Below are 134,179 nucleotides of genomic sequence, written 5' to 3'. Positions count from 1 at the left end.
GTCCAATAATTTTGACTCGAGAAGACTTAGGTTAAAGAATTTGGCTAAACCTAATGATTTTGGCGATACATGAGAAAAACTACCGTCTGACCCCTATGTTCTTTTTTTTAGTAAGAGCGGCCACGTTTTTCGATTGATTGAAAATCCCCAAACCAGTTCTATGCAGGATACACCAAGGAACATTCATACTAAGTTTGGTTCCAATTGGTCAAGTAGTGTCAGAGGAGAAGATTTTTGAAAGAAATAACATTAAAAATAGTAAAAAAAGGTGCAATAACTCCAACATGGCTTATTGGATGAAAACAAACATTTTACCACAAATAGATCTAATTATGCTGAACACTTTCACCCTAGTCAGAATTTGGCAAACCTAACAGTTTTGGAGATACTTGTGTATATGCAAAAACTACTGTCTGACCCCATGTGCTATTTTTAGTAATGGCGGCCATGTTTTTGACGGATCACAAATCCCCACATATATTCTATGCAGGATACCCCAAGGAACAGTCATACTAAGTTTGGTTTCAAATGGTCAAGTAGTGTCAGAGGAGAAGAGTTTGGAAAAATTGTTAACAACGACAGATGCCAAGTGATGGCAATAGCTCACATGGCCTTCGCCCAGATGAGCTAAATAAGTAATTTTTTTTTAAATACTGGATCACCATTTTTATTACACAATATCACAGACAAACTAACAAGCATGAAGTAACAAGGCTTTCTTCTCTATCATCTCTTCCTCACTGAGGAATGTCCAGTTGAGACTCAAAAATGAGGATACCTCAGAGGATAAGAACTCCTTAGTCATACCTCCCCTTTTCAGAGAGGCTGGAAAAGGGAGACATACATTGTAATTGAAAAGTAAGTTGGTACCAGTCACCCATAATGACTTTAGACATACTGCTTTCATAGCAAGGCACCAAACTGCTTCTGATGGTAAAGGCACACTAGAAATGAATGTTTTCAATTTCACACATTGGCTTGCAAAGTAATAATAGTCGCAAGGTAAGCTTTCCATATCCTCATATGGATGCAATGTCACATACTTCATTGAGAAATGAGCATAAGTTTCTATGGTGTGCCCATAATTAGCAGCTATGGCTCGGAGGATATCTCTTGATACGCTTCCATACATTCTGTTGAACACTATAGATTTCATAAAAGGATTTGGCGGAAAATCTCTCACATTGACTCTTGTGTCTTGAAAGATATAGTGAACTTCTAAATTTATTTTATCCTGAGCGGACAATGCCTCCCATGAAATTTCCTGAAAACTCCGACTTACTTTGCGATTATCTTTGACTAGATGGAGAGCTTGGAGATTTTGTTTACCAAGATTTCGCACAATGTCTGTATCCACAGTGCAAAAAGTCGTTTTCAGAGTTCTCAAATTTTTAAAACGAGAAAGAATAGGAATGGGTGTTGTATAGGATGAATCCATTCCAAAATCAAGCATCGTTATATGATCAATAACGCCTATATCAACAATACGGCTGAAAAAATAACCTGTCATTTCAACATCATCAGCTGAAAGTTCATCGATTCGGCACATACTCAAATATCGGATTTTCTTGCAGTTGGATAACAGTTTCCCCAGGCAACAGTAATAATGTTCAACCACAGCAGGGGGACAGTAAAATAATACAGGTGAATGGAAAATTTTAATTGACTGCAAATTCACAGCATGTTCACCTATTTCGTACAAAATCTGCAAACCACCGCTTGTTTCAAAATCAATCAAGCATGACTGAAAATATTTCCCAAATTCTAGAATTAAATTTTTCTCTTCCCCATAGGTTGGTATTTCCTCATAATAATTTTCAACACCCACACCGCCATTTTCTAATCCAAGAATATTTTCTCTAAAAACAAAGCTTGTCCAAGAAAGTGATGAATATAGGTGCTGCTTCCATTCTGGAACTACATTTTTGCAAAAAGATAATTTTTCCCGCCAGTCCAAGTACGACAAAACTTTGCAGGCCACAATCGTTGGTAATTCATCTAAATATTGAGCCATTCCCTCACCATCTATCTGTCCTTAATATTTCCTTCCTTATAAATGTGAACCTAGGAGTATAAAACAGAAAAAAATAAACTGACAGAATAGAAAAAGAAAAGACATGGTGAAACTTAACAAATGGACCTGCATAAAAAATGTATAACCTATAAGTCAATCTCAGCTTCTCTCTTGTATGGAAGCTTTTAAGGTACAATTATCATTACTTAAATCATCAAACACATATGGATATCAGTAAAATGTTTGTTTCTTAACCTATTTTCAACTTTTCGTTCTTAATTGATTACAATCACAAGACCCAAAATTAGTTTTAGCTTTTCTTTTGTGCTATGGCAACTATTAATTTAATTTCACAAAAATCCATTCATTGTCAATCCAAGTTATTGTATTGACATCATCAAAATGCTGATTACTTAGTGCCCCATATAGTACCCTGCCCAATGCTTCAGGTAATAACTACCACAGAAAACAAACACCCTTTTAGGGAGCAACCATTCAAATTTTAAGGGGGGGTAGGATTAAATTTAAATATGGCAGGATGGTAGCATATGGTAAAAAAAAATCCAGGATGACCATTCAGGTAAAATAGGCAGGATGCATCTGTTGAAAAAAAATATATCAGGATATGTTTTTTTTTTTTTTGTAAACACTTTAATGTTACAATTATTTATCATATTTATTTAAACATAAAGAAAATCCAGGACAGGCTGGAATCAAAAATAAAAAAAAGTCAAGATAGTCGTAACATACACAAAAAAATTTCTTGGGGGGGGGAATTGAGCCTAGCCCCCCCCCCCCAAAAAAAAAAAAACAAAAACAAAAAAAATCAAATGGTTGCTCCCTTACGGTTTGAATTTCAATGAGACTCATACACTCAACACTCATGTTATTGTCCTTTCAAAAATGCCTACCAACAAGTAAGACATCAGCATGATACCATTATATAGTGTAACCTTTTTTTGAATGTATGATAATAAATTGGGAAATTTAGTTTTCTTGTAAAATATTAGCATTAATCAAACTGGAAAAAAAAATGAAAGCAATGCTCACTAACTAACCTACCCCGCCCCCCAACCCTCTCATATGATGACATTCACCTTTTGACCTCCAAATTAATTTGGATCAAAATCTAAAATATAAGGTGCACAATAGGAACATGTAATAAAGATTCTGTAAAATTTTCACTCAATTTCATTCAGTGGTATAGGAAAAGTAACATATACAATGTAAGAGATATGTCCCCTATGACTCTATCACCCATGCAAAATATCTTATACCAACGTAACCAAATAGGCACCAGCCTTGCATTGTGCCCATCATCTGGCTCACAGTGCACTTCGCCCCAGTCAAATCTCCATATTCATAAATGATATAGTCCACGTAAATTGATACCCGCCAATATGTTCACTTGACAGAATCAGTGAAAATTAGCAACTGTGAAAATTAATATGCTTAGAGTATAATGTTTATGCATATATCATAATAACACAATTTCCTGGTATGTTCATGTATGAATAAAACACTAGTGTAGTTTGAACAATTTTGTTTCAGTGTACAATCTACCTTTCCGGAAAAAAAAGCCTTTCAGCACAAATCCTAATCTATGTTGAAACCTAGTGGGGTGCAATCTTGTCTTATTTTTATCAGATAGTGAATACACAGTAATTCAGTTTAATTCAGTAATACATGTACAGGAATTTTTAAGTACTACATTTTTTGTTAAACTAGTTTATCTGTAAACACTCATCATGCTCATTGGTGGATGTAAGGCAAAGAACAATGTATAAGCAGTAGGATCATTCAAATCATGCCAAAATCATGGCCTTAACATGAACACAGGAAACAAAGATTATCTGCATACACAATGTAATGAGCCAAACAAAAGAGATTACAAATAAAAACTGAAGATAAGGGAACACAATCAGTGTTCTCCATATGCCATAATAGTGCTGTACTTTGCAGCGCTATGTTTTCTTAGCACTGTGCTAGCAGTAATTAATTTCAGTTAGAATGCTCTCAGGTGCGTAGCTGCCTTTAGGCAAAAAAGGTTTTGCCTGCATTTAATTTTGCCAATTTTCGTTTTTTTTTTTTTAGATAAAATACATCCTGGAGAGGCATAAATGATGCTCTAAAACATTATCTCCGCAAAGCTTCGTGGGGGGGGGGCTTTGCCCCCAAGACCCCCTGCCATAATTTTGCCTACACTTCAATTTGGCCTCAGCTATGTGCCTGGCTTTATGGGCACTGTGCTTTAGTTTTGGATGAAGACCAAAAGAGCTATGCTATGCCAGTAAGCACTGTGCTATTTAAGAATTATGGGGAGAACACTGACAGTCACACAAAAGAAGTGAGGCACCAGCAATATGAACTCCAACAAAAACCTGAAATAATATCAGGATCAGGTCAGGGCCTAATCTAGACATCAACAACATGGAGGAATTTTAGTAAATTATGTTTGAAAAATAACAATATTGACATTTTTGAATATGTAACCTATTACAAAAAATTCTCCCTGTCAAGGATAAATGGGAGAAGTGAGCACAAATAAGGAGAAGTTAATGCTCATTTCTCCCTCTATGTTAGCCCCTGCATCTGGTGCTCAATTTATGTTTCCATAAATGTAAATGTACATGTTACTTATAAAAAGGATCATAATGAGACATACCATTATTAGGGAAAAACATACATGCACATATAGTACCAGTACATGACATCATTCATAAGAGTGCATCACCATCATTAACTTGGACTCCACAGTCTCTGAACCTGAAAAAAAAATAAAATAACAGGATTAGTCAGTATCTATCAAATTATAATAGACATCATTAAATCTGTTTAGCCATATATTTTCAATTATTCTATTCTCAAAGCAGAGTTGTCTTTCTTTCTATTTATCATGGGTTTCTCTGTTTACACAAACCAAACATCAGTACTTACAGTTCATATTCTTAATTAGGAAGAATCTTAAAATTCCTTATGAGAAATTCCACAGTTATCTCTCTATTTACATGTATACCAGAATGCCCACTGTGGTGACAAATGTTGACAAAAATGTAATTTCTCATGAATTTGATACATGTAGTAAACAAATACTATCTTTAAGGAAAGATAGCCGACACAGTAAAATTTTTTCTTTTCACTTTTAATTTTCTACATTTCATTCAGCAAATAACACATGGCACGCAATTTCAATCTCCAATTCCATTTTTTCCAACACTACTAAGTTATCAGTATTTGGCCAATCAGGAAACAGAATTTCCATCAGGTGACTTGCATTTTCATGGAAGAGCGTTTTTAAGGTCAAAGGGTAAAAAGCAAAACTATCCAGACTGCTTCGAAAAAAACATATGGCAGCTATGATCAGTCTTTTAAACACCTGTGGGCCAGTGGCTGTTAAAAAGCTGTGAGGGCTTGCATGTTGGTAAATGCCCATTGGTCTTGTGATATCTTTACTAAAAAAAAAAATAAATTATTTTTGCAAGATTTTGACAATCAGTACAATTTAGTGTTGACACTCGCAATTTTTATGGTTCCTGAGAACATTGTATGAAACAGACATTGTTCAAGATTTCTGACAGGGAACCAATTCATCTTGAAGTCATTTCAGTAAACTTATATAGTTAATTAATTAATAATGTTTAAATGTAATATCAAAGTAATTAATATGTCATATTGTGAGAGGGGTTTCAGCAGGTATAACCTGATCAAGACTTATCTCAGGAACAGGCTCAAGGTCTCCCCAGTCAATATGCTTCTTAAAGATACACATGTATGTATTCATTCTTCTGAACTTAAAACTTTCAATTTCAGGACGGCTTCTGAACTGTGGTGTAAGGCTAATGATAGGAGAATTCTTCACTAATACCCTTCTGACAACTATCATTGTAATAATCACTATTTTGTTTTAAGTTAAAAAACAAACTTGTTAAACTGTTTAAAACTGTACTTTTATAGAGATACATGTAATATACATTGTTATGACTTTAATGATTTGATTGTGTTGTATATTATATTATCTGTATTTAATGTATTAGTGTTGAAATAGAAATAAAAAAAACATTAATTAGTGTATACTTGATATTTCTTGATATTAGTGCCTTACATGTACATGTGTATACAGTGAGTGAATTAAACTTTGTAGGGGCTTCCTGATGACGCAGATTTCTCTTACTGCAAAAGTGACTAAAGGGTTCAAAATCCAAGCAAAAAGCCTGAATATGCCATTTTTGGGTCTTTTGATCAGGTTACATGTATAAAAAATTTTGGGAAAGGAACAGTGCAGGTGCTTGATAAAAACTTCTCCGAGTTCATGTGTCATTGACTGGTCATCATAATGATACCAGAGTTAATTTCCTGAGGAGCTAGTGGTCTAGTAAGGGATATTTTAATGGCATTAGAAAACTGCTGCAAAACAGTTCTAAAATTTGATTAAAAGCCATCTGGTTTTTTTCATGTTGAAGAAATTAAATATTAATAAGTTTATGGAAGTAGGCTGATACTAACTCTATTATCATGAAAAATATGTAATATACTAATAATAGTGGAACGGAAACTTTTTTCTATGCATTGGAATTTTAAAAGTTTATATTCTGAATATAAAGACACATTTGTGCCGGAATAAGTATTTTGCAAGTAGGAAAATACGACAATGATTTGTCAATACCAACCGGAAACAAATTCTAAGAGAAAAATTAAGCGTAGTTACAGGAGGGAAAAAAATGTTCTATCGTTAAAATTTATATAGTTTCTAGCCTTATTAAAGGAGATAAAAAAAAAAAAAAAAACTGGGCATAATCTAAACAGCATTAAAAAGCAAGTGGGCATGACTGAGAACACACACACATACATGTAATCACTCATATATGGAAACAAAATAATTTAATAATACATGTATTTTTGTACTAAATAAAAATCCTGGTCCCAAGGGCTCAAGCTATTCGAGAAAAACAAGGGCAAGTGAATGTGTATGCACATCATTTACCAATGCTTTTTTTTTAAATTATGTGTGTTATATGTTACTTACATGCACACAATATAAGCAAGCATTTTCAATTATTCATTTTCTTTTATTGAAATAAATGTTACTTTTTCTTTAAGCTACATATGTAAGTTAATATTTTGGACAAAACGAAATCAGTCTGCTGACTGAATCATTTATTCACAAAATTGAATTTCAAATCTATACCCCTTACCAAATTACATGTAATACAGCAAAATTAATATATGATTTAGCAAAACCTCTTGCATTGCATTGTCCTATTGACTTTGCCCTTTTTAGCAGCATTGGCATAGAACATTTCTGGCAGTGACAATTTCTTGGAATTTTCATTTTGTTCTTTTGTTTTTCCTAATCCTACTTAATCCATAATAATTTCTTATTCAAAATATCCAGTATCTTAATATAGTTGGTCAAGAGTATCAATAATCAAGTTAAACATTTATTTATTGACAAAACAAGACTAAAACTTAATCGACACCTATTGTAGCGGTCGGTACGAACTCGTCCCAATCTTAAGAAATGTTCCGTCGAAATGGAGACTTTACTGTTCTGTTATGAAACATGAAGATAAAAAGAAATGCTTCGGGTTTTCTACCGAATTATCAACCGAGATAAATGTAACCTACAATGCAAGTCCAAAGAACCCGGACGACAAATTCGCACGTTTCGTAACGAAATGTGAACGGTAAAACATGAATTAAGCTGAAGTGAAGAATGGTTATTCCGTATCCTGTAACGTTTGAAACAAAAAGCTAATTTTAATACTTGCTTGTAACCGATTATTCTATAGATTTCTAAAATTTTTAAAAATTATTTTCTCGAACGAGCGCCATTTTTGTTTGAATTGTTATCGGAAGAGAGATAATTTTGGTCAAACCACAGCTAGAAGACGGAGTACAGTCTCGATCATGAGCGATGTCTGAAAATGAGAGGACGACTTCACTTCGCTTTTGGTGTCGTCTGACGGCGAAGTGAGCGACTCCAGGGCGACTATTTCGCCCGAATCGCCCAGTAGCGTGAGCCCCGTAAGCTGTGTATAATATTCAAAGGGACAGTTACTGGAAATTAACTGGTGGTATTGGCAACTGACATTTGAATTCTTAAATCAACCCATCTTATATTTTAAAGTGCCTTTACATTGTAAGTCTGATAAAATTTCGATAGGAATGGAGCTGGCAATGTCCTACATGTACACGTATACATGTATATGAAGATACTCTGTCAAAACAAGAATGACACAAAATCTTTCTATTGGAAATAATGTATTTCAAAAGTAACCAATTCAATAAGGGGATGATTGTTTGAACTTTTAATGCAGACCCACATTGACGTCATTGTGTATAACACATATAAGAAGTTGCACATGCATGTATTGTAATTGGGCGAGACATCAGCTATTTTAACAACATAACAGTGGCTTTGAATTGAGGATGAAAAGATCTGTCCCTTACTGGTAAAGATTAAACACTGTCACCAAATAACTATCTACATAGAAAACAACTCCCTTTTTCTTCTGAATTGAAGGTTCATATAATATGATGAATGTGAAACCTTTTCACACACCTGAAGAAATATTAATTAAAAACAACTTTGATAATTTTTGTCAGCTCTGATTTGATATTTTATATTTACAACCTACAAGTATGGCAAATTTTGTAATGATACAGTGTATATATTTGTCCTAAAACATTATACTGATTGTCATGGTCTGATATGTCTATTGGCCGAAATGTCCTGCATTCATAAGGAATTATTGGTTGTCATGGTCTGAAACGTCTTTGTGTCGAATTGTCCGGCACTGGTTAACATCATGGTTCTTATAATTTGCAAAACGTCTTTAAATATTTCTTTTGTTGCATTTAGTTTTGCTTCATTCTGTTTCATTTCGTTTAGTTTAATTATAACGATTTGATTCATTTTATCGCATTGATTCGTTTCGATTCTTTCTTTTATCGATAATTTTCGTTTCATTTTGGTTCGTTTTTGTGTCGTAAATTTTATGACCTGAGAATTATGGGTAATATTGATTACGTAATTTTCGTAAACATCTGGGTGCCATAGTGCAGATTATAAGGCCAACCCTGTCTTGGAAAAGCTATGATTCGATTTGTATTTAATTATCATAACTACTAAATATGTTCAGAGACTGGTTTGGCTCTCAGTCACACATATAAAAGTATACGCAAATGAAGCTGCCATTATGCTGTTTTTCAGCTGCTGAAAATGCAGCTACAAACCAGATATTGATGCTTTTTGTTGCCATAAGTACACAGAACCAACAGTGTTCCCGCCTGCCCTTTTTAGAAGGGTGCTCACCCTTGGTGCCCTTCCCGCTGCCCTCGGTGCCCTCTCAGCCGCTCTTGATGCCTTTTTTGTAAAATATAAAATTTCCCCTTATGTGCCTCCAATATGATAAAGATGATCGGTTTTATTAATAGGCCGTCAGCAATATTGACACCTCAACAGGTGCATATATCCGGTCAGTCATTCATTGATTTTATGGCTTGGGTCGTTAATCAATTATCATATAGGGATGTCATATCACAATTTAACTAATTTAATCCTTTGATGTCGCTGTTTGTACAATCACTGTTAATGGGCTTGGGATTAATTTCTTGATCACATTTTAACGGTTTTTTCAAGCGTGCTTCTCACTCAAAATGTCAACCAAGCCGAAGATACTAATAAAATGCAAGTCTCTATGATAAAATTTCATAATCGTAATATGACAGCAATGCCTTCGTACGAGAGACGTCTCGCTCAACTTCAGAGTGAAAACCAGAAAGTTGCAAAGCAGAATTGTTCTATAACCTTGCTCTTCAACCGAGATTCCACTCAGTACTTGCTATTTCTACTTAATAAAATTGACTTAAAATATGTCCCAAATCGTGAACTTGCGAGTAGATTATTTATTTTTAGAATAGAAAGTTGACTGCCGATATGCATACAATTCAATTTCAAATTTTTATTCAATCTTATCACGTTTTTTTTATGAATTTCTGTGACGATTTTTAAAAAATTTTTATGCAAATGAAATCAGTCATGTACGAAAATATCTGAATTTATTTCTAGAACAGAAAGTTGACTGCCAATATGCGTACTAAACCAACAACAAACACAAAACTGGATTTGATGCTGCTTGGTTAACAATAATCACATGGTTACTCGCAGTTAAAGAAACTGACTCACATGGTACAACATCAGATGTCCTCTACTGCAAACTATGTAAGAAACACAGATGTTATGGTTACAACGGCAAAAGACTTGGGTTGAAACTGGTTACCGATGCCTACGTCGTGATAAGATAAAAGAACACCAGGAGAGTGACCAACACAAGAATGCACTGAAAGCAGAGCTTAACCAAACTGTTACTAATGCTGCTGAACAAATTACCAATTCTTCACAGAAAGCTATTTGAGATGCCCTACGAGTACTCTACTACCTGATTTCACACAACTTGCCTTTAGACCTGTTTTCATCAATGGTAGATCTATGTGTGGAACTTGGTGCCAACAACCTCAGCAACCTAAGACTCGCTAAGTGTGCAACTTACTCCAGTTGGGATATTGTACAAGAACTCCTAGGCCTACTCAGTACTCATGTAACATCAACAGTCTACCTTCCCTGTATGGTTTCACAGATGCATACACATGTTTTATAAAGTGCCCTCCTCATGAACCAGCACCTTCTGCCCTCAGACCCAAGCTGGAACACTGACCAAGTTGATAATACAACCATAAACTCTCCCTGCAGCCAGTGCAGGAGCGTATTAGGAGTTTTAAATAACTTGACAAAATGGTACATTTACTTTATAACCCCCATCACATGACCTAGTCCAAATAATTATGTCATCATTGGAGGCTAATTGTTATTTTGCTTGGTCGCTTAAAAGTAAATATGACTCAGCGAACGTCTGGACTACCTATGACTCTCTGAATCTCAGATTCAAGCTAGAACGATGGTGAATGAATCCATATGGTTGGAGTGAAAAGTTATAAGTGGTATTTTCTGAAGTAAGTGTCGGGGTTATTACTCACAAGATGATTAAATCGAACAACGAACTTACGAAAGGATTTGTGATTTGTGAATTACCGGAAACTCTACATAGTAGCATAAAATGAAACCAACGACGGGAACGGTCTCACTAATTAGCGACAAGAAGTGATAAAAGGCAACAAGAAAAGTTACAAAGACTAAGCGAAAAAAAGCGACAAGAAACGATGAGATGGCGAAACAGAAGTAGACACTTAAAATAAAATAGCTATAAAGAGGGGAAAAAAAGAGGAAGAAGAAAACGAATGAATTGTTAAAAAATGGTGAAACTACATCTACAACTTTTGAAAAAAAAATACAATACAGATAAGCAAGTGTAACCTATAAGAGGACAAAGTTGAATATATTGATAATATTGTTGTTGATGTGGTTTTTTACATGTTTTTCCACTATCTTGTACACTTCTACCTCTGGCATACGGATTGGTACCCCGATTACTTTTATATTGTCTCCGCTTAGTACGTGTACAAAACTGGGTGCTAGATCAATACTAAAGGCAATTAATGTTTATGCTATGTAAATGTATGGGATCCTCGAAGTCATTCAAATAAAAATTCAAGATAACAATCGGTGGATCTAAGCTAGAGAAAGAGGTGTTCTGGGGTTGGAAAAACTACATATTTATTTCGTACTAAAGGTAAAAATAAAAGGAAATGAGGAAATCGTTTAGAACCTTTTTTTATATAACTTTCTGGGTCCGCTAATGGTTGCTCAATGACATCACCTATAATGTATTACAAGTCTATGGTTGTTCCACTTAAACTCATCTGATAGATAAAAATGCACCATATCACCTGTCTGGGTCAATGACAATGCTCATATACATGTAAGGATGGTCACCGGGACGGATCAAGGATTTTAGATTGGGGGGACAGCTAAAATTTCGCCGAGAGAAGCGAATCGAAAAAAAAATTGAGGTTAAAGTTTTTAAATATCCTTCTAGAGTGGGTGCAATGTAGATATCTTTTGTGGTAAAATTAATGAGAAATTAAAGTTTCAACCTTAAACTGCCTAAATCTACCCCTCACAACCCATGCTTTGCAAATTTAAGGGGGTGGGTGCGCTCGCCCGCAACGTCCCCGCCTGAATCCACCCCTGGTCACAAAATTATTTGAATAATTCAGCAGTTGCAGTAGAACGTCAAAACAAGGACACAATCCCAGGTCCCTAAGTTTATAAAAAGCAAACAATAAAAATAGATAAAAACAAAGACTGGAGACTTCAAAGTCGCTAATCTTCAAATATTCTATGCCACTGATTTTGGCTTGCTTCCGAATCTAGGCGAATAAGACCCCGATTCAAGTTTACCTGACCTTTTTTTTATATCTTCTCGATACCAATAACTGTTTGCATTTTCATTTTACACACAATTGTTCTATGTTTTGAAACTACTAGTTATAACATAGTCCTACATCTTCCAATTTCCTAAACTAAAACTCCAGGTTTCCAAGTACATAACGTATCAGGGATATGTACATTTACAATGATCGTACTTGAAACAAAGAGACATAAGCCAAAAATTATATACTAGATGATTAATTAGTTGTAACTTGACATTTTGCAGACGCATTTTCAACTTGTCACCATATAAAATTTACATAATGCACCAATTAAAATTCAATTATCATATTGCGAATTATAGTATACCAACCATGGAAATGCAATAACTGTACTTCTGTTTTATAGCAGTGTGGTTTCATTGAGTACGTGATACACTCGCGGTCAGTCGCGGATCGGCTTGATAATTAACTGAAAAGACAAACACCATGTTTAGCGATTTTGTTAGCTCAAAGAAAATTTGATAGCATAAGTCACCCTAACGTCTTGAATAACTTTTTCGGGGAATTTCATCATTTCAAAAAAAGCTGTTAGATCACATGATTTGGAAAAGAAAATATCCCTTTACATAAAACATCAAACTGAGCCCGTTTTCATTTTCATTGGATCTTTAACACGTCTCAAAAAGCGTTATAGTTGTAATGGAGTTGATACTTGCATTAGCACTTTGGCTTATATTTGGACATGCTTCCGGAAATTCTATTGGCTCCGATTTCGATTCATTGAATCAATGTTCCAAGTATCATTTTGAAGAGAAAGTTTTGGAAAAACTTGTGAAGTTAGAACATAAAGTTGAAATATTTACAGAAAGAATTAAGACATGGGAAATAAAAATTCAATCAGATCTAGAAACCATCGACGAAACGAAAAAGAAACTATATGAAACGACGTCGACGGTGACACAGAGAGATGCGACAACTGGCGGAGGCGGAGAAGATCGTGAACGATATTTCAATAAATCTTATCAAGAACTGATGTCCGAATTCAAAAGTACCTTGAAAATCAAATCAGACGAACTCGAAAACACAATGAAAACGAGAGTTGTTGAATTTGAAGCACAAATAAAAGCTGTTTATTCAGAAGTGAAAATGTTGCTAAATTCAACGACTGCAGAATCTACCACTCGCGATCAATTGACCGGCATGGATAAGATATCAACAATTAATGCAACAGTTCAACAAATACTTTCCAACTACGAGGAACGTGACAAAAACATAACGAATGCAATAACCATACTGAAAGAGACCCTTGAAAACGAACTTCAAGAGATTACGGAAGCTGGAGTGGTCCTGGAAAATAGGATCGAGAGTGCCGTCAGTGATGTAGAACTGGAACTGAATAGAACCATACAAGAAACTAGGTCAACTCAGAGTATGGGAGAACCAGGTACCTATTATTATCATTTTCTTTTGTAATTGAATTTATTTTAGAAAAATCCTGAAATGTGTATGTGTATTCCGCGCATTAATTTTCAAGTACATGTAATACACGTCCTCTTTACTGGTTGAATATTTATTTTTGACAAATTATCATAATAATGCACGGAGTAAACAGTATACCCTTCGGTCAACTTGACCTTAATCGGACAACCAACCGATTCAATATGTATACACAATGTGTAGCTCTGTCAAGTATACAACTTTTTTTACCCCTTGGGCTGATGGCCCTTGGGTGCCATGTGATGCTCTTGGGGTTATATGGCATATGATATAGTTTTTAACATGTAATCAGGCGCGTAGCTGCCGTTAGGCAAAAAAGCTTTTGCCTGCACTTAATTTTGCCATTTTTTTTCATATAAAAAATACATCCAGGAGAGGCATAAATAATGCTCTAAAACGCTATCTCCGCGGAGCTTCGCCTTGGACCTGCTGGGGGCCTTAAGCGGCCCCCGGATCCCCTGCCGTAATTTTGCCTACACTTTGGCCGCTGCTACGCGCCTGGTAATGTAAAATGTATATCCTACTGTTGGTCAATAAAAATGTTAAACCATATATGCAGTACTAATCGAACGCTTAACTGAGCAGTTGTCAACTTAACAACTCACTCTGATGATAAAATACATTACGGCAAAGATGAATGAATCTTTGGACCGATCGAGCTCATGAGTAAAATACTTACAAAATACTTGATCCTTATAGACCCTTTTGTGGTAAGTTGGTGAGCATGCTCAATATACACTTCCGCGAGGCAGAGCTGGGGTTAACAAAAGAATTTTCCTTGCGGAAGTGCATATTGAGATTGCTCTACGCATGCTCATCGACTATCCCAACGTTAGCTCAAACGGTAGACCTATTCCAACGTACCCTATCCACTAAACACAACCTGTCTCATATTTATCTATGCACAATGGGTGGAAATGTGTATTAAATTTTCTATTCTAATATATTATCTTCCATGTTTTTAGTTGCTGTAACCGCCTGTGCAGAGAGCAATTGGTTCACAAGAGTACGACCAATACCATTTAGAACATTGCTAACATCATACGGTATTTCAGACTATACAACTAGAACACTTCAGAACGAGGCAGTATTTAATTGTTCACATCCGGGCATTTACTTCGTCGGTTTGTCGGTCGTCAGAACAAGCGAGTGTTACGATGTCTATAAGAACTCACAACCTGTAATCGATGGCGGTTCTGGAAGCTGGATGTCTGTGGTTTCTCTGAAAAAAGATGATATGTTGTATGTTCGTCCAAAAAAAAACTTGTATTATTTCCGCAAAATATGTCTTACTATCTTCAAACTTTTTGATGCGAATTCAGTAGAGTAACTTTTACAGTGTGATCAGTGATTTTTATACTTTTCACCTCTTACATGTACACGTAGTAAAAATATTTTATTTTATTTTTTTTGCCTTTAAATTTCCGACTGTACAAATTTGAATGCGGTAATTAGTATCCTATTACATGTGCATGTAGTACAGTCTGAAAATTGTAAATTAATTTAAGTTAAAATTAATCGGAAATTGGTTCTAAATTTTCTATTAGAACAAATTTAAGTAAGTTAACCTACAATAAACGTATTCTGCGGTATGAAAGTCCTGGGCCCGTGATATGCTGTGGTGTATTGGGTTAGTTATGGGTCAGTAAATAGTAAATGGTAATTAGCTAGATCAGGATTAAGATTAAGGTTAACAGTTGTATTCACAGACTTTCTCACGCCCATCTGTTGATTGATCTCATCATCAGAGGATAAAGATCTATAGTTTTATTTTGATAACATTTTATGACACTATCCCCCGTTGAACATTACACAGATTTAATTAATTGCTTTTAACAAGTAAATATTTTGGTTCGATTTAACTTAAGAAAGTTAGCCATTGGTCAGGGATAGAATTTTTAATGTTTTATTTATAATTTGTGGGAGGAGTTTTTGGGGTGCTATATTCTCTGCACGTTTTGTATCTTTAGTTAGCTTACCATCATGCTCCACTCTTGTAACATCGACCGTTACTTATGTTATTTGTAAAATAATGAACCACCTATTTAACATGGTAATAAACGATATATTTAGAACAATGGATTAAATACTTGAAATAGTGGAATGCCCAGCTCCTATTTATTATTTGGTTGACTTTTCCGGACTTATACTTCAATAGTTGAACAACGTGTCCTCATGCAGTTGTTTACAATGCTCTTAACGATGTTTATGAAATGTACGTGAGGATTGATTGCTGCGATCAACAAATGCAATACTTATTGAATATACATTGTATTATCAAATATTTAAAAATATAGGCTGGATAGGATAACCGACTAGATCCGACTGGCATGATTATCTTATGTTACCTGATTTGTGCAGGAAATTTCCAAGAAAAAGCAAGAGAAGGCATACATTTGCAGAAGTCACGACAACATGAAACAACGCACCTCGAGTGCAGCATTGTAAAAGAATTATCTATGATTCAGGGTAGAGGTTTATAAACTTGTCTGATAAATTATGGAAAATCAGACGATGCATACAGAAAAAGAAGATATCAAAATAAGGCATGATACAAAAAGACATTTTTTTTACTGATCTATTTTATAATTTCAAACTAATATCGAAAAGAAGCATGATTATTATCGCACCGAATGAATACATACAAATCTGGCTTTTGAACCAAGGTTATAGCGGTAATCAAAAGAATGTAATCCAGGGACAAAGACCAGACATGGAAAACAGACATACACAACAAAGAACATAAAGTAACTAAAATCATACATACAAAGTAATAAAAGCAAATGAGCAACTCGAACTCCACTAAAAACTGGGAGCATACGAGCTCATTCCCTTACGGTAGCATTCACATCTCCAAGTAAATATAGCACACTGGTCATCACAGAAAAAAAGGATGATTAGGTGAAGTAGTGAATTAGCGGCTGTACTGCAGACAGGGCAGGAAAATGAGATGCAAAATACTGTTAAAGTCTTATTACCTAATTTGTTTTGCTACGAAGTCAAACTCTATCTGTCACAGACGTTAAACGGTGAACGTTCTTTGGAGAATGACCGGTATAAGCAAAAACCAATAACAGATTGCCGTCAGAAACAATCAGCGTGCAATTTCAGATAAACGAACCTATAATCGCGTCATACAAAATATCCAGGGACATTATTACAGTCTTTTAATGGGTCAATTAATTACCAAATTATTTTAACATTTAAAGATCAAACAAGGGAACCAAGATTCGATCGGAAATCAGTTTTATATATTCCAAGGATAAAGACTAGACAGAGTACACACATAGACACACATAACAAAGAACACGATTTAACCAAACGAAAACAACAGTAAATGAGCAACTCGTACTCCGTTACGGTAGGATAAGAGTCCGCTGGTCTTCTATAAACTCCCACCGAGTTGTTCATAAAATGTCGAAGTCCGGGTTAGACGAACCGACATGGTGAACAAATCGGTTCCAATAGTGCAGATAGATACACTGTAACGATCATCGACCTTAAAGGTATCAAGGTAAATACATACACAGTTTATTTTCCAATATATATTATTTGAACACAAAATACCGGAGTTAGCCTTACTCAATTTTGTACCGTAAATGTTAAAGGTTGTTTCAAGAATAGCATAGAATGCTTACCCTACCGATGTACCTGGTCCATGCTCCCAGTTTTTAATGGAGTCCACTTGGCTCATCAATTGCGTTATCTTGTGGTTGTTTATTTGGTTACTGTAATATTTGTTTTGTGTATCTAGTTTTTTACCCTTTGATTCTATTGAATACATTTCGAATTTTGGTTCCCTTGATTATCCTTTCCCGAAAGGAGATTACTTGCAACAGAGATGACTTTTAAGCAATCAATAAGGCTTTCGTCAAAATATGTCATGGCCTTTGAGCAAGTATGTGTTAATTTATACTGTTGTACGTTGAAAAGTTGTTTTATATAGCGATTGAAAAGATATGGATGCAAAAACTAAAACTTCTTTCTTAATGATCTACATAATTTGAACACATGACCATGACCTGGATCATAATCTTAAGGCATTTGATATTTTAAAATATTGAAACCTCAAATTACAAGTTTATGCTCTATGCATAGGAACAGCAATTTAACATTTTGAATAGTTTCTGTAATTGGGCGTAGTAACACCTAAGCCAACATTCTCAGTCTCAATCAGGGAATCACCTACCAATTTATAGATACATGTACATTGTGTCACTTATCTATTTCCCCACTTTTATTATAAAAATCAAATTAATTTTCATTGCAATAAGGATTTAAAAGTTATTTGATAGTATTCGCTTGAGAATATATGCATGTGCAATTAATGTATTGACCATAGAATAATGACCTCAAGTAGTAAAGTATATGATATGCAGTCCCTGATACAGTCCTAAAAAATAAAAAGGTATTGCGGTCCTGAAGGTACTTATGTATACAAAATGATTTTTTTTAAGTTCAAATGTAAAATTTGTTTGAGAATATACTTTGAAAAGTTAGTATCAGAAGTTAAAATGAAATTAATAGGTCATCCATATTTCTGGAACTTTCCGTAACTCAGTTTTGCCGTTTAATTGAATATTACAGTTTTCTTTTGTATCGCAAAAATAAATAAAACAATAATGTTTAAATCTATTTTTATGGTCAAAGGACTAGTTGCTTGTTATTTATCAAATTAAAGCTTTTATACTGTTAGTCAATATGGTTCATCAACACGATGATCCCAGTACAAAATACATGTACATGCAACCATGCTATGGGTTAATTTTACCTTTGCGATTCAGCCAATAAATCACACTCGAAACGAGAGATTTCGTGTTTATTTATATATCATGCATATGTACATGTACACAGAAGGGGGAAATGTGTTGAACATGTTTGTAAATTTTCTTCGGGTCATAACAAGATATTTTGTATCCATTGCATAATTTAAAAGAAAACAATTAAAGGGATTTTTTAATGTTTTTTTTCTTTCATCTGTAGCAACATCCCTTTAGCACCTGCGTATGGAGTGTTCATATCACAACTCAAACGTTATGCCAAAGCTTGCCCAAACTACACAAACTTTTTGTAACGCGCTAGAATTCTAACAAATAGGTTTCTGGAACAGGGTTATGTTGCTACAAGATTGAAGTCATCACTCCAGAAGTTCCATGGTCGTCATCATGATCTCGAGTATCCATCTGCGCCATGAAATCTGATTTGTTGAACGTGTCATAGTTTTCATTTCCTCTTTCGTCTACCCTGGACTTGACTTTTTATGAACAACTCGGCGGGTGTTTCTAGGAAAGCCGCTGGAGGACGCTTACTCTACCGCTGCACCTGGTCCATGCTCCCAGTTTTTAGTGGAGTCCGAGTCGCTTATTTGATTTTGTTACTTTTTATGTATGAGTTTGGTTACTTTATATTCTTTGTTGTGTTTGTCTGTTTTCCATGTCTGGTCTTTGTCCCTGGATTACATTCTTTTAATTGCTTCTATAACCTTGGTTCTTTTGCTTACTCTTTTAACTTTTTTTCTTAAATTACGTAAAAGTTAAGTGACATAGCCAATATCGGGTTTCTCTGGCTATGTATATTATTGTAGTGGAAAATAAGCCGATCGGGATAGACACAATAGGTAGTGTATTGAAGTCCCTGGTGTGTGGAAGAAATGAATATTGATATTATATTGAATGTAACTATTTGAGTGCACATAACCGTATACCCTTTAGATGGGCATTTGACAAATCTTAATGCGCTTAATTTATTAATTATAGATAACGTTCAGTGTAATTAATGCTTATTTTTATTTCACGGGTTAATGCAGGAATTTTAAAAGGGGCCAAGAGGGGTAACGTAAGTCAGAATCAGCTGGTTCCGCCACTATATTCTTTAAATGACGGTACAATATTATTCGAATGCATACTATTTATTGTTCACTGCACCTGTCCTCTTCTGCACGCATACGTGTAGCGTGACGCTATTATACACAAATACTTACATACAATGTACATTTATCAGATTACAAATCTGGTGCATCAAAATAAGTTAAATATTCAACCTATATAAGATAAAGACACTCAGACTTTGGCCATGAACTTTGTAAGTCGAAGGTTTCACACGGTCTTCATGGTACAGCAGCTACTACATTTGTAGTTCACTCTAAATGTTTCAACGTGCAATTTTAGTATAATCACTATGTTAAAAGTTTTTTTTACTGTATTTTATCTCCGCAACTCAATTTTACAAAACGTAACTATAAGAAATTATAACGATGTCTCATGAAAAAAAAACAACAAATATGTGCAAGGTTAAGGATATTTTCGAGAGAATCTTAAATTTCATTTTTTCCCCATGAAATGTATCATTGTGTGCCTAGAAGTGGTCACAATAAAATATTAAGTGAAGTAAAGTCCATACATTGAATATCTAGTCAATTAACTCGACGTAATATATATGAAATGTACACAATATACAGAATGTAGCCAACTGTGATGTAGATTGAATGACTTGTATATATCCCATCGCGTGTATATTGTAATCCTTGTGGTTATATAGTCATTGTTGTTATAATATATGGGACAGTGAATTATAGAATGTGAAATAAAACCTGTTATTTTACTCTCCGACTTCCTCCCGCCAAAACACTGTAAAATTTATTTGAAAATTGCTACTATGACGTGTAGAAAATCTGTGTAATGAAAAAGGATAATCAATTGGTCATTTTAATTATAAATTACCGAAATGTAATAACTCGTGCCAAGAACACTCTGAGATTTATCTGTAGACATTCTTCGGAACTTGTGATAATATTTTGGTTAGTCACTCTTTCAAATTAATTATCCTATTTATGTTTTTGAAGAACTATCAAACTAAGAAGTTAAAACAGACTAAAGACAATTATTTTCGTTACATTAACCTCGTTCTCATGTATTCAGATTACAAGAAAATGGTATTTCGGCAAGTAAAAAATTGTGTCTCTTAAGAGAAAATAAGCGATTTTCGTTTTCAAATTACTTACAACTGATCTACAGTATAGTCACAAAAACTTTCAAAGCTAAATGAAAACCAAAGTATCAGATAACCCTAAGGCTTACTTTGCAATATTGAGTAAATTTTCAATTTTTTTACATCTCCATCGGCTCTTAATTTCAATTTCACAAAATGATAACAAACATATAATAAACACAAACCAGAACTTCAGTCAGACCAATGCATCACTAATAATAAAAACCTGCATGCATCATCAAATGTTTTAACAACATGTAGACACAAAAGAGTCCTGGTCACGGTCAGTTATTCACGTGACTTTGATCTTGTGGTCTACATTATTCTAGAATCCTTGAAATACAAATTTCAGGCGATACACGAAACACAGCTCCCTATCTATTTGCAAACATTTCTCAAATTTATTGATATGAAAAAACGAAATAGAAAAATATATTTATTCTACTCCATCACTTATATCTCTCTGTTTATTTGACGGTACTCCGTAATGTTTATTTCAAATTGATAGTGTGAAATGTTTTTTTTTCTATTCTACGATTTGGTTTTACATATAGATCTGTTGTTAGACGTTCCAAATGCAGACCGACCTGGAAGTATTTATCAAAATCCCCAGAAATGTATTCACACAGCCATTTGTGCAGCGTCACGAGACTTTCCGACTATTGCTGTTTAGGTGCGTAATATTCACATCCAAACATATAGTGTACATGTACATTGTATTGACCTTCTAACTCAAGGGAGATAACTCTTTTTTGAATAACATAGTAGTTTGATCGGACTTAACCCATCTTATTACGGCCTGACACCGTCTTAACAACATTTTCGGCTCAAGTCTGAAATAGTCGACTTGAATAGAAAAAAAAATACTTAAATGGTTACGGCCGATATCAGTCTTAACAGCTACTGGACGACTGCATTAGTCTTAATAATTTTTTTGTTCAGACCGAAATGGCCGTATCAGACTTTAACCAAAGTACTGGTGCGAACAACAACGATAATAATCGCCAAATTACAACTAAAACAACCCGAAAACAATACGGAACTATGATAACAAACCAAGCGAATGCAAAAAGCATGTAAACTCGTAGCGATTCGTCAACCAACAGAATAAAAAATCGCAAGATTTGACCTTGAAAGTAAAATTAAATTGGATTCGGGAAAAGTATGTAAAATATTCGGAATCGCATTATGACAAATCGCACCACTTTTATCAAAATATTTCACTCCATGAATTATTTAAAAATCATTATTTTATTTTAAATCAGACATCAGTGCTTTGCTTTCATCGTAAAAAAAATCATTTTCAATAAGCCTTTTATTAATTAAAGCGAGGTGAAAAGGATTAAAAAAAAAACGTTATAAATATACACAACTTTCGACAAGTGTGCATGTATTCACTTCTGCGCTTGTTCCTTTCACAAAGTAACGAGACAATAGTCCGATGTGTGTATTGACCGGTTTTGAATAAAAACGATTACAAAATATAGACTGTTTTTATAAAATCTTTGTTGAATCGTGCGTGGGGTTGTTAACTCATATTAGGTGTTACATTTAAATCGTATTTAAGTCCCTAAAGGGACCACTTTTGAGACTTTACGACATTATGACATGAACGTTGAATAATTAATTGACCATCGTAAAATTCCATAAATTCCAATACAATTCCATGTGACCTTTCGGCAGTTTAAACTTTTTAATAAGACGACCTTTTAAATCTCCACCGCTCGGCTAGTTGTTCATGTGTGTTTTTACATACAATTAGGTAGCCCATGTGACATATTCTGTTCTGCCAACATATTATCTCTCCTGAAAAAAATATTACAAAATCATCATGTTTAACTTGAACAAGACAAGTATAGATTTTGGATAATAAAAAAAGTACTTTGTTGGGGTTTGTTCCGTTATTGTTTGCATATTGCTCATAAAAATATAAAATCAAGCTCAAGAGCAAAAGCTTAGTATACAATTGTTAAAAATAAAATTTTTGAAAGCGAATATCTAATATTGTACTTTCATTTATCTTTTTCTTTGATCTTTTGATTTACATGTATTCCAACAAAATACAGTGAAATGTAAATAAAAGTTCTAAGGCTTCAGTCTAATTTATTTTTAGTACAATATTCCTGGTTATGAACAATATAATGTACTTTTACTTATAAATGTATCAACTAAGCGCTCGACATCCAATATCGTTTTTATACAAAGTAATGAACATGTATTTTCTGAATACTTTTTACACTAACTAATTTACGTTTTGAAGCTCTAAGCATTGAAATTTAACAACAGCTTATAAAATAAGTGGAAAAACCAGTTGTAGATTCAGACACTTTCAGTTCTTGTAGCCCCTTTTTGGGAAATTTATTCATTTTGAGAAAAATATGGGTTAAACAAGTAAATAATTGTAAAGAAAGCCATGTCCACTTCTAAATTACCGCGCTTAAAATGGTAATTACTAAAATCATTAATACACGAGAATTTTCGAAATTACTTCTTTAATGTAACTTCACAGGAAAACAATTACACAATTTTTAAAAGCTGTCAAAATGAGTCCTTTATTCTACTACTAAGGTTTTTTTAACTAACCTGATTTACCTGTCGGGTCTCACACGGAAGGCCCAATTTGGTGGGCTTTAAATAAATTTTTGTATTCATTCTACACGTTATTGGTTAAAATAGGCTTCAGTTACGTGTAAAAAACATCTTATTGTGTTTTGGTATGTATGAACAAAACAGTTAATTACGAAACTTTTCTAATTGCAGACGTATGTAAATTAAATACTAATAACATATGGAAAACACAATTGTCATAACTTAAAGCTTGAAAGGTATAAAAACAAATGCACTGGATAGCTTATGTTAATAAAATGTTACTCGTTTCTGAAATATGTCATGGAGTAAAATTGAATATATATTCGTTTAAAGGTAGGCCCTAACGTAGTTTTATATTGTAACAGTGCATTTTTTGTTTTACGGTTAAGACAACGCATTATTTCAATGGATCGAAAAAGTCTTATTTCAGCCCATTTCAAAAGTTTGATTACTTATTTTAATCAGAATTAACTCTATTGCGTAGAATGAATTTATTTGTAAGAGGGACTAATTCCAATAATTTTCAGTATTAAAGCGCGCCTTAAAGTAGACTGAACAATCCCTTTGATTTGATCGTATGATCTGTGCTTATAAAAAGGAAGAGAGAAGCAGTGAACTTGAGACACAAAATGAAGGTCAGAGACGTTGAAAAGTCAGTGAATTTTGTCCGTGCGATTCTAAAAAGGTTACTCTACCAACAATCTACGAACGTTATATAGGCTTATACAGTTCTATTTTGTGTTGAAACTGTCCTGTTGTATTTACTCTTATTATAGTACAGTGTATTGCAGTATTGTCATTCACAGTAAGGTTTCAGCACTGAAATTTACAGCACTGTTTCAGCACTGAAATTTACAGCACTGAAATTCACAGTGCTGTTACAGTACTGAAATTCACAGTACTGTTTCAGTACTGAAATGTACAGTACTGGAATTCACAGTACGTATACAGTACTGGAATTCACAGTACATATACAGTACTGAAGTTTACATTGAATTGAATAGACATCAATTCAAATTAAGTAAGTTTGACCCAAAAGAGATACAATTTCCAAGTAGAAAATTACATCAAAACAATGCAGTAAGGAGTAACTTAGGTGGTATGGGGGAAGGGAGGTTGGTAAAATAAAAATAAAATATTAGGAACAATCATTTATTTTGTAATGTTTCCTTAGCCACCGGAAGTGTTTTAGATAATTGACCAATTGCAATCATCAGTTTGACATTAACAACAACTTAAGTAGCTGTCTTTGTAAGAATCATGAAAAAACTGAAAAATATGATACACTCCAAAAAAGGCTTCATATTTTTATTTTTGTAATGTAGATGTTTTATGGCTCTATATTGTGAAATGTGTTATTATTCATTCTATTCTGCCTGCTCTTAGGAGATAATCAACATTGAAAATCCAATAGATTCTATTGTATTTGAGTGTCATTTACAGAGTTATCTCCCTAACTTTTGAATTCTCCAGTGCATTCTATATAATTTTCACCTCCTATGAGCACGGGTTATATAAAACCAAATATTAATTTCTGCTTACTAAAACATTGTAAACAAGATATCAAACATAAAAATATGTAGGCTTTCCAACCATGTATCACATTTTGCACGATTCTTATGTGGAGTGCTACTTAAGATTAGAGTCCTTACAGGATATCTAGAAAGTGAAATAAGATAAACAAAACAAAGTGTGCATTCGTTTGAATAAAGTTATCTGATAAATATCATTGTCTTAGTTACTGATTGTATTTTGGGGAATCGGTCCGTTTAAACAATTATTTTGTTTGGATATACACACGAATATGTTCATAACTATTGCGATTTAGGAAATATTTGAAATGTTTGTCAAGAAAACCTTTTACAAACTTTCATGTTCGCTTCTGAATTACCGCATTTAAAATGGTAATTACTAAAATCATTGATACACGAGAATTTTCGAAATAACGTCTTTAATTTACATATTAATTTATATATATAATACTTCGGGTGGTAGATGTATATGTAATTCGCGTGGTATTCGGGTGTACAAAATTATGCTACCGGCACTATTTGTATAATATAGATACGATTTCGAGTGAATATAAACCATTCCCTGCTATTTTAAGTAACACTAGGCAAACGGTTGTTCACACAATATTAAACTTTTTAGGAAATTCTCTGAATCGGAATTACGATATAAACAGATGTTTCAAATTCGTGTAAGAGTAATCAAGGGAACCAAGGTTATAGCGGTAATCAAAAGAATGTAATCCAGGGACAAAGACCAGACATGGAAAACAGACATACACAACAAAGAACATAAAGTAACTAAAATCATACATACAAAGTAACAAAAGTAAATGAGCAACTCGGACTCCACTAAAAACTGGGAGCATGGACTAAGTGCACCGGTAGGGTAAGCGTCTTCTGCTTTTCTAGAAACACCCGCCGAGTTGCTCATAAAAAGTCAAGTCCGGGGTAGACAAACGAGGAAAGGTGAAGTATGACAAGTATGACCCGTTGAATAAATCAGTTTTCATGGTGCTGATGGATACATCATAACGATCCACGGGTTCATGATGACGACCATAAAACTTCTGAAGTGATGACTTCAGTCTTGTAGCAACATAACCATGTTCCAGAAGCCTATTTGTTAGAGTTCTAGCGCGATACAAAAAGTCTGCGTAGTTTCGGCAAGCTCTGGAATAACGTATGAGTTGTGATATGAACACTCCATACGCAGGAGCCGAGGGGATGTTGCCACAGTTTACAATTCTGAATGAAACGTCATCACGTTTGTCGTAAAGTTTGGTCAATTGTTTTCCCTTACCATTGATTTCTAATTGTAGGTCAAGATATGAGGCTGACTTCACAGTGTCTGTAGTATCCTTTATCTAAAGTTATTTTGGGTAGATGCGATGTATCAAATCCCCGAAATTATGATTGTTTTAAGATAGTACGTCATCTATATAGCGGAAACTGAGATTGAAGGATCTAGCCAAACGATATTCTTTCTTTCTGAGCAAATCAGCTATAAAGTCAACCTCATAAGAGTGAAGAAATAGGTCAGCTAGTAAAGGAGCACAATTTGTTCCGTTTGGAATGCTAACCATTTTTTTGGAAAACACGTCCACCACACTGGACAAATATGTTGTCGATTAAAAATTCCAGCATTTTGTAAACATCTTCCTCTGTATATTTGGAGACAATAGTTCGATGTGTGTATTGACCGGTTTTGAATAAAAACGATTACAAAATATAGACTGTTTTTATAAAATTTATGTTGAATCGTGCGTGGGGTTGTTAACTCATATTAGGTGTTACATTTAAATCGTATTTAAGTCCCTAAAGGGACCACTTTTGAGACTTCACGACATTATGACATGAACGTTGACCAATTGCAATCATCAGTTTGACATTAACAACAACTTAAGTAGCTGTCTTTGTAAGAATCATGAAAAAACTGAAAAATATGACACACTCCAAAATAGGCTACATATTTTTATTTTTGTAATGTAGTTGTTTTATGGCTCTATATTGTGAAATGTGTTATTATTCATTCTATTCTGCCTGCTCTTAGGAGATAATCAACATTGAAAATCCAATAGATTCTATTGTATTTGAGTGTCATTTACAGAGTTATCTCCCTAACTTTTGAATTCTCCAGTGCATTCTATATAATTTTCACCTCCTATGAGCACGGGTTATATAAAACCAAATATTAATTTCTGCTTACTAAAACATTGTAAACAAGATATCAAACATAAAAATATGTAGGCTTTCCAACCATGTATCACATTTTGCACGATTCTTATGTGGAGTGCTACTTAAGATTAGAGTCCTTACAGGATATCTAGAAAGTGAAATAAGATAAACAAAACAAAGTGTGCATTCGTTTGAATAAAGTTATCTGATAAATATCATTGTCTTAGTTACTGATTGTATTTTGGGGAATCGGTCCGTTTAAACAATTATTTTGTTTGGATATACACACGAATATGTTCATAACTATTGCGATTTAGGAAATATTTGAAATGTTTGTCAAGAAAACCTTTTACAAACTTTCATGTTCGCTTCTAAATTACCGCATTTAAAATGGTAATTACTAAAATCATTGATACACGAGAATTTTCGAAATAACTTCTTTAATTTACATATTAATTTATATATATAATACTTCGGGTGGTAGATGTATATGTAATTCGCGTGGTATTCGGGTGTACGAAATTATGCTACCGGCACTATTTGTATAATATAGATACGATTTCGAGTGAATATAAACCATTCCCTGCTATTTTAAGTAACACTAGGCAAACGTTTGTTCACACAATATTAAACTTTTTAGGAAATTCTGTGAATCGGAATTACGATATAAACAGATGTTTCAAATTCGTTTAAGAGTAATCAAGGGAACCAAGGTTATAGCGGTAATCAAAAGAATGTAATCCAGGGACAAAGACCAAACATGGAAAACAGACATACACAACAAAGAACATAAAGTAACTAAAATCATACATACAAAGTAACAAAAGTAAATGAGCAACTCGGACTCCACTAAAAACTGGGAGCATGGACTAGGTGCACCGGTAGGGTAAGCGTCTTCTGCTTTTCTAGAAACACCCACCGAGTTGCTCATAAAAAGTCAAGTCCGGGGTAGACAAATGAGGAAAGGTGAAGTATGACAAGTATGACCCGTTGAATAAATCAGTTTTCATGGTGCTGATGGATACATCATAACGATCCACGGGTTCATGATGACGACCATAAAACTTCTGAAGTGATGACTTCAGTCTTGTAGCAACATAACCATGTTCCAGAAGCCTATTTGTTAGAGTTCTAGCGCGATACAAAAAGTCTGCGTAGTTTCGGCTAGCTCTGGAATAACGTATGAGTTGTGATATGAACACTCCATACGCAGGAGCCGAGGGGATGTTGCCACAGTTTACAATTCTGAATGAAACGTCATCACGTTTGTCGTAAAGTTTGGTCAATTGTTTTCCCTTACCATTGATTTCTAATTGTAGGTCAAGATATGAGGCTGACTTCACAGTGTCTGTAGTATCCTTTATCTAAAGTTATTTTGGGTAGATGCGATGTATCAAATCCCCGAAATTATGATTGTTTAAAGATAGTACGTCATCTATATAGCGGAAACTGAGATTGAAGGATCTTGCCAAACGATATTTTTTCTTTCTGAGCAAATCAGCTATAAAGTCAACCTCATAAGAGTGAAGAAATAGGTCAGCTAGTAAAAGAGCACAATTTGTTCCGTTTGGAATGCAAACCATTTTTTTTGGAAAACACGTCCACCACACTGGACAAATATGTTGTCGATTAAAAATTCCAGCATTTTGTAAACATCTTCCTCTGTATATTTGGAAGATGATTTGGAATTATTTCTTACAAAGTATGAGGAATCTCTACCAAGAACTATATATTTGTATCTAGGTGTACCATCTTTTTTTGGAATAACAACAATGTATAATGTTTTTAAGTCGGGATTTTAACTGAGTATGGGGAATAGAAGTATACAGTGTTGAAAAATCATGGGTTTTAATGCTATTATATTCAAATAATAGTCTTGAACTGATTGTCTCCAAAAGATCTTTCGAATTTTTCAGGATCCACATTGAATTAATACCACTACGGGAGTAACAAGTGTTGTGGTAGGACTGCAGACCCTCTTTGACAGTTGTGAGTATAGAAGTTAAAAGTGTTGAAAGAGGTTTCGTGGTACATTTTGCAGATGTAGCTAGGAAACGTTGTTTGTATGGATTCTTGTGAAGTTTAGGAATCAAGTACATAGACGGTAAATCACAATTATCGTCCTTGGTAGAGAGATCAAAAGAGGATAGCACAGATTTATGGTTTTCCACAATCTCTTCTTTGGAGAGAGTGGTAGCAGTATAGGTCGTATCACTGCTATTATTTTCTACGTCTACCTCTGATAATAAACATTGGATATAAAACGTTTTGCAGACAAAAACAATGTTGTTTTGGGCTTTGTCTGCTGGTACGACAACATACTTGTCATGTATAGTAGACAATGTTTTTGCTACATCGGGGTCTTTGAAAACTGATGTAGCCTTGGCACTAAAACATGTAGTTTTCTATGCATGCGAATGTCTTTTCTTCAGATTAGATGATCAGAAATAAAAATATTTATAAGTCTATTTCAGGTTACTTTTTTACAAGGATGTACAAAATGTGTCCATTACGAACGCTGTTGGAGGGGAATGTATTTGGACCCCGGATAAATTCCAAGATGGAATTTATAAAAATGTTAGCGGTACTACAAGGTGATTACATACAATTTATTTGTGAAAAATATTTCAACATATGAATGCCTTTGTTAGTTTTTGACTGTAAAACCTCAAATTTCCGATATAGAGCGTGTCTTCAGCCCATAGTTGTTTTTTTTTGTTTTCTACATGTAGTGATTTTGATTTTCTATATTTTATTCCTAGATATTGGAATCAAAATAAGGTTGCAATTTAATTATCACGTACGCTTTTCGCCCTCACAAGTTATTTCAGTATATAAAGCATATTATTATACAATAGCCCTATGCGTTCTCGACATTTTGTATTTATTTGACTCAGTGATCCTGTACGTTGATTTAGACGATACTTAAAACAATTCTATTCTTTTTATATGATTGAACCTCCATTCACAATAATGCAAAGAAGAAAATATCTGTAAGGTCGAAACACTTTCCGACCAATAATTGTGTAAATCTAGGTGAATGAGTTTTCTAACCACTTTCTAGCATTATCTGTCACTCATCAAGATATTAGACACTTTAAATTAAAATTCTTTTCCCTTTGATCTTCACATGTTTTCAATATTGTTGAAATAATGGTGTATACAGGATAGACAATCGTAATTAATATTCATTTCGACAATGTTAACCTTGCAGTGTGTACATGTAGTTTGTGTAGTAAATAAAGGAACATTTAAGAGATATGACGTTCGAATGATTAAATGTAGCATTTAGTAAAGATAAAATGTACTTTTTTTTCTCCAATAATAAAGGTGTTGAATCTCTGAATTAAGACACCGATTATAATATAGTTTCGAACTTTTGAGTTCGGTATATGACTAGAGTAAAGACATGGTACAACGAGAAAAGTGATGTACGCCATTTACAGAAATAACATACTTTTATATCCTGCACACATTCAACAATTTACTAAAAAAATATCGTGTCTTGACGTCACAATACATTATTCGACTGTGCGGCAAATTTTACTCTAACTACATGTTTTGTGTTTTACCGATAACGTTTAGTAATATGACACTTTACCGATCACGGTAACTAATATGACGCAAAGAAACTTAATTAACGTGTATTGTATTTGTTTAATTATTTACTTTATATACTTAGTAACATGTAAATACAGGGGATGACTTTTGTAGCTATTCAATTTTGAAAACCAATTGAATTCAGATTTTGAAGTTCAAACTCATGCAACTTATTTATTTTCGAAAACAAAACAATGATTAGTATGTTTTGGAAGATTTACTACGAAATGACAACAAAAAAAGGTTGATGTAACAGCAGTGGTCTAACGAATTATTAAGAAAAGTCACAGAAACATGCAGTCTGCCTTAAAATCGATTATCAGATATTATGACCTTGAATTCCTTTTTATAATGTTGTATGTGATAACTTAATATACGTGTACACGTGTATTATTCATAAGTTCAGCTTTATGTTTTAATTTAAACGGTAAATACGCATCAATCAACTTTCCTCTACTTTATATTACCATGTTTACAATTGCAAAGTTCGTATGTTATCAATAACTAATTTTGTTTTTTTTCTATTCTTTGATATTAAACGTCAATTTAGTTGTATTTTACTTTATATCTATTATTTTTTTTAAAAGAAAGGTTATAAAAGTTCAAATGTGTAACTCCGTAGCGCCTGCAAATGCTATTTGTCTGCGAACATTGAATGAAAAACATTCCATATCCCTAAAAAAGTATCATAAAAAAGAAATCATGTGTCACACTGTTTCAATAGATAACTGTCTGTTCTGTATATTAAGAAAGCTTCTTCAGCCACAGCAGACCAGAAAACATGAAACTTTGAGTGCAACATATACATGTCTCCTCTTGAAACAGGTTCTTGAAGACTTCAAGAGTAGCAATGATGAGGTTACTTGCAGATTATTTTCGTTGCCTCCCGAGATCATGGAACCTCAATCCGGATCTGAAAACAACGAAACAAACGGTCGTTCTTTTCTCCATTTAGCAAAATTGTTCAGAAAAGAGGCCATTATGAATACTGAAAATACACTAGAAGCTATGACTATCGATGAGATAAACAAATGGAAAGACGTATTGTGCCATAAATTAGGAATAGAAAAGGAACGTAAACAACTCCACAGTCGTTATAATGTTGTTATGAAAATAGCCAAGTCAAATGAAATGGTATGGGAAAGCTTTGTGCAGCTAGCCTTGGCATTTGAGCAATCTCATATTAAGAATTCACCAACAGGATCATTGAAGAAAACTCATCTGAAGGAGTTTTGTCTCTTAGCTGAAGATATTCAACTGAAAATTTTGCAGAATACATTATCTACTAAAGATTGGAATACCTTTAAAACAGAGGTGGAAAGGTAAAATATTAACACACCTATGGCCAATCAATGCTAACTTACCAACTGATTGTTGTCCGTGGAAAAGACAATATTAGTTATTACCAAAAGTGTACTTTAACATAAATTTTAGTACATTATCTAGGATGCTTTTCACAATTTTTACTGCTCATTTTACACATTTTACTTTGAAATGAAGCTTTTAAGTCCTTATTTAATGCTAACTAGTGCTTTGTTATAGCGATTTAAAGACGAATTTCAAATTGTTTGGTAGTTTTTTTTTCTTATTCATAGTATTCGGACTTCTAAAACAATACTGTGTGACAGTACTGCAAATGTCATGTTTATAAAATCTGAAGTTGCCCTCTTAATTACATGTACACATAGTTTAAATATAAAAAAATAGCCAGTGTTATGTTAATGAGATGAACTTTGCAGGAGTTATGGAAAAAAGAAGACAGCAAGAAAAACGGACTGCTTCAAAATAACAAACAGCCAGTACAAAAGAATCATGTATGTTAGATTATATTTATCTGATAATTTGTAATGATATGCACCACGTGAATGCTTTTTCATTCAGTTGGGAAATCAAACAATAAGTTAAGCATTGTTACAATAAAGCACATGCAACAGAAGAATTTATAGAGAAAGTTTGTCAGTAGACGCTTTACTTTGAACAATCTGAATAGTATATTCCAGTTCTTCTGTAAAAAGGTAACCCCATGTAGGGTAATCATGAGCCAGATAACCAGAATATATCATTCTGATTGGCCAATAACTGTTTTTTTTTTGCATATGACGTCACATTCCGAACCGTTTCTTTTTAGCTGATATTTTTTTTTTCACATGATTTCACAACGGAAAACTAAAAAGAATCAACAAGCGCTTTCAGTCTGTCATTGTAGTCCGCCAAGAGGAAGGTTTATTCTCGCAGCTGACAGATGAAGAAAGTAGGTTGTCCGATGTACTTTGATGCTTGGAACAGGAAGTAAATATGGCATACACAAATGTATGATACCCAGACCCACACAGTTAAAAGTGGGGGTTCACACGATATTATATCCCCACATTGATCCTAAATTTTCGGAATATTAGCCAGCACTCCACAGTTTAGTTTAGTTTTCCACTTTTGGCTGGGGATAAAAAATGACATAAATGGAAGCCGGTGGTTGGTATAGTGATTAAAAATGAAGAATCTATTGTTGATAAAACATTTACTGAAAAAGGGGACTTTTAAAAGTATTTTGCAATGTTTTATATATTTTCAATGTTGAAGGGGCTTTTTTTTCAATGACAATTTGACTTCATTGTGACAGTGAAAGTAAGTCAATTTTTCACCATGCTAAATTTAATAAGTGGATTACAAAGTGAAATAGCTCAAAATCTAACCGGCGATGCCTATATGAGGAAGGGGTTTTCGAAGGAAAAAGTTTGAACCATTTCAGGAGATGAAATAAAAATTGCAGATATTTTGCGGGAAATTTGATATTTTTAAACCTGATTTTATGAACTTTTTTGCAAATTTTCGCATATTTTTGCATGGTTTCTATGGTAACCCTATATGCTGTGGGTAATTTTTTTCCAGAAAATTTTTACTGCATCCTGAAGGCCTTGGCTAGAGCTATTTCTAGATATATAGATTTACAGATGCTTGACATTTTTTTAAAGTGATAAATGTTACAAAGCATCAGATTACAAGACAAAAATTAGGCAGTTCTACAATACTGTGGAATGCTGGCTTAGCAATTCTCTAACAAAAGGGAGTAAATAACCGTTTGAACCCTCCTCTGAATCCACCACTGTATACTGAAATTTTTCAAGCGTTTATGTGTTAAAACATTGTTTGTTTTAGTGGAAACAGCTGGCAAACAAAACGACATTCATATGTATTGTCAAAAGGAGATTTTGCGAAAAAATATGCAAATATACCTTGATTTTTCATTTCGTCATTAAAGCACTGGTCATATATATATAGCCGTGTCATACTTAATTTGTTTATTTCGATGATGCTTTGTGAGCGTCAAACTGTTGCACTGAATATATATATATATATATATATATTGTGACTGTATATTAAAATTGAACATACACAGATTGAGTTAGACATATTATATTCTGATGGACAATATGCTCTGAATTTTTTTTAAAGCATTACATTATGGTTCATAGACAAAAGTCAAATTAACCATGTGCTGTAGACCAGCACATTCATGAATGACAGTATAATATATCTTTAACCCTGACTTGCACGTATCATGTCACAGCTATATCACAAAAAAATGCTACATTTTTATTATAACACTATAATTTATTCAGAACCTACCTAATGTCTTCCTCGGGGTTGTCTTCGAACTCAAACACATCCTATATATATATAAAAAAACATATACAAAAGTTTTGGCATTGGTACAGTGATGTTTTGTAACATTTGAATGAACATTTGATAATGATTAAAAATAAGGAGACTCCATATCTTTGACTTGTATTAAGCTTAAATGGCCTGTTATTCCTCTTTTTATCCAGTTCATCCATATGAATGTTTGTCCACACATTAAACATGATAGAAGAAACAGGTGCAAATCTAAGTGTATCAATCTAAAATCCCATATAATATTTTTCTAAATTAAAAATACATGTATATTAACGACTATTTTATATCATTTGAACTGTACTTGTTGAATTCAAGAAAATGTGTGCTCCCATGTATAGAAAAATTATAAAGGTGTAAAAAAAAACAGAAAAATTCATAAAGATTCAAGTACATATATTCAAATGATCTTCATACATAAACAAAGGATGTAAAAAGCTAATCTTATTTTTTTCAGCTTAAAATGTAGTAAACTGTTGAATGTCCCTACCTAGTGAAATTAAATAAATATCATTAAATATTATAAAAACCTTTTTCATTTCCTCACCCCCCCCGTAAAAAATCTTAAAACGACAAAAACCTTAAATAATACAAACATAAATTCACACACTAACAATTTCTTTCAGCTTTCTCTTCAGCTCATTCACTTCTCTTCTTAACCTGTTATTTTCTGTTTTCAGTCTAGAATTTTCTTCCTACAAAATGTAAATAATAAGCATCACTTCATTAAACAAGCTATAATTCAAGTACACCAATATATCAATATAACATTGACTAACTGAGTAATACATATCAATATTTTATGTAAAAATGGAAAGACAATGGGTAGGTCTAACAGTTTACATGTAAACATCCATGCATACATAAATGAGAGGCTTTCAACTTTACAGCAAGCCAGATCCTTCCAAAAGTCCAATTTTTCACTAAAAATACTTCATGACTCATAAATGATAATAAATATTATGGAAATGAAATCAAACTTCTCTTATATATCAAAATTTCAATATGAAATTGAAAATATCTTGTTAAAGTCTGTTAGTTATCACATAGACAAGTCTTGGCTGTCACCTGGCCACCCAACTACCCATGATAGATTGTTAAATTATGAAAAGATTTTTTCCATCCAGCTAGCAATTATTTATTATGAAACCCAACAGTCTCATTATGAATTTAATATTAGCATAGAACAAATTATAAATATATTTTAATTGACTATAAGCACTATAATTACTTACTGCAAGATGTTCCATTGAACAGGTCTTTTGTTCCTAAAATATATATAAAAAAATATTATGCATACTGAAGAACTATACTAGTCATTGGATCATCAAATAATTTTTAGTTTCGGTAATCCCTTACATGTCTCCTAAAATATCATACAGTCACAAAGAAATACATTTTATTAGGTATTTCCAGTATGATTTATCAAAAATAAAGGAAACAAATTGCCATTCGGAAAAAGCACAGTATTTTTTAAAAGATATTTACCTCCAAGTAAGTATTTATATAATAAGATCATACCTTTAGTTTCTTTGCATTCTGGCGGAAATCCTCTACTGAAACAAGCCCACAACTGAGCTGGCTTAGGAGTCTGTGTATTCTGGGCTCATCCCGTACACCAACAAAATGTCTGAAGAGCCCAGCTTTCACCTCCTTGAAAACATTATTTGCAAGCAAGGTGCTGTTATCTTTGGCCCGGAAGACTAACTTAAGCTCTTCCCAGCAGCATGCTGGAAGACAGGAACAGTAAATCTGCTCTCTAAAATTACCACCAAAAGTCGCCTACAAAAAGGAGATTTCTCTATAGAGTGTAAACAATAATGAAAGATAGCCAAAAATGGAGGCTATTATACCTATATTAAGTAACTTATTTTGCTCGTTAGAAGATTTCCTCTTTGAACAAGTTAAGAGTAACATATAATTCAACTACATATACTTTTTGTGTAATATATATTCAGATATCATTTTTCTTCATTATTTTCTCTGACAATAACTGTAAACTTTTGTCTGTGCTTACCTATATTTAAAATGCAAAGGATGCAGTTCATGTATATAAATAAACTATAATGAAAAAATAAAATTCACTAAAATGGATTGTAGAGCTGAAGGATGCCTTTCATTCCAGACTTTTGATTTGTATTTTTAAATAAAATATTTTTCATAATGAATCATTTTTTTTCTTTTCATTTAACAATACATAACTTATGAACTTACTAAATCACTAAACCCAAACAGGTCTGAGCAGTCTTTTCGCCAATTCTTCTGTGAGGAATCAAGGAAGTCAAGCAGCTTCTCTGGATCTCTTGCATCTTGGTGGAGGTCCCTCATCAACTATAATTAAAATAAATAAATATAAAAACGTTCAAAAAATATGTTCAATCCTTTAAGTGTTGGCTGGACCAAAGTTCGATACTGGTTTCCATCAGAAGGGGTTCACCTGCATACAGAGAAGGTAAACTTATTGACAGGTTCAAGTTTTTGTGTGCCTCTGCCAATGTTGGCATTACGTTATTTTCTTAACCTACTTCAGTTCCATAAAACTACTTTAAGTCATTGTAAATATGTTTACTACACAAGTTCAAGGATACTGTAGTCTACAATAAAAACGTTCTTGACAAGTATCCACAGTTAACTGTAATTCATTTTTTAATTTATATATATATGATGCATACAAACACTATAATTACAAATTACCCTAAAAAAATCTTGTTTTTCTATGGTCTTTCCCCAGAGTCTTCAATCCTTTCTATCACCAATTTAACAGAATGGATTCTCTTATGACAAAATGGTAATGAATGGCTTAATCATGGATTTAAAAATTAAAAAATGCACTGGTATAAATAAAAAGTGCTGATTTAAAGTGCACAAAAAGTTGTTTTTTTAATCAATTTTGTAGGAAAATATTGTCCCACAAGTTCTGTAATACGTTTCACTTACAAACAAGATGAATTGTACCCCTGTTGTTATAAAATTAACATAAATTATAGTACCTGTATTTCTTCTTTGAAAGTTCTTCCTTTGGCTGACTTTCTTCTTTCTACTTCAATGACTTCCATCATGTCTTCATCTGAAATAAAAATCATATACATATATATACTGTATTGATACAAATGCTCATTATATACAAATATATATGTCGGCAATTATTCCTGTTATCTGCTTTATATTACCATGAATCATTCTGTTATATTATATGTGTGTGAAGTACGTTTTAAGACGAGCAATTAAAACTGTCAAAGCCATGCACAGGGGCTTAAGTTTATGAGTTAGATACTTATAATTGCCATAGATTACATCAATTTTTTTTACATTTAACTATTCATGGCCATACACTAAAAAACAGTTTTCTTAATGTAACTTGTGTACTTAAGCCCCTGTGCATGTATGTAACATAAATGTATTATTTAAAATTGCATGCTATCTTTTCATATCTTATTTCTTTCTTTTATCTTTAAGTCAATTTGATTTACCTGATTCATACAGCTCTATGATTGGTGAATACTTTGTCTGTAGCTTCTTAAAGAGATTACAAAATCTTCTTCTGGAAGTAACACCTTCAAGTTGCAGAAATCTCTTGTCAATAGCTTGGTAGGCACCAATGAGCAAACATACCTGGAAAACAAAATAAGTATTTTAAAAAATACAAACACACACTTACACAAGCAAACACAATCAATGTTTTCAATTTCCATGCATATTGTCATCATTGTGAAATCGATTATAAATAAGACCAAAAAAAAAATATGTTTAATTCATGTTACCATACCTACCCTATTTGTTTGTGATTACCCTAAATATTTAATGGCCTTTTTGGCTTAAGTACTGTTGTAGGCTAAAATGTTGTGACAATTTTGACACAAGTAGACTTTCGTAGGACTTATCATAAGGATCATTTCAGCAATTGAAACTTTCTTTCTATTATAGTTTTCAAGATATTGGCTGAAAGCTGCAAAAAAAAACCTAAAAAGGTAATTTTTCATCTTTCAAGGGCAATAACTCTTACAAGGAGTCGCCTGACAACTTTTTTACCTGAAGACTTTTGAAGGCCTTGCATTAATAATCATTTCAGCAATTCAAATGAAACTCACTCCAGAAGAAGCGAAGAACTTAGAGCTGAAAAGAAAAGCTCATCTTGCTCTTCAGAGGTATATCTATATTTGACAAATCAACAAATCAAGTTTTCTTGATTTTTTTATTGTGAACTTGTTCATGCACAAATTAAATCCTCAAGTGTTCTTGGCACAAGTGAATATATTTTGGTTTATCATGTTATTTTCAACATAAATTTTAAATTCTGTCATTGGCGGAGTGACGTTGGGGGGAGAAATCCAGAGAGTGAAATTACCGAATTTATTTCACCATGTGAATTATCGAAATTTATTACATTGGGAACAATTGATAAAACACTGCTATCAATATGATAAAACATGTTAATTAAACAATGGATTTTAAGTACAAAGTGAACACTAAGTTTCAACTGTATTGCCATTGGTGCAATTAGTACTGTCCAAAAGTATCATAATCTTTTTTTCACAAATAAATTTGCCTCCATCTCTATTGTAGCTTTCAATTTGTGGGAGGTTTATAGTATTCATGGGGTATGTCTGTCTGACCACAACCTTCCAGTTTTTCTGCAAATATACTTAACACAACCCTTTGATATTTTGACTTAATTTCTGACTGAGCATAACTTCCTGTTTGGTGACTGTATATATTTTGACTACATGGTTACTGGGATGGAAAGTGGGTGGGAGTTCTATCAGTGAGGTTTGCTCACAGTCTTTCTAGTTTACATTTTGAATAACTTTTAGATACAGTTTTCGATCAATCCAGTCATGCATTTTTATATTTTGTGTTGATTATTATTCAGAGTTTCAAGAGAGAAATACTACAAGCACAAGAGCAAAGCCCTTGCAAGTCCGGACAACTATGCCTCTTTCATCATTGATAATATGGACCAATCAAAAACTGCAATACCAAGATTTCCATTTGCATCAAAGGTTAGTTAAGTCCTTTGCAATGAAAAACAATTCTTTCTTTTGTTTTGAAACAGCATGATTTGTATTAACTACACATTTATTTGATGCTACTGTCTGAATGTTGCTTCATACAAACCAATTGATTGTCTTGTTTAAAGATAGGTTAAAACCCATTAAACTTGTGTTTATCATCAAATCCATGAAAATTCATACAGCTATTACATGCATGAATTAAATCATATACATATGTTTTTAAACTTAGTCTTATAGGCTTACAAAATGTCTGCTTAAAACTTCGAACTTTGGTTTCTAAAACTTTCATTATCTGTGCTTATCTTTTGTACAGAACCCTTGTGATTTAAGTAGTGTTGCACTGCCTCCTATTGTGCTTCTGAGTTAATATGATATTCATGCTCCAATGAAATGTTTAAGTGGAATGAGATAAGCTTTTACATGTTTTTTTTCTTGTAGAATGACAACAAACTTACAACGCTACACCACCATGTAACAGGGGTTCTCAGTCACAACTTGAAAAAGACTTATGCATTTACATGGACTGACCAGTTTTCCCCCAACTGCAATCTTACCTTGAATTGCATGATGGCATGCCTTGATGATATAGCTAAGGTAATTGACAACAAAACATAGCAATTTTGTCAGTAATTGGTTTCTGGTAACAAATTAACTGTAATATGTATTTGCCTATTAACTGCATAAATTGTACCATTAGTCTTTAATGAAATTCAACTGAAGTTCTATGAAACAGAAAATTACAAATGATAAATATCATACTGCCCACTGACAAACACAAATTATAGAATAGTAGATCATTCAACACTGTTATCAACACATGCTGCATGTTCAGCTTGATAGGTTGTAACTCTCTATCGTGTACAACATTTTATTTTTGCTTGGTTACATATCAACTGCTTTCATGAATGTATCAGGAAAATATCATCAGCATTTACTGGTACTATTTGATATTTTGCATATCGATTTATATTGGTAGGCTGTACCATGTGTAAAATTTCTTTTCTTGGTAATACATTCACAGTTATCTGTTTGTAGAATTGATTTTGTTCTAGTTATTTGTAATATTTTTAAATGATTTGTGAGGAACAAAATCTTGTTTTATAGTTTAGAAAAAAAATGAAAGTAGCAGATAAATACAATTTCTGTTGAGAAAAGGCCATTATTCATGTAATTTTAAGCTTACAAATTTTCTCTGTTTGTTGTAGGCCAATGATGGAGGTCTACCACCTACACTGTACGTTCAAGCAGACAATGCTGGTAAAGACAACAAGAACAACTTTGTCTTGATGTTCTTGGCTATGCTAGTCAAGGCAGATATTGTTAGAAAGGTAATTAATAATTAACCATTTATAATTACAGCAACAGGAAAGGAAAGGAAATGATGTTTCTTACTTTGAATTAGGTCTAACTTTACCTTTAGATAAATAACATAGAGCAACAAAATTCGTGAAAGGAGAAAGGTGGATATAGCTTTTCTGTTGTATGCATCTATGTTAAGATGTTGATGTTAAGTTTTTGATAAAATACGAACCATGTGTGATATGTCAATCACATTTTGTATGCAGTTGCATTAGCACCAGATACAGTCTATTGACTACAAAATATTCTAAAAAAAATTTCAATGTTAAGTTTACAGATCAGGTCAATTGAACATGAACATCTTGATCTTGGTCAATGATATTAAGTGTATACTGAAATGTACCGGTACATTAGTGTCACTACATTACATTCCCATTTCTGATTCAGGCATATGCCCTAGTAATCACGGTCTGTTGAAATTCTGAATAATTGTGATCATGTGAGATGAGTGTTACTTATCTCTGATGATAGTTTATTTGATATGAATGCTAAACCTGACTGCAATCTGTCAAACAGTTTTCAGGTTTTAGTGATAGGTACTTTTGACAATAAACTATATTATAACATGTTATAGAGCTGCATTTCTTTCAGATATAAAATTATGAGATCTAAAGGTTGTATTTTAATTTACAGATAAAATTCAGCTTCTTGATGGTAGGCCACACCCATGAAGATGTTGATCAATTCTTTAGCAGAATATCAGTCAAATGCAACCAACAGTCTGCAGTTACTCTGACTGACCTACAAGATATTATAAAAACTTCAGTAGAGCCAACACCAAATGTAACTCATTTGTACTCTGTGTATGATTTCCGGGCCCTCTCTGACATGGAAGACTTTTTATTTTAAAGACATTATGGACAAGCATATGTTTGTCTTAAAGAAATCAAACGACAGAATTTTTTTTGAAATACAAGAACTGGCCGCTGTCCAGAGAAATACCAAGACAGTTCGATATCACTTTTATGGTACCAGATATTTTACCTCCAGCAGTTTGGTCAGAGGGAAGAGAAGAATTTAACATAACACTGAAGAAGATGTCAAATGAATTGATGAAATGGAAGAGTACTGGCAGAGTCTCTCCAGAAAGCCACACCTGGTGGGTCAACTACCTCAAACCTTTTGAAGGAGAAGTGGCAATACCAACTATTCCAAGAGTAGACCTCTTCCAAAAATTCAAGGTTTGATATAACTTGACATACACTTTAACACATGTTAATGTTAATTCACTTTATTTCATGTATGATAATTTTAGAAGATTAATGAAAACAATGTTTTTCTCCAGAGCTGGCACATCAGTGAAACTTTTAAAGCTCAGCTATTAAAAATTTCTTTTATTTAAGCTTTTCTTAATATTGATGATGTCGTTTTACAAGCATGACATAATTTTCCTAATGGTTGAAAAGCAGTTGAAGAGGAGTTCAGGAGGCATTTCTTTTTTTAGTCTCTAGTTTTATAAAGTTGCACAAAAAGTTATTCTGAATCTATTGGAAATTTTTTGTCAGTTTTAAAATTTTTAATTGTTCTAGGGTTCTTTGGTTGACCTCTATTTGGGTTTCTATTTTTACATCGATTTCTTATTATTTTCATTTAGATTCCTCAAAAGAGGACTTCCACTATGGATCCAGATGCATTGGATGTCATCGAGAGACACATGAAGAAATGTCGGAAAGTGTCCACCATCAAAATCAGCAAGAAGAGAGGACGTTAAATGAACAATAAATCCTCCACTGTGTATTGTCAGCAAATTTAGACATGTACCTTTGTTGAATGACTCAATCTATAAATAAAACTTTTGTATTATGCAATTTATTGTTACTTTAAGACTAATATACAAGTATAGTGATACCTGTCTACAGCCAACCCCATTAACCTAAAAGGTGTGTAAATCAAACTTTCCCTTTTCTCCATACAAGTATTTCAGTATTTTTCAGGATTTTTCTGATACAATTCAAATTAAACAAAATATGGAGTCATAGTTTTGCCAGCTTCTGGTTTAAATTAGTGAGCTAAGTATTCTAACATCAAACTCATCTCATCTCTCAATACATAATGGGCGAGTAAACACAGGTTTCACTTTAATTTGATGACAAGTTGTTTAAAATAGATTGTTATTAATTTCTTATGAATTATGTGTTAGTGGCTTACACAGACAGGAAGTCAGTTGTTCATTCACACACTGTGAAATTCATCTAGTGGAACTATTTGTCAATTTAGTTTGCCATATGTTCATATATTACTGAAAGTAAATATGATATCCGTTGAAAAACATTATAATAGTTTTAAAATTGTATTTCATGTTAAGACAGCAATCCAAAACAACAGTTTTTCATATTAAACAAAATATCTTTGTACAGTTTTTTACATTTGTATATTACATGTATCTTCCTTTGTAAATATTTGACATTATTGAAAATATCTCAGGAATCACTCTTTGAAATTGATAATCACTTCGATGAAAGATTTATGTTTTTAAGTCAATTACTCAACATTACATCTTAAATATATTGGAATATCAATATGTATATTTTGTAAGTAATCAATGTATAGTGATATGTATATGTATTGATATTTTAATTGCTTTTCAAATAGAGATGTTTATCTGCATTGCAAACATACTTCAAGTTGTATTTGTATTGCATCACTTGATGGCCATTCTTAATCATTGGCATATCGAACTAAAATCCACGTTCAGAATTTGTTCCCAAAGCAACAGTATATACTTTGCAATTGTCATTGTTATAGCATTGATAACATGCCTTTTTTCGAATTAGTAGTAGAACAGAAAACAGTTAAATGATTTGGAACGGCTTTATGGTGCAGTTTTTATTAATTGCATGAAGATTATTTCATGTGAGCATGTACAAATAAACTTTTAAAACAAACTGGCATTTTTTTATGAATGCCCTTGAATTCTTATTGTTGGGACCAACTTTTGAAAGAATTAAAATTATTGCATTTTAAAGAAAGTTAACAAATGTTTGGATACATCGAAAAAACTGTAAACACATCCTAGCCTATAAAAATCATGTACTGCTGTACTACTTATTTAATTCAAAATTATGTATATTATTGTTCTTCAGCATCAAAAAATCCCATGGGAGAAAAAAAATCCAATGGGACAGAATATATCCCATGGAGAAAAAAAATCCCATGGGAGAAAAAAATCCCATGGGACAAAAACAAATCCCATGGGAGCAAAATTTATCCCATGGGATTTTGTGAAAACCCCTTGGGATATTGCAAATTCCCATGGGATAAAAAAATTCCATGAATTTGAAATTGCAATAACTTTATTATTTAAAGACATATCAGCAAAAGATAAACATTTTATGAAATCCCATGTAAAGCCTGACACATTGCTTACCCACATGACCGAGTTGACTAAATAAAAAGCGGCGCAAGATTTGCAAATGAGTGTTTTGCAAATTTAAAGTGCACTGTGTACTGAAACAGGCAAGTGATGACAATAGCTCACATGAACCAAGTTTCTACATAAAACCACCTAGACCACATCATGATACCATTATATGATTTTCTTATTTGTTGTTTTGAGATTTGTTAGCCTATCAATGATTTTTTTTTGCAGGATTATACTGTTTGTCGTTGTTGCGTTTTTCCAAATAAACTCAAGGCACTTTAACATCGTACTGAACATCGTATTCAACACCTTAATAAAATGAAAAAAATAACTTTAATAACTTCAATTAAAACAAAAAAACAGTTACTATGGTGTGTTATAATATATGTTAATTGAATATTTATCGAGACAATGTTTAAGTGCAAGTGTTTGTAAGAATCAGGCAAAATGGGTGAAAATCATGCCTGTCAAAACCCCACCGATCTGACAATGTAATATCACTTAGGGATGCGTTCTCTATTTAAAAAAAGACCATTATTTAATCTCTGCATCACTGGCTTTGCTCAACAATTTTTCAATAGAATGTTAGAAAAATGAGGCTTTCAACGGAGTAATTAACAGAGTAATCTGTCCTTTAAATGTTGATTTGCAGTGCATTTTAATGAAATTGTAACTCAAAGGTCCAGCATGATATGGAAAGTCCTGTCTGTTTTCCTTGATTCTGATCGTGCAAATAGTCAATTTACACTATCAGAATAATGGATTTGTTCATACCATGTTTCACCTACTGCCTTATTCTTACATGGACTGACAATAAATACGACCAAAAAGGTCAAACCCTGGTCAAGCATACGTGTAATAACAGGATAATAGTTTACTTATATAAAGCCCAACAGCAAGATTTTGTGTTGGTATGGACACACCATTCAAATTTGATACAGCTTTGCATTTTTATCATAATTAGATATTTGAAAGCGGATAAGAACTGACCACAATTGAAGATACGCAGGGCGCCTCAAGACCACTGACTTATAAGTAATAAATGCATATGTCATTTCCGAAATACGCAACCTCCGTATTTTTTTTCATGGTAGAATTTCTCTTCTTTTATATGTATTTACTAGTCAACAAAAGAAACGATACAACAATTTTACCGGTAACAATAATTTACCTTTTTTTGTAGACGGAATTACCAAGTGGTTAAAATATAAAATATTTAACTACTTACCACAGACTCACGCCAACAAATTATTAATAATAATAATGATAAGAATGATAAACAAAAAACAAAACAAACACAAATGCGTCTTAGTTTCTTCAAATACGACGTATACAAATTTCCATCAAGAATATCAGTTTAGGGAACTGAATAATTTTGTTTTCTATTTTTCAAAATTCTGTTGTTATGACGGGAAGGAACAGTTGCTATCACTAAACTCTCCTCAATTAAGTTCTAAACTGTCAGAAATTGTCTTGACCCGTGGCACAGCTTGTCATGGGTCGTGTTACTTTTCTGTCGGAAACTGTTCGAGATAGAACTATTCTGTTTGAAGTATTTGAGAACGGCATTAAATAATCCAACATAGACGTTAAATCATTTTACCAATTACGCAGATTAGAACAGTTTCTGATATTTTACGACAGTCATTTGCTAGTAAATTCTGACAGAATAACATACATGTACACGATTCAGCAAAAAGATGCAAAGCATCCAAATTTCGATTAGTTAGGCGACAATGAAGCTTTTCTATGTTTGAACTTGTTTTATACTAACATGATATTTTGTTTTTAATTCATGTACCGCATGCATTACCAAACAAAAAAATATTAGTACGACCCTAGCCATATAACCTGCTGTACCAGGCGCTTCGCCCCTGATTTTCAGGGGATTGGACTGAAACTGATTTGTCACATTTACTTGTAAGATACAAATATTTACAATTTTCACATTTTATAAAATAATTTTGGATTCTTTTACAAAATAGAAGTGTTTGCAAGTATACATTTTGCAGAATTGGAACATTTTAAAAGATTTTTTACTGAATTATATTTGTCACAGTCATCCACATGATAGTTATATTGGTACAAAATAGCATTTAATTTAACAGTTTAAGACCCTTGTGGGGATTAAAAGTGATCGTACTCATACATTTTAAAAGGTATGTCAAGTTTAAAATTTTATTTGAAATATACATGTATGTGTCCCTGTTACCAGTCTGATTCTTATATTTGCATTCAGTACAATTTATTCATGTGTCATAAATATTATTAAAAAAAATAAAAATGATATAAAACTAAAATACCCGTATGGAATTTTGTTTTCATTCAAGCAGTTTCCAAAAATATGTGAAGTTTTAAAGAACTTGCACCGACATATATGTGTCACAGTCACCAGTATGATACTGTGTACTTATATTGACAATTTTCAACATTTCCAACAATAATTTTTTTATCTTATAAAATTGTAGTGCTCGCACTCACACATTTTGCACAATATACGCATTTTTGTTTAATTTGGACTTAAATACTCAGTACTATAATACTAATATTTATAAAGTCTACATTTTCCTCATTGATTTAAGAGAATGAAGTAAATTGAAAACGTAATTGGGAAAACAAATTGCCCTACAAATGGTATTTTAAAAAATACCGTAATATTTGTAACACAGTCATCTATTTAATGCTAAAATTATACAATTTATACAATGATTTGAGACCTAAATGTTAATTAAAAGCACTTTCAAAAAGTACAATTTGTCAATTTTACACATATTTACATAATGAAACATATTTAACCATCAATTTATACTTTTATTTCACATTTCTTTAATTTAAAACAGATAGTAACAAAAACTGCGATCAGAAAAGTCACCGGTCGTCGGTTATCGATCCGTCAGCGTCCATCGATCCGTCACAATATTGCGCTAGAAGGTTCAAGGACTGTAAACAAAACTAGATTTCATGTTTTGACAGGATGTATATAATAATACATTTAAACAATGATTTTGAACGATGAGCCATGAGCGCTGAGTGTTGTAAAATGAACAACCGAGCTATGTATTCGGACAGTTTATTGATTGGTTGTAATTTTTTTTCAATTTTTTTTTCTCATCGGATTTGCTAATCTAGACTACGTCACACAGAAAAACTTCACTATACTCTGGGCCACCTGCAACCGGCGACATCATATTTTGAAATTTCTCAAAAATGACTGACCTTACGCAAACAAATTCCATAATCCCGAACTCAGGGCGTTTTGCCACGATTGGCAACCTCAATACCACGACCGTAGATCGGCGATTAAAAAATGTACAGCGTTTGTTATGTTGCTTTGCCGTGCTTACATTGCAAGATGACGGCCATTTTTTTCCCGGAAGTCACAGGCGGAAAACCTATCTTACCTCACAATGGCAGTCTAGACGGTCCGGTGCCAATTCAACACATTTTATAGGAAAATGGCTTATTATACACTGAAAATATAATAAAACTCAGTAGTCTCTATTTGTATGCTAACAATGGCAAAACCACTGAACTCCCACTTTCACGCCATTTAAGAAAAAAACAGGCATGTTTTCGACTAAAGTTTTCATTCACTTTCAGCAATGTTTCTTATTGAGGTTAAAAGTAATTACTATGTGCCGATAAAAAAATGTTTTCTTCACTCCGTGATATAATAGATTTCAAAGGAGAAACGTTTGGCATATTGTTTTGGAGAAGAGAAAACACGCACGTGCATTCTATGCTCTCGTTTAAACTTATCACTAAAAGTCCGTAAATGATCACCGTTAGTTTGGAAACGAAAACAAAATCTCGAAAAGTCCGTTACAATTCCGCACCGTGATAAGTTTATACTAGTTACAAAGGTACAATATTCCCACAGTTCTGCAAAAAACATTTCATAGTCTCAGTACGTAAACAAACGTTGGTCTATTTGATAAATAATAGGTTGAAGCAATTAAATCTGTGTAATAGAACAAAGAAGGTAAGTTACAGATACGAACAACTTCGTTTTCATTGTCATTCTTAATGTCCAACCGTGTCTATTTGATAACTATTTTCAATGTCTCTCACGCTATTTGTGAAATGTAACATTAGAAACAAAAGTTACAAAAATGACTTTATTATAATCGTGTTGACGACATTATTTTTTTAAATTAAATTGTTTTGCTTTGTGCATATGAAATTTTGATTTTTTATTTTATTGTCTGTGTCTCTCGAATTTCTTTTCTCTGATAACCCTCAGTGTGTGTATGTGGTCATTCTTGGTTTTGCGTTTGATTGTCTTTCATTTCTTCAAGTTTTTGCTTATTCATTGACCAATTTCAAAATTTCTACTTTCATATGCATATAATGAAAACTAGGAATACATTCAAAACAGAGAAAGCAACAGATTAGACAGATGGTTAATTATTTTTTTTTAACGAAGAGGGTCTCAGTGTTTTCAGATTTTCATAGGTCAAAAACTGCCAAAATGTCAATGTTAAAAATATGGAAAAAGTACTAGAAAATTCTTATATCGTTAAATTTGTTTTGAATATATTTTTCTTCACATTCAAAAACGCATATGACAAAATCTGCGACATTAAATATCTCAGCAAACTGATAAAAATACATTCTTTAAAACGTATCGAGATATGTCTTTTAAAGTAAAATAATCTATGGACATCGAATAATACAAATTGCATAACTTCCATAAAGACTTTTTCATGTGTAAACATATTTAAACTGTAGCGGGAACTGATAAGCAAACGAAATTCGCCCTTAAATGTATAGAATTCTTTTAATTTTCCTTTCCGACAGTCTATTAACACATATGTACATATATGGGAAGGCAAACAATGACGTGTTTCAATTTCTTAATCGGCTGCCATACAGTTTGAGTTCAGGAATAATCAAGGGAAACAATAGTTTAGCTGAAATGAAAAGAATGTAATTCAGGGAGATAGGATATAAAGGCTAGAAACCACTAATTCCACTTCCCATAGGCTTCTATGCTAATTTCACAATATTCAATGGCTTCTCTGGACTTTACATTAACTTTAACCTGCAGACGACTATATATCAGCATGATTCTACATATGTCAGCTCACAATCCTCAGATTGGCATGTGGGGTTAGCAGACTTGCAGTGCAGTACTGGTCACCGGAAGTGAAGGGTCTATAAATAGCATGGGAAATCCAAGTGTTTACACAAGATAGGGGTATATTTAAAAATCATTATGGAGATTAGGCTTTACATCAGAAGAAGCAAAATGCACATATAAAATATATGGAAATGTTTTTCCTTTCAGAAACTGTTTAAATTTTTTAAATAAGATGAAAACTTTTTTCACAGCACTATGAGGAACAGGGGTAATTTCTGCGTAGGACTATGTTTGTGTACGTTCCAAATGCTCATTGGTTGAATTGGTGGTCTGTAACCTAAAGGTCAAGCAGACACAATTGAACATATGGTACATGGTATATACCTTAAAAGGTACAATATATCATCCAAAATATATTCATGTTTAACTATTACAAGTGATTTTGTTTGTTTGTTTGTTGGGGTTTAACGTCCGAGCAGCAATATTTCAGCTATATTCAGACGATCAATATGAGATTGATGATAAAATGAACATATAATAATGAAATGAAAAAGGGATGGGACACAAGGACAATCGGGTCGACAAATTTTGATTGCCACTGGAAATAGGGAGAGGTTGGTAGGGTCGGGCAATTTAGCCTCCTGTGGCGAAATACCAAAATTCTTCTCAACAAACTATATAATTCAGCATTGTTAGATCATATACTTTGATGCATGATTTTGACATTCAAAAAACATTTGTTTCTGTAAAGGTATATTTACATGCTGCATTTAATTTGAATAATTAAATATAGATATAAATTGACTCAACTGGCAGCTAAAGGAATGCAAATACACATGCAAGATATTGTTGACATAATTGTTGTATTGAAATTAACAATCACTGCAATCAGCGATTTAAGTATTGCTGAGATTAAATTGTTGTTTATGTTTACTGTTATGATAACTTTATAACGATTGAGACAAAAGTTGGATATTTTATTAATTAAAGTTATTCACCGTTATATTCACGACCAAAGACACCATTGAAAAAAATATTACTGTTTAAATACAAATGATCACATAGACTTGTAATTAAATACAGGTTTATGCTAAATGATAGGCAGTTTGTAAACATCCCTTTGATTTAATGCACATCATATATAAATGCTATATAATTCATTAATGTGCAGGTTGAAATGAAGACTTCACCCACAATATACTGCTAAGTGCACATTGTTAAGAGAGGTATTCATTGTCATGTATGTACAGAAGATATATTAGTACAGTTGCCATTATTATATTGCAAATTTTAATTGAGACAGCATGATTACATACTGTACGTATAGATACTGAATATCACATCCTGCCGTGTTTCCACGCATCTAAATTCTTACTAGTCAAGTCATAGTAAATTTATCATCGTCAGCACGATAACTGTTTGCACAAATAAAGTTCCCCTGCTGTCCCTGCCAGTAATTGACGGTTGGTCTCACATACATTTTTAGCATTTGTGGACTAACTAATTGACATTTTCATCCTTGACGGGTTGTGGTCTACTTGACATATTCACCAGTTTCATTTTCATTATATTCAAAATATATCAAGAAAACGGGTAGTCTACGATTACGACGAGAGTAACAAGCGATTATACAATTGTAATAGGTTTTCAGTTGTACAAAAAACAAAAAAAAGGAACTGATTAAAATTGATAAATATGTTTCACAATACATCTTCTACAAAATTTGTCTATCATAATCGGGTACATTTTCTATGTTATTTTCGTGAAGAATGATTTTTACCTGCAATATTCAACCAAACAATTTTTTAAACTATTTCAATAACCAACATTAATTCGAAATTTGAATGGACTTAAGCCATCGCAAGCCAACAAACCATAGTGCAGTTCGTTGTAACGATACATATTTTACTCGTTTTTGGAGGTTTAATATTTCAAGAAATATAACAAAGGACTTTATGTAATGTGGTATGTCTTGAAGAAGCGTTTGCTGATTAATTTTTACAATATATAAAACATGTCAACATGATTCTTTGTTTTTATTTAAAGTATAACAAAATACATATCAAATTGATGAAGTCATAAATGTTTTATATCATCACCATTGCATGATTCATATACAGCAAGTACATGATTGTAAGACATCAACTTTATTGCACTAACATAATACTTCAATAGAGTACATGCATGTTACTCAGAATGTTGTCGGCAGTGTATACGATTGGCTTGCTTTTTATGCAAAAATGTTTGCTCCTACAGCCGTTATTATTGCAGTCAGATAACAAAATACTAAAATACTTACATGTATCTATTAAGAAAAAAAACTCTATAGAACTATTCAACAGTAATTCAAACTCAATTTGAAAAAAAAAGCAATCCTGGTATAGGTATGAACAAAACGACACCAAATGCATTACATTATACCAAGCAAAAAGTGTAGAGCTGTATTACAATTTTAAAGCATGGGAATTAAATACAATGCACTAAAAACACATTTTTTACTGGTTCTTAGATATAAAATAATAAAATAAAAATAAAAATGCTTTCTTAAAACATCAAACAATTATCGTCTGAACACAGTTATGAACATAGCTTTTAGAATCCAAATCAGCAATAAATATTGTGTTTATCTAGGGACAACTTATAATTCTTATTATGCGAATTCTTAAGCAATTTTACATCAAACTCAAGCAAAAACGCATGTCTGTACCGATATAAATATTGGAAATGATACAGATGATGAGTTTTCACTGATAAAAACTACTCCTGGTAATTATGTTTTCGTATCATATTTTATCTCATTTAACTCAAATCGACAGACACAAAGTGTATACTAATAAGTCATAGATACAAATGTTATGTCCTAAAATTGTAACGAATAACACAATGCATTATCATCAGATAAAATAAAAATTATTACCATCAACACAACTCGTTTGATGATTTGTGCCTTTCTCACAAAACAAATAATAATTTAATCAGCTGATTGATTGTGGTTTTATTTTCTATTGCAGATATTTTATGTACTTCAGACGGCACAACCCCACTCGTTCATCTAATCCATTCGTCACTCTATATTTATACCAGAACATTAGTAACATAAACTATGATCGACAATGCAGTAGGATCTATTCGATATTAGATGAGGAAAACGTTATCAATCGAAATAGGATTATAAATATACAGAGGCAAATACGCCACATATGATCATCATAAGGTTTTCGATTAATATGATAATCATATGGTAATCATATGACAATCATATGATATTCGACATCTGATAGTCATATGATATTTGACATATGATAGTCATATGATATTTAACATATGATAGTCATATGATTCTCATATGATTCTCATATGTAAATTTTGACAAAAATCATATGGTACTCGATTTATATGATAATCATATGAGGCAAACCATATGAATATCATCTATGGCACATTTGCCTGTGTATATCTACAATCCTATTTCGATTGAAACATTAACTTAACATTTTTTTAACTTTTTCCTAATCTATTACCGAATAGATCATACCGCAATGTCGATGATATTTTATAAAGACCTGATGTTTAGTTATGACATGACATTGGTCCTAAAATGGGTCAAATCTAAGAAAAGTGTCTTTACCTCTACTGGGTAATATTACCGAGTACAGTTGACAAGTTAAAAAAATCCTGAATATAAAAGATCAAAAACAAAACTAATTTACGAACACAAAAAATACACCATCTACATAATTTGAATAAGAATAAATAAAAGTGTAATTACATCTGTAATTTATATATGGCTCTTCATCTATAGAATCATATTCCAAGTGTTGATTATTGTTTTAACAGAGATTCCATAATATGTTGATGCCGCCCACAAAATCATGTTTTTACCATTTTCCGTCTTCTGGTTTTCCTTTTAACCAAACAGAAATAAAAACCATGATAAATTACACATCAAAGCACGGTTACAGATGATACACACGTGCTATATACACAAGGCAAATAATATACACACTATAATTTTAGTATGAACTTGACAAAGTTGATAGTGATTTAATTTTACCAAAACGTACATGTAGTTATAAATTTTAAAAAAAAAGACGAACACAGGAATTACTTACTAAGATCCAGAATCTAATTACTCGGCTAGCATGGCTGGATTTATTGTTTAAAAAGACTGCAATTTTTAATACAATATAGGTTTGAAATTATAAAATGATCCAAAGTCCAATTTTTTTTTATACACATCCAGCTGATGAATATTACAACAGTTGTACGAATCGAAATCCCGTTCTAAATAATAAATTAGACCTGGAGAAGAACCTCTCAGTGATTAATTTGGCTTCCTCTTTCGATGGTTTTGGTACTGAGTACTTCTTTTAATTAATATTTTGATTATGATCTACCTACATATTTGATTTTAATGATGCTGATGAGAGGTTACTCCTTGAAACACGCTTACAGCATATCGAAATTTACAATATATAAAACTAATATTTTTTTTTTGGTATTTTAGATAGGTTGATCGCAATTTTCCAGATTCAATTATTCATAGTAGTATATAAACACACCAAGGTACGAGTAAGGAAATTATTTGTATTTAACCCGTACCTCTTTGAATTAGCAGGTAACATTCTTTATTATCGCTATTTTGTTTAAAATTTCTTTGATCTTGCTTTACGATAATTTTCAATTTCACTCCAGTCGAGGGAAAGTAAAAACTATTGTTTAGTTGCAAAACATACGTGACGTCACTCCGCCGACAAATAGTCCCGAAAGAAAACTTTGCAGCGCTTACTCAACGTACATGTTAAGGTTAGGAAAATTAAAAATAAAAGATAACTAATACCATACACTTCAGCAAAATAGCGACTAACAAATTACTTAATAAATTTATCAACTCGCAGGAGTTCCTGATGCTAATATCGTCTTGGAAGCCGCTCGACGAGATAAGAATGAGAATGTCCTTCTCGTTGAAAAAAACATTAAATAATCTAGTGTTATGTTTGACTTGACATGAAAACTGAAATTGTTCTAGCCAAGTAAAATATTGATACCCACAAATATATTCACTTTATAAAATCCGCCAAAGTTAGCAACCGCGAAAACGAATTCGTTGTTATATGTTTTAAATTGAGGATTTTTTTAAATACTCACATATTGCCTCAGGATCAAATAATGCAGACGTAACATCTTGCAAAGTGTTTTGATCATTTCCTCTTTCTGTCCGACTAAGATTTCCTATAAATAGAAATAATTTAAAAAAAATGCATTATGAAATGGAAATATCATTACAAATATGTTATTTGATTTTTATCAAAATGTAGTACTAACTTCTCCTAAATTTTGACGACAGAAATGAAAATATCCGTATTTTCGACAGACATGGATTAAAGTTATATCAGATAGAATAAAGCATAAGTAAAATTTCGGCGGTTCTCATGTCCCAACTATAGGTTTTAAAGATTCTAAATTGCCCACCAGACTTGATAAGCAGCATTATACATTTCTAAAAGCGGCAATGTTTTTCTGGAATAAACATTCTTAACGCTTATACCTAAGGGTAAATCCAATCAAGTTTCATTGAATTCTGAGGAGAAAATATCTGAAAGAGTAATCAAGGGAACCAAGTTTATAGCGGTAATAAAAAGAATGTAATCCAGGCACAAAGGTCAGACGTGTAAAACAGACATACAACATAGACCATAAAGTAACTAAAATCATACAAAGAAAGTAACAACAGCAAATGAGCAACTCGGTCTCCACTAAAAACTGGGAGCATGGACCAGGTGCACCGATAGGGTAGAAGTCCTCTGTTTTTATAGAAACACCCGCCGTGTTGCTCATAAAAAAGTCAAGTCCGGGGTAGACAAACGAGGAAAGGAAAACTAAGACCCGTTGAATAAATCAGTTTTCATGGTGCAGGTGGACACACCATAACGATCCACGAGTTCATGATGACGACTATAAAACTTCTGTAGTGATGACTTCAATCTTGTAGCAACATAACCCTGTTCCAGAAGTCTATTTGTTAGAGTTCTAGCGCAGTACAAAAAGTCTGCGTAGTTTCGGCAAGCTCTGGCATAACGTACGAATTGTGATATGAACACTCCATACGAAGGTGCTGAAGGGATGTTGCCACAGATGAAAGGGAAGCTGACAATTCTGAAAGAAAAGTCATCACCTTTGTCATCGATTTCTACGTGTAGGTCAAGATATGAGGCTGATGTCTGTAGTATCCTTTATTTCAAGTTCTTTGCCGTTGTTGAAAGATAATACGTCATCTATATAGCGGAAACTGATATTAAAGTATCTAGCTATACGATATTCATTCTTTCGGATCAGATCAGCTATAAATTAAGCCTCATAATAGTTAAGGAATAGGTCAGCAAGTAAAGGAGCACAATTTGTTTCCCGTTGGAATGCCGACCGTTTGTTGAAAAACACATCCACTACACTGGAGAGTAGTAACACTAAAAATAACAAAAAGACGCCGAAGAGTGCAATAACTTCAGCATGGCTTAACAAATTTACACGATCATTTTGCCATCATGTTAAACACTTAAACTATTGTCAGAATTTGGTTTAAACTACAGTTTTTTCTCCAAGGAACATTCATACCATGCTTGGTTCTACTTGGTCTTGTAATGACAGAGAAGATTTTTTTTTAAATATGAACATTAACAATAGCGAATACCGGTCGAAAAGGGCAATAACTCCAAACCAGATTTACAAGAAAATTTGACAAGAAATAGATCCTATCATGTTGAACACTTTCATCAATTGCTTCACCAAACAGTTTTGGGAATATATGCAAAAAAAAATTAATAATAATAATATGGTTGTCTTACCACCACGTCAGTTCTATGCAGAATACCATATGATTTTCATATAAGGTTTTGTTTTAATTGATACAGTAGTTTTAGAGGAGAAGAGTTTTTACAAAAAAATGTTAACGACAACGGGCAACAAGGACGGCGGAGGCCAGTTGATGGCTACATTGGGTCAGATTAACAAATCAGTGAATTTTGTATCTTCAAAATTGTATCATATTTCTTTTATGGTAACATATTTCCTTCACTCCAATAAAAATCAACTTCAAAAAAGCATAATGTCGCAACATCAATGAACCTTCAAAGACTGATATTATTGATGAAATACCGATTGTTTTATTCGTATCTTTCAAACTTACTATTTCGCTTAAAGTACATTAATGCTAGTAAGGCAACTACGCAAAAGGCAACTACAGAAACAATAACTAAAACCATGGTTGTAGTAGAGTCGTTCGAGTTATCATCAATGACTTTTCCTGAAATAATCAGATGATACATACATTACAAAGAAAAACAATAAAAAAAAAAACAATAAAAAAAAAAAAAACAAAAAACAAGAAACAAAAACAGAAAAGAGACTTATACAATTACTTTTTCAATATTTAAAAAGTAGAACTTAAAATAGTTTTCAAAAATCTAAATTAATAAAAAAAAAATGTACATAGCTCTTAAGGATTATTTTCAAGAAATATTTCACTTCTCTGTGAGCGTTGAAACAAACAAACAAAGCTTACCAATTGTGGCTGTGTCTAATTATTTTTATCTGCCTTTGACACTTGAATAAATGAAAAGGTCTTAATAAACTGTAAGATGCGTTTAAATGTAATGTAAAGCCAAAACAAATAATTACACATTTTCACATCTATCACCGTTGAAACCGTCAGTACAGAAACATATAATATCACTGGTGTTTGACAAACAGGTACCATTATTGAGGCAGGGAGAGTACTGCTGGCAAACAGCTTTATAAAATTAATAAAATTACGATATTGTTTGTTCACATGTCTTTGCTTTAACATCGTTCGTGAGTTCGGATCACTTATGGCTCAAATTTGTGTCAGCACGAATTTATACAATGGTCTTATTTATGTTTCAAAGGAATGTTGGTGTCGTTCTGAAAAACAATCTACTGAAATTTCTTGGAAAACGTCTTCATTCTCAAATGTAATATACATCAGAAATGATCTTTTTTTGTTTGCATTGTATATATTTACAACAACTGAACAGTTCGTAAGTTATTATCGAGAAAGTTCATACATTATCATCGAGAAAGTTCATACATTATCATCGAGAGAGAAAAGCCGGTTGACAAACATACAGGCGTGAAAATAGCCATACTACATACTACGATCAGTATGACAATGTTTTAAAATGCCTACATGTATATATTCCTTATTTAATGTGAAAATATTTATTAAACAGCATCAAATATATAGTATATCTCTAACAGATTCTTCTGTATCTTGATATAATGACTATTAAATTACAATTAGATTGGCATGAACTAACAAAGCTGATGTTGCTCCTTATACCCCCGGTAACATATCATTTTTGCATTATTGTATGATACTTTTTAACATGAACCATCATTACAGTATTCAAATATATAGTTATCTAAATATAGGTTTACAATATTCGAGATGGAATCTTTTCCGCTGTTCTTTTATGACAGAAACGTGGTACAATTTCAAATAACAGTGTGAGCGTATGCCAAGTGTAAAGACTTTAAGTCCCACCATCAACAACCGTAACAAAATGTAATCATAACATAAAAAAAAGGAAGTGGGTCAGTATTAATAAGAATCAACAAAATAATCGAGCCAACACCAGGTTTAAACCAGTAAGACTAAGGAGATAACTACGGAAATATCTGCACACTGAACTTTATGAATTGAACAAAAAAAAAAACGGTTATGAGTTGAACTGCAAGCAAATGATATCAGTTGCCAAGTCGGGCATCGCAGAAAAAGTACAGAAAAATGGTATTTTTGGTGTAAGTGTATATACTTCACACTCACCAGCACAACTTCTAGATGCATTAAAAGTCTTCATCGTTTCAGTCATAGTTCCAATCTTACAGTTGATTGACACTACTTCTTCTCCACACTCTGACCATTTATACTGGTACTTCAGTGACAATTTTATGGCGTAAAAATACTTATCCACCACACGTACTAACAGTTGAGATTTTATCGTGGGTACTTTGTTTCCCTTAAAAACATTGATTATTTAAGCACAATAAGAAATTTACTAAACGTAAATACATTATTTATATCAATTTAATGAATGAAAATATTCATGTCACTTAAAGACATAAGTTATTATTATTGTTTATTTGTTTTACTTTTTGCAAGTAAACACTTAACGTGAATGTGAAGTTAACATAGGTGTGCCAGCAATAAAATTTAACTTTTGCATAATACAGTTAATGAACTACGATGTGAGTGATAACATATAACAAACACAACATTATTTTGTTTTTGAGGATGTGATGTACATAGACTAATTTCGCTAGCTATAAACATTTTCAATGAATGCTGGGAAAACTCCGGAAATCTGAATATTAAGCTGAAAACCATTTATATATTAAGCTGAAATGCATTTATACATTATACTGAAATGCATTTATACATTATACTGAAATGCATTTATATATCAAGCTGAAATGCATGTATACATTAAGCTAAAATGCACTTGTACATTAAGCTAAAATGCATTTATAAATGCCTATATATTAAGCAATCCAGTCGAAAGAACAAGCAAGCCAATCTTAATGTAGAATTTACTTTGTGCATGAGCTATTAATTAAATTAGATATGATAACTGGGGCATCTAGTATGTATGGAAACGCATATGGTACACCCCTTGTAAGGATACTTTTGTGCCAACACTGAACATCATCGCGCAGTCATCCGAAAATAAAGGATTTCTTTAAAGTTATTATTGTAAAATTAGATACTCATGACAAATCAATCTGTCCAAATAAACAAGAAAATAAACTATATTTCAGATCAGTTTTTATTATCCACAAACAGATATGACTTGACTATATATGTGCATACATATTTCAATACTGAGGGGTTCGGTCACGTATCAATTTCTATACTGTTACTCAATTAATGCCCGAAATCTATAAAAAAAAAATATATGTATATTTCACGCTTTTTAATGCTTGATCTCTAATTACTTAACGGGTATTTTCGTAACCCCTAATCAATGCCGACCCGACTTTGGTGGCAGGAAACCTGTAGTACAAAATCATCACATTTGAACTCTAAAACTAAATATAACCTAAATCATATACATGTAGTTAGTTCTAAATTTGACTGAAACCAAGTGTCTACGGACAACGATGGCACGAACGATGATTACACGACCATACAACCAAAAAACTAACTATATTATAATTATACATACCCAGATTAACATTTCACATGTATCTGTAGGATTGGGATATATCTTCTGGAAGTCTATGTATACTTCAAGTTGTGACAAAGAAGAGTTGAAGTAAACAGCGTATTTGTCCGATCTTGGGTTCCCTTAGTATATAATTGAAAGTACATTTACTTATTCAATTTATAAATCACAGAGATTCTAACCACTGTAATAAACACTATTGTAGTTTCATGAACATATGAAAATTTTACGGAAAAAGTATGACTTTGTACATATATGTATGAAAACCTCAGCGAAAAAACAGTGGTTCAATGGTTTCTGTTTTAAAAAACAATGAAAAAATATGACAGCAGAGTTACTTTAAACATAAATTCCTGACCATATGTTCATCCTAATATGGTGATTTGACACCCCATTTGGTTTTATGGCAATCCTGCAAGTTAATTGTTGCGGATGAGTTGTGGACATCACATGAGACCAAGTTTTGCTGAAAAACGCAAAAGTCCAACAGCCGTCATTTCTTCAATTTTTCACAAACACACATTTCAATATGGTATTTAAACACCTCATAAAGTTTCATATCAATCCTACAAGTTGTTGAGGAGGAGTTGTGGACAACGCATTCATGCGATAAAATTTGGCTGAAAAATGTCTCAGTTCAACAGCTGACACTTCTATAATTTTGTCCAAGCATAAATTCCTGACAGTATGTACATTTTTGTACATCATCGTGTGGTTATATTTATATTACATCACACAAAATTTCAAAACAATACTGCAAGCTGCTATGAAAATTCGGACAAGCAGACGGACAGACAGACGGTCGAACAGGGTGAAACCTATATACCCCCCCAGACACACACACAAAAACTTCGTTGCAGAAAGGGCTTTAAAAAGGGACATTCAGTTTAATAAAGTGTGTTGCCATAGATGTCACAGCGGTACAAGTTCGAGTCCCGCAGAGGGAACGACGAAAGATTTGCATCGCCTTTTTCGAATTTTTCTGACCTTTCTATATATATATGTGTTACTTATATATTAACTACATGTACTAGATTTAGTATGGTACATCGTTACATCCTTAATAAACTACACAAACCATTTGAATATCAATGTATTTTGTACCGATTTGTGATCAATTATACTGTTGAACGTTGCGTTTCCTTTGTTCAAGCGTAAGTAAAAGCGTTAAGTCATTTAAGCAAATCTACAATTCTTAGTTAATGAGGCTCAGCTTCTTGATACGAACGCAGAGATCAAACCCTAAATAGACTGCTATTAGACATTTCACTATGTAACATGGATGGAAATTTGTCTTTTAGTTTTTGTTCTTTTTCCCAAATAAATATAAGAGGACGATCAAATGTGATCCAGCTAGGAATATTGTATGATATTGCATGAAAGGTCACGAGTTCCCATAGAACTTAATTAGAAACAGTCATATAATATCCATCCTCATTAGCACAAATATTGCACATGGACAACTCCGCCTCTGAAGAAAATGACTCCGCGCGGAACGAAAACATGAGAAACCCGTGCCTGTATATCTCCCATTGGCCAATAATCGAATAGTGGGGTGGTCAATTCATGTCACAAATAATTTATGGCCCCGCCATCCATGCTATCCAAATAGACTTCTCACGCTGTCGGCTCAAAATCTATTTGAATAATACGTAAGACCGTGCTATAAATATAACAAGGAGAAGAATCTGCCCAAAGTTGAATTACTTTTCTTTCGGCCCTATCGAAAAATCTACTCGGGTCTTCCCTAAGGGTACGATACCTTAATTGTGATAGAATATCCTTAATAATTCAAGCTACAACTCAAAGATAAAAAGTCAATCCAAATCATTGCATTGTGGTTTGGCACTTTGTGATAGAATCCATATAGATCTAAACCCTTCAGCTCAAGTTTTGCCAGGTTACCAAAAGACGGACGACGACGACGACGATGAAACATGATACCAGTACCTTTATTCCATAGCAACTACTGTGTAGTAATAACATCCTTATGCTTTTACCCTAGAATATCAAGGTACACGTACAAATAATGACATTGGGGATCTTACATTGATAATTTGGTGTAGTGAGATTCGCTGTATACTGGTCAAAACCATACGCACACGTGTAGTTCTTATTGAAATCACTCTCCTGAAATTTTTTGATAATCAGTGTAATGTCCTTCTCCTCCCGCGTTCCTCCATATTTGGTTCTGTCTAATGGACCTTCGTCAAATGTGAGTAATTCCTTTCCTAATTTAAATTTTCTTTGTGGCTTCAATGAAAAGTTGGTACCAGGATCACAATACAGTATGACGTCTTCGCCAAATATTACAGGTTCTGTTCTTAAAGTCCACCTAACTGTTGCTTAAAAGAGAACTAAATAATTATAATCAGGTACGTTTACACATGTACATGTATGGCGTTGAATTAAACTATTAGTTTCAATACTAAGAATGAGCTTGGTTTCATTCGTAATATTCGAATGAGCGGGAATCGTAACAGACAATTCTTGGAAGCACAATGAACACGAATGTATACATGTAGCATCAGTACAGTTAGTGTGCTAACTGTCAGTGGTAATATTTCCAAGAAGAGAATTTTTTATTGTAATGCAGCAGGAAAAGGCGAAATATTATTAACCAGTGAAAACACAAGTCCCTTAACTCTAGAGATACATTTTAACTTCTTTTTTAATAGTTTTAGTTATAGTTCTTGGTAGAGATTCTTCATACTTTGTGAGAAATAATTCCAAATCATCTTCCAAATATACAGAGGAAGATGTTTACAAAATGCTGTAATTTTTAATCGACAACATATTTGTCCAGTGTGGTGGACGTGTTTTTCAACAAACGGTCGGCATTCCAATGGGAACAAATTGTGCCCCTTTACTAGCTGACCTATTCCTTCACTCTTATGAGGCTGACTTTATAGCTGATCTGATCAGATAGAAAGAATATTGTTTAGCTAGATCCTTCAATCTCAGTTTCCGCTATATAGATGACTTGTTATCTTTAAACAATCCTAATTTCGGGGATTTGATACATCGCATCTACCCTACAGAACTTGAGATAAAGGATACTACAGACACTGTGAAGTCAGCCTCATATCTTGACCTACACTTAGAAATCGATGGTAAAGGAAAACTATTGGCCAAACTTTACGACAAACGTGATAACTTTTCATTCAGAATTTACAACTTTACTTTCATCACTGGCAACATCCCTTCGGCTCCTGCGTATGGAGTGTTCATATCACAACTCATACGTTATGCCAGAGCTTGCCGAAACTACGCGGATTTTTCGAATCGCGCTAGAACTCTAACAAATAGGCTTCTGGAACAGGGTTATGTTGCTACAAGATTGAAGTCATCACTACAGAAGTTTTATGGTCGTCATCATGAACTCGTGGATTGTTATGGTGTATCCATCTGCACCATGAAAACTGATTTATTGAACAACGGTTCATAGTTTTCCTTTCTTCGTTTGTCTAATCCTGACTTGACTTTTATGACAACTCGGCGGGTGTTTCTAGAAAAGCAGAAAGCGCTTACCCTACCGGTGCACCTGGTCCATGCTCCAAGTTTTTAGTGGAGTCCGAGTTGCTCATTTGCTTTTGTTACTTTGTATGTATGATTTTAGTTACTTTATGTCCTTTTTTGTGTATGTCTGTTTTCCATCTCTGGCCTTTGTCCCTAGATTACATTCTTTGATTACCGCTATTTACCTTGGTTCCCTTGATTACTCTTTCATAAACATTCTTATCACATAAAAATTGTTGCCAAAAGTCATCACTTCTGTACATAAATTTTTCTCCTCCTTTTATAAGACATAAGTAATCTGGAACCAAATCAAAGATTTGTTCCTATAAAGACAAAGTAAAATGATAAACCACGATAGAAACAACGAAGTAAATTTTAGTTTTTTTTAAAATAAAGTTTGGATAAGAAAAGTAAATGGAAATTGAAAATAAATGTGTCGAAGACGCCAATAGCCCACAAGTGAGCGAAATGGCAAAACAAGGCCGGAATTACCCATTGGTGTTGAAGTTGAACCCTAATATTTTCTTGTCTGACCGACGTTGTACAATATAAAACACACAGCGCAATCTGAAAGAAACCCGATCGATTAAAAATAGGCAAAATAACAGACTGAAAGCGAACCCCATGTAAAAAAGTGAGCAAATGACTACTAACATTTACTGACATGTCAACTCCATACCTCAAACAAACTGAAATAAAAAAAGGCAATCCATCGGATTCTCGTTTTGGTTTTCAAACCATATATCATAAATTATACAACAAGAATAAACATTGTGTAGCCATTGTCATGTTAGTTTCTGATGTGATTAATTCCTATACATGTACATACCATATAAGAGATTTGGTATTAATCAAAGTATGCAATCGACAATACCTGGGCAACGTCATCGTATTTATACCCATTTCATATGTGGGTGTTTGTGTCATTATTTAAAAAAAAATGCAACCGAGATTACTTCAAATCGCTAACCTAAACAAAAAAGAAATAACATTTTTTTGTAAACGTCATTTAAGTCATTTATGTACATGTAAAAGCAATTTCAAAATAGTTGGCGAGTGAATACCGATGAAATTAACATATGCTTTGAAAATGGCAAGATTTGTTTTTGACAAACCGAGTATACTTTTAATAATTCTGGTTGGGTATAAGCGACGACAAGATGATAAGATAACAGCGGATATCAATGTGCTACAAATGTATATACGGATGGTTTTGATTGACTACGAGTTGCCGATTCGTAAAGACTCATATGAAAAATCCGTGAGTGTAAATTTTAAATTTTTATAATGCAAAATGGTTGCTTTCCGCACCATTTAAATGCCTTTTTTAGAATATCCCATAGTGGTTTCCTTGTTATTCGAAAGCTTCGATACCTCTTACGAGAACGATACTCGAACCCAGCTCTTCATTTCATTGTTTTCCATTTTTGTCATGCCATGTGTATCCGCTGTGCTTTACTAGCCGTTTGAAGTAGGTTTTTACAACTGGTAGTGTTTAGAACAAAGGTCTTTCACACGGACAAATTCCAAACTATATGATGTTGAACATACGAACCTAGTACCTTATATTCTATTAACATTTCTCTTTCGTGTGCAATAGAAGATTCTTACTTAAGAAGGAAGACCTAGTTCACAGACTACTTCGTTAGTTAGATATAATGCTAATGTCTTGAAAGTTTCATCTGACACGAAATTTTGACGGAAATAAGTACAACGGAAATGAATCCAATCAGAAAAGCGGAAATGATTCACCATGTACGAATCGAAGGTGAGAATCATTTATGGACAGGAACTTGTGCCCGAAAAGGGAAACATTTTGAAGTCAGTTTGCACTGACCTGACATGATCATTCTATTAAATTTACACCATTCTGTCAATAAGTTTGCATAAGAATTGCACTTTAAGTAAGTGTATGTGAAAGCTTATCAACAGCGTTTACTTAATTTGCGAATGTGAAACGTACACAATTTCACAATATCGTGAAAGGATGAAGCAGATTAAAGCTTCATAGTAGCGAAATTCGCAAATGAAAGCAAAACGTATAATAGAAAAAAGCACTATACATTGATTTCAAGTTAAATTTACCTATTCGGAAGGACTTGTACAAGATGAAACGAATGTGAAGACGCATAGAATTTTTCTGAAACAAAATTGCTTTTTTACACACCAATTGCCTTTTTGTGCAATCTCCCATCGTGGTTTTCTTGTTATGAAGACGCCATTAAACTTTTTTCCGAGATCAATACTACTTGTTGAACACGCCCTTTATGGTAATTGGTATAGTATACCAGGAATCGGTTGTGTTTTGCCAACTTGGATTTTCATTCATCAAGTAATAATTGATGTGATGTGATTATATACCAATTTTTACTTTTTGAATCGTAATTTCAAAGTATTTATCGGCTTATTAACAAGTATGAAACAAAACGAAGAATTAGTTCCCGTTATTCTGAATTCGGTTCCTCTAGACTAGAGTGGACCCACTCTATTACAGTAAAGTGATGAAATCTGTAAGAATCAGGCATCAATAAAAAAAATCATGCTCAGATAATAACACAAACCTGACAATGTGAGCACATACTTTATAGTCTATTGAGCAAGAATTGATAGTTCGGTCGTCTTGAAAATATCAAAGGGTACAGAAAGGCGAATAGAATTATGGAATAAAGTGAGTTAACTCCCTTTGATGGTGATGTATGCCATTTCTGCATTACAGATAATATTTGAAATAAGATATACATGTAAATTTTGTCCACCGTGATTCACCCGCTGCTTAATTCCTATAGAGAAAATCAATTAAATTACCAATTAAAGCACAACATTATTTCAGATCCTTATTTTAACATTATTAAATGCTCTCTGAAATTTTGCCGATATGTTTATCATTCCGAATGGAATAAATTTATATTGAAATAAGTCACCCGGTGTAACAAAAGCTTACACCCAATGTCAATACAACACGTTGATAGATTATTAATAAGTAAAATGTACTGACAATTATGCATTACCAATTGTATTAATGCAGCTGTCTATTCTATGAATTGGTATAAGTGTCATATTTTAAACATGATTGACCTTCTGCTAAATCTGACACTGAAAGGTCTTATTAAGTTTAGAAACCAGTAGACAAGAAAACCTGAGATCACAGGTACTCGGCTTATTGATATCACATTTCTTTTTACATGACTCCTAACTTCAAAGGATTCAACCGACAAGGATGCTGTTTTATAGCCGGAGTGTCAGGAACACCGACACAAGCACTTGTTTTTGTTTAAGTTTTGTTATGTAAAAAGTGCACCGACATTTTAATTTCTTCTCTTTCTTCTTTGATCATATTCTTCTGATCACCCCCACTCCCCCTCTCTAAACGAAGAGTTATACGAAATATCAACAACAGCAATATTAGCGATATTCAAGACCAAACATTAGAAGTGCTTTCGAATCTTTAACACAATGGATCTTACAAGAATCTTAAAATCGTCATGAAATGAACAGCAAATGACAACCAGAAAAGTGGTCGATAAAAATATCTAGGTCTGTTAGATCTGCGGAAATTAAAAATGAAAAATGCGACTTGACATTGGTTTAGATGAGAGGCGGATAAAGTGATCATGAGTAATTGAAGGCATTTATTTATATACTTAATTGTATCTAAAACTTAGTTTTATTTTCCATCGTGAAACATCAAATTGGAGCGTCCAAATATGGTTTGTAATCATGATGCTATGTAATGTCCTATTTTTAAAAAAAAAAATCGTTCGATATTGTAGAATTTTTTAAATAGTTTCCTCAATAAAAGGATGGAAATATTTAACATGAAAATATCAGGAAACTGTTATTACCTTTTTCTATGCTCATAGAATATAACTGTATGGATAGCGCATAAAATTGTATTTGTATACGACAGGAACACTGCCAATACAATTAAAAACAAATGGATTATTATTACAGTATCGCTTGCGCTTGTAAGTTAAATACCTAAAATATTTATAAAAAGCCAATTATAATTAGTACACACATGTATTGTCTGTACCAAATGCCTTAGTGTGCTATTTAAAATTCATTTCATTAATACATTTTATCTATTTATGTCACTTTTCTTAATCCATTGACACATGGATAAACCACGTACACATCTGGTTAACAATTTTGAAGCTCATTTTGCGGTGAATTCGTTGGGTTACTTATTAGCTGGTCATATATTTAAAATGATAATTGCGTCTAGTTGAATAATCAGTATTGTTTTTATCATTTAGTCATTCTTTTTTTTTATCTAATCAATTATGTGCATTGTATTTGTACATGCATAAAGAAACTAAAGACTTTCAATAAATCACACTGTGAAATAACTTGATTAATTGTAATCTCTCCGACCAAAACGTAACATAATATCATGTTTTACAATCCGTTGTTCACAAAATTTGAATTTTAAGTTGAAAATAGAAACAGATAAGGAAGTGAATATATATGATAGGATAAGCAATTGGCCGTCGTGATTAAACAAAATATAACAACTCGTTCCAAGACCACATTAAGATATAACTCGTGGACATTCGTTACATCTAGGCATTCATCGGTACTCATGACTATTTTTTGGTTTATCACTTTTTCCAATTAATCTATTAATAGATATTAATATGTTATGTTTTCATTGATACTTCCACTCTGGAGTTAAAGTGTACTGCTTAAACTGACCCAGTTGCCTATCATGTATTTTTCTCTGTTGATAAGTTGATATTATAAGAAAGCTTAAACATGCACATGTTTACAATGTTACAATATAATTTAACTGATCCTGTGCGGCAATGACTGTCTGGTTGACGGCTCGTATTTTATTTTTTTCCAAAATTGTTTTGATATAAAATTTCGGTAACAGTTTTCTTCGCATTGCTATGTAATACTCACCGTTATTCTGTACTTACACAGGTGTGTTCTGTACGACTTTCACGTCATGTTGACCGACTCAGTTAATGTTTTTGATAAATAGATTTAATGTAGTACTTTCGTTGCAATTTTTATTTCCATGCCTCTCAACACTTTGATACCTAGACGCAAACCTCATATATGTCTATGTAAAATATTGGGGTAATTTGGTTTCGAACCCTTGCAGTAACTATTTCAGGGTTGCCGTCTCGTTTTATATTTTTGTTTTTTTCTCCTCGTTTTGTATTTTGACTACATGATAGAGTCGGGGTAAATAGACATCACTAGTGACCTTTGGCTCACTGATGTAATACTTTACTTTTAATTCAGTATTTTCTTAAAAGTGATGTAGGAAATGGAGAATATTTCAATATCTTTATTTTATCTTTTTTACTGATACATTTGAACATATATGGATAGAAATTCCCTTTTTATGAAATCAAAATGTCACATATATATAGAGAAATATGATATATTTAAGAATTGTTGTTTGTGCTTTGTAGATTTATTTTTAAAGATATTTGTTCCGTTAAGACAGATCTTTGGTTAATACAAGTTTAAAAGTATTCAAATTGAAATAAACAGACTTCGGAAGAATATGTTTGTACAGGTTATCAGTTCATCTAGCATTTGTTTTAACTCACCTGGCCTAAAGTGTCCGTCGTCTTTCGACTTCGTCTGTCCTTCTCTTCCGAAAATACTTGACTGTTTGAAATGAATCTTGAAATGATTGTTCCTTAAGGTATCTTGCACAAATTGATTGTTTAAATTTTCGATCCGTGACAAAAAATGCAGTTTCCCTTTAGACAATATCTAAAACAAACATTAAGGTTTAGCCAATTTTAAGATTTTAATGTTCAGCATTGTAAGATCTACCTGTGAACAATTTTTTGCAAACATTTGTGAACAGATCGTAAAGTTGTTGCCCCTTTTTCTATTTTTAATGTTACCATTTTTAAAATCACCTCCTCTAAATCTACTTGGCAGAATAAATGTAGCGTGATTGTTGGAATTTCTGATCCGCAAAAAATAAAACATGGCTCCCATTACTAAACATCGAAATTTGGGTGGAAATGAAATTTGTGCACTTTTTTAAATAGAAGATTTAAGGATATGAAAGATTTGTGAAAGATAACTTTTAAAATGGTTCCCGATTTGCCGTCATTTTCCTACTTGCTGTGATTTAAATATTTCGAATTCGTAGGAAATTAGTCTTGTATGTCACTGTAACGAAACTAAATGTTGTATAATATCAATATGTTTCTTGCAACAATTGTGAAATTAATTCCTATGTTAACATGTGAATGTATGTCGAAAATTAGTAGGTTTACGGCAGTTCTGAAAAGAGATTGGAGATCATCCCCGAAAAGACGAAAGTGAAAAAGAAATCAAAACACACTGTAATGGAAGTAGAGTAGTAATCCATTTTTTTTATCTTTTCTTTTGAAATGTGCTTAACTAAATGATACTGATTTGAACATAATATATTCTAAGTATATGTTTGAAACGATGTAGGTCTACCTGACTTTCACATACACATTTTGTCATTTAAGTTCTTGTAATAAAAAAGCTAATACATGCACATTTTGTTTTCTATACAAGCATATTCCATTACATGTTTTTTCTTCATTTATACTGTAGTGATTCTTCTTGGCGATTCAGTTATCAATTGTATGTGTATGGACAATAAACAGTGTGCAATTCTTGGCCAGACAAATACTCTTTCATGCGTCATACCAGCAAATATGTCAGAAGAGAGAAAAGTGACCTGGGCAGTTGATAGCGTGGATATATCTCTAAATGAGAAGTACATCAATTCAACAAAATATGAAATAAAAGTGACAAATTACAACACATACAACTTGTTAATTAAAAACATGTCCTTGGATGATGACAAAAATTACATATGTGCATTCAATCAAGATAACGAAACTACATGTTTTGTATACAAAGTCATTTTAAATGGTAATTAATTATGCTAGTCATAAACTTGTCATACCAATGTTATCGGATGAGCCCGAAATTCAATGTACTTTTTTGTCCGTCATTAAGTTCGTCTGTTTCAAATTGCATCTCAATAATCTCGAGTATTTTCCTTCGAAAATATTAAAAATTGTGTATGTAATTGCATGCTGATAAGGCACAAGTATTAAGTTCATTAACTAAAAAATACTTCTTACACATAAAAATATCACGTCTCTACGATGAGAACAGTTTGAAATTTGGTTAAAATCTAAACCTCCATGAGCTTGATGCTAACATTGCTTTTTTGCCACCCAATCCACTCCCTGTTGGACGGATCGTGTGTATAATAACGCATGAAGGTGAAACTTCAAGTTATGCTTGGTATCTATTTCTTCTTATATCTGCTTTTTCGATTTTTGGATAATCGTTGAAATAATATGAACTTGATTTTTTTCTTTGACATTCGTATGCCATAACTTCCAAGCTAAGTGATAGTGACGTTCCTTTACCAAGGTAAACATACGTACATAATCTATAACATATTTGGAATCTTCATTTTTGTATTTCATAATATTACATTTCTGATAATTATATGAAAGCGAGCATATTTATGCCTCGAAATTCTCTTAAAAGATGAAGATAAAAACAAACCCGGATGTATCAACAAATTCTTTATGTACAAGATTAAATCAAATCAGCTATAAGTAAGTCTCTTACGAGTGAAGAATTTGTTTGTATTGCTTTATTATTGTTTAAACCATTTTATGCAAGATTTACTTTTCTGCTACCGACACATATGTAGTTACAATTTTATTTTTGTTGTCGTCTATTTATAGTATAGTATTTTATATGTAATAATTTCGCATTTCAGGAACCGATAGTATGTGTTCCCTACCAGATTTGACTATAGGTAATTCGTATCTTGCTTGTAAGGCACACACCAAATATATTTCCTGGAAGGGGTTAGACTTAATAATACGATTTGTAAGGAAACCTTATCAGGAAGGATTTCTCTTTTTGGGGGCAATCATTGAATAGATAACAATTTTGTTCTATTCTTTTATTTTTAACAGCAACAATGAACCAAGTTGGCTATATAATACCTTTTTTCGAGAATATTGAATGGTTTGTCTAATAATACAGTTAAAATATAATTGAACTACAATACCACAAGCTAATTTTGTTTGTCGGCTTTCTTGACAATTAAGTGCAACTGTATAGTATACAATAACAAAAATGCAGTACAGCCTATTTAAACAGACTCTCGCAAAAATTGGAACGCGTTCTATACAACCCATCTGATAAAAATCCATCAATTAACTATTTAATAAATAGTTTTAAAGGGCCATTGTTTGGCATGATTCAATTGACAAAAGTAAATTCACCCAGCAAGTCGTCTGTGTTTACTATATATTTACTGAATATAGTAAGATAAAAAAAAAATAAGCTTAAAAAGAGACAATCTACAGAAAACTTTGCTGAACAAGCCGCTCGTATTAAAGGGTTTAACGCAAAGAGTTTTGTCATTATACTAAATTGCTTGTACGTTGCTTTTGCTTAAAAGTCGGAAAGAATTCAGCAGATTTTATCTAGTATTGATTATACAGAAAAAAAGTTGATAACTTACACAAGAACCACTTCTTAAACTTTGTATATGGTATTTGTTGTTTATTATCTCAAATGTTTTCCTAGTCATCGATACAAACTGATTGATTAACTGCAATTTATTCTGAACATAAACAGATATAAATTGAGTGGCAAATGAAATTTTACCTTTCTTGCCTAATACTGTAAGTGTTTTACTACACTCATACCAAAACACATATGAACACTTTTATTTTGTCAACTTAATAAATGACCAGAAAACACATTTTACTATTGCTTATAATATCGAAACCCAACTAGAGCATCAACAAAAGTACATACAAATCAGTTGCTCATACACATGTATAATAAAATAAAAATATAATATTCTTCTAATCTGATGCTTAAGGTTTGTATTGCAAAACTTTTCATTGATGAACTTATAACTGTTTTACTAACCATACATGCAAATTTGCTTGCTTTGCAAAACTGTTTTACCTAAATTGATAGGATTTGGTTTCGATTCGTAAATTAACGAATTTATAAGAATGTGTTCTGCTTTTCTTGATGTTTAACACACCAATCTGAACGATATCAAACGTCCTTTTGTCAGTTAAATGGTTGTGAAATAAGCAATAGTTCAACAATCGGCCGAGGACACTTAATTTTGAATCTGATATACATACTAAACTTCTCAATTTAAAACAAAAACTATTATATACGTAACATTTCAGCCTTAGGTACGATGTGCTAATTCTCTGGTTGTTTTCAATTTGTTTGTTTTTGTTTGTTAGATTTACAATCCTTTGGTTTTTTGTGAGTGTGTATTTTTATGTGAGAATCATTTTGTTTTAAGTCTGCCACAGAAATGTTAACCGGTTCCCCCAAGTATTTTTCTTGGCGGTATGTAATTTAATATTTAGTAAAAATTATGCCATAAGAGTAAACAATTAGGCGTTTCATTTTTTATTCCATTTAAAGTTGCTTCATTTAGTATAAAATTTGATATGTTGTTGTTAGAAAGCTTCTAGGATAATTGAAACTCACTTACTAAAAATCTCACTCTCCACGGACATTGTTGTTATCAGGTGTCAGTCTTGTATTCTTTGCCCATAACCTTCTTTAGTGTACCTTACATTTTCATGATTTTTTTTCGATAGACAATGAGTTTCAATCTAACTTTTGACAATGTTTTTCAATTAAGGAAATATCCGAAATAATTTTTAAGTCCATTTTAGAAAAAAAATGTACGAACTATAATATTAACAAGACTATATGATAGTCAATTATACTAGTAGTTTATTTTAAATGTAACTGTATCTGGTATCATAATGATGATATAATTTCACTTTTAACTCATCGAGGTCTCGAAATGTTGTCCCTTACACACACCTAATGCTTCTTGGGGTTTAACGTCCGAGCAGCTATATTCATGTAATGAACATGAAATGGATGATAAAATAAATATGAAATGATGATGATGATGATGATGATGATGATGATGATGGTGATGATGAAAGGAAAAATGGCATAGGACACAAGGATAACAGTTTCGACAAATTTTGATTGCCACTCGATAAAGAAAAAGTGGGTACAGTCGGGCTAGAAGCGGAGTGCAAATATTTGTACTCCTACCGAATACCACAGCAGGGTACTTTAACGTGCGAGGGACGTGGCATCTTTTCAAACACGGTTAACGACTATGGTGTGCGGTCAGGTTTTACGTATTATAGTCCGACGACCCCGGCATGTTTTACGCCAGTGGTACCCCATTCCACCTACAATCCAGATGTTATGTTATCAGAGCGCCCTAGCCCGCCCCGGGCAAGATTCTGTGCATTATTTAGTCGCCTTTTACGACAAGCTTAGCGCTACTGCGTGTATTCTTTTGACATCCGGACCCGCACGGGACTATTGCTCTGTCAATTGGGAGATATGGTTAGAATTTTCTCCACAATCACCAAAAAAATCAAAACAAAACAAAAACAAAACTGCTACTTTTATATAAAAAGCGGAATTCTTTTAAAATCATCACCATTTGCAAAGTAATATTTCATTTATTCCGCTAATCAGTTAGCTACAAAATGCTTAAAAAGAACGGAGATATCAACAAATGCTGCTCATGAAATTGAAATTCATCTATTCTAAACAACATTATATCAACATTGTCATTAATCGGTCTTCTAAAACGATGCATTAATTATCTAGCTCGTGTTAACTATGGACTATCATTACAAAGTTTGTCTTCAGACTAGTTTATTTTCTTATCTGTAACTAGTGTACTTCTAGGCATGAAATGTAAGAAGATATTTAAACGGCACGCCTATCAAACCCAGTTATTCTTACTTAAAACATTGACATTTACTGTTTTACTTATATTATATATCACATTTTGTACCGTTTGGTAGCAGTGTTGTGCAGAGTTAACGTTTTGATTGAACATGTATATAACTATATGTGTTCTTGTTTGAAGATACAGAAATGAAACATGAAAACACTACTTTAGTGCAGATATTAATTTGCATTGGATCTTGTGTATTTGTAGCTCTAACAGTATCACTCACAGTGCAATATTGTAGAGGTAAGTAATTCGTCCAATAGTTACACAAGGTGCAACTTCACATTTGCATATATCTACATTATTTCGATTCATATTTTAAAAGAGTTCTTCTTTCAACAGTTTGTCATCAAGATATGTGTAATACTGATATATGTGGTAAAGTTCTCCCTAAGGCCAGAAAAAATGTCCCATTGATGACTTTTGACTATACATTGTAATCTGAAACAAATCATTTTTTGTCGAATAATATTTTCAGTAGTACATTTATATGCCGGTTGTTTTAACTGATTTGTAAAATACACCCAGATTCTTTAACCAAAAGCCAACAACGGCAGATACAAAACTACCGACGACAACATTCAAACATTTAGAAACATAGTGCAGTGTCAATATGAAGACACAAATGTATCCGCAAAATACAACAGATTAAACTATACATGTAAACAGTTTTGATGATATAGTAAACAAAAAACAAAATTTATAAACTCTAAACCACTCTATACAGGCGTGTTAACATGGTACATGTATATGGTTATCCGCCTGTACGTCCGTCCGTCAGTCCGCTGTAACAGGTCGTCTTGATTTTTTTCATTTATCCCTGAATTTAATTTATGATAGGGAATAAGATTCATAACAATGAATATTGTTTTCCTCCGTAAAAAAATATATGTACAACTATATTTATAGAGATCGTCATAAATGAAATAATTTTCAATATTTTAGTCACTAATATACTAATATACTTCACGGACTTTGCAGAAAATCGCTGTTTAGCCAAAATTAAATTGGCTTTAAGGTCACAACCATGAGAAGACTAATCCATTTAATAAAAAAAAATACCAGTTTTATAAACAGAAATTTCGATATACTGTACACATGTTACAAGGAGTAAGCTCTCATCAGCAGCATTATTGTCAAATATGTGGGAAGATGATAGTCAAAATATTATGTTTATACAAGAAGCATTCAAATCTAAAACTATCGACTGAAAAGCCAAATACATCACTGAGAGGTTCTACCATAAGCAATGTAAGGAATGAAGCCTCTAATTATGGTCTATAATCTATCACAGCAGAAATAACATGAAATTGCAGGAAAAATATGTCGCCAAATCGAACGAATGATTACTTGTCCAACACACCAAATATGATTTTTGTTGTACTACATGAAGCTTACAAAAGCAAATTGTATCAGTCCGCTTGATAAATCATTCGGACACAGTATTCTCACTCCGAGCCAACCAGCCGTAACTATATTCCTTTAAACACGGATGGTTGCAGGACAAAAAAAATTGAGGCATCGCTAAATCAATGGAAACGGCTATAGCTATGTGTGGAGTTATTGTGAAAACTGATAAATAAATAGGGACAGAATGGAATGAGAACAGTTCAACAATCAGAAGAATAAATAATCGATCTGGCAGAAAAGCAGGCTCCACTAGAGCTGTTACCATACACGTACAGCCATGTAACTTGTTTTTTAAAAGGTGTTAAGCTACCATGGGTTATGTGCAGTTCTAATATGACGTTTTCATATCGTCATGCAGTATATGGCTGTTTAACCCAACCTTCAGCACCTGCGCGCTGTCTCTTTTCTTTCGCTGTCGCTTTGAGACAAAACACTTATTTGAAAACGTTTAAGCGATGATTTAACGACTGAGAGGTTATCTTATACTATACTGATACTGACACTTATTCCAAAGATGGTTTACTTGGATATGTAGTTTATTTCTTTATTAATCCAACTTTCATATGGGGGAGGTTAAAAGGAACAGCCGTTATTTTTGCTACGCTTACGGATTTTTTTACACAAAAAATACCGTATTTGTTATATAAGAAAAGAAGTAATCCCTTCTGGGGGTACATTTATACTCATTTTAAAATGGGTTTGGCATTTATATTCCCATTTAACACCTCGCTGTAGCTCGGTGTTATATAATCGAATACAAATGCCGTACCCATGTACTATATTGTAAATTAACGAATTTCATTTTTGAAATAAATCATTTGTAGTACATACATATTCCGAATACACTTAATTCTGTCGAAAACGAAATCTGAAATATCTAAAATGTATGTAAGTCCCTTGTTATCAGTTGATATGTAAATTGAACCTTTGTAAACCACACATCTGTCTTCAACCGAACCAAGATGGCATCGGTTTTGGGCGCATGCAAGTAAATTGTGCCTTTCTGAATTTACGTCCAAAACATTGAAAACCCCTTCTTCTAATATAATTAAAAACCATGCCGATTTTTTGAACATTTTTTTTTGAAGTGTCAAATTATGATACATCATCATAATGCTATAACACGTAGAAATGTTTCCACTTGACATTTGAACTTGTGTAAACAGGAAGGAAATGTTTTGCTTTCAGCTTTAAAATCAGGACTTGCAGGAAATTATTACTTTAGTATATAATAAAATTGTATGAATATATTTCTCTAACACTATGAACAAAAATAAGTACTGTCTGACCCAGGGACAGTGATTTTCAGACTGTCGTGAACTGTGAATTATGCCGTGCATAATTTTGATTTGATCCCTTGCCTCTCACATCTTTACGAAAGGAATAGAATATAGTAAAAAAAATTCAAAAATATGGATTGTTATTCCATTATTTCCGCTCGTCAGAAGCATATTACATTGACAAAAAAAAATCAATCTGTTTTTACACAGTATGAATTTGATGTACAAAAAAGGTAACATTACATTGTAAATATTTAGTAAAAGTTTAAGCTTCATTAGGCTGACCGTAGCTATTAAACGCTTTTGTCGCGAAGTCATTATACATTATAATCGACTAGAAGAATAACCCCCTCACACACACACACATACAGGCGCAAACACAAACCTTAGACAAGCATGGTACTCTGATTTGAAATTGATCACGTCTAACAATAATCGAACACGCACGGCTTTTCTTGATTTTTATTGACTTGTTTAGTAAAGATCAGCCGCGTTCATAGTAATACGCATGGCAAACGATTTGACTTTTCTTCCCATTGTTAATTTTTGGCTCATTGATGCAGATATTCCTGAAGCATATAATTATAATTACACTTCAAAGCTGGCCCGGTTTACTCGTGTTTGTAATACAGAGTCAGACTGTAATCAACCTAAAATCAATATGGCACCCGTGTAGTTCGAAAGAGTGAGGCAACGAACTAAACGGCATAATATAGCCGTAAGAATAGTTTATTGCATCCACATTGATTTTACCAGTCAAGTTTGTTTACAGAGAGTAATTTTCAGCTCGGGGAAAGAAACTTATAATTGCTTAAAATCTAACTACCAGTAAATTTGCCGCAGAATTAATTTGTCCCAGAACTAGATTTTATAAATATATTTACCGGTTCAACACACTTTCCCAAAAAAAAAGAAAAAAAATCCCAAATGTCGGGATAGAATTATAAGGACTAAACAACTATTTTCGACCGTTCATGCATGTATGAATGGATCTCGGAGCTCTCAAACTGAATTAACCGCTGAAGGCCAAAGGCCGTTCATACATGCATGAACGACCGAAAATAGCTGTTTAATCCTATAATTAACTACACTAATAGCTGTTTATTGCCAAACACAACCCATTCCGTTGTATAACTTCTTATTCTGGTATTTTTTATGGTTTTGTCAAGCGTTTTAAAGTGTTGCAAACTTGGTTTTAGTGTCTGTTATTCTGTAAATAATTTTAGTTTCTTCTGTGTAATGTTTAAGGGGTCATACGTTTGTAAAATATGCATGCTGACGAGGCTGGAAATAGAAACATACACTATTTCTACGTGTGTAATGATCTTCATTATTAGCTGGTTAATTAAAAACATATCAGTAATGTCGATATTCGCAGTTACGTTTGTTTGTTTGTTTGGTTTTTTTTCTCGAATGCATGCCTTTTTGGGTTGACACTTAAAATTCTGAAAAAAAAAACATTGAGCAAATGAGAGCCTATACTAGCACATGTCGCTATGAAAATGGAATTGAATGTAACCTAAAAAAGACATGACAAAATATAACGCAATCTACTAGAACTATAAATTTCTTTTAACTTCTTTGAGACGTAGTGTCCTTTCTTGAGAAGAGTCCGTTTGTACAAATTTGGCGTCCTGTGTATCATTTGCGCCAGCTAGTTTTACAAATGATTGATCTCATTTGCGCCAATATTTATTGCAGTCGATTGAGTCATTGTAATAAGGTATGGTAAAATTTCAATTCGAAAATTCTAAAGAAATATGCGACTTCTCTCGACCTTATTTCGTACTTGGAACAGTCTGTATAAAACACAGTGGAGTGTAGTGTACATCCCTGTAGTACCTAATTTGATTTATATCTTAAAATAAAATCATCACAATCACGTTTTTTTTTCGGCGATTTATTTCACCGTACTGATATACGTGTTCCATTTTACATTAGAAAACTTTCTTTTCTTTGAGTTATGTCTGCTCCAGTGGTATTTGTACGTCTGCTTGATCATTGTTTTAATGACTCATTTTTTGTGTGTATATTTTCTTGGTATTTCTCTTTGATATCGGTTTACACACATTTATCGGGTCATGTAGTTTGACTTTTTTTTAAATATTTGCAACATATATCTAAACGTAAGGCCCCATGGTGATATTTTAGGTCATTTATCGCTTAGCCACATCCCCCTCAAAAAAAAAATCTGCACGTTTTTTTTTTTCCATTATCTTCTTTCCGGTATTGTGTTTACCAATGCTGTTGATGTCTAATATTTAGATTTTTCAGCGATCTTCATAGTGACAATGACGTGGTCTCACTTACCACTTCCGGGTCAAATGGCCACCCCCCTATGTAGTACCAAAAACACACTGAACTTAGACATATGCATTGTAAGTGCATTATTTGTGTGTATTATGATTAAAAGTAGTCAAAATGAAGCTGAGAATGTGTACTTTAAAATCATATATGTAATTAAGTACAAAAGTGTATGAATATTGTTTACATATTGTGTGAGTATTTTGCCTTCATGTTGTCAGTTAGCAGAAGAGGTAAAAATGTGGATTTTCAGTATTATTTATTCAAGTAATTTTTGTGAAGAATTTCTACAATCATCGTACCATTAGCATAATGTTTTTGGAAGCCTCTTATTGTCCAAGCTTCGCAACGGTATGCAACTTTAAGATGTATTACAATTATGCATTTGCATGTTTCGTCATAATGTGGTACAATTCGTTGATGTACATATTTTAATCATTCTTTAGGAAATGTCATGACCACTTCTATTGATTTTTTTCCTTTCGATATATGCCCTACATTGTTTGACATGACAATGTGTATATGGACCATTGTGGCATTGAAGGTAATCATCGGTTATAAGTCATAAATATAGGTATGTGTAAAAAAATATTTTGCATGTAAGACCGTATATATTAACATGACAGTTTCGTTATCTATTATACTAGTAGTTTAATTTTAAACTTAACTTTGCCTGATACCGTTACGATGACGAACTTTTTTTAACTTTAATCGCGTTAAGGTCTCACAAAGTTTTCCCTTAAATACACCTACCGCACTGTCAAGTGGTAGAAATGATCGTGAACCGGTGCACTTATTAGGAGGTTAAATTTTTTTTTCCATAATTACAGAAAAAACTTCTTAAACCACTAAAGGGATTTTTATAAAGCTATATAGGAATCTTGGACTTCGTATATAGATATATGTTAAGGAATATAGTTATAGTCAGGGTACAAGGCAGATAACTCAAATCTTTGAAGTAATAAACTACCTTTTTTGCAAAAGAGCTAATCGTAGATATGTTATAAAGCCAAATAGTGTCTTAGTTTTGTGATGAATATAACTTGTACTGGGGCAGGTGAAACGTTGTTAGAATTCACAAACCCACAGTACAGGGTATCAGATGGAGGTTTCGAAAAAGCTCTCAAAGAGGCTGATTAAACCAGAGTTTATTCCTTGATTGACATCATATTGATACAATGTTGCAAAGCGCCATGGTTTACAGTGTGGAGTCAGGGTTCTACTACCATCTACCACCAAGTTCAGACAATCATAAATCGACATTACTTAATTAGACTAAAAAGGTACAAATAGTCAAGATATTTTTAGCCCCATTCCTTATATTGATATGGAATAATGGAAAGTTGTCCTAAAGTATTAAAGTCAATTGGTCAGTGTTTGAAACGAAATGTTATGTAAGGTTCATCGAAGATATATATCATCAAGGTATTTTACTGCTCAGATAAAACAGCATTTTTACAGTGTAACAAGTTAAATTCCCCATTTTAGTCATAACGGGCGCAGAAAATGACAGACTTGGAACATTAATTAGGTCATTATCGAAAAGGTATACTTCTACATTATTTTTTTTAGAATTATGTATTTCACATTCAAAGTATTCCTAACTTAATTTGCCCCATACTCATTAAAGATGCTTAATGCTATATGCCTTTCCAACATATCTTTATGGAGAGTTAAAATACAAGGTACAATAAGACCCATATTTGCCTCCTATTAGAAATTTGAAATGAAAAATGATGTTTTTTTTTGTTTTGTATGTATAATAAAAGATTTAGCATGTAAATCATACATTTTCAAGCATATCATTTATCGATAATTGAAAATATGTTTTAATTGATAAATCTGCTATTTTTAAAAATCAAATATGGTAAAATCGGACACTTTTTGAAGCATATTGCGATTTTTTAGTGCCTCGGCCAGCTTGACCATCACATATTGTTTACGATTTCTCAAAGTCACTTTGATTGGAGGCCAGATCAATTCAGATATCCTCGAAGACCGAATAACAAACAAACAAACAAACAAACAAAATTGGCATATTTCTTCAATTTATTTGTTTGTGTTTTACAGATTTTTGGCTTTGATAAACTGAAATTTCATTAGTGACTGAAAATTAAGAATACACACTGTATATTAATGTTGTTTTTTTTTTCGTTTTTCTCTTGAAACTTTTTTTCGTTCAATAAGTAGCTGACTATGGCCCTTATGGCACCTTATCCTTTCAAAATGTCAGCAGTGGCTACATGTATCACCTAATGAATAAATTGTTGTTTATTTTGTGTTTTTGGTTAAAATAATATCTAATGAACACATGTATAATATTCATAAATATTATTTTCACATAAGGCTCTATGGTACTGTTTTTCTATTGGCCAGAAGCAGTACACGTGATATTCCATTTTCTAACATATTGTTTAGCAAAAAGATGTTTCTGTGCAATTAAATATCATATTGCACTCTCGAGATAAATTTATGAATGAAAGTACGTGGCACGAGCCTTCACTATCAATGAAATTGTAATACCCAATCAAATCGCTTATAATTAATGAATCGAGCCAATCAAAAAAAAATTATCGGAAACTAATCGGAACTCAATTGTTGTTTGAAAAATGGCCGCGCTCAGAGTAGACGGTTACCCCAACAGTACTGGAGCTAACAAAAAAAGATTTGCCGATGTAACTAATTCAGAAATCACTGAAATTATTAAGAAAAAGGATGCTAAAAACACACGAAAATAAACAGACCAAGCATTGGGACTTTTAACCAAATATTTACGTGAAAAAAAAAGATATGTTATTTCAGTTTAGAATCTGTAACACCTCAGGAATTAGAGAATTTAGGAATACGTACGATTATACTCCTACATTAATATTATCAAAAATGTACATGTAAATTAAAAAATATTTAACACGAAAATACAAAGATAAATTTTATTTTGATATCATCGAAATTTTACACAAAACATTAAAATAGAGCCTTATGTAATTCCCTTCAGCACCAATTATATTCTGCTCCGTAAAACGTCATATTGGTCAAGTTCAAGTGTAGTAAGGGTAATCAAGGGAACCAAGGTTACAGCAGTAATAAAAAGAATGCAATCCAGGGACAAAGACCAGACATGGAAAACAGACATACACAAAAAAGAACATAAAGTAACTAAATTCATAGATACAAAGTAACAAAAGCAAATGAGCAACTCGGACTCCACTAAAAAGCGGGAGCATGTACCAGGTGCACCGGTAGAGTAAGTGTCCTCTGCTTCTCTACAAAACACCCGCCGAGTTGATCATAAAAAGTCAAGTCCGGGGTATACAAACGATGAGAGGAAAACTATGACCCATTGAATAAATCAGTTGTCATGTTGCTGATGGATACACCATAACAATTCACAAAATCTTCTGTAGTGATGACTTTAATCTTGTGGCAACATAACCCTGTTCCAGAAGCCTATTTAATAGAGTTCCAGCTCGATACAAAAAGTCTGCGTAGTTTCGGCAAGCTCTGGCATAACGTATGAGTTGTGATATGAAAACACCATACGCAGGTGCTGAAGGGATGTTGCCACAGATGAAAGGAAAGTTGACAATTATGAATGAAATGTCATCACGTTTGTCGTAAAGTTTGGTCAGTAGTTTTCCCTTATCATCGATGTCTAATTGCTGGTCAAGATCCGTACATTTCTACACAGCGACAGTGTTTGGTGTAAGGATAGGTGCCAGTCGTCCAAGTATTTATGCGTAAATGTCTGTATAAATTTAGGTAGTATATGTATGTTTTGTTCTTTGTGTTTAGTCCATGACGCCAAACATAAAAAGTCAATTATGCATAATAGGACACAACTCAATGTACCTTATTAGTCTCAATAACCACTTCTAACGTGTTTTCATTACTTTACATGTTAAAAAAGTAATTTGTAGAATTTCACTGTGAATTTCCAGGACAAATGACATCTTTAAGTTGCAAACCGTTGGGAATCTTAGAAAATAAGGCTTTCAAAATTACCATGCTAATGGTACGATGATTATTAAAATGCTTCACAAAATTTGCTTGAATAATTATGACAATTCTCATTTTTACCTTTTCAGCTAAGAGCATAGAGGCAAAGTACTCAAACATGTACAGAATATTGATACATTTTTGTAGTAAATTACAAGTATTATTTTAAAGTACACATTATCTACAAGTTCGATTTTAAAGTACACATTCTCAGCTTTATTTTGACTACTTTTAATCAGAGTACACACACACAATAAACAATACTTAGGTCTAGGTTCAATGTTTTTGCATTGGTACTGAATAGGGTAGAAGGATGGCCATTTGTCTCAGAATTGGTAAGTGAGACCATTGACATATAGGTTTCCCGAACGTTACTTCTGCTTATTTTTAAATGTAAATTAAATGCACAATTTTAACATGTAGATCTACGTTTTACATTTGTGGTTGCAGCTCGTTGATCCGGACCATACTTGAAAAGTCCTTAAATACGTGTAATACACTAAGAAACTGGAACATGTTTTAAAATTGCGCATACAAATATCATTCGTGTAAATATAAATGTATATTTATTACCCACTTTTATCTGTTCTACATTTTCTGTGTCTATAAAACGCTGATTTCGTCATCCGCCCGACACTCGAAGTGATTATGAAAGACTTGTTACTTTTTTTTTTCTTTGTGTTTTCTTTTGTTTTAGTCGAAACTTTTTTTTAAGAGTAAACATTTATCTATTTGTAATGAATTGTTCACTTTCCTTGGAAGATATTGTAACATTCAATGTTAAATGTTTTATTATGCTGATAGCTAAGAAGCCATCTCAAATGCAAGAGCGACAAAGACAAACTCATAGTACTAACCACCATCATGAAATGAACCAACAACAGAAACAACGACGTGTACAGCGACAAATGAATAACAACAACCAACAACAACACCAACCACGGCATCAACTACAACAACACCAACAACACCAGCAACGCCAACAACGCCAACGACGACATCAACTACACCAACACCATCAACGCCAGCAACGCCAACAACGCCACGACGACAACAACAATTCAATCAAACCAGACACCATTCAGAAATACAGGAAGTATCATAATCATATACAAAAATGCTATTCTTAAGGTTGATCCCGGCCAAGAATCATATAGAGGACGATTTATTTAGCCTTACTAAGGCCTTTAGGTATGATTCGTTTTTTTGTAATCATGTATAAGGATGATGGGTGACTTGTTTGCTTTTATATCAAAATACCTTTATTATCGTCAATAAAATATTAAATTTTTCCTGTAATGTTCTAGTCTGGCTTGTCGATGCTTAATTTTCATACATGCACACCCGAACAGAACGGATACCAATAACTTCCATGTATGATGCACTCAAATATACATGTCTATCTAGACATCTTGGACGATTGGAAATAACCATTTTAGGTCAAAACAATTAGTCTAGGTAAGGAGTAAAAATTTCATTTCCGTCTCCTGTTCAGTAAAAAGTTATTTCTATTGGTTGTGTATTGTAGGTTTTCAAATCTATTTTTAATTGTTTTATTTTTACAATCCAGTCTTAATGGAAATCCGATCTTATTACTGTTCAAATAGATAATTAACAAAATTGTCCCCAAAAGTTGTTGGTAAAAAAAGTTGAATTGTGTTACTTATGACATGAAGATATTTAGTTTCATGAATTGGCAACTGATACATAATAAACTGTAATCCATTAGCTGACACTAAAATCACAGTAATATATTTATCTACTAGTACACGTATGTTAAGTCAAAGCAAAAATTTAAAAAAAAAGCAGCCACCAAATGTAAAACAAAAGCACCAACCCCACATATGTTGTAGCAACTATTAACTACTAATCTTCACATGAATAAGGATACAGGGATCCAGTATGACATAGTGTACAACACCATCGATAAGTTAAGAAAAAAACTGACGATTTTACATCATTTTGAAATCATTTTTTGCATTCTTTAAATCAATCCAAAACCTTTTCAAAGACTTTGTAGAATTAAAACAAATATGGAATCATATTACTATTTTATTCCATTAAGATTTCTTTTGGAGTGAACTCATTGACACATGTGTAAATAATACTAGATATTGCAAAACCATATGAATATTCATATGGACTTCGATTATTTTCATTATTGTCCAGTAGGTCACTGTTTTGACACAAAACTGAACGATTAAAATTTCCTTGATTGATACATTATTTAAATTGCCTTTTCCCCTTATCAAAAAAAAATCACTGCTAAATTAGACACCTTTCTCACTAGAAACGCAACACGCACCTAATAGAGAAATGGGAATTTTTAGTGATACGCACGTCCTTTTTCAGTTATGTCAAGTGTGTTTATAATTAACATGAGTGGATAATTTGGTGAAATTTGTGTCAATTGATCATGACTTCTTTTTAAAATCTTGCTACGCAATTCGGGTTGACCTGCTCAAACTTCTATTGGCGATTCATACTTATACCAACTAATAAGTTGGAAACCATGGCAACGATCTACATTTTATACAGGCATTTTCGATTATATCTACTCAGGACGAGGATTTCCAATATTCCGATCTTGATGATTTCGTTCCCCCTTTTTTGTGTTGAAATATGCCAACACCAGGATGTAAAGTAAGCATTTTATAGTTTATCCGTTACTTTTCCATGTGATGTGAAGTGGATAAAAATCATCACGTTTCTAATAATAAAGTCGACCTCGATGTGTCGAACTCAGATTACCCGAAATCTATGATAACTCGAATTGATTACAAAGTTTCAGCAAAACTCCCCTTACTCCAATACAAGTTTACCTATCGGATGAATCAAAATCTCGGATAATTCGATATAATAAATCAGTCCCCTCGATAGAAATTCGAGGTTAATTAACCCTGATGTCTCAAAGGTAACTAATTAGTCGGAAATCTGATTGCTTTTTTTACAAACCAAGATCGAATTGTGTTTTAACAACGATAATGTTGGATTTTAGAATTAATTTGATGACACACTTTATGGTTTGATTTTTTTATTTAATTAATTTAAAATTGGGCGTTGTAAAAAGAAACGAATTGTATGAATAATACGTCGGAGTTTACTCTAAAAGTGATGTCGGATATTTTGATATATTTTTGTAAAATACAGATCAGTTGTAATGGTATCTGACAATTTAATGAAACATCAAACAGACGATAGTAAGGGTATTTCAACGACCACTTTCGTTTCGCTAGTGAATTTGATATTTTATCGTAATGATGTAGAGCACATGGTTTGACGATATTTGTGATTGTTAATCAAACAAAGCAGCATGTTGAAAACTATGACGTTTTTGGTGTAGAAAAATTAAAAGGATATTTCACTAAAACACTCGGTGCCGTTCAGTATTTAAAACATAATACACAACATACAAAAAAATATCTTCCGATATGAAACGCAAGACATTACGAAGTACCCCGTAAAGTGCAGTACATGTACATGCACAAGCACAAAAAATGATATAAATACAGAAAGAATCATTGACCAAACTACTAGTATTTCCGGTTTATCCTCGACCTCGGATAACTCGAACATTTTTGCAAGGTCCTTTCGACTTCGACTTAACGAGGTTCGACTGTACTTCTTTTTCAAACGGTGTTGGTTGTTTCCGTATGTTAAAGTTAATGCATGAAGCAGACGACGGTGGACCTGTTGTCGCTCAAACTTTAAGATCTTTTGGGTTGGTCACATGTAAATAATTCCGAAAACTATGGTTATTCCGAGATACACTGAAACATACATGAACACAATAATAGCAGTGATAAGATATATACTGTCATTACACTATCCAAACATGAATCTGTGCTATCTTCCTTTGGTCTCTCTACCACAGGTGATGAGTGTGATCTACTGTCTGTGTACAGATTTAAAAACTCTACAAGAATTCATACAAACAACGCTATGTAGCTTGACCTGCAAATTGTTCCATCAAACCTTTTTTCAAATATTTTTGTTTGCACTAACAGCTGTCAAAAAGTCTTCATGTCCTAACACAACACTTGTTACTTGTAGTTGCATTTGTTTAATGTGGATCCGGTTAAGTTCGAAAGATCTTCTGGAAACCCTAAATTTAAAATTATTTTCAAAATACAATAGCACTAAAACCTATAACTTTTCAACTTTTTATACATTCCCCATACTTAGTTGAAATCTCGACTCAAAAACAGTACGCATCAATGTTGCACGGTACACCTAGATACAAATCATGTACTTCTTGGAAGAGATTCCTCGTACTTTGTAAAAAATAATTCCAAATCATCTTTTAATACACTGAAGAAGATGCTTTCAAAATGCTGGAATTGTTTATCGATAGCATTTTTGTCTAGTGTAGTGGACACGCTTTTCAACAAACGGTCGACATTCCAATGGGAACAATATGTGTTCCTCTACATGCTGGCCTATTCCTTCACTATTTTCAGGCTTCGTTTAGTTAGATCTTTTTCTCAGTTTCCGGTATATCGATGAAATATTATCGATAAACAATCCTAGCTTCGGGGATTTGATACATCGCATCAACCCCAAAGAACTTGAGATAAACGATACTATAGACACTGTGAAGTCAGCCTCATAGCTTGACCTACACTTATAGAAAAAAAAAGCAAACTGATGACCAAACAATACGACAAATGCGATGACTTTTAATTCCGTATTGGCATCTTTCCTCTATGGAAACATTCCTTCAGTGCCTGCGTATGGAGTTTTCCTATCACAACTCATACGTTATGCCAGAGCTTGCCGAAACTACGCAGACTTGTTGTATCGCACTAGACTTACTATTAAGCATTTGAAACATGGTTATGTTGCTACAAGAATGAAGCCATCCCTACAAAATTTTTATGGTCGTCACCATAAACTTGTGTATCCATCGGCACCAGGAAAACTGTTTGTTGAACGTGTCATAGTTTTCCTTTCATCTTTCGTTCCCTCTAGACTTGATTTTTTATGAGCATCACTGCCGGTGATTCAGAAAAGCAGAGGACGCTTACCCTTCTTGTGCACTTATTCCATGCACCCAGTTTTTATTTGAGTCCATGATGCTCATATACTTCTGTTACTTTGTAGGTTTTTTTGGTTATTTTATGTTCTTTATGTTCTGCCCTGACCCCTTTTTGTATAGAAACTGGCGAAGAAAATTTTTTGGTCGTTCCCTCCGCGGGACTCGAACTCGAGCTTCGCAAATTTTACAGTTCTAACATCGTTGGGAATTTTTCAGTCCCTTCTATGAGTTAACGTTATCTTCCCTGTATCAATTTGATCCGATGGAGTAGTGTAGCGAATAGAGCACCAACACTCGGAGACGTTGTATAATATTGCTTTATTGTGACATGCATTATTAATTTTATTTTGTATCGTACATAATAACACCTAGATGAACTGTCCCGTACTACCATATATCGTGTACTAAGTTACAGCCCTAGATTAATCCAGCGAAAGCTATATTTCTATAAAGCCTAGCTGGCCGAGTGGTCTAGGGCGCTGGACTTAGTGCAGGCGGAGTTGCCATAGATGTAACAGCGGTACGAGTTCAAGTCCCGCGGAGGGAATGACCAAAACATTTGCTTCGTAAATTTGACAGTTGAAACATCGTTGGGAATTTTTCAGACCCTTCTATATATATATATATATATGTCATATTCAACGGGAAAGAACTCAAAATCCATTATCACCTTTCGAATTTCAATTCTTCAGTGGATGCGAACATAAAGAAACACCTGAGATTCAAATATCATTGTCCACGCATTAAAACAGTTTTAATCACCAATTTTGTATAAATGGCTATTTTTCTTCAATTGACCAGCATGTCAATTTGACTCGAATTTACCTGTACACATAGGAAATAGCTCAAAACATTATCTCATCAGTTTAGTTTATTTTGGCACTCAGCAAAAAAAGGAGAGATCAGTGTTTTACATAATTTTACATAAAAAAGGACTCACTCATATCTAGGGAATGCTGTTTTCATTTTCTTAATGAAACACGTGTTTGTCTGTAGTCAGAGTGCAAGGTTTGGTGATTTGAGGCCATATTCCTCGACAAGTAATGATAAAAATGAACGTTATAACTTTCAAATTATTTTTTTGTATTCGATGGACCGGCAACCCTTTACAGATAGCACCCAACAAGCCAATTTGACAACAAGAACAATCACTGTAAATCCGAAAGCTGTATTCAGTCATAATCGAACATCAATTTCAAGAATACATACTAATGACACAATCCACTACATCAAAGTTCGACAAAAAAGAGATCAAGATGAGTGCCCTTATACCAGAACAACTTAAACGCTCAATTGAATACATTTTACACATGATATATAAACTCACTAAAATAATTATCGTGCAATCAGTGCACGCACACACACTATTAAAATAAATAATAAGCATCGTCCTCTATCAACATATTGCATATCAGTACGTAAGAAAGAAGTTACTAATATGATCCCAGACATTCCTATAATTTTTTTAATCAAAATCTTTTGAGTGGTTAATGAGTAGTTGCGCTCACAAGATTTAAGCATGTAAAACACTCAAGTTTGATTATCTAGCTTTGGAGTTCTTCGACACAAACTATATCCCTACATGCACATCTAATTATAAAACCTAAATGTCAAACAATGTTTTATCAAATTCCCTTTATCAGTTTAGGAGATATGCTTACAAGGTTTCAACATGTAAAATCTTTAAGATTGATTATGTCCGTTTTTGAGTCCTCTGACAGTAACTTTTTACCCTCGTTCACATTCACATATGATTCCCAGACTTCCTTTAAAATTCCATCAAAATCCCTTAAGCGATAAAAGATTAATTAATGTTGACAGACGGGCAAATGGTAAGGCGGATAGACAGGTAGATAGACAGAGGGGTAATTCTTTTATACCTCCAAACTTTGTTTGCAGGGGTGTTATAATGCTAATTGAAAGTTTCATCTACAGAAATAAGAACAAGGGAAATATGGTCATTGAGACCAGCGGATATAATTCGACAAGTTTGTTTTGAAGGTTAGAAACATATGAACAGGAACCTGTGCCCGGAAAAGGAAACACTTTGTATTCTATACATTGACCAGACATGATGATTCTGTTAAATATTCAATGTACAGAATTATGTCAAGTAGTTTGAATTACACATTAAGCATATGTATGTGAATGCGAATTGAAAACTCACAAATTAAGCAAGAACATACAATGATAAAGTTGATTAAATCTGCAATGTGGTGCAAGCACTACACAAAAGTAAAATGTAACAGGGAAGTCATTGTATATTTTTCAGCAAATGCATTTTAGTTTTTTTTTCGTAAAAAGCAATTTAAGAGAAATAGAGAAATACACAGTTCACACATACGAATATTATTACAATCATAAGAAATGTGTTGACTCATGTATTGGACCATCATTCGTGCACGTTGTTATCAATTATCAATTTAACTAGTTTAATTGACTGAAAAATAGATTGTACTTATTAGTAATGACTCGTACGAATATCATTACAATCATAAGAAATGTGTTGACTCATGTATTGGACCATCATTCGTGCACGTTGTTATCAATTATCAATTTAACTAGTTTAATTGACTGAAAAATAGATTGTACTTATTAGTAATGACTCGTTCGAAAAAGCCTTGAGTGTGAAATGTTAAAGCGGTTTTCTTGTTTGTATTGCAAAATCTTACCCACCATTTGCCTATTATGTAATATCTTATCGTTTTTATTTTCGTCATTTGTAAGCTTATATACTTTTTCCGAGATCAATAGTCGAACATACCTCTTCATGTTAATTTATACAGAATTTTAGAAATGGTTCCGCCACCATATCTGCATGCATGACGTGATGTGGTGTAATTATGCACCAATTTCACTTTTTGTATTAAAAACTTATAGTATCTGTACGACACATTAAATGTTTGAATCTGCAAGGATGTTGTTTTAAAGCAGGAGAATCAGCAATACCAGCATCATGATAAGCAGCATTTTTAAAAAGTAAATACTGGAACTTTTTTTACGAAGAATTCACCAAAATTATATTTTCTTCTCTTTTTGTTCTCAAAATGTAATATATTACTCTGGCCAAATCCCAGCATAAACAAATAATGTTACGAAATAATAACAATAACAAAAAAACGGCGATAACCAATACTAAACGCGTTGGAACAGATAAAGTTATACTGAGTAATAAAAGACATATATTTACTATCCTATACAAATACAATTTTTTTATAGTTTTCATCTGTTAAATATGAAATTGCAGTGGTCAAATATGGTTTGTAATTACAATGCTTTACAATATATATATAACGTTTTAAATGTATTGTCTGAGATTTAAGAGTCTCCATTGATAGGAAGGAAATGCTTATAAAAATAGTATTATCAGGAAATATTACTACGTTTTTATGATTATAGAATACCACTGTCTGAAAAGTGCTTATTATCTCATTTTTTATAAGGAATAATAATAATGCATTTGATGAATTATGGATTATTGTATTGTTTGCGCTTGTACGCTACACACATAAAATACATATATTCAAATCCAACCGTGTTTTGAACACATTATACAAACCTAGTCTACGAATTGTATTTCATTTTGCAGTGATTTCTTTTTTATTATCTTATAGCTAGTCATACCTTTAACATAATAATAGCGTACTGCGTTACGATGTATTCAGTTTTTGTTTTTATAATTTATAGTTATCTATTTATTTCCTCGCATTGCTACGTAGTACTCACATTTTTTATACACTACACATGTTTGCTCTGTACGATTACGTGTCCAAGTTAACCGATTCGATCAAAATTTTGGTAAACAGTCTCAATGGAGATTTTACGTAACAGGTTTTATCTCAATTCCTTCTCAATACTTTGATATTTTGAAATAGGCTTCGAATATATTATTATGAATTTTGGTTTCGAACCTTTGCAATGATAATACAATATTTGCCTAACAGTTTTGTATTTTGACGTTTGTCTTCTCGTTTTGATTTGTTCCTTATACTTAAGTGAGCATTGGCTTAACGGTTTCAAGTTAATTGTTGTCTTTTTTAGAAATCATAACATTGTTGTGGTTTTATTTTGACTGTAACCATCTGTGATGGTTTATTAAAATGATTTTAAAATGCCACATTTTGCTGACAGTGAAATGAACAAATAACCAAAAGTGAACAAGAAAAAAAAAAGACGAAAAAAGAAATGCCTTGAAAAATCAATTATTTTAACGTCACATCTTATATGACTTGGTTTTATCGAAAGAATATCTTCCAAAAGAAAGTGTCTGTGTTTTAGATATCATCAATTTCAAAACTTTTTTGAAGCAGTTTCTTAATTAGGTGTTTTCTATCATACATTTACATCGCTCACTAACTTTTATACTACATAGTAAGTCTACTTTGATTTTAAGTTAATAGTAGGATAGCAGGCTATCAATTTGTAAGAATTTAATGCACCGGAATATAATACGGCTAAATTATATATGGATGGAAATCTTATATAACCTTGGTTCCGTTGATTACTCATTCAAGGCGTATCGAAATATCGATGTCATACTCATCGATTGTGGTCACGTCTCTGACAAAATAAGGTCAAAAGTTAATCATTATTTTAAGAAAAAAATGTTTTACCATTTTTGTATGACTTACTTCCTTTTGCTAGTAAGCTACTATCTAAATATTAAAAAAAACACATTCTGAAATAATTTTTTATATCTAACATTGGCAGTAAAATATTGAATTTTCTATTTAAAAAGCAGCTTTGAAAGTTCCTTTTCTCCATTAGTTCAAATACAAGTTCCCATTTGGTTCATTCTATGAATATTTGGTATATCTGCAAAGATATTCATATAATACTAAACAAAATTGTTTAGTACCTCTGAGTTTTATATAACCATCTGAATTCTTGACAAAATTTGTAATAAACATGGAAAACTCAAAAGAACACCACTGAACATGTCTATAATTTCCTGTACTGGCTACAACAAAAACTATTAGTTTAGTTGAAAACGGAAAGCATGAATATTATTTATTTAAAAAAAGACAATACGAATAATGCAATAAATGCAACTCAAACAAAATAGAAGGAACAACACTTCGTTATTTGCCACAATTGATTGTATTGTACGTAACGAAACAGTATCCTAATTGATTTGTTTTTTTACTTCATATCGCCGATATAAATCTTAAACACCCAGTGCAAGCCAAAAGAAAAAAGCAAAAAGACATTCATTACATTTTATAGTTGTACCATGTTTTTGAAAGGTCAGGAAATAGGAATTCTTTCTTGAGATTAAAAAAAATAAATTTTACTAATAGTTCCCAGGTGTCGAAGGAATAGGTTCTGAACAGATTTAAGCTGTAGTAAATTAAAATGAGTAAAAGTATTGAACTTTCTGGCTGGTAAACTCGAATCTTTCACATTGCCCTGTTACGAAAGTACATTTTGTTACTAGATACTAGGGTAGTTTTTGATTTGAAGCCTGCATGTGGGTAATAAGAATATATTTGCGGAAAATAATGGATATTTCGTTTTTATTCACCGACCTCTTGACAGGATAGTATTGATGGTAGCAATTTGTTTACCCCTTCGTACACCAACCAATATTTCATTTTGAAAAAAGTTTATTTCACCTTGCAGGTTATTTCATTAATAAGTTTTCCGGTTCAAACGAACTAAAACAAAGAAAGGGACTTCACAAACATAAAACATTACTAATATAGATATGAATACTAGTTGCTTAGGTGTGAGTTTATATGAATAAATAAATGTTTTTAATCTAACTCCTAGTTATGTTTGCTCTGCGTGTTTAGTTTATGTTCCCTTTGAGTCTAGTGATAAAACAAAATGGCGTTTGCTACTTGTAACATTAGGTGAAACATCAATATTACGATTTCAGCTTGACGTAAGTCTGAAAATCATTAGTATGGTTATTGGTTGCTGTGTAAAGCGTTCGTTTGCTGAGGTATATTACGATAGGTTACTGCATGCAGAAGCGGTATAGAATTTTTTAATTAGTAAGACTCCTTTTTTTGCTTGTTTATAAATTTAATTGCAGTATATAATATTTAGCCCTGATTCAATATATATATATATGTTAGAACTGTCAAATTTGCAAAGCAAATTTTTGGTCTTTCCCTCCGCGGGACTTGAACTTGTACCGCTGTAACATCTATGGCAACACCGCCTGCACTAAGTCCAGTTCCCTAGACCACTCGGTCAGCTAGGCTATATAAAAATATAGCTTTCGCTAGCCGGGTCGTTTCTCCTCGTACGATTAATCTAGGGCTGTAACTTAGTACACGATGTATGGTAGTGCGGGATATTTCATGTAGGTGTTATTATGTAGGATAGAGAAACAAATTAATGATGCATGTCACAACAAATCAATATTATACAACGTCTCATAATTTGACGACTCTAATCGCTACACTGCTCCATCGGATCAAATTGAAACAGGGAAGATAACGTAAACTTATAGAATGGTCTGAAAAATTCCCAATGATGTTAGAACTGTCAAATTTCCGAACCAAATTGTATTTACATTCTGCTTTGGTTACAGAATTGACAAGTGTATTCAAATGTCTTACATTTAAATGACAATTATTGTCTCTTGATTGCGTGATTGTGAAAGGTAAAATGGTACATATCTAGCCACGTCCACACAAAATGCTTTTGAATGAATAGGTACCGTTTCTCCGGAAAGCAAGCGGCACATTGGAGATGAGGTAATAGTTGCTTGACCAGAAGATAGAGAACTTAAACATTCCGGATTCCGCTTATAGGGATTTTTGTTTTTCAAAACCAATTTTACTCATTACTGGATATTTAAATAATATACTATACTTATAACAGCCTACATGATTGCGGCAATTATATAAACAAAATAATAACAATAATAACAGGCGCTATTGATGTGTATAAGATTGATGTTTATTGGATCAACATCATGCATTTAATAATCATGATAACAGTAGTAATTAATACATGACATATCTCAGTAATTATGCTTTTAGATTTAAATGAATCGCCCTTCCTAGAGTATCAACACAACTAAAAAAATATTTAAAAAATCAGATCATTTACTGTTTTTTTTTAATCGTTTTAGTATTGGTTGTAACTGCCTTTTTATTTTTATTTTAGCATAGGTATTTAGATTAAATCATAATCTATATAGAGTTTACAGTGTATATGTAATTGTTTCCAGTCACTTCGGATAAAATGGTATTTGATCACGAAATTCACTTCACAGATGCTGAGCCTAAATCAAATAACTCGAAACACTATTAGCCTTTCTGGTCCACTACCTCAAAATGATTATACATAAAAAATTGATTTAAACAAAACATTGTAAAGGTTCAAAAATAGTGTTCTTGCCTTCTTCAGACTTGAATAAGTAAGACAAATTCATATATTTCTATACGTGCATATACCAGATAAAGAGTTCAGTGTAGGCTATACCATGACTGTCTTTATTTGTTACTGGTTGGAACCAATTCGATAAATATTGATTTGATATATAGATAGAATATATGAATTGAGTTAAACAACAAGAAGAAAAGTATTATTTTTCATATTTGGTGGGCTGTACAGATAAGCAAAAATTGAAAAATGGAGCATCAACTTTACAAAAATCATTTCTCAATATCAAGTATGAGAGATAATATGTTGATCAGTGTCTTTCAATTAATTTGACGAAATTTACCATTCACTGGGATTCCCATGCAAGAATGACATAGGATTAACATTTTCAGTATGGATAGCGATGTAATTGATACAAGAAATGTTAACAACTTTTCGATTAAATATTCATTATCGTTACAATTAAAAACAAAACATTTTATTTTTGAACGAGAACTAAATAATTGTGGAAAATATTCTTATATAAGTTGTTCATTTTGTCTGTTGGAATTTAATTCAGTCTGTAAAGATTGCTCAAATTGTGTTATTTTCCGGCATACACTGTGTCTGTGATTTAATGTTGTTTTTTTCCCAACTAGGATGAAAAGATGAAAAAAGGCAAGCATTCAATTAAATAAACAACACAAATTATGAACTTCATGTTTTGTCCGAGGAATAACTAGATTGGTGCAAAACATTGACATGATACCATTATAGCTGTTACTGAAGTATACTCATACACTTCAAATAAGCAAAAATAATTATAAAAAAAGAACTTTAATAGGACTAGTACGACCATTCACTAAGGTGAATTAAGGAAGTACTCTGACATATAGGATATTCACCTACATATAAACAAAAAGAGTTTTCGGCCGTGAACAATATCTTTCATTGAAATATTTGAAAATAAACTAAAACAAAATTAAATTAATATGATATACAGTTAGGTCATTTCTGAAAATTTGATCCTATTTTGTTGAAATAAACCTGTTTTGAGGCAGTTCGCACAGAAATTTCTAATGTTTTGTCATAAAATAATGCATATTTTTTTAATTGCTTGGTGTGTGGAGGTTCACGCCATATGTAAGTAATTTAGTGATTATTCTTACAAAATCCAGTAGCCATGGTAACAAACTGAAAAATTACTGAGTTTTAGTATAAATTAGGGTGCATTTCCAAAACTAATAACCAAAAACTATGTTGTTTTTTTTTTAAATATCAGGCACTTATAGACATTACCACAGGACGAAAGCATGCATGGAGTAAAAATAATAAAACCCTTTTTGATTCATTCTCTCACAATTTTAGTCCCGTGCGAAATAAGGTATTTTGAAAATCAGCCATCTGATGCTGAGGAGAGAACCTAATACGACACGGGACTGAAATTTCCGGGTACCATTCTTTATTTAAATTACACCTATTTACCATAATATATATCACATCTGTCTATGTATAAATGCTTATCTACATTTGAACAATATATCCACCACATTTCAACATTTAATTTTATGTTTTACAAAACTTGATAACTTGGGTAACTTGGTGTGCGAAACAGTGCGCCTTAATGTAACTGTATAGTGCACCTTTAGTGTATATACTAAGGTCTGTTTAGAATTAAATATTCAAGTGTGCTATTAAAGACCGCTTGTTAAGAATTTTTGTCCTAGATAGTGCATGCATGCAAGTTGTTAGTGGGGTCTCTTGTTTCAATATTTCCTGAACAAACGAGTTTAGATATGCATATTTCTAACATTTTGGAAATTATTTCCTAAAAAAGTTATTAAATACTTAAATTGGTCCCAGTCATCGACCTCGAAGTTTGTACATTTATTTTTTCGATAAGTTTCACGTTCATTCAAGAAGCAAGGTTAGATCTGTTTTCTTTTTGGCGAAACGGGGCCAAGTAGCATGGTCGGATTAAGTCTAAAGTACAGGAATGTCGACAATTTAGTGCCGATGTGGACAAAAGGGTAAAGTATACTACAGAAACTGTGAAGTCAGCCTCATATCTTGACCTACACTAATAGTTCGGTGGGATACAGGAAAACTATTGACCGAACTATAGGACAAACGCAATGACGTTTTATTCCGTATTGTTATCTTTCAATTAATCAATACCAACATCCCTTTAGCATATGGGTATGGAGATTTCATATCGAAACGTTATGCCAGAGCTTGTCATAACTACGCAGACTTTTTGAGACTACTTAAAAATCAGGCTTTTGGATCAGGGTTATGTTGCTACAAGACTAAAGCCATCACTACAGAAGATTTACGGTCATCATCATGAAATCATGGATCGTTACAGTAAATCTGATTTGTTCAAATGTCTAAGTTTTCATTTCCTCTTGCGTCTACACCGGTTTTCATGGTGCTGATGGATACATCATAACGATCCACGAGTTTATGATGACGACCATAAAACTTCTGTAGTGATGACTTCAATCTTGTAGCAACATAACCCTGTTCCAGACGCCTATTTGTTAGAATTATAGCGCGATACAAAAAGTCTGCGTAATTTCGGCAAGCTCTGGCATAACGTATGAGTTGTGATATGAACACTCCATATGCAGGAGCCGAAGGGATGTTGCCACAGAATTTAGGTTAAATCTTATCTTCGGGTGTCTGAGATTTCCCTATCTTACACCCGTACAGGTGTTAGATTCTTAATATCCTTTAAAGATAGTATGTAGAAAAAGTACTTTGTAATAAACAAACACAGACTTATGTATACATCTTCCTGTATACCCTAAACTGTACTCATCTAAAAGTTACCTTGTTTGTTTATGACTTGAGCCCCTTACTTGACAGACAACTAAAATAAGAATGTTTACCCTTCACATGAGGTCTAGCAGATACAGGTGAACATATAGTACATTGTACCCTAAAAAGTGATGATTGATTGATTGTTACCTTTTAATGCCGTTTCGGCGACTAGGGCCATATCACGGCAAGAACATTGAATGAAATGGAAATATTAAAAGCAAGATCAAAGTCTCTTCATAAAAAAATGAAATTAAAACAAGCAGCTATTTACATATAAAAAGGTACATAAAAGGTGAACCTAAGACATAAAATACATATAGAAACATAAATTCGATAAAACATTTAAAATATTGAAAAACTAAGGAAGGTATCCAATTTAGATTTTATTAAATAAACCGATGTCCCGCAAGAAATCGATAATGTTTTTAGATGAAACGGTCTTGAACAAATCAAACATATTGGCGCAGTCAAAATAATTTTGCCTGGTGTTGGCAAAATCCACACAATCTAGAAGAACATGTTTGATAGAGAAAGGGCAATCACATGGTATACACTCAGGTGGAGGATCACCAACAAGCAAATGGCCATGTGTAAATCTAGAATGTCCAATGCGGCATCTAGTCATGACCACTTGCTCTTTGCGATTACCCGACCCGGATTGATGAACGCCTAGATCGGGTTTTATGGAATTGAGTTTGTTGTGTTCAAGACCGTCCCATCGGTCCTGCCACATCTTTAAAATATATTTCCTTATTAAAGGTTTAAAATCGGTGTATGGCAAACTAACGTCCTTTATTATTTCATTTAATGCCTTTTTGGCAACCCTGTCTACAACTGAATTCCCCTGAATACCAACATGACTGGGTACCCAGACAAAAACAATCTCTTTATCAAATACCCGAAGTCGATGAATAAAATACAAAATTTGTAAAATAAGAGTGTTTTTCAGTTTGTGATTCTTAATTGCCAAAAGACAGCTCAAAGAGTCAGAACAAATAATAAACTGTGACAGATTAGATTGAGTAATCAATTTAAGTGCTAACAATATGGCTCGAGCTTCAGCTGTGAATATGGAAGCGCTCGATGGCAACCGTTCAGTTACAGTTCTGTCACCATGGACAGCAGCACATGCAACGCTATCGCCATCTTTTGAGCCATCTGTATACACTGTCGAAAAATCCGGATAATTTGCTTTAATTTCAGAAAATTTTTGTTGTAAAAATAAAGGATTGGTATCGGACTTTTTATATTCACGCAGATCAAAAATGAAAGAAGGATGTGGAAGCTCCCATGGAGGGCATTTCGAAGTAACAATAGGTGTCACTGCATTGGTCTCCAGATGAATTGCTTCCAAATGAGGTTTTATTCGAATTCCAAAAGGAGGGGTTTTGCTTTCATGTTTTCGATAAATGTCGACATAAATAGGGTTAATGACACAGTCGTAGGCAGGGCTATCTGGGTAGGCCATAAGTTTACTTACATATTGAAGACCTAATTTCAAACGTCTGTCTCCAAGGGAGGGTTCATTTGCCTCGGCATAAAGGCTCTCAATAGGAGAGGTTCTGAAGGCACCAAGGCAAAGTCGCAACCCCTGGTGGTGAACAGCGTCTAAAATTTTAAGGTAAGATTTTTTGGCGGAACCATAAACAATAGATCCATAATCAAGTTTAGACCTAACCAAAGATCTATATAAATTTAATAAAATTGAGGTATCAGCACCCCAATCGGTACTGGACACCATTTTTAAAATATCTAGTGCCTTAAGACACCTAGATTTAAGTAATTTGATATGGGGAAGAAAAGAAAGTTTACTATCAAAAAGTAAACCAAGGAATTTTGTTTCTTCTACTATTTTGATTTTATTACCATACAGAAAGAGATCTGGGTCCGGATGCAGCTTTCGCTTTCGACAAAAGTGCATACCAACAGTTTTAGATGTAGAAAACTTAAACCCATTCTCCAAAGCCCATTTCTCAATTCTTTTGAGGCAAAGTTGTAACTGCCTTTCAATATTACTCATATTTTGTCCCCTGTAGCAGATCAAAAAGTCGTCTACATACAAGGAACCGTCAATATTGTCCTTCAAAACTTGGGCTAAACTATTAATTTTAATACTGAAGAGAGTGACAGAAAGAATACTTCCCTGAGGAACTCCCATTTCCTGTTCCTTCTCCTCAGAAAAAGTCGAATTTACCCTCACATTAAAATGACGATCTGACAAAAAATTAGACAAGAACAGAGGAAGTCTTCCTTTCAACCCCATATCAAATATATCTTTTAAAATACCGTATTTCCACGTCGTGTCATAGGCTTTTTCTAAATCGAAAAAGACCGAAACAACATGTTCATTTTTAGCAAATGCATTTCTGATGAGCGTTTCAAACCGCACTAAATGGTCAAGAGTACTTCTGCCTTGCCTAAAACCACACTGAATATTAGTGAGTAAGTTGTGCTTCTCAAGGAACCACACAAGGCGATCATTGACCATTCGTTCCATTGTCTTGCAGACGCAGCTTGTCAATGCGATCGGGCGATAATTTGAAGGATCCGTATGATCTTTTCCTGGTTTTGGAATAGGGACTACTGAAGCCGTTTTCCAGATGGACGGAACGTTACCAGAAGTCCATATCTCGTTCATTAACGCAAGAAGTGTATGTAGAGATGGATCAGGAAGATGTTTCAAAAGTTGATAGTGAATATTATCTAGCCCACTAGCTGTATCGTGGGCTTTAGCCAGTGACGATTTTAGTTCCTCTATAGAAAATTGAGAGTTGTAGGATTCAGCATTATTTGACTTGAAGTTTAATTTTGTCTTTTCTGCAGATGATTTAATTTTTTGAAAATCCGGTTTGTAGTCAGTTGAGGATGAATGTTTAGCGAATGTTTCAGCTAGCTTATTGGCGATATCTTTTTCGGTGGTTAGAGTGGTATTACCAACTTTTAGGTGTTTCACTGAAGAATTCGAATTTTTTCCTTTTACTTTTCTAATAAAATTCCATACTTTATTGAGGGGAGTGTGAGATTTAATACTAGAAACAAAATTTTTCCAAGAGGTTCGTCTGGCTTGTTTACATGTACGTCGAGCTTTTGCTCGAAATATTCGGAAGTTTGACAGATTTGCTGGTGTAGGATTTTTGTCAAACCGGCGATGGGCCTTGTTGCGTTCTTCGATCGCTTTGTCGCACTCATCAGTAAACCATGGTTTACTAGGCCTTTTTGGATTTGTCGAGGTTTTAGGTATTGTTTTATTAGCAATTGATGTCAGTCTTTCATTAAATAATAAAATGGGATCTTCAACATCCTTCATCGTTTCTTATCGTAATTCTTCAAGACAGTGGGCTTCAAATGAAGCCCAATCTGCTTTCTCAAGTTTAAAACGAGGTTGACGTTCCTCCGTTTTGGAGGATAAATGCTCAAAAATAATTGGAAAATGATCACTCCCGCACAAGTCATCATGAACTCGCCATGTAAACTCTGAAAGTACGAGAGGATCACAAATGCTTAAATCAATAGAAATATACGATCCATTGCCTGAATGAAGGAACGTTGAAGATCCGTCATTAAATATGCACAAATCTTCTTGCTGAAGGAGCTCCTCAACTTTTTTACCTTTATCATTCGTATGATTACTTCCCCATAAAGGATTATGAGCATTAAAGTCACCCAAAATAATAAATGGTTTGGGCAACTGCTTAACCAAATCAACTAATTTATTTCTGCACAAAATTGAATTTGCGGGAATGTAAATGGAACAAACGGTTATGATTTTATCAAGGGATAACCGAACGGCCACTGCTTGTAGATCGGTAGTTAAAGGAACTGAACTATGTATTACTCTGTCCCTAATAAAAATGGTAGATCCACCAGCAGCTCGTTCATTTGCCTCAGCAAATGTACTATACATTGTATATCCTTTTACGGAAATTTGATCCGTTTCTTTTAATGAGTCTCCTGGAGACATAATGCAACTGGTAAAATAGACTGAACAAGAAGAGTTAATTCCAAAATATTAGCCTTTAAACCTCGACGATTCCATTGAAGTAATTTGGCCATTTTTATGGGTGACGAATGGGGGATATTTTCTCTGACTTGGATCCGCGACCACGAATCGATGACCTTCTAGTACGAGTGCCACCATTAAGGTCAATTCGAATTGACTGAGCGCGCTGCTCCTTGTATTTTTTCATGGCAACAGGATCTGTTTGGTCAATCTGATCAAGGTCGGGACCCAGCCAGTTTTTACCTGGACAAAGTCCATGATCTGTTGTTTCCATGTCAGATTCGGAATCCGAGTCCGACACCAAAGGCGACACAATCTGTCGCCTAGACTTGGATTTCTCCAAGTCCTCCACACAATAATTCCCCAACTTTTTTGGGGGTTGGACATTCTGTTGAGATTTGGAAGACGATGACTGTTGTGATGATGGAGATGATTTTGAAGATGATCCGGAATTTTGGGATGACTGAGTCTGGGAACATTGGTGAGATTTCTTAGCTCTGGCCTTTTTAATTTCCTCTAAACATTTTTTGGATGGTTTCATTATTTTGGTGGATACCTCAGTGGGCAGTTTGGCAAGACCATTGATATCCTCTTTCCAACTCATGATCGTCTGCACCTCAACAGTCGAGGACAGACAAGCACGCTTTGCAACACTAGCATAAGATGTTTTGCCAGATGCAAGAAAATTGTTGGAAAGGGACCACTTCTGGCGAGCTTCACTATATGAAATTTTGTTTTCAGTTTTTATCTTTAAAATATCTTTTTCTTTCTTATAAAGAGGGCAATCTTTAGATGATGACATGTGAGCTTCCTCACAGTTTCTGCATTTCAGATCTTTTCTGCAGTCGATTCCCTCGTGTCCTTCTTCAGAGCATCGGAAACAAAACAGTTTTCCTCTACACTGGCCCTTTCCATGCCCAAACTTCTGGCATTTAAAACACCGAAGTGGGTTAGGAATATACAGACTGACAGCTGTCCTGTATGGACCAATGTAGACATGAGATGGCACTGAAGTGGAACTAAATGTTAACAGGATTGTTCTCATTGCTGTGGTTGCATCTGCACGTCGAGAAGTAAATCTTTTCACTGACTTAACGCCTTGTGATTTCAGTTCCTCACAGATCTCTTCATCAGTCAAGGCGTCGAGGTCTCGACCCCGGTATTTAAGGACACCCTGTGACTGATTTAGTGACTTGTGTGCAGATGAAACCACATCAAGGTCACCAATCCTGGTTAATTTTAACAAATTTGATGATTGGCCAGGTCTGAGGCATTCAATTAAAATTCCTGATCTTATTTTCTTTGTATCTTTAACATCACCAGCTACACCCTTGATAGTTTTCTGTATTAAAAAAGGAGAAAGGTCATTAACATTTTTGTCTTTATCTTTTGCAGAAATTACAATAAATCTTGGCCAGTTTTTATCACTTTCGTCAGAAGAATTGCAGACATCACTTTTTCGTTTTTTTAAATAAGAAACATTGGACTCCCCGTTGTTTTTTGTCGCCATGTTAAGTTGTAGTAAGTTTCATCGTCTCTGTTCCCCACCCGCCACCGAGTGCCAACACGGGCGATGCTAGGACTCTACGGATTTCCAGCAGATAGCATCAGGGATTCCAGAGACGACATACTCGAACAGAGCGTATCTATCAATGGCGCATAGACAGCGTACTACTCGATTGACCCATGAGCCACCGCCTTCTTCATTTGCCATTTGTAAGCTTTTGAAAATCTTAGAAACATTGGATTTAACAAAATGCCATCAGTAAAGCAGGTGGACAAATGAAGGGCATGGCGTGACCAGCCGATTGATCGAACCGGGTCCATCCGATCTCCCGTTTAGATGACCTAAGAGCCGAGTGGCATATACAGCCGTATCCTCGATCATCTAGCCATCGATGACACGGGGGTTACGTCACGACTGGAGTCTAGATACGACCTTCATCCACTAGGACCTCCTCGCCCACCAATAACTCACGGGTTGCAACTCACGGCAAATAAGTAGGTGAACCCACTTTTTATTTTAAACATCGGGCCCACGGTCGATGTTCGGATCGCTTTAGTCTGGCCTCTAACATTTGACCTTTCCAGCATGGGTAACCCTACCAGGAGAAAAAACTCCAGCTGGCATAGCTCTTAGGATCACTAAGGCACGCAAGCCCCCCTACCACGACAAGGATAGCGATCCACAGGGGGGCCCTAAAAAGTGCATCAATCAATAATCAAAAATATATTTATCTATCACAAGTGCAAAGAAGACTTAAGATTTAAAGATAGATTTAAATGTTACCATATACAAAGACTGACAACCCTTTAACCCTTGATTTACGATTGATCAGAAGTAATTTGAATTTCTTCTTTGTCCTTGAAAGTATGTCTATAGATGAAATAAAGAACTAGTGCCAAATAGGGTACACATCCTTGTAATAATCAGGTTCTTAATAGACATAAACCTATTATTTACAACATATACATGTATATTAATGATGCTTATTCCTTACAGAACTTTATGGAACTACAAGCAATCATAGGGTAAAGATCTGCACACACACCCTGAACCATTATAACCGTGACCGATACCATTTTGTTACCTTCAATATCGCCAATACTGAATATCAATATTCTGCTATGAAATATAAATAATTCAGCTGTGTTAGATCATATATACAAGTTGACCAGGGCAGTACAATCAAATCAAAATGTGTCATGAGAAAACCCAGCGAACGGCATTTTCTTTCTTGTCACATGAAGGCTACCAAGCAGGATCAATGTTAACCCTCAAATGCGCCATAATAACTTCATAATTATAAGTTGTCTGATTTACTTTTTTTGTATATAATTGAAATTTAGCAACGGACATGGCGCCTAATCGGAAACGAAACTGTTGTCATGTAACCTGTTAGTTTGTGGGCAACCAAATACAATAGGTAGTCATCATATTCTTATTAAAAATTTATAATGAATATACCATGTAATTTCTTTCATTTTTTTACGTATTCCCATCATTGGCCTTGTATTACTGGAATTCTGTTCGGTGCATGACAGACATTTTCGTCGTATTTGCTAAAATACTAATGTGTATCTATAGTAGTGAAAGAAAAAACCAGAAGTTCCGAATGAAAATGCTACAACTGGTACTTAATATGAGTCTTACCACATAAAGTAATACATTAACAGGGAACCAGAAATATGGCGGGAAATCATGGTATTTCAGCTCTTCAATTGTGAGATAATAGGGAACATTTCAAAATATCCATAAACCAAGTTGGCGGATAAACAATACGTTCTGTGCAAAATTCTCGTAGGGAAAATACATTTTGAAGTTTTTCAATCTCGGAGGTAAGAACGAGAAATAATTGTATGAGAATCGTAGTACAGAACGACATGAATAAAATGACAAGTTTTTGAAAGGAACCGTCGAGTAATTAAAATAATAAACGCAAAAAACCGCAAACATTCTGAGGTGACTTGGAGTATAGACCTGAAAAAACCTATAATGAATGAAAGTTCATTTAGTCAGGAACTTATTAGTGTTTTATAAAAAAAAAAGTCTCATGTATGCATCATTTCCAATGTACATACGAAAAAATAACATTAGTAATTTATCAAGTCATTGAAGAAGTTCAGACATCCCGTGCCCGTATCCGAGTCCTCCGAGCTGAAAATTAAATTTATTTAATATTTGAAATGAATGCAAGTGCATGCATCAACACTGCTATAAAATATTTCAAGACCTCAAGAAACTGTCCAAATGTTCAAACATTTATGAAAATCGTTGCCAATCTTGTCATTCTGTGTCAGTACTAAGTACGTGTTAAGGGAGGTAACTGTGTAACTATATATTGTTATAAATACCCAAAATTCAAGAAGTTTTTTTTCAATCTCTCACATTATCTGTTTCAAGCGTTCGATTAAGAAATGAAGGCTTATGGCAATTTTGTACAGATGCGATTAAAGGTGTCAGACAAGATTATGCAATGTGTCCAAATTTCTTAAATATTAGAGGGAGAAAGAAATCAATGGCTACATATCACAACACAGGATGTTGGTCATGATATTGTATTTATAAAAAAAATAATAAATTCCCTTTGACATATGTAGTTTAAAGTGTAGATCGTAATTAATTAAATAGTGATATGTACATGGTATATTTTGTTCGTAAATATTAACCCCATCACATATATACTGCAACTAAGATGCCTACTGTTTCTATATTTAAGTTTCATTTTTACTCATCATTAAAAGTCAGACCAATCTTTACCTATATGTACCGAGTGGCGTCAAGAGCTAATTAATAGCTATCGGTAAAAATCAATAAAGTCCGTGTATGATCAACACTTGATTCCTTCAGATAGAAGAGTTTTACAAGTTAGCTTTTCACAAATATCTAAACAATTCATTTTTGGTTACATGTGTAGGATTTTTCATAGAGCCTAACTTAATGTAAATGTAGTGTTTCCCTTTAAGAACCAAATAAAGTGAAAAAGCAACTGGGCAATCAACTGGACGCCTCTTATATACATGTATAACGGACCTACCACTAAAATGGGCGTATACATACCCGTTGCGTCGGTCATTTTCGGAAAAGTCTGTTTGAAATAAATGAAATTTACTGTAGCGAAATGCGTTGCTCTTTTCCAATTCGTGTTTCCGCCTCTAACACATATGTAATAAGCTACATGTAGAAAGTAATTTCAAATTCTTAATAATATATATATTTAAACAGCTGTTTTAGTAACAAAATTCTCTCGCTACAGATATGCTACATGTATAACGGATCGATACTTGCTAGTGCGAATAGAAATGGAAATATGCATAATTATGCATACACAAAATGATAGTTACATGTATAGATGTATAGTACATGTATATAACAACTTGAATTGGATCACATACAAGTTGGTTGGAGTACATGTTAAGCTCAATTTGACCAATATTAAAAACACCAGTTCAAAAATGAACGTGTTCTTAAATGAGTGACAATGTAAACGGATGTTTTGGAATTTAGATTTTGAATTAAAGTCTACCAGATACAAGTGAATATATATGTATTGTACTATATGTATTTAACTTTATCTAACTCAAGCGAAAAGAAGACTCAATGATAAATTTAATCGCTGTCTTTAACAAAGAAAGACAGTCCTTTTAAACCTCTGTTTTAAATCTTACATATTTTTTTAACCATTTTGTTTATCCTTGACAGCAAAGACATATAGTACTTAGTATATGTAGGCCTGTGTACTGTATATCATTGATCTTCAATATCAAAAATAAAAATTTCCTCATTCAGTATAAATAATTTATCATGTTACATCGTGCAATTTGATATAGATACAGATATTTCTTTTGTTTTGGCATTCCCTTGTGAAAAAATCAAATAAAGTAGTAAATAAGTCATCCTTACTTAGAAGCAGTACATACATTGTATACAGATTTATTTATTTCCTTGCCTATGCATATAAGGTGTGGCGTGTGAAGAAAAAAACTGCAGAGGTTTTATTGAATTTACCCATTATTTATGCCTCATAACCTCTAGAAATAACCACAGTTACTTTCCTCAACACACTCAAGAAAAACAAAGATAAAAAATTATTGAAGAACAATGACAATAATTACCTGTAAATATGTGTGTTGGGAGGGAGGGGGCGCACAAAAGTCTGTATAAAAGCTTGTTTTTGTGTATACATAAAACATACAAAAATACGCTATCTTCATTAATTGCCTTGGATCCGCCTTGGTATAGTCTAATTAGGTGGCCTTGGATCCGCCTTTGTATTTTCTAATCAGGGGCCTTGGGATCCGCCTTTGTACTTATGTATTGAAATTGTGATAAATATAAAGATATCCCAAATATTGAGTTTGGTATATTTGTCAGATTAGATTTTTTTAAGTCGCAAATATTGTTAGCGACTTCTTGCAACTGTAACTTCAGTACTTGATATTTGTATATGATTTGCATAAATATGTAGTTTATATAAGCCACACAATGTTGCAGATCCTCGCCGTGTTTACCGCCATAGCGTCATGGTTCTAGCTACATACGAAAAAAATTGACCTCTTAAGTATCATACACGTGTGTTCTACGTGTGCTTTTTGCTTGAACGAGAATGGAAGTGTAGATGAAATGATTGGTAAATATATATAACGATTAGCGACTTTTCAGGTTTTGATTCATGTCTACTGACACAAAACAACTTAATAAAGATTGTAGGTTAAAGTTAGATATCTAATAGTTATTTGTATGCATGGTATCTTTACCAAGGACACTACTGAAAATATATTACTGTTTAAATACGATCATTAAATACTCCTAACCGCAAAGACATGCATGTATTTATTTACAGGTCTATGCTAATTGTCTGGCACTTTAATTTGTAAGCACCTTACTCAGGCTTTTTCACTATATATATAAATTTTTTAATTTGCAGGTTTAAATGAAGAATTCAAATACAACATACTGCTAAGTGCACATTTCATGCAGAGACATCATATTTTACACGTGAACTGTATGTACAATACATGCATGTACATACAATGTATATGTATTAATTGTACCTTGATCATTAAGTTAGTGTACTTAATATATACTATATCATCTAACTGTATTATCACTTCAACCGTATAGTACATCAAACATGACTTTATCTTAAATGTTTGTTGAACATATATAAATGATTCATATGTAAACATGTGGGACCAGGTACTATATCACAGGTCTACAGGGTCGGATCCTGACACTTTATAAAGGAGGAGCGCCAGTTGATGTTCATCAGGGGTGCTAGAATATTACTTGCCTTTTTTAAAATTTTACTTAAAGATGAATTTCCCAATAAAAAGGGAGTGCTAACCCCCTGTATCCCCTCTGGTTCCACCACTGGTCTATGTACTTTATAAGGTACACGTACATGTAATATCAGTCATCTTGTTTCTGTTCACTTGCACTAGTTAATATGTCAAATGTCGTGTCGTACATGTGTGTGAGAATACTTACGTAGAGCTGTATATGTATGTGCATGTCTAGATAAGCATATTTTGATTAAGTCATTGTACCGTCATTCTTATATCCAGAAGTTTATCTTTATTATGATTTTAAGCGATTTTCTATAGGAAAGATGATTAATTACAGTATCATGTTACCTATGTATTATGTTGTTTAAAGTGGTTGTGAAAGTTTTTGATTTATTGGATATTGGTGCTAAGTTGGTGTTGGATTGGTGCTTAATTTAGGTCAGTTATGTAAGTTATGATGATTAAAATAGTTGGTGTATAGTTGGTGTGAAATTGGTGTTGAAAAGTTTATAAGGGCTTTGATTTTCAGTTTAAAAAAAAAGATTGGAGATTGAAATTTAGTAGTGGAATAAAATAGGATAGGTGGCCAAAAAGGAGAGAAGAAGGAGAGAGACTGGAGGAGGATTGCAGATTTTATGTTTATGAATATACCGTGGCAGACTGAATGTAAGATTGGAATTTATTTTTATGTGGTTAAGGGATGTGTTTTTTGAGACAAGTGATGCAAGAGGAATATTATTGTTGAGAGTTGTCGTATTTAAGATGTGTGTTAAAGTAACACAAACTAGAAAAAAAACTGTGAAAGCTCACTTGATAATACCCCACTACCCTACCCAGAATACATGTTGGACACGCAAGAAGTGATTTAAGCATGCAGTATGATAAAACAAAATAAATAATGCACAATGGCTCCATGTAAAGCTAAGTAGGAGGTGTACAATTCATCACATAGTAAATAATTTGTGAACGTGTCATCAAATGTCATTCAGCATTGTTTGGTGGTTTCGGGGAGTTAGAAATAGTTGGAAATAGAGGGTTCCCCCCTGGTCGACAATGACACAGTCCGTATTTTGCATCAGGAAACCACAAAAGTCATCCAGATGGAAAATCAAATTGGAGGTGCATAATGACATCATGTAAAAACACGTAAAACTGTCTCGGCACAAGTTCAATCATATTAAATTGCACTTTTCTTCCCATTGAAAGGTGTAAAAATAAAAAATCGCAGTATCCTCCATTAAACATTATGATTTAAGCAAACAGCAACCAATGAAAACAAGACATAATCTGAATTCCAAATTTTCTACCGGAAACATGTGAAAGAAAGAAATATGACCCTTGACTGTTATGTGTGAAGCAAGCAAATGCTTCTAATGATTTCATTGTACAACGCGTAATATATCATTAAAATATATGCTAAGCGACAAATTGAAGAACGTGCTAAGATTATGGATATTCAATAACAAGAAAAATCAGTTTTGTCCTAGGTTTATAATCGGACAAAGAGAACAAAGGTCAAATACGTCAAATTCAAATTCGGTCTCCACTGGAAAAAAGCTGCACCAAATATATTTTGGAACTAGTGGAAATGCCGTAGACTTACCTAAACAATATCTAGATGTCAAGAAGGTCTCCATCGTTTCAGACTTTTTCCAAAGTTACAAACAACATTAACATTAACATTAAATTCTCCACTTTCATTCTAGCTGTATTGGTACGCCAACGTCATTGCTGAGGCAAGGAAATACTTATCTACAACGCTTGTTGCATTATGAGGTATAGTTGTGTTTTTCATGTTGTCCTTAAACAGTTACGGAAGTACATGCAAAGATAGTATTATAGCCAAGGCCTAGAGGGGTGACAAAGTTACAGGCGTTATTGTACTACGTATACCCCAACTCGCACAAGGTAGACAGTTCTCAAAATAATTTAAACCGTATGTAAACTAGAGGTTCTCGAAAGCCAGATCCACTCACCTGATTTGATAAGCTACATTCAGTTTATTGTAAAAGCGGTCAAGTATTTTCATAAGTAAAAATTCCGAACAGTCATTTTGTGCAGGATACCAACATCTACAATCATCCCAACTATCATATAATTATGTACTGTAGTTTCTGAAGGGAAGATCTTTCTTAAAACAAAACAATAAAAAATCGCAACAACAACAACAACACAAAAATCCAAAAATGGCAATAACTCAAACTTGGATAAGCTGGTTTTTACCACTTTTAGACATCGGATAAATATTATCATTCTGAACGCTTTTGTACCCCATGTCCGTATGTTGTTAAACCAAACGGTTTTGGAGATGACTATACATAAAAAGCTTGGCCAAGCTAGCAGCATTACATGACCACTGCCAGTTAAACACTGTTCTTTTGAGGCAATTGTGGACACAATACCACATTTGACACACTAAACTTATGAACTGACAGTTCATTTGGACAATATTGTACAATATTTTAAAATTCAATTTAAGTATAAAGGTCTGCTTGAGTGGGCTTTCGGGCATTGATCACTCTAAAAGTCAGTAAATGGTATGGTTAATTCCGTAAGCATACATCTTAAAGCTCTTTTTTTGAAGCTGGGATTTTCATACAGAATCCAATAAAAATAATTAAAATCGCACCAAAATTTAAAAAAAGTCAATTTTTGGGGCGTGGTCCCTATGATCCCTTATAAATAAAACTGTAGGACATATCTTATATCTGATTGAAAAATGCAGGCATCAATCTTCCAAATCACATTATCAATAAAAAATGATTTTAGGATGACCCTCTTTGGCCCATTATCATTTAAAAAATGTAAAAGGTTCTGAAATCTGATTGAAAAACTATGGGAATGACTTTCACGAGGACTTAAAAAAAAGTCAAACCAGACCAGGAATAAACAAGCTACAGTTGCGATCACTTCTGACCTCTCTTTAATCCTGTCAGGATTCGCTGTCAAAGAACAATTCTAAACTGCCAGAAACTGTTCTGATCTGCGACACACCTTGTCAGAGTCTGTTAGGACTTTGGAAAGCTCTGTCTTAATCTGTCATGGGTCCTGACACCCTCCTGTCAGGAACTGTTCTAGGTAGAACAGATACGCGGATTAGAAGAATTCCTGACAGATTTCTGACCGTCATTAGCTCGAGAATTCTTTTTTGACTGAATTACATAGAGGAAATGTACGTGATTCTGAAAAAAGGCGTAGCACCCGATTCGTACGACGGGACGGAAGCCTTGCTATATTTAAACTTGATATTTTTTTCCAATCTTTTACTTTTATGTATGGCATGCAGTAATAACAAAAAAAAATGTATTGCCTGCCTTACCTGCTACTCTCCTAAGTTTAAAGTCTTTTGGTTGCAGATCTAGACACCGGTATGATACAGAGTACTTATACACATATTGACAATTTTAAACAGTTTATACAGAAATTTTAGATCTTTATGGAACATTAAAGTGTTCACACATCACACACTTTAAAAGAATATGATATTTTGGAAGAATTTTGACTGAAATAAATAAGTCGCAGTCACCCACATGGTAGTTATATCGACAAATTTAGCATTTCAGTCATCAATTTTAGACTCCCATGGAAATTATAAGTGTGCGCACTCATACATTTTGCAAGAATATGACATTTTTAAAGAATTTTGACTCAAAGCAATATGTCGCAGCCCCTATATTATAGTTATATTGAAAAAAAATGAGCATTTTAGTCAATAATTTCATACCTCCAAGCAAGTTATATGTGTGCACACTCATACGTTTAGGAAGAACATGACATTTTTAAAGAATTTTGCCTCAAAATAATGTGTCAAAGCCACCGCATGATATTTATATTGAAAAATTTATCATTTTAGTCAATAGCTTTAGACCATAAAGAAAAATAAATCTGCTCGCACCCATAAATTTTGCCAGAATATGACATTTTTGAAGAATTCTGACTCAAATTAATATGTCACAGTCACCATATGATAGTTATGTTGAAAAAAAAACAACATTTTAGTCATTAATTTTTTACACCCATGGAAATTGAAAGTGAGTACACTCATACATTCTACAAGAATATGACATTTTTGAATAGATTTGACTCAATCAATTTGTGGCAGCCCCTTTATTGAAAAATTCGGTGTTTTAGTAATAATTTGTAGACCCTCAAGAAAATTAAAAGTGTGTGCACTCATACACTTTGCAAGAATATAACATTTTTGAAGAATTTTGACTTAAACGTAAGTCACAGCCACCATATGATATTTATTTTGACAAATTTAGCATTTAGGTCATTAATTTTAGACCCTCATGGAAATAAAAAAGTGTTTACACTCATACCTTTTACAATAATATGATATTTTTAAAGCATTTTGACTCAAATCAATTTGTCACAGCCCGTAAATGATAATTATATTGAAATAATTAGCATTTTAGTTAATAATTTTGTACCCTCAAGCAAATTAAAAGTGTGCGCATTCATACATTTTGCAAAAATATGACATTTTAAAAGAATTTGGACTCAAAATAATGGATCACAGTCACCGCATATAATATTTATATTGACATTTTTTGCATTTTAGTCATAAACTTTAGACCCTCATGGAAATTAAAATTGCTCGCACTCATACATTTTGCAAGAATACGACATTAATAAAACTTTTGACTCAAATTAATTTGTCACAGCCACCATATGATAGTTATATTGAAAAAATAGCATTTTAGCCATTATTTTTTTACCCTCATAGAAATTAAAAGTGAGAGCACTCATGCATATGTTGGAATATGACATTTTTTTTAAGAATTTTGAAAGTAATATATGTGTCACAATCACTTACATGTAAGTTATATTGAAGAAATAAGCATTTTAGTCAATAGTTTTATACCAAAATGCAAAATAAAACTGCTTGCACTCATACACAGTTAGTAATATGAAACTAACACTTTTAATTTCTACATTTTCTACATATGAGACCATGTAGGTCAATTGGAAGGAAGTGTTCACACTCATATTCGATGCTCAAAATGGCATTTTGAAGAATTTTGACCGAACTATCTCGGTATCAGTCACCAATATAATGCTAAATTGTCAACTTTCACAATTGTTAGAATGATTTGTGGTCCATATGTAATTTGTCAAACTTGAACTTCGTGAGAATTACCAAACATCTGTAAGTTATCGGATACAACTTCTACACTTGGAACAGGAACATAGACCTTTAATTTTATAATTAAACAAAAACTGAATACTTCTTATGAATTTAACTTTTCTTTAGAGTCTTATATATATATATATACAACGTTTCAGAATGTGACGACTATTCGCTACACTGCTCCATCGGATCAAACTGAACACATTATGGTAAATTAAGAATCAATTATAAAAATAATAATAAAAAAACTTAAAAACAACCAAAAATGAATTGCATATTTATATATTGCTACCAAATAGGTTGGAAAAAGCTACGTATGTCTGATATAACGATATGAAGGTGCGAGTAAAGAACTAAAATATCTTTTGTATGGAATGTGAAAAAAAAATCTGGACTGTTCACATATTTCACAAAGCAGAAATATCATGAAACCCAACTTAGAAGATTATGCTCAATCAAAATAACGGATTTATGAAACATTGAAAATTGTAGTCATTTAAAATGAATATGCTAGCATTCACCTACGTCATTCTTTGACTTTGAATGTACAAAGCAAAGACGTGAGCTGTAGATGCACATATATCATAAGACCTTAACTCATAATTTATGCAGCTTTGTATTTAGGACACATTCATGAAAATGAAAGCTACTCAAGATACAAAAGATGCAGTGATTGACTATTTGGTTTGAAAATCTTTGAACTATCATACCTAAGAGAGACACATACTAAAATATGAAAGCAGAAAACAAGATATGAAACACATTTATCCATTTCACTTTATCACTGTCTCGCATTTAATTGTAAGTGGAAACAATAAATGCAGAAGATTTTTTTCAGGTAAGTAATGTAATTTCCATTCAATCTTGTTCTGAAAATTTTACAGCGAATAATCGGAGACAGATCCATCCTTTTTTTAAAAAGTTTTATATACAATGCACGATTTTGATTATTCCAAAAACAACGAAAAATAGTAAATGTATATATTTTGACAAATCACACATCGTCTCACATATACAACAATGATCTTCATCAAAATGATTTACAAATGTTATGCTTTGTAAAATTCTTACTTTAAGTATTGTTTAGTATATTAGTCAATTAAAATATAAATAATTAAACAAGAGGCTCCCAGGAGCCTGAATTGCTCACCTGGTTACTTGTTTCCCCTTTAAGGGCAATATCTCTAACAAGGAGTTGTCAGACAATTTTGACTCCATTTGTCAAATGGCCACCCCACCCCCCACTCTATGCAGTATCAAAAGCATACTGAACCTAGACATATGCATTGTAAGTGCATTATTTGTGTGTATGATGATTAAAAGTTGTCAAAGTAAAGCTGAGAATGTGTACTTTAAAATCATGTATGTAATTAACTACAAAAATTTATGAATATTGTTTACATGTGTGAGTAATTTTCCTCCATGCTGTCAGTTTACAGAAAAGGGAAAAATGTGGATTTTCAATATCATTTATTACAGTAAAGTTTGCGAAGAATTTCTACAATTATCGTACCATTAGCATAATTTGGAAGCCTTATTTTCTAAACATCGCAACTCTATGCAACTAAGATGTCAATTTGTCCCGGGAATTCACAGTGAAACTTTGAAAATTACTTTTATAACATGAAAGTAATGGAAACGTTAGAAGTAGTTAGTGAGACCGCAACAAATTTTCACCAAATTTAACCACGAATAGATCTCTTCATGCTGAATAATTTTATGCTATGTCAGATTTGGTAAAACCTAACCGTTTTGGAGATATATGCAAAACTCTGCTGTATGACCCCAATGTTCATTTTTTTCTTGTAACAGCGGCCATTCTTTATAACAGATCAAAAAACCAAACGGTCATTTTGTTAAGGATGCCCTTTAAAACAAAAAATACCAACTATCATTGAATTCTGTAGAGAAGTTTCTGAGATTTTTTAAAACAACAACATTAAAAAAAGCAAAAAAAGAAAAAGTCCAAAAAGGGCAATAATTCCAACATGAGTCAACAGATTATCACCAAATTTTGACCACAGTTCTCATCATGCTGAACACTTTGACCCCATAACAGAATTCGGCTAAACCTAACAGTTTTGGAGATAAATGCGAAGAACTACTGTCTGACCCTTATTATATATTTTTTAGTAACGGCAGCATGTGTTTCAACGGATCAACAATGCTCAAATTAGCTCTATGCACAATACCCCAAGGAATATTCAACGTAAGTTTGGTTCCATTTGGTAAAGTGGTGTCAGAGGAGAAGAGTTTTGAAAAAAATAACATTAAAAATAGCAAAAAACGTTGAAAAAGGGCAATAGATTAAAATGAAAATATCACCGCAGATAAATCTCATCATGCTGAACACTTTTATCTCATGTCAGAATTCGGCTAACCTAACGGTTTTGGAGATATATGCGAAAAAAAAAACGTTCTATTTTTAATAACGGCGGTCATATTTTTTGACGGATCAAAAATCCCCATATCAATTCTGTACAGGATACCCCAGGAAACATTCATACCAGGGTTGGTTTAAAGTGGTGAAGTAGTTTCAGAGCAGAAGTGTTTTGAAAGAGTAATTAAGGCAACCAAGGTTATAGCGGTAATCAAAAGAATGTAATCCAGGGACAAAGACCAGACATGGCAAACAGACATACAAAACAAAGAACATAAAGTAACTAAAATCATACATACAAAGTAACAAAAGTAAATGAGCAACTCGGACTCCACTAAAAACTGGGAGCATTGACCAGGTGCACCGGTAGGGTAAGCCTCCTCTGCTTTTCTAGAAACACCCGCCCAGTTGCTCATAAAAAGTCAAGTCCGGGGTAGACAAACAAGGAAAAGAAAACTATGACCCGTTTAATACATCAGTGTTATGGTGCTGATGGATACACCATAACGATACACGAGTTCATGATGACGACCATAAAAGTTATGTAGTGATGACTTCAATCTTGTAGCAACATAACCCTGTTTCAGAAGCCTATTTGTTAGAGTTCTTGCGCGATACAAAAAGTCTGCGTAGTTTCGGCAAGCATCACGTGTGAATTGTGATATGAACACTCCATACGCAGGAGCCGAAGGGATGTTGCCACAGATGAAAGGAAAGTTGACAGTTCTGAATGAAAAGTCATCACGCTTGTCGTACAGATTGGTCAATAGTTTTCCTTTATCATCGATTTCTAAGAGTAGGTCAAGATATGAGGCTGACTTCACAGTGTCTGTAGTATCCTTTATCTCAAGTTCTTTTGGGTGGATGCGATGTATCAAATCCCCGAAATTAGGATTGTTTAAAGATAATATGTCATCTATATAGCGGAAACTGAGATTGAATGATCTAGCCAAACGATATTCTTTCTTTCTGATCAGATCAGCTATAAATTCAGCCTCATATGAGTGAAGGAATTGGCCAGCCAGTAAAGGAGCACAATATGTTCCCATTGGAATGCCGACCGTTTGTTGAAAAACACGTCCACCACACTGGACAAATATGTTGTCGATTAATCATTCCAGCATTTTGTAAACATCATCCTTTGTATATTTGGAAGATGATTTGGAATTATTTCTTACAAAGTATGAAGAATCTCTACCAAGAACTATATGTTTGTATCTAGGTGTACCATCTTTTTTGGAAAAACAACGATGTATAATGTTTTTTAGTCGGGATTTTAACTGAGTATGGGGAATAGGGGTATACAGTGTTGAAAAATCATAGGTTTTAATGATATTATATTCAGATAATAGTGTTGATCCACATTGAATTAATACCACTACGGGAGTAACAATTGTTGTGGTAGGACTGTAGACCCTCTTTGACAGTTATGAGTATAGAAGTTAAAAGTTTTGAAAGAGGTTTGGTGGTACATTTTGTAGATCCAGTTATGAAACGTTGTTTGTATGGATTCTTGTAAAGTTTAGGAATCCAGTACATAGACGGTAAATCAAAATCATCGTCCTTGGTAGAGAGACCAAAAGAGGATAGCACAGATTTATGGTTTTCTACAATCTCTTCTTTGGAGAGAGTGGTAGCAGTGTAGGTCCTATCACTGCCATTATTTTCTACGTCCACTTCTGATAATAAACATTGGATATAAAACGTTTTGCAGACAAAAACAATGTTGTTTTGGGCTTTGTCTGCTGGTACGACAACATATTTGTCATGTACAGTAGATTTGAAAAATTGTTAACGACGACGACGGACGACGATGGACGCCAAGTGATAGTAATAGCTTGAATTGTTTACAAATGCATAAAAACCAACTTAAACATTCAGGTGAACATTTCTCAAGGCAAGAAATTACCCAAATCAACCAGATGTACAAATGCATGGTTCACACAACGAAAGCCTCTTGTTTTCCCCTTTTGCAACCGCAACAGACAAGTACTCCTTAATTCTAGGAAGTAAATAAAATTTAGCATAGTTTTGCAATCGTTTGCTGTTACCAAAAAACATTATCTTTTCTAAAGAAATTGTGATTTTCCCGCTAAATGTAAAGATGTCTGTAATGTTTCAAGGGTTTTCAAGCGTACGACCGTATTTGCAGCATTAAAAGAAAAATTAAACAACCTATTTTGCTTAATGATCTAAAATAAAAGTATTGAACTGATTATGTATGGTATAAACTTCCTATTCATACCATATTTCATCTTATTCCTCATTGCCTTCATCCAAAGAGAACGATTTCAGTTCCTAAATAAATCTCCAATACGTTTTCTTTTTAATTAATAAAAATTGTTAAATGTTCAAGTCATTTCAAGAATTATAATTTCGCTTTCAATTTAATTGATATAGGTTTTAAAAACCTAAGTAAAATCCAAATTCATAATTATCATACTAAATACAAATTCCCTATTCCCAGTCCCCAAGACACCTTAAAATTGGAAAATTACCTAAACGAAAATACAATATCATATACATCAATTGCACACTTTGTACATGAGCAGACAAAAAATAATTATACTGAAAATAGTAAGCACCACAATTGAACTACAACACGGTAAAATAAATAAATCTTTTACTTATATCACCAGTGTTCCGATGGGAAAATACAATATTAATGTCAAACAATTCAACATTTTATCAATCCACTTTATGTATACCAGTACAGTCTGTCGGGGGCTCGCCCTTGTTATATACATTTTGATACTTGGGTTAATAGCACTGACATATGGGTGTTTACTTTTAGATGCATTGTAGGGAAAATAAACGCTTTGTTGTTTCTCACATTATCTATTCCCTTACCATTCAATTTAACACTTAACATCAAAATGGTACCAATCACAATCATTAAAATAAAAAAGGGGGCATCTAAGGCCCTCTTTGATACAACTAAAAATCAATGAGTATTGTACAGACAGAAGGATTTCAAAAAGTGTTTGGATCAAAAGGCCAACAAATAATTGCTTAAAAGTAAACAAAATTGAACAGTCTAAACATTTTAGTTTTTCCAATCATATTTCTGAAAGAAAAAAAATCATAAGTATCTGCCCATCCAAAGCAAAATCCTTGAATCTGTGCCGTTGTTCATTTCCATTGCCTGATAAAAACAAAAACAAAAGAATTTCAATTGAAAGCAAGCGTTTGTATGCTTTTTCATTTTTAGTTCTTGGTAGAGATTCCTCATACTTTGTGAGAAATAATTCCAAATCATCTTCCAAATATACAGAGGAAGATGCTGGAATTTTTAATCGACAACATATTTGTCCAGTGTGGTGGACGTGTTTTTCAACAAGCGGTCGGCATTCCAATGGGAACAAAACTTTCCTTTCATCTGTGCCAACATCCCCTCAGTACCTGCGTATAGAGCGTTCATATCACAACTCATGCGTTATGCCACAGCTTACGAAACTACGCAGACTTTTTGTATCGCGCTAGAACTCTAACAAATAGGCTTCTGGTACAGGGTTATGTCGCTACAAGATTGAAGTCATCACTACATAACTTTTATGGTCGTCATCATGAAATCGTGGATCCGTATGGTGTATCCATCTGCACCATGAAAACTGAATTATTCAACGGTTCATAGTTTTCCTTTCCTCGTTTGTCTACTCCGGACTTGACTTTTATAAGCAACTGGGCGGGTGTTTCTAGAAAAGCAGAGGACGCTTACCCTACCGGTGCACCTAGTCCATGCTCTCAGCTTTTAGTGGAGTACGAGTTTCTTATTTGCTTTTGTTACTTTGTATGTATGATTTTAGTTACTTAATGTTCTTTGTTGTGTATGTCTGTTTGCCAGGTCTGGTCTTTGTCCCTGGATTGCATTTTTTTGATTACCGCTATAACCTTGATTCCCTTGATTACTCATTAACATATGCACTATAACTGTATTTCCTTTTTGAATAATAAAACATTTAAGCAACCTCTATTGATAATTCTGAATTCTAGTAACTTGGCGGATAAAGTTTCTACCGCCGCATTTTAAGAAAACTTGGAAATACCTTATTTGCCTCCACAGCTATGCGCAGAAGCTTCATCACAGATTTTCGTTTGTATACAGGTAATCATAAGTAAGGAACTTTCCAAACAAAATATCCGTTTTGTTTTGCTTTTGTTCAATATCCCAATAAGAACAGAAGACGACTACTGCTTACAAGAGGTAGTATTGATCTGACCAGTACATATACTAATTTTTTTGATAATGTCTTCATTTTTATTAAAAAAAATCAAAACGGTTCTGATCTAATATTACGTGAAATAAGTGTCGCACAGGAACAGCGCATCCATCCGTCACCTTTATATTTCTCTTCATTTTTTCACGTATTTTTATGAAAATTTTTAAACTTTTCTGTTTCCATTGTACTGTTATTATTTTTTTATTATTTTCCTATTAAATCTAATTCAAAACTACTTTTGCTAATGTTTACAGCATTTTAATCCCCACCCTAAATGTTCTAATTTATGATTTGTATAATATTGCGTAGGGAGAATACTTCATAAGTTGGTTAATTTGTGTCCTATTCCTGAGACTAAACGAACGAAAGTAGTGTTGGTAACCGATAAGGGAGGATATGAAAAACATGTTGTACTGTTAATAATTTTATTTAAACAACAAAGAATATGATTCTACGACTATGAGGGTACCTATTAAAAGTTTAAAGAGATAGAACAGGCCATTTTCTAATATAAAAATTCTTTTAAAGTTTTTTTTTCATGTTATATCAGAGTTGTAGAACATTATAATCTATTAAATGAAATGAACATGAAATATTCCCAAAAACAACTTTTTAATATAACATACTTATTGCTTGTTAATGAGTAATATTATAACATCTGAAAAATAACGTTTGGTTAAACTAGAAATAAGTGGCAATTTAATAGTACTTTCATACCACCTATGTGATCAGCCCTTGATTTAATTACTCCAGTCTACCAAAAGATGCGATGCGATTTGAAATACTCACATATCAAGTCCTTTCAACTAATGGTAACGTTACGTTGTTTTCGCTTTTTAAAATGCTGTTTGTTTGGTTGTCCTTGTTTTCTTCACTGACCACTTTAGATTCTTTCCCTTTAAATAGTACATAACAGATTTGTGCATTGTAATGTGGAAATCTTCTTAAAAAATTACTATGCTGGTAACTTTAGTCCATGTCAATGTTTAACAGTGAACCAAAATCAAGTTGTAAGTTTTTGTTTTGTTTTGTTTTGTTTTGAGTTTTTGTTCTGTTTTGTTTTTGTGTTTTTTTTATCAGAAAACTGTATATTAAACAGTTTTCTTAAACGGTCAAGAAGCATGTTTCTAAAATATATATCGAACTTCTTATTTCTTGCATTTCTCTGTACCATTTTGGAGTTTATAGAAACATTTGACTTAATTTGAGATCATCCATCTATTTATTTAACAATTAGTTACACGCGTTGTTGTGCGAATTATACCCCTCATATACAGAAGTTTGATACCTGACAGCAACCAAAATCGCTTACAAATTATGTCCCATCTACTATATAAAGCCATGCATTAGTAAAATGCTTCACGGATCGCAGTGGTCGAACCCATAACAGTTGGGACAAATATGGACAAAGCGTTCCAGCTATAGAATAGAATTTGGATTGTGATAAATAGACATATAATAAGAATTTGACAGAGAATGAAACTTTAAAAAAACTTAAAAACTTCAATTGAAACTTTCCTTACTTTGACCCCATATTAATAACTTAAAAATTATACGTCAAAGTATACAATAGTTTCATTTATGTATCTATGATCACATGAAACACGTCATTGCTATTATGATCATACATATCTGTGAACACCTAAAAGTGTTAACTAGAAATACTGTGACCAGGTTCACCAAGAAATTTCTCCCTTAAAATGGTGGAATTAGCATTTACGCGCAATTATCTCCCTTTGGAATCTCTCGACAGTAACACAATTCCTTCATTGACATCTACATATGATGCCCTGCCTGTATAATTTCATGACAATCCATTTTAGCAATTCAGGAGGAGTTGCACTGACAACAAATATAGACAAATTGACTGACCAAGATTCTAGCGGAATTCGAAACAATGTCATCCAGGGACAAAGACCGGACGTGGAAACAGACATTTACAACATCCTTAATCTCCTATCAACAAGAGGGTCATAATATATAATTATTCATTTTCGTAGGGGTGAAAGAAACAAACTTTGTTCCTGACAAGTTTGGAAATAAGTGTATCGAGATATCCCTTTCCCGAAATTTCAAAATATCCTTATCAAAAGTTGTCATTTTTGTTTATCATCAATGGTTTCTACATGTATCTGCTCAGCTGTTTTGTCCGGATATTGTCACTTTATTCGTCGGGCTTTTTTTGTTGTTTAATCTCATTGCTTAAAGATCGACTGCTCAAGTTAAATATGAAACTGCAATAGTTTGTTTTGGCATTGTAAACTGACCGTTTAAACATTTGGTTGGTAATATTTTCTTTCTGTTTAAACACAGTGCTGCAACGAGAGCCACTACACATAGGCTGACTATGATAGTAACAACTACAATACCGGTTGTACTAGAGGCACCAGAGTTAGCTTCATTGCTTGCTTCTGAAATATAATAGATAACACACGCATAAAAATATTTCGACATCATGAAAATATATTCATAGTGAAATTTTGTTGAAGTGAAATTTCTATTTTCGAAAATCATAAACGAAGCACCGAGAATACATTATTTTTGTCACGATAATGAATGATCGTATGCAATTGCCACACTATCAAAGTTCACTTATATCAAAGGTATTTAAGATCAGTGTGAGAGTTCAAAATGCAAAAAATTATAGCTTACCAGTAGTCGTGAAATCTAAGTTAAGTGTTTCACATTTATCATCCTGGAAACCTTTGCAACAGGAACATAGAATTTTATTGGTATTCGGTATAGGGACACAGGTACCGTTGTTAAAACACGGAGCGTATTGATCGCATACATCTATAGAAATAAATATAATTAGCCGTCGTTGTTAAATGTAAATTTCGGGTGTAAGATGTACGCATAAAAGTGGAACAAGTTAAATCTTATTCAATTGTATTGAGGCTTGGACATAAGAAATGGAATATCCCCACTAAACCTTTCGATTAAGCCGAAAAACAAATGAAACCGTGGTTACCTTAACAATTAGACTTTGTTCTGTTCTCGTGATCAAGACATAATCCGCTGTCAAAATTTTCTACGTGACAGAACGCGTTATGAATCTTGACTGCTAAATACAATTTATAATTATTTATGTCAATGTGTGTACAAAGCGAATGTTTCTAATGATTTACTTCTGCAATGCGTGGGCTATCATCAAAATACCCAAAGCAACAAATTGAAGGGCGTAGTGAGATCATAAAAAAATCATCATCATATGAATAACAATGCTTTATCAAATGTTACCAGTGTAATAAATTTCGATAATTTACAAAGTGATATAAATTCGATACAAAACGTCACAACACGAATATCAATACGCCGTTCACAAATTTAAATTTCATTTTGAAAAAAAAGCAATGACAGAAATCTATAGAATAAATAGGATAATTAATAATATCGTGAATAATCAAAATATGATCACTCATGCCAAGAATCCATAAAGATTATACTCGTCCGTAGGAAAAGTACCGCATAATCTTTAAATCTAGGCGTTCTTCAGCACTTGTTAAAGTTATTCATTATCTCCAATTATTTTTCCTATTGTTAACTAACAACATGTAGCAAGCTTTATCAGTTTTGTACTACATTTAAAACTGCACAAAGTTAAATAGTTCATGGATGTGAAATTTGAATTCTGGCGAATAACTGGCGAATGCTGCACGAAATGCATTTTCTAAATATTGGAAATGCCATTCACTAACCTGAACAATTTCTAGATATCATGAAGGTCTGTAATGTTTCTAAGTTGTTTCCCAAGTCACAAACGATAGACACATTAAATTCTCCACACTCATTCCAGCTATATTGGTACTTCAATTTCATTGTTAAGGTGAAGAAATACTTATCTACCACACTTTTCGTTGTTAAAGAAATTGTAGTGTTTTTCTTGTTGCCCTTTAAAATAGTTACAAAAGTACCTTTACATGAAGTTGCACGTGTAATCGTTCTAGGCATACCCCTTCTCGTTCAGGAATAAGATTTCACAAAGTTCCAAAAATCATTTAAACCGTAAGTTCCATCCAAATAAAGAAACATACCAAAGCTGAAATGTTTATGACGAAAATTTTCTTTATAATTCCATTTAGAGAAAAAATGGCTAATCCAAAGAAACAGGAAATAGATATCGGACAGAAACCAAAATAGATTATAATGTGTGCCTCATCTATATAAAGCGACACACTAATTTTGAAATCAATCATTCCATTTGAAACCGAGATAATTGCGACGAAAGGTGATTCCAATACACCATCCCCTCGTTGATTGGGTGTATAATACACCGATATTTCATATACAAAAGATAAGAATACAGAGGGAGTCATGCAAAATAAAACACAGCAAAGTGTGTTTTATTTCGTATCCAATGCTTGATATGGTCGTGTCACAATCAACATATAGTTCACATGTTTTGAATTACTTTAGAAGTTTTGGAATTTTCTTACTTAATTGCAACTTATAAAGTCATCACATAATAAAATGCTTCGCATGGATTAACTTGATACGACTACAATGGTCGAACGATAAACATGATTATCAAGTTCATTCTTTTTTATGAATACTAAGTTATCGTCAATGCATGCATTGCCTTCTGACAATCGCATCTGACGACAGCAGCATGATTCTAGTAAACGACCGCAATTTTGGCAGTCATAAAAACACATAAAAACCAAAAAGTCTATGGACAAGGACCACATGAATAGCGATTAAAGTAGCAATTCATTAAAGGACCACACAATAAACACTAAATGTAATACATACCCCAAATAAAACTGCACATTTAGGTTCAGGATATATCTTTTGAAATATAATGTGAGCTTCAAGTTCCGATAAAGAAGTGTTACAGTAAACTTCGTATGTGTCCGGTACAGGGTTCCCTGATATCGAATATTGATTGAAATTTATTCTGAAGATTTTAACATGATAATAATTTGGCACTTGGTATATTATAAACAACGCATAGCATTAATTATTTAACTCGTTATTTCAGAGGTTCAACTATCTGTTTGTACTGTGAAAAACCTGTCTAAACCGAACCTTTAAACTAGTTATCAGTTTAAAATACATTTTAATATATTCTCAACCGGGATAAACCGAAAACTAACCTTTAATGGACAATTCCTTAGTCTCAAATAGTTTGGGTTCTGACAGGTTCCACTGTATTTGGAGTAGAGGTTAAGTGATAGATCAGTTTTTAAACACGTTTATTGACCATACAGGGTATGAAACACTCGTTCAAATGGTAACTTTCGAAATTACAATACTTTATGTAAATTGCTGCATTCGTATTGGTGAAATACCAGGGTAGTATTCTGCTATTATACATGAAGAAACATAAATTATATGAGCGCCATCCATTTATAATAAATGACTTGAATAACAGGGATGAAAACAAGAGATGTACAATTCACAAAATAATTGCCAAAAGATATCAAATTTAAAAACAACAATATTAATGTAATAAAAAAAAACAAATATGTCTTATATACATGTACATACAAATCTTAGTATCAGGATTTAGTGTAAAAAAAACTAAACATTGCATCTGAAAGGATTTATAATCCCCGCAGCCTGTTGAAACCTTTGCTTTGTTAAAGCATTTCTTTGAGGAATATTGTGGAAACACTTCATATTGGACACAATTTTTATTGGGGTAAACTAAGAATCAATGACACACAATTGTGCTGCCATTTCAATTCAAAACCGCATTCAGGAGGTTTTTGTTTTAAAACACAATGAAAAAATATGACAGCAAAGTTAATTTAAATATAAATTCCTGACCATATGTTCATCCTAATATGGTGATTTAACACCCCATTTGGTTTTATGGCAATCCTGCAAGTTAATTGTTACGAAGGAGTTGTGGACATCACATGATATTAAACTTTGCTGAAAAACGCAAAAGTCCAACAGCCGTCATTTCTTCAATTTTTCACAAACACACATTCCAATATGGTATTTAAACACCTCATAAAGTTTCATATCAATCCTACACGTTGTTGAGGAGGAGTTGTGGACAACGCATTCGTGCGATAAAATTTTGCTGAAAAATACCTCAGTTCAACAGCTGACACTTCTATAATTTTGTCCAAGCATAAATTCCTGACAGTATGTACATTTTTGTACATCATCGTGTGGTTACATTTATATTATATCACACAAAATTTCAAAACAATACTGCAAGCTGCTATGAAAATTCGGACAAGCAGACGGACACACAGACGGTCGAACAGTGTGAAACCTATATACCACCCCCCCTACACACACAAACTTCGTAGCAGAAAGGGCTTTAAAAAAGGACATTCAGTATAATAAAGTGTGTTGCTATAGATGTCACAGCGGTACAAGTTCGAGGCCCGCGGAGGGAACGACCAAAGATTTGCATCGCGTTTTTCGAATTTTTCAGAATTTTGTGTATATATATATATATAATTTATATATTAACTACATGTACTAGATTTAATATGGTACATCCTTAATAAACTACACAAACCCTTTGAATATCAATATATTTTGTACCGATTTGTGATCAATTATACTGTTGACCGTTGCGTTTTAGTTAATGAGGCTCAAACAGAGATCAAACCCTAAATAGACTGCTATTAGACATTTCACTATGTAACATGGATGGAAATTTGTCTTTTTGTTTTTGTTCTTTTTCCCAAATAAATATAAAAGGATGATCAAATGTGATCCAGCTAGGAATATTGTATGATATTGCATGAAAAGTCACGAGTTCCCATAGAACTTAATTGGAAACAGTCATATAATATCAATCCTCATTAGCACAAATATTACACATGGACAACTCCGCCTCTGAAGAAAATGACTGCGCGGAACGAAAACATGATAAACCCGTGCCTGTATATCTCTCATTGGCCAATAATCGAATAGTGGGGTGGTCACTATCGCTTTCCAAATAGACTTCTTACGCTGTCGACTCAAAGTCTATTTGAATAATACGTAAGACCGTACTATAAATATAACAAGGAAAGAATCTGCCCAAAATTGAATTACTTTTCTTTCGGCCCTATCGAAACATCTACTCAGGTCTTCCCTAAGGGTATGATACCTTAATTGTGATAGAATATCACTAATCATTCAAGCTACAACTCAAAGATAAAAAGTCAATCCAAAACATTACATTGTGGTTTGGCACTATGTGATAGAATCCACATAGATCTATACCCTTCAGCTCAAGTTTTGCCAGGACACCAAAGCACGTGCGACGACGACGACGACGACGATGAAACATGATAAAAGTACTATTATACCATAGCAATTACTGTGTGGTAAAAAAATTCCTTATGCTTTTAGCCTAGAATATCAAGGTACACGTACAACTAATGACATTGGGGATCTTACATTGATAATTTGGTGTAGTGAGATTCGCCATATACTGGTCAAAACCATACACACATGTGTAGTTCTTATTGAAATCACTCTCCTGAAATGTTATGATAATCAGTGTAAAGCCCTTCTCCACCCGCTTTCCTCCATATTTGTTTCTTTCTAATGCACGTTCGTTAAATGTGAGTAATTCGTTTCCTAATTTAAATTTTCTTTGTGGCGTCAATGAAAAGTTGGTACCAGGATCACAATACAATATGACATCTTCGCCAAATATTACAGGTTCTGTTCTTAAAGTCCACCTAACGTTTGCTTAAAAGAAAACCAAACAATTATATTATTATTATAATCAGATATGTTTACACATGTACAAGTATAACGTTGAATTCAACTATTAGTTTCAATACTAAGAATGAGCTTGGTTTCGTTCGTAATATTCGAATGAGTGGGAATGGTAACAGAAAATTCTTGGAGGCACAATGAACACGAATGTATACATGTAGCATCAGTACAGTAAGTGTGTTTACTGTCAGTGGTAATATTTCCAAGAGGAAAAATTTTTAATTGCACTGCAACAGGAAAAGGCGAGATAGTAATAACCAGTGAAAACGCAAGTCCTTTAACTCTAGAGATGCATTTTAACTTCTTTTTTATTAGTTCTAGAAAATTGCACACCGTTCTCGAATAAAAAGCGATGTAGAATTACCCACTTTAAATTTCTAATTGCACACTAGAAATATATTAATGCAGATATCTGTTTTTTTAATTCCGCGCTAAGATTTGAAACACCTACGTGAATTTAAAAAAAAATTGCGAAAAATTGCAAAATTGCACAAAGATTTGAAACACCCACGATAATTTACAAAATTGCGAAATTCAACAGTTTGTGTTCATTATAGAAATTTTTAGTGTGGAATAACATTTCGGGTCTGTAATTTCACATTGCATTTTGTTCCCATACCAAAAGTGCTTTTTTATATATTTATTTTAATACAGACTTACATGATTCTATCTGTGGTGAAAGACAGGTGTACAATATGAAGAGAAAAACTTTCTGGTAGATTCTACATAAACTGCAATTATATATAAAAATACTTATGTGAACATTGCGCAGAGAAATGAGTCATAGGTATACTTCATTATACATGTACATACATAGTATCACTTTGCTGAGAAACAATTCATTGACTTATGAAATGAAATGAAAAATTAGTTTTTACATGTACGTTTATGTTAGATTCTATATCTGTCATCCTGTCCCGGATACAGGCACATTTTGTAAACATGTTGTTATAGAAAAAAACACAGACGATAAAGAAAAAACTTTGTACTATCCGTTGTGGCTAGGGAGAGACTTATTTATCTTCTATGAGAGAAATTTAGATTAAAATAAATCAAGACGGCAATACCAACCCACAAGGAAGCAAGCCGTCAATAATATTTATGAGCGATGCGAAGTACATATTACTTTTGTTTTTGTCCTCAATACTGCTTCCAAGGGTGGCATCAGGTCCACAAATCTTAGAAAGGTGATCCTGGCTGCATGGGTTCTCGAAAAAGCTAGGGGTTCCAGGTTACATGCTCATTTTTTACCAAATTTTTCACGATATTAACAGAGTATATCAACAAAAAGTGGGGTCCGACCCCGTCCCTTGGATCCACCATTGTTAATTAGATTTGATTTCCTGTGTTTTGATAGGTTACCGTAATATAATTTCGGTAGTACAATACAGTTATTTCTGAATATTTGGTCTTATTTTGTTGAAATAAAGCTGTTTTGAGGCAGAGAAATTTCAGGTGTTTTGTCATTAAAAAATGCATATTTTTTTAAATCCTTGGAATGTGGAGGTTCACGTCATTTATAAGTAATTTAGTGATTATTCTTATAAAATCCAGTAGCCATGGTAACATACTAAAAAATATTACTGAGTTTTAGGACAAATCAGGGGTGCATTTCCAAAACTAATGGCGAAATACTATGTTTTTTAAAATATCAGGCACTCATAGACATTAACACAGGATGAAAGTATGCTTCGAGTAGGTGGAAATAAAGGTAAAAATAATAAAACCTTTTTGACTCATTCTCTCACAATTTTAGTCCCAAAATAAGGTATTTTTAAAATCAGCCATCTGATGCTGAGGAGAGAACTTAATACGGCAGGGGACTGGAACGTTCCGGATACCATTCTTCATTTAAACTACATCTGTTTACCGTAACATATATTACATGTCTATGTATAAATACTTATCTACATTTAAACAATATATCCACCACATTTCGACATTTCATTTTAAGTTTTACAAAATTTGACGGGGGTAACTTGGTGTGCCTAACAGTGCACCTTAATGGTACAGTAACTGTATAGTGCACCTTTAGTGTATAAAGTTCTGTTTAGAATTAAATATTCATGACCGCTTGTTAAGAATTTTTTCCCTAGATAGTGCACATGGGTATGGAGATTTTATATCGAAACATCATGCCAGAGCTTGTCGTAACTACGCAGACTTTTTGTATCGCGCGAAACTCTTTAAAATTAAGCTTTTGGAACAGAGTTGTATTGCTACAAAATCAAAGCCATCACTACAGGAGATTTACGGTTATCATCATGAAGTCGTGGATCGTTACGGTAAATCTGATTTATTCAACATGTCTTAGTGTTCATTTCCTCTTTCGTCTACACCGGACGATCTTGTTTCCCTTGATAATATTTTACCGTGAGTAAATGTATGTAGGATTGTATTATACAAAGGAAATGAAAAATGCTACATATATTTTAATTCGTCATGCTGAAGATGTCAACTGTACACTAAATGGAGTTGTTTTGGTATCATATTGGTATCTTTTGTCAAAATCTCGTCCATGCTATCAATACAACAAAAATAAATTACTTGAAATGCCCTATTTGAAATGTCTTAAGTGCCGAGTTTGCAAAGCAAATATCGTTTGTATTTTTTCAGACCCTTCTATGCTTGAATTGATCCGATGAAGTAGTGTAGCAATTAGAGTCGTCCCAATCTGAGACGTTTGTATAATATTGATTTGTGTGACATTTGTCGCTAATTTGATCTTCTACCCTACATAACAACACCTAAATGAGCTGTCCCGTACTAGTCTATCATACATTGTGTACTAAGTTAAAGACCTAGATTAATCTTTTGAGGAGGAAAGACCTGGTCGGCGAAAGAAATATTTTTATATAACCTAGCTGGGCAAGTGGTGTAGGAAGTGTTGCCATACATGTAGATATCACAAGGGTGCTGGTTGACAGTTTCACATTTGTAAAATTAAGGTTAAGTCTTATCTTCGGGTGTCTTGAGATTTCCCTATCTTACACTCGTACAGGTCCTTTATAGAGAGTATGTAGAAAAAGTACATTTGTAATAAACAAACACAGACGGACAGACTTATATATACATCTACCTGTATACCCTAAACTGTACCCATCTGTAAGTTACCTTGTTTGTTTATGACTTTAGACCCTTACTTGACACACAACTAAAATAAGAATTTTTTACCCTTCAAATGAGAATTAAGTTAGATTTGAAAGGTCTAGCAGATGAATACATAATACATTGTACCTAAAAAGTGCAGCAATTAATAATCAAAATATATTTATCTATCACCAGTGAAAAGAAGACTTAAGATTTAAAGATAAATTTAAATGTTACCATATACAAAGAATGACAGCCCTTTAACCCTTGATTTACGATTGATCAAAAGTAATTTGAATTTCTTCTTTGTCCTGGAAGGTATGTCTATAGATAAAATAAAGAACAAGTGCCAAAAAGGGTACACGTCCTTGTAATAATCAGGTTCTTAATAACATAAACCTATTATTTACAACATATACATGTATATTAATGATGTTTATTCCTTATGAAACTTTATGGAACTACAAGCAATCACAGGGACAAGCCATGCACACACACCCTGGTTCCCCTTGTACATGAAGTATTGAAATAAATAAATAAATAAATAATTTTAAAATAGAAAAAAAAAGGTATTATCTCATCTGTTTACACCCCTAACCTAAAATCATGGATACATGCCTATACAAGTACTAGCTTAGAATAAAAATTATGGCAAATTGAACTTTTTATGCAAAGACCCACTAGACACCATGGTAATAAGACATACATTGTGTAAACATGAAAATGAGGTCAAGTTTAGTCAGATTTATATGTTTAATAGACATTGCAAATAGTCATTGTATTTTCCAGTGATTTTAATACTGCACCATTATAACCGTGACCAATACCATTTTGTTACATTCAATATCGCCAATTATACTGAATATCAAAATTCTGCTGAAAAAATATAAATACTTCACCAGTGTTAGATCATATATACTTTGATACATGATATTTCATTGGTTTGACATTCAAAGAACTTTTTTTTTTCTGTGTAGATACATGTAATATACTAGTATTATGTATGTTTGGGTATTTAGTAATTTATACTTTACTTAATAAATGCACTGGACAATTATATATAGGTATAAATTTTCTAAACTGACTGCCCAAGGAATACAAAGATTATACATGTAAGAATTTATTGACATAATTATTGTATTGAAATTGACACTCATTACAATTAGCAATTTTAGTTTCCCTCAAATGAAATTGTGTATAATGTCTTTTGACACAATAACTTTATTAGGATTGAGACAAAAGTTAGATATTTTAATTATAGTTATTGACCAAGATAAACACGACCATGGACACCATTGAAAAGATATCACTGTTTAAATACCGTATAGCGGGTAATTTTCGCGGTGCGACGGAAATCGCGAAAATAAATCCCGCGAAAATATCCATCTATCGGAATACATATTTTCAACTAAATAGCAAGGGGACTTTCCATATTTCCTAACGGTAGACGGATCAATATGTATTTAAATTGTGAATACTTTTTAAGATCGAATAAAACCGCTTTCCGCAAAATGGCTGGTTAAGATGTTTCAACATATCAAAAACAATCCGGAGATTGTTCGAAGTGGATTCCGAGAAACCGGAATTAGTGTTGTCTTGGGTGACCTTCTCGAGGACGAATTCGAGGACGAACTACCACTTGCTACGATGTCACTCTCAAAATGATTTGATTTTATTTTAATACCGTATTATCTGTATATGTTTTATTCTGACTTTGTCTTTCTTGTCATTCAATAAAATATTTTATCTTTTAGTGTTTCGTACTTAAAACAATTTCCTTTTAGTTCTGAACATTTCCGTTTTTGCAATGATGCATCTTTTTTTTATTTCCTACAAAAATGCAACAAAAAATATATGTACACAACACACTTACCGCGAAAATATTTTGTTGCAAATTCACGAACCGCGAAAATAAAACCCGCAAAAATTTTTTACACACTTTTTGATACAGAAACCGCGAAAATTTACCCCCGCGAAAATAACCCGCTATACGGTACAAAATTATTCCTAATCACAAAGACTTATAATTAAATACAGGTCTATGCTAATTACCAGGCACTTTGTGATCAACCCTTTGATTTTTTTTTCACTACATACATAAATGATATGCAATTTTTTAATTTGTAGGTTGATATAAAGGTTTTGTCCACAATTTACTGCTAATTGCACATTTAAAGACAGCAGTTATATTTTTCAAACTGGATGACTGTACATAGATAGATATAATAGAAAATTGTGGTTTAAACTTATATGACATCTTGCATAATTTTATCTTAAATTCATGTGATAAATCTTAAATGTTTGTTGAATAATTTATGTATCAGCATGTGAGAACGTGTACGTATAATTAAAGGTCTACATTCAAAGGAATTTTACTTTTCAGCCTATCTATGTTCACCTTTACTAGACTATGTTTAATGTCTTTCTAACATATTTAAAGGGACAAGTGATTCATATATGTCCATACATGAATTTTTTTTTCATGATTTATGATTTTAGACGCTGTTCACCACCAGGGGTTGCGACTTTGCCTTGGTGCCTTCAGAACCTCTCCTATTGAGAGCCTTTATGCCGAGGCAAATGAACCTTCCCTTGGAGAGACATAAATGATATGCAATTTTTTAATTTATAGGTTGATATAAAGGTTTTGTCCACAATTTACTGCTAATTGCACATTTAAAGACAACAGTTATATTTTTCAAATTGTATGACTGTACATAGACAGATATAATAGAAAATTATGGTTTCAACTTATATGACATCTTGCATAATTTTATCTTAAATACATGTGATAAATCCTAAATGTTTGTTGAATGATTTATGTATTAGCATGTGAGAACGTGTAGTATAATTAAAGGTCTACATTTAAAGGAATTTTACTTTTCAGCCTATTAATTTTCACCTTTACTAGACCAGGTTTAATGTCCTTGATGTCTTTGTAACATAT

At 33.1% G+C, this 134,179-nt stretch overlaps 6 protein-coding genes, 2 long non-coding RNA genes and 1 pseudogene across 13 annotated transcripts; 4 read left to right on the top strand and 5 right to left on the bottom strand.

The window, feature by feature from the left end:
* Positions 1-639: 639 nt before the first annotated feature.
* LOC148605300 (uncharacterized) lies at positions 640-11,167 on the bottom strand. Of its 2 annotated transcripts, none has more exons than XM_088549246.1 (3): positions 11,080-11,167; positions 4,680-4,780; positions 640-2,064 (listed from the first exon to the last, which is right to left on the bottom strand). In XM_088549246.1, the coding sequence occupies exon 3, from the start codon at positions 2,012-2,014 to the stop codon at positions 692-694; it is 1,323 nt and encodes a 440-aa protein (XP_088405372.1). In that variant the 5' UTR covers positions 2,015-2,064; positions 4,680-4,780; positions 11,080-11,167; the 3' UTR covers positions 640-691. The 2 variants fall into 2 exon arrangements, with proteins under 2 accessions (XP_088405372.1, XP_088405373.1); XM_088549247.1 differs by lacking the exon at positions 11,080-11,167 and adding an exon at positions 5,391-5,470.
* Positions 11,168-12,953: 1,786 nt separating this feature from the next.
* LOC148605299 (uncharacterized) lies at positions 12,954-15,598 on the top strand. Its single transcript, XM_088547573.1, has 3 exons — positions 12,954-13,790; positions 14,809-15,085; positions 15,553-15,598. The coding sequence occupies exons 1-3, from the start codon at positions 13,046-13,048 to the stop codon at positions 15,596-15,598; spliced, it is 1,068 nt and encodes a 355-aa protein (XP_088403699.1). The 5' UTR covers positions 12,954-13,045.
* A 15,886-nt stretch (positions 15,599-31,484) lies between these two features.
* LOC148605298 (uncharacterized) lies at positions 31,485-40,423 on the bottom strand. Of its 2 annotated transcripts, XM_088549141.1 has the most exons (9): positions 39,941-40,423; positions 37,845-37,986; positions 37,365-37,441; positions 36,589-36,705; positions 35,896-36,156; positions 35,610-35,642; positions 34,989-35,069; positions 34,330-34,370; positions 31,485-31,618 (listed from the first exon to the last, which is right to left on the bottom strand). In XM_088549141.1, exons 1-9 carry the CDS (start codon positions 39,950-39,952, stop codon positions 31,576-31,578), a joined length of 807 nt encoding a protein of 268 aa, XP_088405267.1. In that variant the 5' UTR covers positions 39,953-40,423; the 3' UTR covers positions 31,485-31,575. The 2 variants fall into 2 exon arrangements, with proteins under 2 accessions (XP_088405267.1, XP_088405269.1); XM_088549143.1 differs by lacking the exons at positions 37,845-37,986; positions 39,941-40,423 and adding an exon at positions 37,545-37,677.
* Positions 38,414-42,900, top strand: LOC148605297 (uncharacterized; annotated as a pseudogene). The gene is made up of 6 exons (XR_015915960.1): positions 38,414-38,519; positions 39,245-39,374; positions 39,825-39,980; positions 40,592-40,714; positions 41,379-41,926; positions 42,340-42,900. The product of XR_015915960.1 is annotated as an uncharacterized LOC148605297 (transcript).
* Positions 42,901-52,953: 10,053 nt separating this feature from the next.
* Positions 52,954-56,497, bottom strand: LOC148605296 (uncharacterized). Its single transcript, XR_015915747.1, has 3 exons — positions 56,373-56,497; positions 54,338-54,421; positions 52,954-53,093 (listed from the first exon to the last, which is right to left on the bottom strand). It is a non-coding gene; the product is annotated as an uncharacterized LOC148605296 (long non-coding RNA).
* Positions 56,498-56,859: 362 nt separating this feature from the next.
* LOC148605292 (uncharacterized) lies at positions 56,860-130,662 on the bottom strand. Its single transcript, XM_088547572.1, has 6 exons — positions 130,607-130,662; positions 128,803-128,873; positions 61,479-61,775; positions 59,431-59,552; positions 58,032-58,224; positions 56,860-56,975 (listed from the first exon to the last, which is right to left on the bottom strand). Exons 1-6 carry the CDS (start codon positions 130,660-130,662, stop codon positions 56,860-56,862), a joined length of 855 nt encoding a protein of 284 aa, XP_088403698.1.
* On the top strand, positions 66,751-71,409 carry LOC148605295 (uncharacterized). The gene is made up of 3 exons (XM_088549431.1): positions 66,751-66,914; positions 69,514-69,837; positions 70,709-71,409. Exons 1-3 carry the CDS (start codon positions 66,884-66,886, stop codon positions 70,873-70,875), a joined length of 522 nt encoding a protein of 173 aa, XP_088405557.1. The 5' UTR covers positions 66,751-66,883; the 3' UTR covers positions 70,876-71,409.
* On the top strand, positions 108,902-114,123 carry LOC148605294 (uncharacterized). The gene is made up of 3 exons (XR_015915746.1): positions 108,902-109,172; positions 110,432-110,501; positions 114,015-114,123. It is a non-coding gene; the product is annotated as an uncharacterized LOC148605294 (long non-coding RNA).
* Positions 118,846-127,934, bottom strand: LOC148605293 (uncharacterized). Of its 3 annotated transcripts, none has more exons than XM_088547425.1 (7): positions 127,816-127,934; positions 125,212-125,327; positions 124,158-124,350; positions 123,112-123,252; positions 122,727-122,870; positions 121,249-121,355; positions 118,846-119,384 (listed from the first exon to the last, which is right to left on the bottom strand). In XM_088547425.1, exons 1-6 carry the CDS (start codon positions 127,844-127,846, stop codon positions 121,252-121,254), a joined length of 729 nt encoding a protein of 242 aa, XP_088403551.1. In that variant the 5' UTR covers positions 127,847-127,934; the 3' UTR covers positions 118,846-119,384; positions 121,249-121,251. The 3 variants fall into 3 exon arrangements, with proteins under 3 accessions (XP_088403551.1, XP_088403552.1, XP_088403553.1); XM_088547426.1 differs by having other exon boundaries at positions 118,846-119,306; XM_088547427.1 differs by lacking the exon at positions 118,846-119,384 and adding an exon at positions 119,391-120,813.
* Positions 130,663-134,179: the final 3,517 nt, after the last annotated feature.

Source organism: Perna viridis, chromosome 10, assembly GCF_037379345.1.
Source record: "Perna viridis isolate PV_CMFRI_1.1 ecotype Kerala chromosome 10, ASM3737934v1, whole genome shotgun sequence".
Lineage (NCBI taxonomy): Eukaryota > Metazoa > Mollusca > Bivalvia > Mytilida > Mytilidae > Perna > Perna viridis.
The sequence above is the reverse complement of the archived record's forward strand: the minus strand, read 5'-3'. Positions and strand labels throughout refer to the sequence as shown.

Bases quoted from the DNA above. Each gene is read 5' to 3' on its own strand.
- LOC148605299 (XM_088547573.1), top strand. From the start codon at position 13,046: ATGGAGTTGATACTTGCATTAGCACTTTGGCTTATATTTGGACATGCT. The intron at 13,791-14,808 runs GTACCTATTATT...CCATGTTTTTAG, and splicing joins TCAGAGTATGGGAGAACCAG to TTGCTGTAACCGCCTGTGCA. The intron at 15,086-15,552 runs GTATGTTCGTCC...TTGTATTCACAG, and splicing joins CTGAAAAAAGATGATATGTT to ACTTTCTCACGCCCATCTGT.
- LOC148605293 (XM_088547425.1), bottom strand. From the start codon at position 127,846: ATGGCGAATCTCACTACACCAAATTATCAAT. The intron at 125,328-127,815 runs GTAAGATCCCCA...ATTCGATATCAG, and splicing joins CACTACACCAAATTATCAAT to GGAACCCTGTACCGGACACA. The intron at 124,351-125,211 runs GTATGTATTACA...ACTATTTTAAAG, and splicing joins AATGTGCAGTTTTATTTGGG to GGCAACAAGAAAAACACTAC.
- LOC148605298 (XM_088549141.1), bottom strand. The intron at 36,706-37,364 runs GTACTATAATTT...TTTTAATTATAG, and splicing joins CTTTCAAAGAAGAAATACAG to TTGATGAGGGACCTCCACCA. The intron at 31,619-34,329 runs GTAGGTTCTGAA...CGTTGTTTTCAG, and splicing joins AACCCCGAGGAAGACATTAG to ATCCGGATTGAGGTTCCATG.
- LOC148605300 (XM_088549246.1), bottom strand. From the start codon at position 2,014: ATGGCTCAATATTTAGATGAATTACCAACGATTGTGGCCTGCAAAGTT.
- LOC148605295 (XM_088549431.1), top strand. From the start codon at position 66,884: ATGGATTATTATTACAGTATCGCTTGCGCTT. The intron at 66,915-69,513 runs GTAAGTTAAATA...TTTATACTGTAG, and splicing joins TTACAGTATCGCTTGCGCTT to TGATTCTTCTTGGCGATTCA. The intron at 69,838-70,708 runs GTAATTAATTAT...TTCGCATTTCAG, and splicing joins ATACAAAGTCATTTTAAATG to GAACCGATAGTATGTGTTCC.
- LOC148605292 (XM_088547572.1), bottom strand. From the start codon at position 130,662: ATGGACGAGATTTTGACAAAAGATACCAATATGATACCAAAACAACTC. The intron at 59,553-61,478 runs GTAAGATCCCCA...TTATATACTAAG, and splicing joins CACTACACCAAATTATCAAT to GGAACCCAAGATCGGACAAA. The intron at 58,225-59,430 runs GTATGTATAATT...AATGTTTTTAAG, and splicing joins CATGTGAAATGTTAATCTGG to GGAAACAAAGTACCCACGAT.